The sequence below is a fragment of the Balaenoptera borealis genome (assembly GCF_965194805.1).
Source record: "Balaenoptera borealis genome assembly, chromosome: 16".
In the NCBI taxonomy this organism is placed as follows: domain Eukaryota; kingdom Metazoa; phylum Chordata; class Mammalia; order Artiodactyla; family Balaenopteridae; genus Balaenoptera; species Balaenoptera borealis.
Genome location: NC_138872.1, coordinates 79,532,163 through 79,654,058, shown reverse-complemented (window position 1 = coordinate 79,654,058; position 121,896 = coordinate 79,532,163). Strand labels below are relative to the sequence as shown.

The 121,896-nt window shown below is 46.3% G+C and overlaps 4 protein-coding genes and 1 long non-coding RNA gene across 7 annotated transcripts; 2 read left to right on the top strand and 3 right to left on the bottom strand.

Annotated features, from left to right (window-relative positions):
- Positions 1 to 212: 212 nt before the first annotated feature.
- On the top strand, positions 213 to 31,386 carry LOC309613430 (nuclear envelope pore membrane protein POM 121C-like). 2 transcript variants are annotated; one of them, XR_014235721.1, is made up of 13 exons: positions 213 to 9,989; positions 10,940 to 11,155; positions 11,460 to 11,618; positions 13,229 to 13,309; positions 14,755 to 14,926; positions 22,857 to 22,948; positions 23,597 to 23,670; positions 24,105 to 24,229; positions 24,344 to 24,446; positions 24,695 to 24,871; positions 25,778 to 27,436; positions 28,649 to 28,941; positions 29,126 to 31,386. XR_014235721.1 is itself a non-coding variant. In XM_082360239.1 (13 exons), exons 1-13 carry the CDS (start codon positions 9,421 to 9,423, stop codon positions 29,221 to 29,223), a joined length of 3,648 nt encoding a protein of 1,215 aa, XP_082216365.1. In that variant the 5' UTR covers positions 214 to 9,420; the 3' UTR covers positions 29,224 to 31,386. The 2 variants fall into 2 exon arrangements, 1 of the variants encoding a protein (XP_082216365.1); XM_082360239.1 differs by having other exon boundaries at positions 214 to 9,989; positions 28,649 to 28,771.
- LOC309613447 lies at positions 24,417 to 28,642 on the bottom strand. Its single transcript, XR_014235730.1, has 3 exons — positions 27,882 to 28,642; positions 25,185 to 25,352; positions 24,417 to 24,549 (listed from the first exon to the last, which is right to left on the bottom strand). It is a non-coding gene; the product is annotated as an uncharacterized lncRNA (long non-coding RNA).
- A 2-nt stretch (positions 31,387 to 31,388) lies between the features above and the next one.
- On the bottom strand, positions 31,389 to 64,091 carry NSUN5 (NOP2/Sun RNA methyltransferase 5). The gene is made up of 10 exons (XM_082360249.1): positions 63,742 to 64,091; positions 63,508 to 63,630; positions 62,814 to 62,988; positions 62,609 to 62,717; positions 33,525 to 33,663; positions 33,319 to 33,434; positions 32,447 to 32,625; positions 32,031 to 32,241; positions 31,815 to 31,955; positions 31,389 to 31,739 (listed from the first exon to the last, which is right to left on the bottom strand). Exons 1-10 carry the CDS (start codon positions 63,961 to 63,963, stop codon positions 31,625 to 31,627), a joined length of 1,530 nt encoding a protein of 509 aa, XP_082216375.1. The 5' UTR covers positions 63,964 to 64,091; the 3' UTR covers positions 31,389 to 31,624.
- A 322-nt stretch (positions 64,092 to 64,413) lies between these two features.
- Positions 64,414 to 82,670, bottom strand: LOC309613437 (E3 ubiquitin-protein ligase TRIM50). Its single transcript, XM_082360250.1, has 6 exons — positions 77,113 to 82,670; positions 74,039 to 74,134; positions 72,870 to 73,100; positions 72,726 to 72,748; positions 71,522 to 71,646; positions 64,414 to 70,249 (listed from the first exon to the last, which is right to left on the bottom strand). Exons 1-6 carry the CDS (start codon positions 77,509 to 77,511, stop codon positions 69,660 to 69,662), a joined length of 1,464 nt encoding a protein of 487 aa, XP_082216376.1. The 5' UTR covers positions 77,512 to 82,670; the 3' UTR covers positions 64,414 to 69,659.
- Positions 82,671 to 82,986: 316 nt separating this feature from the next.
- Positions 82,987 to 105,842, top strand: FKBP6 (FKBP prolyl isomerase family member 6 (inactive)). 2 transcript variants are annotated; one of them, XM_082359416.1, is made up of 8 exons: positions 82,987 to 83,142; positions 83,488 to 83,577; positions 84,374 to 84,576; positions 85,829 to 85,948; positions 89,043 to 89,237; positions 89,363 to 89,472; positions 90,650 to 90,742; positions 104,769 to 105,842. In XM_082359416.1, the coding sequence occupies exons 1-7, from the start codon at positions 83,052 to 83,054 to the stop codon at positions 90,738 to 90,740; spliced, it is 900 nt and encodes a 299-aa protein (XP_082215542.1). In that variant the 5' UTR covers positions 82,987 to 83,051; the 3' UTR covers positions 90,741 to 90,742; positions 104,769 to 105,842. The 2 variants fall into 2 exon arrangements, with proteins under 2 accessions (XP_082215542.1, XP_082215541.1); XM_082359415.1 differs by lacking the exon at positions 104,769 to 105,842 and having other exon boundaries at positions 90,650 to 91,102.
- Positions 105,843 to 121,896: the final 16,054 nt, after the last annotated feature.

Below are 121,896 nucleotides of genomic sequence, written 5' to 3'. Positions count from 1 at the left end.
CTACTGAAGCCTGGGCGCCTAGAGCCCATGCTCCGCAACAAGAGAAGCCACCACAATGAGAAGCCTGCGCACTGCAAAAAAGAGTAGCCCCCATCGCCGCAACTAGAGAAAGCCGGTGCGCAAGCCCACGTGCAGCAATGAAGACCCAATGCAGCCAAAAATAAATAAAAATAAATAAATTTATATAAAAAAATAAATGCAGTGAAAATAGTCTGTGCAAGATAATGGGGACACCAGGGTGGGAGTGGCCATGTGTTTGGGGCTGAGGAAGGGTTCACGGAGGTGGTAACACTTAGGCTGAATCTTGGAAGGTAAGTAGATTTTGCCCGGGTGAATAAAGGCATTTCATGCATAAGCAGGAGGAACAAAATTTCAGAAGCTTAAATCAGTGTGGCTGGTGGTTTAGTACCCACATAATCTGTCATATGTCTGCAGTTGGATTGAAATTTTGCGTTTAGAGAAGCACACAAGACAGACTCTAACCTGATTTACAGGGTCCTTCATGATCTAGTCCCTACTTAATTTGCTAGCTTTTTTTTTAATCTATTCTTTTTGTTTTTCTTCAATTGAAGTATAGTTGATTTACAATGTTATGTTAGTTTCAGGTGTACAGCAAAGTGATTCAGTTTTACATATATATATATCTATTCTTTTTTAGATTCTATTTCAGATAGTTCCCTATGCTATACAGTAGGTCCTTGTTGGTTATCTATTTCATATATATCTAGCTTTTTCTCTTGTCATGTGCATACAGATATTTATAATTTCATCTGATATAATGTATTAATACCTGCACAGTGATACACAGTGTCCATTCTTTACAAACCTCTTGGATCTGACTCTTGAGACAAGACCAGCAGCTGGAAACACATTCAATCCAAAGTATAAAATGAGAAAAAATAAATAAAACATTCAGTCATTGATCTGAATTGAGGACGAGGGGAAAGAGTACGGGGCAGCAGATGCTTATGGGATGGCAACTTAAGTCTTTAACGGTAGTCTTGCTGGATTTCCCCACCTCCATTGTGTTGTTGACATGCCCTGTGCGGTCTCTTTTTATCCACAGATACCTCAGGCATAGTTATTTCTACAGACTTCCCTTACTTTATCTGTATGAGACTTGGGCAGATTCAATTTTATTTTCCATGATGGGGCTGCTGGGGTAGGATAGTTACTAAAGCATGCAGCTTTTCCCCACTTTTCACCAGTTTGGGAGCAGCCAATGCCTGCTCTGTCCTCTCCAGTCTTTTTCCTAAGACACTGCTGACTGGAGGCTGCTTCTCTTCTCAGGGGATCCAGCACGGAGGGCATGAGCCAAGGCACATGGTATCTCCTGTCTGTATCCTCCCCTGCAGCACTTTTCCCTTGCCCTCCAGGCTCTCATCACTCCGAAACGCAGCATTCAAACACACCAGCCTCTTTGGACTGCAACCTTTACACCTGTTGATTCCTCTACCTAAAGCTCTTTCTAAGGCTCCTCTTAGCACTTCACCCCCTCAGCCAAAGACAAGACTTCCTCACAGAGGCCTTTGCTGACTGACCCCCTAGGCTAAGTTATACCCCCTTCCTATGCTATCATGACAGCCTGTGGAAGATTGAATTTTCTGAAGATGGCCACAGTAATATTTCCCATCACACATGCTCATCTTACAATATAACCTTAAAGCTTCTTCCATCGAGTGGTGGGAGGTATGTCTCTTCCCCCTGAACCTATGCAGATCTTTATGATTGCCTTAACCAAGTAAGGTAGGACAGAAGTGACTCTATGGTACTTCCCTGGCTAGGTCATCAAAATGCTGTGCACTTCCAGTTTTCTATCTGGGAATCCTGGCTCTTAGAACTAAGCTGCCATACTCCAGGGAAGCCCAAACTAACCCACGTGGAGAGACAGCATGGAGAAGAAATGTGTACACGTTCCTGGCCCACAGTTCAGCAGATGTCCCAGCTGACAGCCATTACCTATGTGAGTGAAGATGCCTCTAAGTGATTCCAACCCCCTACCATCAATCACCCCTAGCCTTTGAGTCTTCCTAGTTGAGCTCTCAGATGTTGCGGAGCAGAAACAAGCTAGAATCAAAGAGTCTCTGAGGATAATAAAATGATTGTTTTATGCCACTGCATTCTTTATTGGTTTCTTATGCTATTAGTAACCGAAACAGTCTTTACTACTTTGGTAGTTTCAGTGCTTTTCTAACTATTTGTTTAATGTCTGACTTCCCTGTCAAAGTACATCCTCCTTGAGGGCTGGTACTATGTCTGTAGCCCTCATTGCTGTATCCTGTGTAGTGCAAAGTAGGTAGTGGGTGCACAGTAGATAGTGGACTAATGACTAGAAGGTATGTGTTTCTTCTCTTCCTGTGGCAGACACCAGGCACGTGTTTCTGCTCCCAGAATTGCTTCTGGCCTGCGGTTCTGTGCTTACCAGGTTGATCCATCCCTCCCCGGGAATCACTTCTTTCTCCCCACCCTGACTGATCTATTGGTGAGAGATGCACCTGATTGTTTCAGCCACATTTTTAACTTACAGGTGGTGCCTATAATGGTTCACGCCACCTCTGCAGGGAACAGGATGGAAATGGTGAAGAAACAGGAGGCTAGGAGTTCCAACGACAAACTTGATGCATTTTTAAATTCTGAAAAAAAAATAAAAAATAAAAAAAATAAAATAAAATAAAATAAAAAATAAAAATTCTGTTAACAACAGTCTTGAGAGAATAAATACAGCTCTTATGTAGTTTGGTATTTTGTCCTTTCTGACAGTTCTTCACTGATAGTACTGTTGTTGGAGTTAACAGGACTTCTGCGCCATTGTGGACGAGCTTCAGGCTGCCCTCTAGTGGGAAGCAGCACAATAAAGTCCTATATGTATTGCACCCTGAGGCAACCTGGACCTCTGCAGTGAAGAAAATTAGTGTAGGAACCAGCTCTGTCTTGTTGACTATATATAATCAGCACTTATGATATTACTTGGCGTTTAGTAGGAGCTCAACTAATATTTATTGAACTAACCAACACGCACTGTTTATGAGCACTAGCACGTTTCTTGAGAGCCTACTATGTTTAAGACATTAAGCCAAGCACTGTAGATGATGTAAATCAGGGCCAGGTAATAAATATTCTAGGCTTAGAGGCCATGTGGTCTCTATCACAACTACTCCACTCTGCTCTTGTGGTGGAAAAGCAGCCACAGACAATACAAAATCTAATGAGTGTGTCTTGGTTCCAATGAAACTTGATTTTTAATGAGTAGAATATGATAGAAATGGTGGTGTGAGACACAAGATTAAGGCCTAAAAGGCACTGTGGCTTCCCCCTTTCTTGCTCTCCCTTGGATTACTTGCTCCATGGGAAGCCAGCTGCCATGTGGTGAGGACACTTAAACAATCCTATGGATAGGTCCATGTAGTGGGGAACTGAGGCCTTCCGCCAACAGCTGGCAAGGAACTGAGGCCTCCTCCAAATAACCAGGCGAGTGAGCTGTCTTGGAAGCAGATCCTACACGTGGCTGCGGCCCTCACTGATGTCCTGACGGCCGCCTCATCATCCTGAGCTAGAACCACCCACTTAGGCCACTCCCAAATTCCTGGCTCTGTAAGAAAGGTTTGTTGATTTAAGCTACTAAATTGTGGGGTAATTTGTTATGCAGTGACAGATAAATACTTCCAGTGTTCCAGCATCTTCCCCATTGGATTACAGTGGTGCCACTATAGAACATCAGTTGACCACATGTCTTTTTCTGGATATTCTCTTCTGTTCCATTAAGCTATATGTCTGTGGGGTTTTTTCTGGTTTTTTTCTTTTTTTTTTAATTGGAGTATAATTGCTTTACAATGTCGTGTTAGTTTCTGCTGTTCAACCAAGTATATCAGCTATATGTATACCTATATCCCCTCCCTCTTGGACCTCCCTCCTGCCGCCCCCCGCCCCCATCGCACCCATCTAGGTCATCACAGAGCATTGAGCTGAGCTCCCTATGCTATACAGCAAGTTCCCACTAGCCATCTGTTTTACACATGGTAGTGTATTTATCTCAAACCTAATTTCCCAATTCGTCCCACCCTCCCCTCTCCCCCCGTGTCCACATGTCCATTCTCTACGTCTACATTCCTGCCCTACAAATGGATTCATCTGTACCATTTTTCTAGATTCCACATATATGCGTCAATATACGATAATTTGTTTTTCTCTTTCTGGCTTACTTCACTCTGTATGACAGACTCTTGTTTATGCCAACATACTGTCTTGATTACTGTAACTTTTGCTGTAGTCTTGAAGTCAGGTAGTGTAATTCCTCCAATTTTGTTATTGTTGTTTCTTTTGTCAAAATTGACTTGGCTATTCTGGGTTCTTTGCATATCCATATAAATTTTAAATCAGCCTGTCAATTTCTAGTTAAAAAACCTACTGAGATTTTCATTGGGATTGTACTGAATCTATAGATCAATATGAGGAAAATGGCTATCTTCATGTTGAATATTCCAATCCATGAACATGTATCTCTCCATTTATTTAGATCTTCTTTAATGTCTCTAAAAAATTATTTGCAGATTTACTGTAATGTTTTAGTGCAGAAGTCTTGCACATATATTGTTAAATTTATCTCTAAATATTTCATGTTTTATTGCTATTATAAGTTGCTATCAAATATTGGCTATATTCCATGTGCTGTACAACATATCCTTGTAGCTTATTTATTTATTTTAATTTATTTTATTTATTTATTTTTGGCTGCGTTGGGTCTTTGTTGCTGCACGCGGGCTTTCTCTAGTTGTGGCGAGTGGGGGCTACTCTTCGGTGCGGTGCGTGGGCTTCTCATTGGGGTGGCTTCTCTTGTTGCGGAGCACAGTCTCTAGGCACAGGCTTCAGTAGTTGTGGCGCGTGGGCTCAGTAGTTGTGGCTCATGGGCTCTAGAGTGCAGGCTCAGTAGTTGTGGCACACGGGTTTAGTTGCTTCGCGGCATGTGGGATCTTCCCGGACCAGGGCTCAAACCCATGTCCCCTGCATTGGCAAGCGGATTCTTAATCACTGTGCCACCAGGGAAGCCAGTAGCTTATTTATTTTATACATAGTAGTTTGTACCTCTTAATCTCCTACCCCATCTTGCCCCTCTCCCCACTGGTAACCACTAGTTTGTTCTCTATATATGTGAATCTGTTTCTGTTTTTGTCAGGTATTTTCTGAGCATGCGTCTTGCCCTGGGCATTCACGTGGCCTTCTAAATTCTCTCTTATACATAGATGATTATAAATGCTCTGATTACCCAAAGAAACTCTCCCCAGCTTTTCCTCCCAGACTTTAAGCAGTCTGCATTAATCTGTTAGGGGGTTGCCATAACAAAATACCAGAGACTGAGTGGCCTACACAATAGAAATTTATTTTCTCACAGTCCTGGATGATGGAAATCCAAGATCAAAGTGTTGGTAGGGCTGGTTTCTCCTGAGTCCTCTCTTCTTGGTTTACAGATGACCACCTTCTTGCTGTATATTCACATGGCCTTTTCCCCGTACACATGCATCCCTGGTGTCTCTACCTCTTCTTGTAAGGACACTAGTCATATTGGATTAGGGCCCCACTCATATGGCCTCATTTAACCTTAATTACATCTTTAAAGGCCCGATCTCCAAATACAATTACATTGGGGATTGGGGTTCAATATTCACATTTTGGGGGAACACAATTCAGTCCATAACAGCAGTCCATTCTGTGTCTCAACTGTCATATTTTGCCCCAGGCATCTGTGGTTTGTTCACCTTGTGATATTTTCAAGCAATGCCCACTACTTTTCTGGCCTGAGTTCCAAGTTCAGCAAAACAGAGATGAGTGCCTGCATTATTCCTTCAGGTAGCTTCCATACTACCTGGTTGGAGCAGAAATACATGATAATTTGCAAATAAGGGATGCTCTGCTCCCTATGGAACCAGGGATCAGGTTCCCACACTGGGAATGCAGGTTTCTGTCTTCAAGATTGCTGCCAAGCCTGGGAATGGGTGGGAGAAAAGCAAGTAAAAATGCCACAAAGCTTTCTAACACTTTTAAATTGCTATTTTTTTGATTTAGCATTTGTTTGGTTTTTGTAAACTTTTGTTTTCCAGAGTTCTGATAAAGTTGGATTCTAACAGTCACTGCTTTGTTTTTTGATGTTTCTGGGGGGGGAATGGGAGCTTGAAGCTGCCTACTCTGCTGTTTTGTTCAATCATGTTTTTAAAAGATTTAAATAATAAGAAAAAAAGTCATATTTACCTTTGTAGTTACCATTTCCAGTGCTCTTCATTCCTTTGTGCAGATGGAGATTTCCATATGGGATCATTTCCTTCTGCCTGAAGGACATTCTTTAACATTTCTTGTAGTTAGTCTGGTGGTGATGAATTCTTTTAGCTTTTGTATGTCTGAAGACACCTTATTAAAAGATATTTTTTGCTGGGATATAATTCTAGATTTACACTTTTTTTTTACTTTCAGTACTTTAAAGTTCTTACTCTACTGTTTTCTCACTTGCATTGTTTACAACAAGAAATTTGGTATCATGTTTATCTTCTAGTCCAAGTCCAAGTCTAAAAGCAGGAAAAGACTGATGTCCCAGCTCAAAGACAAGCAGAGAGAGAGAATTCCTACTCATCCCTTTTGTTCTATTCAGCCCTTCAATGGATTGGTTGAGGCCCACCCACTGTGGAAAGGGCAATCTTCCTTACTCAGTCTACCAATTCAAGTGTTTATTTCATCCAGAAAACACTCTCACAGTAGTTGCATCTTAAATTTTTGTCCATTTATATAGTTGTTTATGGCAGGAGGACTAGTCTGGTATCACTTAATCATGGCTAGATAGGCTGTTAATTTTCAGCTGCTTTTATAGTATTTTATTATATGAATTATACCACTGTTCATCCATTCTTGTGTTGGTAGACGTTAGACATTTAGATGTATTCAAATTGTCAATTATACAAATGCTGCTGCAATGACTATCTTTGTACCTACAGGGTTATGAGATACATTATTTCTTCAACTTTGTGATATTGCCAAATTGCTCTCCAAATTATATCATTTTACATATCCACATACAGCACACGAATTCCAGTTGTTCCACATCCTTGCCAAAATTTGATCTTGTTGAACTATTACATTTTTCTACTTGTGCAAATGAATGCAAAATGTTATCTTGTTACATCGATAAACCATTCCTAGATTACTGGTGAGGTTAAAATATATATGTATGTGTATGTACATATATATATATACACACATGCATATACATACACAATTCTTAACAATTGGGTCATCTTTTTGTTATTGATTCTTAGGAGTTCCTAATAAATTCTAGTTACTAATCCTTTTTTGGTTAGATGAGTTAGAATCGTGTTTTCCCGGTCTTGGCTTATCTTTTAGCAGCCTGTGTTGTCTTTTCCCATACAGAAGTGTTAAATTTTAATGTAGTCATATTTATCTTTGTTTTGCTAAATGATTTGTGCTTTTTCTGCATCCATTTCTTTGACCTCTAAACACTGAGTGCCCCATGGCTCAGGCCTTGGACCTCTTTAACTACACTAATTCCCAAGAAATCTTACTTAGTCTTGTGGCATCTGTACACTGATGGCTTTTACATCTAGCTCCTCTCTTGAACACCAGTAGTATATGATTATTTAAAGGACCCTTGCTGAGCAAGATACTATCTTCTTTCTTCCCTTATTGAAGTTTCTTGAATGGTACGTCCACAGCCGCTGCCTCCATTTCCTCATCTTCTGTTCACTCTTTAACCCATTGCACCTTGGCTTTGTCCCACTATTCCACTGATACCAGTACTGTTTGAGATTTTTTTTTTTTTTTTTTTTGACTGCGCCGCGCAGCTTGCAGGATCTTCGTTCCTTGATGAGGGATCGAACCCAGCCCACGGCAGTGAAAGTGCAGAGTCCTAACCACTGGACTGCCAGGGAATTCCCAAGATTTTTTTCTTAAGGAACACAGCCCATACCCTTTCCTTTTCGAATGAAGTTTGATATGAAATTACAGTCTATTGAACAGATAGAAGCAGAATTGCCCTGGCAATGTGTTGGGGAAGAGAAGAGCTGTTTGTTTTTCTCATCTCTCCCAGTTGCTCCAGAGGCATCTTTTTCTGAGCCTTTCCTATCTTTCCAACCTCCCTATTCCACCAAACATCCTAATCTCCAGCCATATCGAACTGTTTGCAGACTCTTGTGTCATACTCCTTTCCATCTCTGTGCTTCTGCAAAGTCCTTCTTCATCTGCCTTGAACCTGCTTTAAGCCAGTTCTCTTAGCTCAAGTAGCATCTCCCAGCCCACCTTCCCCTTTATCATTCCTTCCCTTTTTGTGCCTCTGTTATCACAGTTAACACGATGAATTGTAACTTTCTATTTACACATCTTTCTTCCCTACTAAACTCAGGGCTTCTAGAGATCAGAGACCCTGTGTTTTCCCCCATTACTCTGTTTAATGTGTATCAGTAATAGAATGAGTAAATCAATGAATGAATGGCCAAGGAAGCTGAGCTAGGCCAAAGCCTGAATTAGCAGACCACCAAGTTTTTTTTAAACAGTTTTATTAAGATATAATTCAAATACCATACAATTTCATAGGGTTGTGCAACAGTCACCATAATCTAATTTTTAAACATTTTTGTCCCGGCCGAAAGTAAACTCTACCCTTTAGCAGTCACTCTCCATCCCCCGATGCCCAACACACTCCCCGGACCTAGACAAACACTAATCTACTTTCTCAGGCCACCAAACTTAACAAAGGTAAATTGATCACAAATCCTAAAAATCTACCCGATTCTGGAGCATAATGTGAAATTTGGTAGATAATTGCCCCCCTTTATCGATGTGTACTGCAGAAACGCAAACTTCTATTGCAGCTTCAGGTCTGATCTGCAGTTTATTAGACTATTAGGCAGTTTGATAGGGAATTTATTAGTACCAGATCCACATTTAATGAGGGTGGATAGTTTGGGTTGGTCTTGATTTTTACTATTGCTGTTGAAGTCAACTCCCTTTAGCAGTTTATAGTTTGGCAGAAAACAGAGTAACAAAAAACTCGCAGCCTCAGGTAGCAATTGTGAAAGTGCCTGATAATCTCTTCTAGGGTGTTTAGCCCCCTAGAAAATAAGCATTACGTGAGTAGTCGCTTTCCGGAGCTTTTATTTCTAACGCGATTCTTCCAAGAGGCTCACCTCTGGATGGGTGCTGTGCGGGTGTACACGCGGGACAAGAATCACAACTCGGCGTTTAGCGAGGCGGCATTTTCTGAAATGGGTCGGGTCTAGCGCGTCGCCAGGTAGTAGCGTTTCCCTTCGCTGTCGCGCGTACGAGTCGCTTGCGCAGTGACGCAGTCGGCGCGCGGCGACGCGGCGCGCGGCGCGCGGCGCGGTGCACGCTGGGATATTTAAGTCGTCTCCGCGGCGCGGAGCCGCGATGTCTCCGCCGGCTTCGGCGGCTGGAGGAGGTGACCGGCGGCGGCCGTTAGCGAGTGTCAGGGACGGCCGGGGCCGGGGCTGGGGCTGCGGCGGGCCGGCTGGGGCGGCGCTTCTCGTCCTGTCGCTGCTCGGCCTCGTGCTGTACCTGGTGCCGGCGGCGGCTGCGCTGGCCTGGCTGGCTGTGGGGGCTACCGCGGCCTGGTGGGGACTGAGCCGCGAACCCCGGGGTTCGCGCGCCTTCTCGCTGGTTCGGAACGCCAGGCGTCAGCGAACACTGCTCGCCTCGCCTCCGGCCAAGTCGGCAGTAAACGGAAATCTTCTAGAGCCGCGGAGCCTGCTGGAAGGACCCGACCCCGCTGAACTGCTCCTCTTGGGCAGTTACCTGGGCAAGCCTGGCCCCCCGCAGCCTGCCCCCGCCCCGGAGAGCAGGGACCTGCGGGAGAGGCCGGGCCGACGCCCACCCGCCCGCACCGCGCCGCCCGCTCAGTCGGCGCATCCCCGTGGCGTTCAAGTTCACCCCTTCCTCCCCACTCCTCTCCTCCGATCCTCTAGGAGGCCTTCCCACCGGTAAGATAACCGTGATCTTTCCCACACCCTTCTCTCTGTCGACGGGCTTTGAATTGAGGACTTGACTTTCAAATCCGATTTTCTTTTTCATTAAGTCCAAAGTGGATTCTGTGTCGTTTTGTCATCTTAAACACCTTGATCCGTGTCAGTCGTCTCCTGCCCCCCTTTACGCTTTGGAATGAGATGTGATGCCACAGCTGTTCCCTTCCTTTTAGTTCTTAAACCTGTCTGAATTTTCATACAGTATAGATTTAGCAGAATACTTGATAAACCATTAAGTATCCCTACTTCTAGTGAAAATGTCTTTATCTTTCGAGTGTAGTCATAGAGTATGTTTTGTTAGATTTTTTTTCTTTGGACCACTAAGAGAAATTCTATGGTTAGCTGAGCTCAAAGAGGTGTTCCCAGGAAACACCTCTTTGATTGATAAAACTTGGTAGATAAAGATGATCAAATCAAAGAGACAGTTTCATTTAGTCCCAATAGCTGAGTGATACAAAAGAATACAAAAATTTGGTGAAAATATTAGATTCTTGAAAAGTACATTTATTTGAGAAGATGAATGTTTAGGTGTTATTAGGTGTTAAAAATGTTTAACTTTGAGTGTATGTTACTGATGGATTAGCATACAAGAGTGAAGCATTCTTGAAAAGTTTCTCCTTACACATCCTAACACACACTTTTCTTCCATCGTAGTTTACTTGTGTGGGCAAGGTTTTCAATTTCCCTCTCAAATTGTTGAAGTCCATTGTAGGGACAGCTGTTAAGCAGCTGTCACTTTCTGCCCTTAGACGAAATGGGGGAAAGTTGCCATAAAAATACCATGTGTTCTTTGTTGCTTAGAAAGAGGTTTAAACTCTCTGGAAAATATCTGCACCCACGTGGTTCTTTAATCATTTAAATTTTCTGACATTCCTTTAAGCTTCTTTGGTATCTCCCATTCTTCACAGGGATTGTGGGACTTTATCACATCGGTTTGTAATAACACCTCGAAGAAGATATCCAATTCAACAGACCCAATATTCCTTGCTGGGGGTGCTTCCCACTGTATGCTGGAATGGTTATCACAAGAAGACTGTGCTGTCTGCTCGTAATTCCAAAATGGTGTGCAGTCCAGTGACAGTGAGGATTGCTCCTCCAGATAGCAAACTGACTCGTTCTCCGATGTAAGTATTGTCGTTAAAAGAATAGACTCCTGTTTGTCCACTTTATTCTTTGGTTATTCCTGTGACAAAGCAGAAAAAGAAGTAGCTGTTTATTTGAATGAGAAATCCCAAATTCTAGTAATTGAACCATCTTTTTGTTTTGTTTGCTTTGGACTGTAGCTTTAATTGCAAAGGGCGATTTCTGTGAGTGTATAAATTATACTTTTGCTTGTTGGTTGGCTTCTGATGTCCAGTGAGTGAAGTCTGTGCTATATGGCATGGTAATTAAAATATCTTGATGCTGGAATCTTATCTTTCATTGTAGACGAGAGCAAGTTATCAACTCAACACTGTCCTCACCATCAACTAGTGCCCCAGACCCATGTGCAAAGGAGACCGTACTGAATGCCCTCAAAGAGAGGAAGAAAAGGACAGTGGAGGAGGAAGACCAAATATTTGCTGATGGCCAGGAAAATAAAAGAAGGTAACAGTCCCAACAGTAATAACAGGCCTCTCACGTGGGCTCCTGGGATTTGTTGAAATATAGATCACTCTCCAAAGGATGTAGAGGCCAGCTCCAGTTTGTGACCCTTAGTAGGTCCTGTTCTTTGGCTTTCATGGAAGAGCTTGGTAACAAGGGTTTTAATGCTGTTCATTTCCTAAGACACATGTTAGATAAATTTTGTAATTTACCTTTTCCATAAGTACTAGAGATACGCCAATAACTATTAGCCATGTTAGCTTCATACTTCTGATACAAACGTGTTAAATTTTATTTGTGAGAGAGCATGCTTAAAGTCTTCCCCTCACAGTCTCGTGTTGTTTAATTATTTGGGTGACCACCAGCTGCAGTATTGTGATCGTGCTGAGGGGAGTGCTTGGCAAAGAAAAGTGAGGACTAGGGTACGGTAGACTTATCAGTAATGAGAGTAAAACCAATTTCATTATTTTGTTTTCAATAACTTAATGAAAATGGGTGTTAAGGCTTTAACAGGCTGCAAAGGAGTCAGTTAAGGAGTCCAGTCATTTTTCTAATTCAATAAATTGAGTACCCACTATGTGCCAGAGCCTATTCTAGGTACAGCGGAGAGAGCTTTAAACAAGACGCAGTCCTCATGGGACTTGTTTGAGGAAAAGAGACCAAAAAATAAGGATAACAAAATAAGCAAGATAATTATCAATTATAAGTGTATAGAGATAAAAAACAGAGTGATATAACAGAGGATAATGAGAAGGGGGCTTCTTTATATAAGGTGGGCAAAGAAGTGCTCTCTGAGGAGACAGTGGACCCCACACGTAAAATCATTGGCCCCATTACCTAGAGAAGATTGTTCATATCCTATAGGTTCAAAATTGGTCAGCTTTGATACTGTAGGTGAGAAAATTGAGTAGGGAAATGTTAATCAGTGCAAGTGTATGTATGTAACGGGAAGATCACGTAATCATGACTAGAGATAGGATTGACAAGTGAGCAATTTGAGCTGATGTCAACTAGCTAAGTAGGAGTGGCAGGGGGTGGGGAGGTGTGGAGGTGGGAGAAGAAATAACTATTTTTATGGTGCAGATAGGTTTCTCATGTTCTGCAGGGTGGTAATTTTGCTTGACCCCAGTGAGCCTATAACTGAGGATTCTGTACTATCTTTCCCATGATGGGAATAAGCAATGATTATGTGCACCATGCATAGGCCCTTCTTGTATGTGATATGTAAAGTTTTTCCTTAATAGACTTGCCATATTAACCTCTAGAGCACTATAGGATGTGTGGGTTAATCCCTAAAGTGTTGTTTTTGTTTTCAATTTGGGGATGGTAGGATGTTAAATTTGTGATTCTGATACTTTGGTGAGAAGTTAGCAAATAATTGATACACCTGAAGAGTTCAAAAGGTCTTGAAGTATTTTCATACTTTTCTTATTGCCTGGACGCTCTTAGCGTAAATTTACCTTTTGGAATCTTTGGAGTTGAAGCATCCCTCTTCTTGTCTAGCATGGAACCTGTGCTCCATAGGAAGAGTATAGGGTCCCAAGAATATGGGAGTATGATTTAAGGGGAAAGAAAGTAACTTCATTTAATTGAGAGTTTTTTGATTTGTCTAGGCGCCATGATAGCAGTGGGAGCGGACATTCAGCATTTGAGCCCCTGGTGGCCAATGGAGTCCCTGCTTCTTTTGTGCCTAAGTAAGTGAGAATCCATGGGTGAGATACAGACTGTTGGAAAAGGGAATTATCAGAGTTATTGTCCTGTAGGCTTTCTTTGCTTTTCTGCATTGCTTTATTAGTTCAGGTTCAAATCTTTGAAGTCAGAGAGGAACATTTTGAGTAACTTGCCACAATAACTATCTTCTAATTCCTTTTAATATTTTTTCATTAATATGGATAAAACACACTAAGGCTAAGAGGGTTTATAAATATATTTAATAACCAAGTATATAAACAGAAAGATCACAAGGTTTGTGCAATGGATAAAATGCAACAATATGAAATTTAAGATAAATATTAAATCGCTACATTTGAGTTTAAATACATTTGAGGAGGAATTGGCTGGGAGGAAAAGTGGCTCAGAAATATGTGTGAAAAGCCTTGTGGTAACGTATATGCTTAATTTGAGTCAGCAGTATGATATGGCTGCCAAAAAAGCTAATGTGCTCCTAGTCTGTGCTGATGAAGAACAAAGACTAGAACGAGGCCGGCAAGTGGCAGTCTTGCTCCTCTTAGTTCTTCTCAGATTGTCTGTGGAGTGCATTTGGTTTGGTGTACTACACGGTAAGGATGTACACAAACTGAAATTCATTCTCAGTGGAGCAGCTAAGATTTTATGGGCTGGTGGTGGGTAAGGCAGTTTTGAAGGGATATGAATACTAGCCCAGAGGAGGAAAATCTCAAGGAGAATAAGGAAATTTGGATAATGGTCTCCAAAATATGGAAGGACTGTCACGTGAAAAAAGAAAAACAGTTTGCTCAGTTTGGCTCCAAATAGTATCCATGGGTGAAAGTTAGAGGAAATACATTTTCATCCAGTATAAGAATAAACTGGTCTGTTGTTGAGTATCATAACAGGGGTTGGATGACTTATTCTACAGGAAAGATGTACAGGGAATTTCTGTTTCAGTTGGAAGCTGAGAAAAAATGGTTGGTTTCTCTTAACTCTGATTTTTTTTAAAAAACAGTTGTATTGAGGTATAATTGGCGAATAATAAACTGCCTGTTTAAAGTGTACAATTTGATAAGTTTTGACTTGCATACACCTGTGAAACCATCACTACAGTCAAGATAATGAATGTAAATATCACCTCCAAAAGTTTCCCCATGCCCCTTAGTAATACCTCCCTCCATCTTGTCCCCATCTCCAGGTATCTGCTGATCTGTTTTCTGTCACTGTAAATTAGTGTGCATTTTCTAGAATATTATTATCAGTGGACTGACTCATATATTTGATTTTTAAAATATTTGGCTTTCTCTTCCTGACTGTCAGATATATTTAGCCAAACTGTTAATAATAAAATTAAGAGCATTATGCTCTTTTATTAAGTTTTTTTTTTTAAGAAAGATTTTGTGTCCATGGACGAAGCCTTAAAAGAATGTCTTTAATAATACATCTAACTGTCTTTTCCCCTTTTTATTAGGCCTGGGTCTCTGAAGAGAGGTCTCAATTCCCAGAGCTCAGATGATCACTCGAATAAGAGATCCCGCACCTCTTCTATGAGCTCCTTGACAAGCACGTACACAGGTGGCATCCCTAGCTCCAGCCGCAATGCCATTACCAGTTCCTACAGTTCTACTCGAGGTCTCTCTCAGGTACATTTGTCTTGCGCTGTGGGAGAAATGGGTTCCTAGCATTAATTAATCGATCAGCCAGTGTTTACTACCTGGTTATCTGTAGATACCTTCTATCTGTCAGATATTGGGATTATCACTAACAGAAGATACAAACCCTTAAGTGATAACTATAGACCAGTGGAACAGAATAGAAAGCCCAAAAAGTAAAGCAATCATATGTGGGAACCTGATACAAGACAGAGGCATTTTTGCAGATAAATGGGCAAAGGACAAATAATTCAGTAAATGATATTAATTTAATCAAAAGGTAGATTGAGTCCAGATTGCATTGGATCATAAAAGAAATTTATCCTATAGGCATTGAGAATTTAATGAAAGTTTTTAAAATAAGAAGTGGTTGTAATTCTTTTTTAGAAAGAGGATGTAGTATAGCCTAGGGAACAGAGCAAGCTTTGCTACCAGACAGATGTGGGTTCCAGTCTTGGCTCTGGCACCTAGTAGCTCTGGGGCCTTGGGCGAGTAAATCACTTAAACTCTCTTTGTCTCATTTCTAAATCATTATTGTAAAGACTGAAGGTAGTGTTTGAAAAGTACCCATTACAGTGCCTGTTAATAAGCGGGTACCCAATATATAGTAGCTAGGAAAAAATAAAGCATGTGTGGAGGAAGATTTTCGAGGGGAGAAAAATTTTGAGATAAGTTAATCAATCCAGAAGGCTCTTACAGTAATATAAATGAAAGATGAGTTTGATAGGTGAGGAATAGTATTTAATTTGTGTCTCTTATGAGTGAGTTTGAGCAGCTTTTCATATACAGTACTAGAGAAACATATTCCAAATGAACTAAAGATTTAAATGTAAAATAGAAACCATAAAAATAAATGTTTGCAAAAGCAGGCTTCTTGGAATTCCCTGGTGGTCCAGTGGTTAGTACTCGGCCCTTTCACTGCCGGGGGCCCTGGGTTGGATCCCTGGTGGGGGAACTAAGGTCTCACAAGCCGTGCAACCCGCAGCAAAAAAAAAAAAAAAAAAGGATGCTAGTGGGAGCATCAGTTGGTACAGTTCCCTAGAGGGCAGTGTGGCCATTGTTATTCGCATTAGAGATGCACATGCCCTTTGATCCAGCAGGTTTACTTTTAGGAATTAACCCTACACATATACTCAAAGACATATACAAGGATGTTGATTGTAGCATTATTTTTGCAGAAGCTTGGAAACAATGTAAACATACCTTTTTAGGGGGCTGGTTGAATGACTTACAGTATTTCCATAAGTTGAAATACTGTGTAACTGTTAAAAACAGTAAGGCAGCTTTAATAGGCACTGATGTGAATGAGCTCAAAATATTATATTTAAAAAGCATGGTACAGAACTGTGTGTATAGTGTCCTCTATTCATGCTGCTGGTTTCTTTAATCTTTTGATGTGCATAGAATAATGTTGACAGGATATATTAGAAACTGTAATAACTATTGGATAGGAAGGAAACTTTTTACTGAATTCTTGTTGGAATTTTGTAACATGTGCTACAATATTACCTTTCCTGGCTTCAGAATCTTTTTTAAGTATAGATAACTGTTAAGTAAAAATTCCCCTGTCCTGGCTATCTCAGTGTCCATCCCATAGGTACCTATTGTTAACATTCCTACTATGTATGCAAACACAGATGATACACAAGATTTCTGGTCTGTTTAACAAAATGGAATCATAGCATATATGGTTTTTCTGCATCTTTTTTAATCATTATATATTGCATAGCATTCCATGTCATGTAATCTATCTAATGGCTGTTTGAAAATTAGAGTATAATGTGCAGAAAAACAAATATAGATGTGCAGCTCCATGTAACCACCACCCAGGTCAAGTAATAAATCATTTTCAACATGCAGAAGCCCCTCTCATACCCACTCACAGTCACTACTTCTTCCCTCCTTCCTTCCTCAATATTAGCATCATATATAGTTTTCCCTGTTTTTGAATTTTATATAAATGGAAACAGAATATGCTTTCTTTTGTGTTTGGCTTCTTTCATTCAACATTTTACTTGTGAGATTCATTCATGTTGTTGCATGTGGTCGTAGGTCTTTCATTTTCATTGCTGAATACTGTTCCATTATATGAATATACCACAATTAATTTATCCATTCTACCATTGGACATTTGAGTTTCCTGTTGGGAGCTGTTATGCATAATGCCGCTATGGACATTCTTATATGTCTTTTTTTTTTTTTTTTAATTTAAGCATAGTTGATTTACAATGTTGTGTTAATTACTGCTACACAGCAAAGTGATGATTATACATACATACACATCCTTTTTTAAAAAAATTCTTTTTTGTTATGGTTTATCATAGAATATTGAATATAGTTCTCTGTGCTCTACAGTAGGACCTTGTTGTTTATCCATCCTGTATATAAAAGCTTCCATCTGCTAACCCCAATCTCCCACTCCATCCCTCCCCCAACCTCCTCCCCCTTGGCAACCACCAGTCTGTTCTCTGTTTGTGATTCTGTTTCTGTTTCATAGATAGGTTCATTTGTGTCATATTTTAGATTCCACATGTAAGTGGTATCATATGATATTTGTCTTTCTGACTTCACTTAGTATGATAATCTCTAGTTGCATCCATGTTGCTACAAATGGTATTATTTCGTTCTTTTTTATGGTTGAGTAGTGTTCCGTTGTATGTATGTACCACATCTTCTTTATCCATTCATCTGTTGGTGGACATTTAGGTTGTTTCCATGTCTTGGCTGTTGTGAATAGTGCTGGTTTGTATAAGTCTTTTTTTTTTTTCCCCGTACTGCACAGTTTGTGGGATCTTAGTTTCCCGACCAGGAATCGAACCTGTGCCCCCTGCACTGGAAGCACAGAGTCCTAACCACTGGACCACCAGTGGTCTAGGGTTATTCCCTGTATAATTCTTTTTAAGGTGATGTTTCAGTTGATTCTCCTACCAGTGCAGTATGAGATTTTGTTCCTGTGTTTATACATCTTCACTAACACTTGGTGTTGCCTGTCTCTTTAATTACCCATTCCAGTGAGCGTGAAGTAGTAGTAGTAGTAATTTGTATTTCTCTGATTAATAGTGAAATAGAGGTATGAACTGTTCATTGGCCATTTGTATGTCCTTTTTTATGAAGGGCCTGTTCAAGTTTCTTGGCTCTTTTCTATTAGGTTGTCTGTCTTTTTCTTACTGATTTATGTAAGGTCTTTATATATTCTAGATACAAGGTCTCTGTGAATTATATGTGTTGCAACAAGTAAGTGTCCTACTCTGTGGCTCACCATTTCATTCTTTTCACTCTTTTCACTTACGGTTAGTGTATTTTGTGTACTGTTGAGGAAGTCTTTGCCTGCCTAAGGTCATGATGATATTCTCTTATGCTACCTTCTAGAAGCTTTATTATTTTTCCTTTTTACATTTAGATCTATAATCCTCTTGAAATTGATTTTTGTGTATGATATAAGGTAGGGATCAAAATTAGTATTTTTCCATCTAAATATCCATTTGACTCAGCAGCGTTTATTGAAAGGCCCGTCCTTTTCCTATTGCTCTGCAGCACCACCTTTGTCATAATGTGTCAGTATATCTGTAGATCCATTTCTGTTGATAGATTCTGTTTTGTTGCACTGGCCTGTTTTTCTGCCCTGTGCCACACAGTCTTTAAGTTTTGATATCTAGTAGAGTAAGTCATCCAACTTTCTCATTTCTCTCATTCCTCTTCAGAATTGTCTTGGATCTTGGCCCTTTGCATTTCTATATAATTTTATCATCTTGTCAATTTCCACACCAAAAAATTTGCTGAGGTATTGACTGGGATTGCCTTTAATCTGCCAGTTATTTTGGAGAGAGCTGACGTTTACAATATTGAATCTTCCAGTCCATGCACATGGGGTGGTCTTCAGTTATTTACATCATCTTTATCTGTGCAGTGGTTTTACATATTTTTTATTACATTTATTCCTAGGTACATGTTTTTGATGCTATTATAAATAGCATATTAGAAATTTGTTACTGATGTATAGTAATACAACTGATTTTTGTATTCAGAAAATTTGCTAAATTCTGAATATTCATCTGTATATTCTTTAGGATTTTTGTATGTACATCATGTTGTCTACAATAATAACAGTTTTTTTCTTTCTTTTTAATTCTAGTATTGTTTTTTCTTTTTAGTTTTTTAGAAATTAATTTTTTAAATTTATTTATTTTTGGCTGTGTTCGGTCTTTGTTGCTGCACGCGGGCTTTCTCTAGTTGCCGTGAGCGGGGGCTACTCTTCGTTTTGGTACACGGGCTTCTCATTGCATTGGTTTTTCTTGTTGCGGAGCGCGGGCTCTAGGCATGTGGGCTTCAGTAGGTGTGGCACGTGGACTCTAGAGCGCAGGCTCAGTAGTTGTGGCACACGGGCTTAGTTGCTCCGCGGCATGTGGTATCTTCCTGGACCAGGGCTTTCACCCATGTCCCCTGCATTGGCAGGCGGATTCTTAACCACTGCGCCACCAGGGAAGTCCTTGAATATTATCTTCTTACATACGTTTTTGTTGTTTTGTTTTACTGTCAGACATTGGGGGGGTGGGGGGACAATGACTTGAAGCTCTGAATGGTAGTATCTTCCTCCAGAGAGGTCTGTCTTTTGCCTCTGGCAGGCAGCTAGGATAGGGACAGATTACCCCTGTACAGTTGGAATTGACATGATTCTGAGTTGGTTGTCAGTTCTTGTGAGGGCTGGTTTATTTCTGATTTGCCCTGTACCCTACTGTGTAGCCTTTGGGATTCCAACCAAAAGCCTAAGGTGTATATTAGGGCCCCTCTACTTTGGAAAGCCCTGAATTCCGGTTTTTGTCTTCCCAGCCCTACAGGGCTGCCAAAAGCTTTTCTCAGCCTCTCAACTGCAGCTTTTACTTTTGGAATGGGCAGTCGCCCTGAGGCTTCTCACCTACTGGCTCCTCTTCTCTGTCTTACCTCCACAGTGTCTCACTGCCTTGGTAGCTCTCCATACCACCGTACCTTCAAACATATGTATTTTATATTTTCTTCAGCATTTTTTATTTGTCCTCCACAGCAGGGTTGGTCTGAAACAACGTAGTCAATATGTAATAACCTATAATGGAAAAGAATCTGAAAAAGAATGTATACACACACATATATGTATGTATAACTGAATCACTTTGCTATACACCTGAAACATTATAAATCAACTATATATCAATAAAAAATAAATGTGCTTATGCATTAAAAAAACAAACAAACCCATAGCCTGAAACATGGTCAGATTTTGTTTTTAAGCACCCTCACCCCTGGTAGAGCCTGTGACCTACGGCAAGTAATATACTCACTGACACTAATAGCTTCTGGGTGTTTTATTGTAAGTGGTTACCAGTCCCGTTTGTGTGTGATATTTAAATATATAATGCTCTCAGAAGGAGAAGTTCTAGAACGGAGAGCATAGTGTACTTTCAGTTTTGATCATAATTATCTTTGAAATGGTCCATGGCATGAGTTATTTTAAATTATCAGGAAAGTAAGGAAGTCTTTGGAAGCGGAGATTAGAGTAATATGAAAGTTCTTTATGTTGAAACTTCTCTTTCAAAGAAATGTGTACTGAAGCAGTAAACATCCCGAGTAGTCAATAGAGATGACAGCCCTTCTGTTTGGTGCAAGTGGTAGTAGAGATATTTGACTTAGTTGTATTTTTCCAGAGGAGCAGTAGTATATACCCAACGCACAGCTGCCCAAACTAGAAGTTCTAGCTTTGATATTATAAAATCATTACAAATATTAGACTGGTGGCAATTAGAGAAAGTGAACTGTCCTTAGATCTCGTTGTGCGTGACATTGATATCTTCATAAGTCTTATATAAGACTTGTCATTTTCCAAAGTAGGAATAGTAACCCTGGCCTTCAAAACCTCAAAACCCTAGCTTGCATTTCTGACCCTGTCCCTTATTATTCCTTTACAGATACCCTATATTTAAGCCAAAGCAGCATATTTGTTATCTTGTAAGAACACCTAATTCCTTCCTGCTTTGTTTCCTTTTCTTGTTCTGTTCTCCACCCGGAATCATGTGTCCATCCTACTGCAAGCCTATAAAGTTGTCTTTCTTCAGGTGTTTTTGTCAGATGATGAAGGACCATCACAAATGTCACCTTCATCCTTTATTATTCTTCTAACCGAACTCTGCATAATCTCTCTCTTCTTGGACTCCTTTTTAGAGACTTCGTTCATCTCTTGTCTATTATAGTCAATTTGTGTACCGTCCTGTCTCTTTTCTAGATTGTAAATTTCTTGATGATGGGAATGGTCTTGCTTATCCTTGTGTTCTTTGTAAAGTATAAAGGATAGTACCTTTATGAAGTAGGAACTTGACAAAAATTGAATTACAGTGCAGAACTAAATTGACTGCTGGATACATAGATTGACTGTTTCTTTTTATGACTTGCCTTGGTATAGCCTTTGCCCACTTCTCATTTGATATGTTTATTATGTTTATATGGAATTGCAAGACTTTCACTTTTACATGTTAAGGATATTAACTTATCACTTTAGTTGAATATATCTACCTTTTAATTTTGTTTCTAGTTATGTTTTTGTTTCATTTTGGAGTGTTTTTGTTTCCTGTCCACATACATTTTATTTCTGGTTTATGGAAACATTACTGTGGTTGAAAATTCAGATGGTACAGAGTATATAGTAAAGTCTCCTTCCCACATGGAGACATTTTTATTTAGAGAGGTTCTTAGTGGTCCTATGACAGTCTGTCAGTTTTTTTTCCTTTGTTTCTGGAATAGAAAGTCTTTTCCCTACCCCAAGCTATTTAAGAGCTCATTTGGTTTTTTCAGTAGTTCTTTATGACACCTGGACTGTGTGTGTGTTTAGTGTGTGACGTGGACATAGAGCATGTTCCTCCCGATTGTTGAACCAGGTTGTCTTCCACCCCGGCTAAAGGTTAGAATCACCTTTGGCACTTCATTAAAAATACAGGTGTGAGGCCTAAGCATTTGTTGTTTTTTCAGATGGCTGTCCTTTCTCGTTATTTACCTGAGTATAACATAAAAAACTATTATTGATTTCAGCTTTTTTCTCAAGCTCATTCTGAGTCTTGGTTTCCTGACATTAGTCTTATGGAACTATTCTACTGCTTTACCACCTGTCTTTGATTTAAAACCCTCTTTACCTTTTTAAAATTTTTATTAAGCATTGTTGCCTCCCTGTTTGTGCTTATATGATGCAGTTTTACTGAGTAAGAAATCACTAGAAGCTTCTCAATAGGAAAAATGCCTATGGTGATAGTTCAGTATCTTTGTAAATAGGCCAGAGACAGTGAACCTATTTGCAGAGAGCTTGCTCTTTGTCAAGTACTTTGCTGCTAGGCCCCTTCGAAGGAGGCAGAGATGAAAACAGACTACCTTTGCTATCAGGGGACTCCACTTGGTGAAGAGACAGATGCATGGATAATTATAACGATAAACACCACTGATGCTGCAAAAGTCATAGATGTCATGATCGTATATTTAAAAAAAATAAAGTTAATAAAGTAAAACTGAAAATTTAATGAGAGCAAAACTAAATTAGTTTACTGGCTTATCTCCATTGGAACAGTTTAGTTTACTTTTATCATTTCCACAGACAATAAACATATATGCACATCATAGCTCTAAACCATTACTGAATGTGACAGTCCACTTTTTAATATACGCCAAAAGTACATTCATTCCTTCTACATTTATTAGTTAGCGTTCCATTAGTTTTTCAGACTTTTTCTCCTGTAGTTAATACTGGCAATTGACTTTCTTTTCAGGAGCCTTCCTTCACAAAGAAGTATTTTTTTAGTTACCTAAAAGGAGATTTTATATGCAGTGATGAATAGAACCACAACATTATATTGAAGGTCAGATGATAAACTGTCAGCTAGGGTCAGTCATGTTACTTCTGTTTGACTTTTAGCTGTGGAAGAGGAGTGGTCCCAGTTCATCTCCCTTCTCTAGCCCAGCCTCATCCCGCTCCCAGACACCAGAGAGGCCAGCAAAGAAAATAAGGTAATCCATTATTGTTTGCTGTGTGGATTAATGAGAGGTCAGGAAAAGAGGGACATTTACTTGGCTCTTAGGCTTTCTGCAACTCTGATTTGGAGGATCAAAGAAATTAACATCTAGAGGACAGTGAAGTGCCCACCTGAATCGCTCTGATCTCTTACAGTTCTTTTGTACCCACTGTAGAGGCCTCTGGCTCTCTTCCTCACACTGTAGCGTGAGTGACGGGGGTGCAAGAGTAGGGGCCACACACACTAGAATGAGCAGAGTGAATGATGTCATCGGGCAGCGGACTTCATGTTTTTGACTCCAGCTGACCTTCTAGGTGCCTACAGTCAAGTTGAATGTCATTCTGTTAGGGATCAGATCTGTGACTAGAACTTTCAGGAACTTGGTGGGTTGTAAGTAAGGTTTTGAAGATTATTGATCTGTGCTTGTTGTAAGACAAAGGTTTCTCCTTGCTTTCCATGAACTGCCTCCATTCTTTTCTGTTGGAATTTTCTTTTGACTTCTTTTATTTTTTGTCCTGGCATACTGAGGTCTTATATCATGGTTGTTCTAGACCAGTTGGTAGGTAAGCAGGTACAAGAAGTTATCCAGTACTTTTTGCCAGCAAGTCTTCCTTAAACTTAATTCTGCCTTTTCCTCCTACAGAGAAGAGGAGCTTTCTCATCATTCTAGTTCTTCAACTCCATTGGTAACAGACAAGGAGTCCCAGGGAGAAAAGGGTAAGTTGATGAATGCACTAGAGTGGCTTTTGGTGGTGGAAGTGTTGAGCATTGCATTGTGAAGGGCCTGTTAGATACAGAGATAGGAGTTTCTGTCCTTCAGAAATTTATAGTCAGGTAAGGGAGAAGGGTGACACAGACAGGTACAGTATAACGTGTGGTAACAGTGGGCTACAGACAAGCTTAGGCTGAGGTATCTGTGACCAATCCGGGTAATTATTGTCCAGCAAGCAGTTGTATACCTGCATTTGGAGCAATTCTGCCTTTATATCCTCTTGACTATATAATCTTGCAGATACCATCCAAGAGCCCAAATCATGGAAGATCGAATCTTTCAGAGATAACCCAGTGAAAACTCAATGTTAAAAACGGGATAGACAAACCTATCCATTTCTGGCAGAGAGGAGGAAGAAAACAAGTCTTTCTTTTTTTAGTTGCAGATAAAACCACATGGAAGAAACAGAACTCGTGGAATTCCCCATCAACACCTGGCAGCTCTGGGCAGCGTAAACGGAAGGTTCAGTTGCTGCCCTCCAGGCGAGGGGACCAGCTGACCTTGGTATGGTCTTGTCCATCTACCTCTGCCCACCCCAGCTTAACTCTGTCTTAGGAAGGCTAAATATAGGATTCTTCCAGTTTCTCCTGATTGACAACTTCTTTTTCTCTTTGGTAGCCTCCACCTCCCCAGCTTGGTTATTCAATCACTGCTGAAGACTTAGACTTGGAAAAGAAAGCTTCTTTACAGTGGTTTAACAAGGTCTTGGAGGATAAGACCGGTAAGGAATGTAGATCAGTTTTACACCCCAGAGAGGGTTTGTTTCCTTTGGTTTTATTTTGGTCTTTCTCATCTGGGAAATCCATTTGGGTCCTCAGTGGAATCTGGAGAACAGTGAGCATTGAGATTGAAGGGAAGCCTTTCTAAATGAGTTGTCCTGAGGCCCTGAACTCCCCGTGCTCCATGATATGCCACTGGAAAGGATTCCCGAACAAGGGAGGACAATGTCATCTTTTCTTTCTTCCCTAGATGCTGCCTCAGACTCTGTCACGGAGAACCCACCTACCAGTCAGTCTTCTTTCACTTTTACCCTGCCTGCTGCTGGGACTGCTTCATCCCCAACCTCCCTCCCAGCCCCAAGCACGAACCCACTGCTGGAGAGCTTGAAGAAGATGCAGAATTCCCCGGGCCTACCATCCCTCCCCGGTGAGTGGGAGAGCTTATTTTGGAGCACGTAATGACATCAGCCTTTGTTTAGGTGGAAGTAAAAGCACCATGCCCATCAGTTGCTGGAAATTGCTGTAAAGATTGAACCTATTCTAACTTCCCAAGCCTGAGCTGGTGCAAGCTTAAGAGCTTTAGAAATCTGTAATCAGGACATTTTAGGGAAGGGCTGCAACACTTAAAGCTGGGGAAGGCAGCTTAGCTTTGGTAGTCAAACAGCTCTTGATTTGAAACCCAGTCCCTTAGCTGCCCTGAGCCTTGTTGTCTTCATCTGTAAAATAAGAACAGCGCTCACCTCATGAGGTGTCCCTGAAGTATAAACGGTCGCGTGGTTAAGGTGTCTTGTCACATGCTTGCTAGACCGCAGGCACAAGGTAACAGGCTTCCAAGGACCTGCCGGCTGTTCCAGCGCCTTTGCCTTCTTGGCACTGCATACATACACACTCCTCTACCACGCTTCATGCTAGTGTAGAAAATATTAGGTACTCAGCCTCTCCCAGGCCTCATGGGCAGAGGCCATTCATTCATGGTCATATGCTCTGTACTCAGCGCCTGGTGGGTGAATGCCATATAGTACATCTTTGTTAGATGAATAAGGTGTATCTACATAATTAATTGGACTTGAGTTCAGGTAATTGGATTTTTCTTAGTTTCTACACGTTTAACCCCCAACTGGGCCAAGTTTTATCCTCGTCTATCTTTCTTATGACCTGTGAAGGGTAGAAATTATGAACACTTCCTTGCCTTTCAGGAAGGGACAGGTTAAAGGCCTGTGATGCAGATTTAGTCCTGCTTGTTGGCTGTTGAATCCCTGGCGCTGTGCTAGGCATTGAACACTGCATCGCGTTTGAGATATTCCAAATTCGCTTTCTCTGCTCTTCTTCCCAGAATCTGCTGGCGTGGCAACCACTGTGGCCCGTTCGCCTCCCAAGACACCCAGCCCTCTGGCCCCTCCGGGCTCTTCAGAGTCAGCACCCCTTCCAGGCACCTCCTCAGACTCCAAATCCACCACCACTTTCTTGGGGCTGACCCCTGCTTCTTCCCCAGGACCAGTCACTGACGCCACCAAGTCACCTCCAGAGCCTCAGGCTGAGACATCTGCCAAATCCCAAGCCCCGTCCGCCCCGTCTCCCAGCCCCAAGCAGAGTATCCTGTTTGGAATGCTGAGCACCCCACCTGCTAACCCTCCTGCCTCTGTGGCCCCTGCTGTGTCTTCAGCATCTCCCATGTTCAAGCCCATTTTTGTGGTCCCACCTAAAAGCGAGAATGAGGGCCCCTTGCCCTCTAGCCCTTCCAAGGTCACAGCCGCAGCATCTTCCAGCTCAGCCATCCCCACGACGACCAGCAGCCCACCCCTCACTTTCAAGCCTATCTTTAGCAACATGGGGCCGCCTGCATCCATGCCCATGTTAACACCCTTCTCCTTCAAGCAAACAGCTACTCCAGCCACTAGCACGAGCGCCCCTCTCTTCAGCGGCCAGGCCAGCGCCACCTCCGCAGTGGTGTCCATGACCACAGCCAGCACCTCCGCGGACTCCGCTCCGAAGCCCGCTTTCAGCTTCGGCGTGTGCACCGTGACCAGCACCCTGGGCAGCGTGACTAGCACCACCGCTTCCGCCTCCCAGCCCTTCCTCTTTGGGACTCCCCCTGCTTCCGGTGCCAGCTTCACCCCCGCCGTGGGCCCCATATTCCAATTTGGCAAGCCTCCCGCCATGCCCGCTTCAACAGCAGTCGCCACCTTTGGCCAGTCCCTTCCCAGTGCCGCCCAGACAGCCCCCAGCGGCAGCAGCACGTCCAGCTTTAGTGGCTTTGGCGGCACCCTCACCGCCTCAGCTCCGGTCACCGGCAGCCAGCCCACGCTGACGTTCAGTAGCACCACCGCCCCAGCGTTCAACATTCCCTTCGGCTCGAGCGCCAAGCCGCCTCTGCCGTCCTACCCAGGAGCCGACCCCCAACCCGCCTTCAGGGCTGTGGAGGGGCAGCAGCAGGGGGCTGCCAAGTCGGCGCTCGTCCCCAGCTTCGGCAGCTCTTTCACTTTTGGAAACTCTGCAGCCCCGGCCCCGACTGCGGCCCCAGCGCCAACCCCGGCCCAGCCAGCCTTTGGCGGCACCGCGCAGTCGGCCTTCAGTGGTCTGAAGGGCACGGCCTCTGCCTTCGGCACCCCTGCCAGCACCCAGCCAGCCTTTGGCGGCACCACAGCTGCCTTCTCCTTCGGTGCAGCCACCACCTCTGGCTTTGGCGCTACAACACAGACCGCCAGCAGTGGGACCAGTAGCTCAGTGTTCGGCAGCACGACACCATCGCCCTTCACGTTTGGGGGATCGGCAGCCCCAGCCGGCGGCGGGGGCTTTGGGATCAGTGCGGCCACCCCAGGCACCAGCTCTGCCTCTGGAGCGTTCGGCTTTGGAGCAGGACAGAGTGGGACCACTGGCAGCACGACCCCTTTCGGGGGAGGCTTGAGTCAGAACAGCTTGGGTGCGCCCAGCCAGAGCACACCCTTTGCCTTCAACGTGGCCAGCACGCCGGACAGCAAACCTGTGTTTGGAGGTAAGGTCAGGGGCTGACTTGGTCCGCTGTGCAGCGTCTGCTCTTGTGGAGCTTTACATTGTGGTAGTGAAGAAACAGGTATTAAATGTGTAAATAGAGTGTCAGGTAGCAATAAATGTCTTGATAAAGTATGTGATTAATGACCGTGGAGGAATGCCTTTCTGAGGAAGTAACAAATTTAATCTCCGAGACTGTGACAAGAAGAGTTTGGGGTGTGGCTGCGGGGAGGTGTGTGAGTGGGCACCGCAGGGCCTGTTGACAGTAGTCGCTTTGGAGCTGGGGAGAAGATGGGATGGGATCGCAGGCAGCTTTGAGGCTGGAAAAGTGTGCTTGTGAAGTTACAGTGAGGCTAGTCGGCCCTGTTCTTTTTCCCCAGCGACGTTCAGTTACGAGATACAGGCCTAAAATAAGTGGTAGCTGGCAAGGCCAGCCTGTTGAAACTCACCAAGTAAAGCAGGAGGGGCGGTGGCCGGGAGGTCCTCTGAGGCTGAGGAAAAGCAGAAGCAGGAGCCGGAGTTGCAGCGATGGCGAGCGGGGAGCCAGTGTAGTGCCTGCAGGGGAGGTGGGGGAGCTGGCGCGGCTGTGGGGACGAGGCGGGAGTGGGGAGTAGAGGGAGAGACGGGGGGCAAGGCCGGGCCCCAGGAAGCGAGAAAGATGCCTGCCCCACCCTGGCCCCCGGGACGAGGAAGAGCCGTGAGAGAAGGCAGCCCTCCCCGCGGGGCTGCAGCGGGCACAATGGCAGCACTCAGGGCGGGGCGTTTGCTGGCGGCTGAGTCCCAGTGGGCCCCGGGGGGAGATCAGGGGACCCACAGGGTGGAAGGGAGGAGACAGGTGAACAAGGAGAAGAGGCATAACGCTTCTAGGCCTGGTGGAAGGGAGGTAACCCGGTCAGGCTAGAGGTGGCGGTGCACTGATGGTCATCTGCTGCTGTGTTTGGTGGCCAAGGGAATGCAGAGGCCCTACTCCGCAGGTGGTCAGAAGGCAACCTGAGGGGCTTGTCTCCACTGCGGCACAGCTGTTAGCAGGCTGGGAGGCCCACCTGGGGCAACGCATGTTAAGGCCTCCTTCCGGGGGGCTGAATGGGAGCTAAGGGGTCCTGCGGGGAAGGCCCTGCCGGGAGCGGACCTCCCCACTAGGCTCATTACCCTCTGCTTTGAGGCCCTCTGCTCTCCAGCCTAGTGTCTACAGTTCTCTGCTGTCTCTTCTTCCTAGGCACCTCCACACCCGCCTTTGGTCAGAACACCCCTGCCCCTGGGGTGGGCGCATCAGGCAGCAGCCTCTCCTTTGGGGTGTCCTCAACACCCGCCCAAGGCTTTGTCGGAGTTGGACCTTTCGGTAAGCGGCCAGTCTCCTTGTTGCCAGTGTGACCTGCGTGTCTCCTCTCTGAAGAGGGGTGGGGTGGGCTGGCAGCTCCGGCTCTCCGAGGCCCGTCTGGGAGTCCAGCACAAGCCAGGTTTGGAGTTGGGCAGCGGAGATGAGAAGGAGCCAGACTGCTGGGACGCCAGGTAAACATGCTTTCCTGGGCCTTGCTCCCAGCCTATCTGTGGTCTTGGGATTTTGCCTTTTTAATCAGCCCTCCCCTGGAAGGACTGCTAGAGCTTGGCGAGGCTTTCTCCCAGCACCCGGTGTTCTTTAGAGACTGCTCTCAGGTAGCAGCTACCCTGATGAGATCTTGTTGAATCTTTCCAGGATCGGCGGCCCCCTCCTTTTCCATTGGTGCGGGATCCAAGACCCCAGGGGCTCGACAGCGACTGCAGGCCCGAAGGCAGCACACCCGCAAGAAATAGCGTTTGCCCCTGCCCCCCCACACCCCCGCCACCCTTGCCCAAATCTGGACCTCAGCACCTGCTAGGAAGAGCCTCTGACCCTTCCAGTTCCGTAACGCAGACCTGCCCCAGACCTCTGGCTTCGGCCACCAGGGAGGTGGTGGCAGCCCCAGGGGCTGTTTCCCTCTTCCAGGAAGCAGAAGCCTCGGGCCTCTCGAGGGAGGGGGAGGCAGGATGTGGCAGGGCAGAAGCCTATTACTACCTTACTTGAACAGTTCCACTGGTGAGGCTGGAGAGAACTAAAGAAACATCTGTACATATCGTCCACTGCCTTCCCTGACTCTCGTTTAGTGTATGAGCTTGGTCAGGCGGCCTCCCTTCCCGCCTTTTCCCTGAGAGCCATCTTTGCCGGAGGGTAGCCCTCGCCCACTTGCATCTCTGATATGCATTTGATGGGAATGGGGGATGGATTATCCCTAAAACTTCACCTTGCTTGGCTTGGCTATAAAAAGTGGTTCTCCCCCTCTGGTCCCGTTAGGGGACTCTGTTTCCCCATTTCTTGCTGCTTCATCCCTTACTGGTTCCTCGCAGGATCGATTCCTTTTAAAATGATCCTGACTCTGGCTTTGCCTTTGGAGGCCCCAGCGGGTGCTGCTCCTGCCGTTCCACTTCCTCCCGCCAAGTCCGAGCCGGTGTTTCATCCCCGACCCTCTCTGCCAGTTTGGCCCCTAAAAGCTTGGTGGCTCAAGACTGTTAGCCTGGCAGACCCAGGGGTGATACCTTCCCCAGGAGAGGGAAGCTCCTGGAGCAGGCAGGACGCCCCCGCTGCTTTCAGCTGCCTCCTCGCCCACTGTCCCCGTTGGCCTCATTGGGCTCGTCTGCCTCTCCGGGATTGTATGTCTAAAGCCTTGTCCTGTGTTATTTTGTCTGATGCTCGTGTCTATTGCTCTTTGAATCGAGTTTGGAGGAAGAACTGAATTGTATGAGTGGCGGCATGTTGGTAGTGCCGGACTTAACTGTTTCTCAAGTTCCTGGGGCCTCGCTAATTGAATGTGGAAAGTAGCACCACTTTACGGCTACAAGTGCCGAGTCTTGAATTTTCAAATGGTGTTTTGACTCTAAGGGCTGGCAGCCCGAGGAGGATGGGTCTGAGGGGAAGCAAAGGCCTCTTCCCTCTGCTGTTTGTTTCCCACCTGCCTAACTTCACTGTAGGCTAGATCACTTGTAGTGTATGTTAGAAAACCTAAATTAATGAACCACATTTTAAAATTGTATCTTAGCTTTCTCCACCCCTTCCTTCCTTCTTCCTTGGTTCCAAAACCACATACCCCAGGCCCAAAAGCCTTGCTGCCATGCCCATCCTCTTTGGAAGAAGTATGAATGCGTGTGTCTAAATTAAAAGGAAAAATATTTAAACATTTTTTAACAAAATAAAAATTTATTTTTGTATTTAAGCTAAATTGCCTTTTAAATTCCTTCAAGCTTGGTTCATTGAGGTGGTTAAGTATAAATGCTATTGACTAGAAATTTAGCTGTATAGTTAAGTTATGCCTGTGTGAAGAAGAGGCTCAAATGCTGTCCCAGGCAGCTTTCCTGAGGGACTAGAGCTCCTTCCGGAAACACAAAATGTAATTCTTATTTTATAAATAACGTGATGTAGATGTAACTAGTCCCCCTCCTCTTGGTGAACGAGGGTGAATGTTTTGTGGCAGGGACTGCGCCACCCACCGCCCCCCCCCCCCGCCCCAAGGAGAGCTCTGTTAGTACTTAACTGTTGTGTGTGGAGCTGAGGAGGGACCCAAGCCTCAGATACCTGCTGGGATTGGAGGGGGGTGGGGCGCGGGTCTAGAAATCAAGCTTCTACCTATACCTTACGTAAGGTAGCCCCCCTCTCAGCTTAGTACTCGCAGCTAGTTTACCTCAGTTCCACAGGCAGGACAGTTGATCCAGGAGCCCCCTGAAGCGGGCGTCCTGGCGCAGCCTGAGTGTGAGCGCATGAGTGCGGGTGTGGACGTGTACGTGCACTGGACAGGGACGGGAGGCTGGGACTTTCCATTACAAATAAAGACTGAATTCCTGTGAGTCTAGTTGGAATTTTTAGTATGAACGTGAGATTGTTCTCACGTATGAACGTGAGGTTGTTCTCCTTGCTTGTGTCATTAAAAAAAACTGTGATCTATCGTAGACCATGTCCTGCCTTTTATTTTTGTGGGAAGCAGTGCGTCTCACCAGCAAGAACAGAGCCCAGGGAAGGGACCCACAGCACAGGGATATCCGCTTTTTCCAGCTGGAGAAACGGGGTTACTGGTTTTCTTTCTCCAGCCATAAAAAGAGCCCTTTCAAAAAAAACTGCTGCCTGGGGCTGAGGGCCCGAGACTAAGCCTGAGAGGAGGACCTGAGGAGTCAAAGCTCTGAGCACCTGCTACATGTCAGGCTGTGAGCTGGGGGCAGCTGTTGCCTTTCGCCGCCTCTTCTTTCTCTTTGGGGCTGGGTTGGGTGTAACTTCTGGGGCTGATGCTTCAGCCTGTGAGACGGAGCTGGAAGAAAAGGAGAGTGAGTTAGATGTGCCCCAATCCTCCAGCGTCTTCCAAGCAGGCCCCCTGCTCACTCACCTTGGCACCTCTACCCGTTCCAGTACAGCAACGAAGAAGCCGCCAGTGAGCGTGGTCTCAGGGGAGGCCCGGAGGCAGTGCTCAGCGCCTGGAAAAGTGCCAAGGCCTCGGTGCGGCCAGGAGGGGAGGACAGGAGCCAGCCTGCAGAGAGGAAATGGAACGGGCTTCTCGGTAAGAGGGCGGCCCCCGGCCCAGACCCTGGTGGACACCCACTACCTGAAGGCTGCCGGGCTCCGCTGCAGGGCGGCTCGCACCACGTCTTCGTTCTCCTCCTGGTAGAGGGAGCACGTGGAGTAGACGAGGCGCCGCAGGGCGGGGAACGTGAGCGCGTGGCTCAGCGCCCGCTGCTGGAAGGCGGCCAGCGCTCGCAGGCGCTCCTGGCTCGGTACGCCGGGCCCGGGCTCCTCCAGCTGTCTGGTCAGCATCCCTAGGGAAGAGTGCTTTCACCACACGCTGCCTGATTTCGTATGAAATCCCCACATACAGATGAGCACGTCTGACCATTCACAGGGTAGTCTGAGCCAGAACCAAACCCGAGGCCAAAACGAACGACGACCGCCACACGCCCCCATCCCCGCTCTAAGGCTGCTCTGGATCTGTGGGGCCCTCGGCCGCGTTTTCCCCCATCTCACCAGAGCCACTACAAGAAGGATCCAGCAAGATGTACTGGACCCGCCGATAACGCTGGTCTGAGGGCGAGACCTCCAGGAAGTCCCGCTCAGCCAGCTCGCAGCAAGAAACCCCGGCCCGGGCCAGCAGGGTAGCCGTAGAAGCCAGCCGCTTGGCATCCAGGTCAAAGGCAAAGATCTTCCTAGAGAGGAGGGCAGAGTTGAGGTGAACTGAGAATTTACGCAACACGTAAGAGCCCACAGGTCTGACACGGTAACACGTACTTGAAGTCAGGACACACAGAAAATCATACTTAAATGTCTTTAAATTCTCAATTAATATTTAAAAGGGTCAGTGGGGGGCTTCCCTGTCAGTCCAGTGGTAAAGATTCCACCTTCCAATGCAGGGGACGTGGGTTCGATCCGGGGTCAGGGAACTAAGGTCGCACATGCTGCGGGGCAACTAAGCTCGCGCGCCTCAACGAGAGCCCGCGTTGCCTCACACTACAGAGCCCGCGCTGCAACGAAAGATCCTGCACGCCTCAACCAAGACCCTGTGTGCCGCAACTAAGACCCGACACAGCCAAAAATAAATTAAAAAAAAAAAAAAATTAAAGTGAGTCACGTGAAGTTTAAAACAAAGTTAAAAAAAATAAAGGTCAGTGGTTAGAAATAACTGCCCAGGGCACTGTGCCCCAAAGGGCTAAGGAATTCACATCTCACACGTGTAACCCACTGGGAAGCTTAGGGAACTGCCCTAGGTCCAGGAGGAAATATTTAAAGGGGAGGCCTCCTTTCAGCCTTCGTGACCTACTGGAGTTAAGAGTTCCTTATTTCTTCTTACAAAATATAGGGTCAGACCCCACCCCACTCCTCTGTCTGACCATGGCACTCACCCTTGGTTCTTCAGAAGAGCAGCCAAGTGACTGGTCTTATTGCCTGGGGCAGCGCATGCGTCGATGACATGGGAACCTGGAGGTGGAGCCAGCAGCATGGCCGGGAGAGAGCTCGCCTGGCGGCGCAGAGCACAGGGGCTGGCTGAAAGGGACCCCAGGCTGATCACTCGCCTCCCGCTCCTCCCTTTTCTACCCATCCACCCTACCTTGTCTTGTAGGATGAGGTGACCAGCTTGGTACAGTGGGTGTTCATGCAGATCTGTTCGGGCAGGAAACACAAGCAACTCCGGCAGCAAGGAATCCAGAAGAAAACACTTCCCTTTGAGGGCCCTTATGTCCTCGAGGCTGCCAGGGAATAAGAACTGTTCCTTCCACATTTTCTGAATCCCTCCATGCCAGGCAGCAAGCCAGACATTTCACATGTCACCTAACTGCTTATTTATGCCACAAACGGTTAAAAAACTGCTATGAGTAAATTAACAAGCTGATAAAGATAGAGGCAGCAGTTAAGAGAACAGGCTTCTCAGGCCAGACTCTAGGTTCAGGATCCCACCTCCATCATTTACCAGTGGCGGGAGCATTGGCACTTCAGCCTCTGTCTACACTTCTGGAAAACGGTAGATGTGAGGATTAAATGACATGCAAAATACTTAGGAAAATATTTTGCACAAATTAGACACGCACTAGCCAGTACTATTAAAACATAACCCTGGGGAGAGGGGCCTGGTTCAGGGAGGTAAATGCTGAGCTGATTCCTGATGGATGAATAAGTAACCTGAGGAGGTGAGGTGAAAACTGTATTCTCCACACTGCAAAGGAGCATTGTTCATTCACATGACCCACGCAGAAAACAGGCCTAGAGAATAACAACTCAGAAAGCTATGAAGTAGCAGAGCTGGAATTCAAACCCAAACACAACCATTCTCTACCACCCTGGTCACTAAGCAGCATGCTAGGGCAGTTGGGGGAACATCTACAACAGACGGAGAGAAAGGGAGGGAGAAGAGGCAGCTTCCCAGAGCTGTCAAAGGACAGACCAGGAGGTAGGTGAGTGCAGGGAAGCCCGGCGTGAGGAGCAGCAACCACTGTGATAACACAGGCGCCCAGAGCGCACGGCAGATGGGCCTGGAAAGGAAGCAGGGGGCACGGCACAACGGAGAGCCAGGGGTTTTCAGTCGGGGCGTAAAGCATCAGATCGGGCTGCAGATCTCTCTGCCGCCAACACAAGGAGGACAAACATGACAAGAAAGTCTGGAAGTGGGGAGACCAGTTTAGGAGATTCTTCTGCCAATCATGATAGGATATGATGCTTAAACCCAGGCAGTATCCAGGAGGACAAAAGGAAAGAGGCCGAAGGCACAGTAGTAAATCACTGGAAGGAGAGGAGGGAAGCATCTATGATGACTCAGTTTCTGCCTTGACCAAATGGGTGCATAATGGTGATATCTGTTAGGTTAAAACAGGGAATGCACAAGATGCCAATGTCAGGGATGCAAGGATGGTTCAACACCCACAAAGTAATCAATGCGATATACACAATTAACAAAAAGGATAAAAATCACATGACCATCTCAACAGATGCAGAAAAAGCATTTGAAAAAATTCAACATCCACTCATAAAAACTCTCAACAAACTGGGTATAGAGGGAACACACCTCAACATAGTACAGGCCATATATGACAAGTCCACAGCTAAAATCATACTCAGTGGTGAAAAGCTGAAAGCTTTTCCTCTAAGATCAAACACAAGGCAAGGATGCCCACTCTTGCCACTTTCATTCAACCTAGTATTGGAAGTCCTAGTCAGAGCAGTCAGGCAATAAAAATAAAAAGCATCCAAATTGGAAAGGAAGAAGTAAAACTGTCACTATATGCAGATGACATGATTTTATATAAAGAATCCACCAAAAAACTATTAGAACTAATAAATTCAGTAAGGCTGCAGGATACAAAATCAATATACAGGGAATTCCATGGCAGACCAGTAATTAGGACTCCGCGCTTTCACTGCCAAGGGCGCGGGTTCAATCCCTGGTCAGGGAACTAAGATCCCACAAGCCATGTGGCTTGGCCCCAAAAAAAAAAAAAAATCAATATACAAAAATCTGTTACATTTCTATACACTAATAATGAACTATCAGAAAAAAAATTAAGAAAACAATCCCATTTACAATTGCATCAAAAAGAAATAAATACCTAAGAATAAATTTAACCAAGGAGGTGAAAGACCTGCACACTGAAAACTATAAGACATTAATGAAAAAAAAAAAAACTGAAGATAACACAAATAAATGGAAAGATATTCTGTGCTCATGGATTGGAAGAATACTCTTAAAATGTCCACACCAAAGAAATCTACAGATTCAACACAATCCCTATCAAAATTCCAATAGCACTTTTCACAGAAACAGAACAAACAATCCTAAAATTTGTATGGAAGCCCAAAAGACCATGAATAGCCAAGGCAATCTTGAGAAAGGAAGAAAAAAGCTGAAGCATCATGCTCCCTGATTTCAAACTATATTGCAAAACCTATACTGCAAAACCACAGTAATCAAAACAGTATGGCATCAAGGAGAAGATCAAGGTGGCAGAGTAGGAGGACGCTGAGCTCACCTCCCCTGCAATGAACATATCAAAAATACATCTACAATGTGGAGCAATTCCCACTGACAACAAACTGGAGACTGGCAGAAAGACTCTTATACAACCAAGGGTGTAAAGAAAAATCCACATGGAATATGGGTAGGAAGAGAAGCAATCAGGTCAGGACCTGTGCCCCTAGGAGGGGACAAAGAAGAGAGGGATTACACAATCCTCCTTGGGTTTCAGGATGCTGGCACCATCTGGGTGGCATCACCTGAAGGACCACATGGAAACTGATTCCCTGCCACAGACACCCTCACTATTCATTACCAAGAGGAACTCCTATTGATACTGTGGTGTAATACTTGTAGACTTTTAAAAAATCAGTATTTATTAACAACCAGGGAAAAAATGGAGCTCATACTTAACATATGACTCCATGACTTGTTTTCCCATTTGCTATATTGTCAATAAACATTCACACCATCAATGTAAGCAGCTCCCTGATATTTCACAGTCTGGATAAAACCAAAATTTACTGAACCAAATACATATTGTTGGGATATTTTAGAATAAATGTAGATTGATCCCAATTTTCCCCTATTCAAAACAAAATTATGAAGAACATTTCAGAAGCGCAATCTAACGATAAATGACTAAAAGCAAAATTGCTCAAAAAGGGCACACAGGGCTTCCCTGGTGGCGCAGTGGTTAAGAATCTGCCTGCCAATGCAGGGGACACGGGTTCAAACCCTGGTCCGGGAAGATCCCACATGCCGCGGAGCAAATAAGCCCGTGTGCCACAAATACTGAGCCTGTGCTCTAGAGCCCACGAGCCACAACTACTGAGCCCACATGCCACAACTACTAAAGCCTGTGTGCCTAGAGCCCGTGCTCTGCAACAAGAGAAGCCACCACAATGAGAAGCCCGCGCACCAGAACAAAGAGTAGCCCCCCCCACTCACCACAACTAGAGAAAGCCCGTGCGCAGCAACAAAGACCAAACGCAGCCAAAAATAAATAAATAAATTAATTAATTTTTAAAAAAGAAAGGGTGCACAGGTGAGTGGTTCAAACCACATTATTAGGCACCGCAGCCCTAGGGTCTGACACCAGGAAGATGAATCCCCTTAGCTGGTTTGAAAACCAGTAGGACTTAGAGAACAGCTGTTAGAAGCCTAGATTCCACTCATGAAAAACAAGCACATGCTTGCTTACTCCAGGGAACAAGGTGCAGGAAGCTGACTGAAACAGCCTGGGACTCTGGCTGGTTTCCTGCAAATGCCCCAGCCCAGTGCACACCCCAGCCCACGTCAAGCAGCTGCACTGATTCCCTGGCTCTGGCACAGCTCCACTCTAGGGAGAAGGCTGCCGGTGCCGAGGAGAGTGCACAGTTTGGGGGTGGTGGGGGTGGGGATGAAGCCAGCTCAGACCTGGCATGGCATCCAGTTGGGGCAAGGGCGGCCATTACTGGCATTCGCAGAAGCAACAGATCAGGAGTGGTCTGGAGCTCTGACTGGCGTGCCAGGACTGCCCCAGAGTGTGCCCCAGCCCATGCCAAGCACCCACTCCAGCCCCTCTTGCTCCAGCACTGCCCCCTCTGGGGCAAAGGTGCCATTGCTGGGAGCAGGGTAGAAAGCACACTTAGAGGAAACAGAACCAGCTCAGACCCAAACCTCGGCTTCTGCTCCAGTATCCTGGGACCAGACGCCACTCTCAGTAGGGCAGTGACAGCCACTGAGAATAGGAGAAGCCCTGGCTCACACCTGGCTCTGGCTCTAGCTCTAGCCCCTCCACCTCCAGCCCCACCTCCCACCAAGGTGATAGCTGCCAGCACACCCTGGGGAAAGATGACCTGTGCTTACTTTAGATCCAGCTCTCCCACCAAAGGCACTGGGCACACAGAGACTGCATAGTGATGCTCCCACACAAGGACACCCCTTCAAGACTGGGATAGGTAACTTTTTCACCTAGTTTCATAGAGATGAAATTAAGCAAAATAAGCAGAGGAATTTGTTCCAAACAAAAAAACCAGGGAAAAAACCTGAAAAAAACAACTAATGAAACAGATAAATAATTTACTAGAGGGCTTCCCTGGTGGCGCAGTGGTTGAGAATCTGCCTGCTAATGCAGGGGACACGGGTTCGAGCCCCGGTCTGGGAAGATCCCACATGCTGTGGAGCAGCTGGGCCCGTGAGCCACAACTACTGAGCCTGCGCGTCTGGAGCCTGTGCTCCGCAACAAGAGAGGCCGCGATAGTGAGAGGCCCGCGCACCGCGATGAAGAGTGGCCCCCGCTTGCCACAACTAGAGAAAGCCCTCGCACAGAAACGAAGACCCAACACAGCCAAAAATAAATAAATAAATAAATATTTAAAAAAAAATTTACTAGATAAAGTGTTCAAAGCATTAGTAGTAAGAGTGCTAACTGAACTAGGGGAAATAGACGGACACAGTGAAAATTTTTACAAGGAACTAGAAAATATAAAAAAGAACCAAGTCAATGCTGAAGAATACAGTAAGTGAAATGAAAAACACACTAGAAGGAATTAACATCAGATCAAGTGATACAGAAGAACACACATTTGATCTGGAAAACAGAATAATGGAAACTACCCAATCAGAACAACAAAAAAATCTTAAAAAAATGAGACCAAGGGATCTCTGGGACAACATCAAGTGTACTAATATTCACATTATAGCGGTCCCAGAAGGAGGGGAGAGAGACGTCAAAAATGTATTTGGTGAAATTATGGTTGAAAACTTCCCAAACCCGAAGAAGGAAACAAATATCCAGGTATAGGAATCCCAGAGAGTCCCAAACAAGATGAACCCAAAGAGACCCACACCAAGACATCATAATTAAAATGGCAAAAGTTAAAGATAAAGAGAGACTTCTAAAGGCGGCAAGAGAAAAACAAAGAGCGACATACAAGGGAATACCCAGAAGGCTACCAGCTGATTTCTCTGCAGAAACTTTGCAGGCAAGAATGGAGTGGCATGATATATTTAAGGTGCTGAAAGGGAAAAACCTACAACCTAGGATACTCTATCCACCAAGATTATCATTTAGAATTAAAGAAGAGAGAAAGAACCTCTCAGAGAAGCAAAAACTAAAAGAGCTCATCACTACTAAACCAACTCTAAAAGAAATGTTAAAAGGTTTTCTCTAAGTGGAAAAGAAAAGGCTATAACAAGAAGTAAGAATTTATAGGAAAGGAAAAATCTCGCTCGTAAAGACAAATATATAGTAAAGATTGTGGATCAACCACTTAAATAAGCCAGTATGAAGATTAAAAGACAAAAATTGTAAAATCAACTATAACTACAATAAACAGTTAAAGGATAAACATGAAGATATAAAACATGACATCAAAAACACAAAACATAGGGGAGAACAGTGAAAAAACGTACATCTTTTAGAATGTGTCTGACCTTAAATGGCTATCAGTTTAAAACAAGTAGATACAGTTACAGATCAACATATATGAACCCCATGGTAACTACAAATCAAAACCTACAGTAGATACACAAAAATCAGAGAGAAAGGAGCACAAGCATACCACTTAAGAAAAATCATCAAACCACAAGGGAAGAAACTAAGAACAGAGAAGAACTACAAAAACACCCAGAAAGCAAGCAACAAAATGGTACATACCTATCAACAATCACTTTAAATGTCAATGGACTAAATGCCTCAATCAAAAGACATAAGGTAGCTGACTGGATTTTAAAAAAATAAGACCCATCTAAATGCTGCTTACAAGAGACTCACTTCAGAGCTAAAGACACACACAGACAAGTGAGGGGATGAAAAAAGGTATTTCATGTAAATGGAAATGACAAGGAAGCTGGGATAGCAATATTCGTATCAGACAAAGTAGACTTTAAAACAGTCTGTAGGGCTTCCCTGGTGGCGCAGTGGTTGAGAGTCTGCCTGCCAATGCAGGGGACACGGGTTCGAGCCCTGGTCTGGGAGGATCCCACATGCCGCGGAGCGGCTGGGTCCGTGAGCCACAAATACTGAGCCTGCGCGTCTGGAGCCTGTGCTCCGCAACGGGAGAGGCCGCGATAGTGAGAGGCCCGCGCACCGCGATGAAGAGTGGCCCCTGCTTGCCACAACTGGAGAAAGCCCTCGCACAGAAATGAAGACCCAACACAGCCATAAATAAATAAATAAATAAATTTAAGAATGGTCCACATCAAAAAAATTTTTTAAAAAACCAGTCTGTAACAAAACACAAAGAAGGGCATTATATAATGATGAAGGGATCAATAAGAGAATATGGCACTCAATAACATATATGTATCTAATATAGAAGCATCTAAATATATAAAGCAAATATTAACAAACATAAAGGGAGAAACAGACAGTAATACAACAACAGTAGGAAACTTCAGCACCACACTTACATCAAGGGACATATTGTCCAGACAGACAGAAAATCAATAAAGAAACAGTGGTCTGGCGCTTCCCTGGTGGCGCAGTGGTTGAGAGTCTGCCTGCTAATGCAGGGGACACGGGTTCGAGCCCTGGTCTGGGAGGATCCCGCATGCCGTGGAGCGGCTGGGCCCGTGAGCCACAACTGCTGAGCCTGTGCGTCTGGAGCCTGTGCTCCGCAACAGGAGAGGCCGCGATAGTGAGAGGCCCGCGCACCGCGATGAGGAGTGGCCCCCGCTTGCCGCAACTGGAGAAAGCCCTCGCACAGAAACGAAGACCCAACACAGCCAAAGAAAGAAAGAAAGAAAGAAAGAAAGAAAGAAACAGTGGTCTTCAATTACACATTAGACCAGTTGGACTTAATCGATATCTACAGGACGTTTCATCCCAGAACAGCAGAATACACATTCAAGTGCACATGGAATATTCTCCAGATAAATCACATGCTAGGCCACAAAACAAGTCTCACCAAATTTAAGAGACTATATCAAACATTTTTTCCAACTACAACAGTATGAAACTAGAAATCAATCACAGGAAGAAAAATGGGAAAAACACAAACACATGGAAACTAAACAATACACTACAAAAAAGCCCCAATGGGTCAATGAAGAACTCAAAAAGGAAATCAGAAAATACCTTAAGACAAACAAAAAAAAACACGCAACTTTCCAAAACCTATGGGATGCAGCAAAAGCAGTTCTAAGAGAGCAGTTTATAGCAATACAGGCCTACCTCAAGAAACAAGAAAACTTTCAAATGATCAACCTAACCTATCATCTAAAAGAATCAGAAAAAGAAGAACAAAGCCCAATGTAAGCAGAAAGAAGAAAATAATAAAGAGAAGAAATAAAATAGAGACCAAAAAACAAACAAAAAAAAGTAGAAAAGATCAATGAAACCAAAACCTGATTTTTTTTTTGAAAGGATAAAATTGATAAGCCTTTAACCAGGCTCATCAAGAAAAAAAGAGAGCGGACCCAAATAAAAGAAATGAAAAAGGAAATATTACAACCAATATCATAGAGATTAAAAAAATTTAAGATCCCATTTGTTCATTTTTAATTTTCATTACTCTAGGAGGTGGGTCAAAAAAGATGTTGCTGTGATTTATGTCATAGAGTGTTCTGCCTGTTTGCCTCTAAGAGTTTTATAGTATCTGGCCTTACATTTAGGTCTTTAATCCATTTTGAGTTTATTTTTGTGTATGGTGTTAGGGAGTGTTCCAATCTCATTCTTTTACATGCAGCTGTCCAGTTTTCCCAGCACCACTTATTGAAGAGGCTATCTTTGCTCTATTGTATATTCTGGCCTCCTCTGTCGTAGATTAGGTGACCACAGGTGTGTGTGTTTATCTCTGGGCTATCCTTTTCCATTGATCTATATTTCTGTTTTTGTGCCAGTACCATACTGTCTTGATTACTGTAGCTTTGTAGTATAGTCTTAAGTCAGGGAGCCTGATTCCTCCAGCTCCATTTTTGTTTCTCAAGATTGCTTTGGCTATTCGAGGTCTCAAAGGAAACCATAAATAAGACGAGAAGACAACCCTCAGAATGGGAGAAAATATTTGCAAGTGAAGCAACTGACAAAGGACTGCTCTCTAAAATATACAAGCAGCTCATACAACTCAATATCAAAAAAACAAACAACCCAATCAAAAAATGGGCAGAAGACCTAAATAGACATTTTTCTAAAGAAGACATACAGATGGCCAACAAACACATGAAAAGACGCTCAACATCACTATTAGAGAAATGCAAATCAAAATTACGAGGTACCACCTCACACTGGTCAGAATGGCCATCATCAAAAAACCTACAAACAATAAATGCTGGAGAGGGTGTTGAGAAAAGGGAACCCTCATGCACTGTTGTTGGGAATGTAAATTGATTCAGCCACAATGGAAAACAGTATGGAGTTTCCTTAAAAAACTAAAAGCAGAACTATCATATGACCCAACAATCCCACTACTGGGCATATACCCACAGAAAACCGTAATTCAAAAAAACATATGCACCCCAATGTTCATTTCAGCACAATTTACAACAGCCAGGGCATGGACGCAACCTAAATGTCCATCAACAGAGGAAAGGATAAAGAAGATGTGGTACATATATACAATGGAATATTACTCAGCCATAAAAAGAAATGAAATTGGGTCATTTGTAGAGACGTGGATGGACCTAGAGAATGTCATACAGAGTGAAGTCAGAAAGAGAAAACCAAATATCTTATAATAACGCATATATGTGGGATCTAGAAAATGGTATAGGTGCTTGCAAAGCAGAAATAGAGACACAGACGTTGAGAACAAATGTATGGATAGCAAGGGGGAAAGGGGTGGGGTGGGAGGAAGTGAGAGACTGGGATTGACACATATACATTATTGATACTATGTATAAAACAGACAACTGGTGAGAACATACTGTATAGCACAAGGAACTCTACCTAATGCACTGTGGTAACCTAAATGGGAAGGAAGTCCAAAGGGAGGGGATATCTGTATGTGTATGGCTGATTTCATTCTGTTGTGCAGTGGAGGCTAACACACATTGTAAAGCAACTATACTCCAATAAAAACTAATTTAAAAAAATCAATCTGAAAAAACAACATAAGAGAATACTATGAACAAACAGTTACATGCCAACAAAAGACAACCTAGAAGAAACGGATAAACTTCTAAAAACATACAATCCTACAAGACTGAATCAGGAAGAAACAGACAATCTGAAGAGACCAATCACTAGTAGTAAAATTGAATCAGTAATCAAAAAACTCCCAGCAAACAAAAGTCCAGGACCAGATGGTTTCACAGGGGAATTCTACCAAATATATAAGGAAGAGCTAATACCTATCCTTCTCAAACTATTACGAAAAACTGAAGACAGAACACTCCCATATTCATTCTACAAGGTCACCATTACCCTGCTACCAAAACCAGACAAAGAAACACTCCAAAAAAAAGAGAAAATTACAGGCCAATATCTCTGATTAATATGGATGCAAAAATCCTCAACAAAATATTCGCAAGCTGAATTCAACAATATATAAAAAGGATCATACACCATAATCAAGTGGTATTTATTCCAGGGATGGTTCAATATCCCCAAATCAATCAATGTGATACACCACATCAACAAAAGGAAGGATAAAAATCACAAGACCATCTCAATAAATGCAGAAAAAGCATCTGAAAAAATTCAACATCTATTCATGATGAAAACTCTCATCAAAGTTGGTATTAAAGGAACATATCTCAACATAACAAAGTCTGTATATGACAAACCCATTGAGTATATCATACTCAATGGGGAAAAGCTGAAAGCTTTTCCTCTAAAATCAGGAATAAGACAAGGATGCCCACTCTAGCCACTTCTATTTAACACAGTACTGGAAATCCTATCCAAAGCAATCAGACAAGAAAAGGAAATAAAAATGCATCCAAATTGGAAGGGAAGTAAAACTATCACTATTTACAGATGACAAGATAAAGAAAACCCTAAAGTTGCCACAAAAAAACTATTCATTAGAACTAAATAATGAATCCAGTAAAGTTGCAGGGTATAAGATTATCATTATACACTTTTCTGTGCACTAATAATGAACTATTAGAAAGAGAAAGCAAGAAAACAATCCTGTTCAAAAGTGCATCAAAAAGAATTAAATACCTAGGAATAAACTTAACCACAGAGGTAAAAGACCTATACTGTGAAAACTATGACACTGATGAAGGAAACTGAGATGATACAAAGAAATGGAAAGATACCCATACTAAGGGATTGGAAGAATTAAAATTGTTAAAATGTCCAGACTATCCAAAACAATCTCCAGATTTAATGCAATCCCTATCAAAATACCCATGACATTTTTCATAGAACTAGAACAAATAATCTTAAAGTTTATATGGAACCACAAAAGACCCTGAATAGCCAAAGCAATCTTGAGAAAAAAGAACAAAGCTGGAGATATGAAGCTCCCAGACTTCAGACTCTACTACAAAGCTACACTAATCAAAACAGTAAGGTACTGGCCAAAAAACAGACACATAGATCAATGAAACAGAGAGCCCAGAAATAAACCCACAAACTTATGGTCAATTAATCTATGACAACAGAGGCAAGAATATACAAAAGGGAAAAGACAAAGTCTCTTCAATAGGTGGTGCTAGGAAAACCAGACAGCTATATGTAAAAGAATGAAATTAGAACATTTTCTCACACCATATACAAAAATAAACTCAAATCAATTAAAGACCTACATGTAAGACGAGAAACCAAAAGACTCCTAGAAGAAAACATAGGCAGAACACTCTTTGACATAAATTGTAGGGGAATTTGCTGGCGGTCCAGTGGTTAGGACTCTGTCCTTCCACTGCAGGGGGCACGGGTTCAATCCCTGGTCAGGGAACGAACAAAGATTCTACAAGCTGCGTAGCACAGCCAAAAAAAAAAAAAAAAAAAAAACTAGCAATTTTTTTTTTTTTATCTGTCTCCTACGGCAAAGGAAACAAAATAAAAAATAAATAAACAGGACTAGTTAAACTTAAAAGCTTTGGCACAGCAAAGGAAACCACTGACAAAATGAAAAGACAACCTACTGAATGACAGAAAATATTCACAAATGATATGACTGATAGGGATTAATATCCAAAAACATATAAACAGCTAAGACAACTCAACATCAAAAATACAAACAACCCGATTAAAAAAACGGGGAGAAGGCATGAATAGACATTTTTCCAAAGAAGACATACAGATGGCCAACAGGCATATGAAAAGATGCTCAACATTGCTAATCAGAGACATGCAAATCAAAACCACAATGAGATATCACCTCACACCCATCAGCCGTCAGAAAGGCCATCATCAAAAAGAACACAAATAACAAATGTTGGCAAGGATGTGGAGAAAAGGGAACTCTAGTACACTGCTGGTGGGAATGTAAATTGGTGCAGCCACTATGGAAAAACAGTATGAAGGTCACTCAAAAAACTAAAAATATAACTACCATATGATCCAGCAATTCTACTCCTGGGTATATATGTGAAGAAAATGAAGTAACACTAATTTGAAAAGATATGTGCACTCCAATGTTCATAGCAGCATTATTTACAATAGCCAAGATACTGAAGCAACCTCAGTGTCCATCGATAGATGAATGGATAAAGAAAATGTGGCATACATACACAATGGACTATTACTCTGCCATAAAGAATGAAATTCTGCCATTTGCAACAACGTGGACAAACTTGGAGGGTATTATGCTTAGTGAAATAGAGAAAGACAAATTCTGTATGTTATCACTTACATGTGGAATGTGAAAATAAATTAACAAATACAACAAAACAGAAACAGATTCACAGATATAGAGAACACCACAGTGGATACCAGTGGGGAGGGGGAAGGAGGGAGGGGCAAGATAGAGGTAGGGGATTAAGAGGTACGGTACAGATAATGTAGCCAATATTTTATAATAACTTTAAATGGAGTATAATCTATAAAAATATTGAATCACTATGTTGTGTATCTGAAACTAATATAATATTGTAAATTGACTACACTTCAACTTAGGAAAAAAAATCCAGTATGGTATTGGCATGAATACAGACACAGATCAACGAATCAGAATAGAGAACCCAGAAATTAACCCACAAATATATGGTCAAGTATACAGTTAAGGAGCCAAGAATATACAATGAGGAAAGGACAGTCTCCTCAATAGATGGCATTGAGAAAACTGGACAGCTGCAAATAAAAGAATGAAACTGGACCACTATCTTACACCGCACACAATAAACTAACTCAAAATGGATTAAAGACTTGAATGTATGCAGCATATTACTCAGCTATAAAAAAGAATGAAATCTTGCCATTTGTTGACAACATGGATGGACCTAGGGGTTATTATACTAAGTGAAATAAGTCAGACAGAGAAAGAAAAATACTATATGATTTCACTTATATGTGGAATGTAGAAAAAAAACCAAATGAATAAACATAACAAAACAGAAACAGAGTTACAGATACCGAGAACAGGTGATTGCCAGAGGGGAGGAGGGTGGCAGGGAGGAGAGAAATAGGTGAGGGAGATTTAGAGGTACAAGCTTCCAGTTACAAAAAAAATGAGTCGGTCTTCCCTGGTGGCACAGTGGTTAAGAATCCGCCTGCCAATGCAGGGGACACGGGTTCGAGCCCTGGTCCGGGAAGATCCCACACGCCGCGGTGCAACTAAGCCTGTGTGCCACAACTACTGAGCCTGCACTTTAGAGCCCACGAGCCACAACTACTGAGCCCACATGCCACAACTACTGAAGCCCGCGTGCCTAGAGCCCGTGCTCCACAACAAGAGAAACCACTGCAACAAGAAGCCCGTGCACCGCAACGAAGAGTAGCCCCTGCTTGCTGCAACTAGAGAAAGCCCGCGTGCAGCAACGAAGACCCAATGCAGCCAAAAATAAATAAATTAAATAAATAAATTTTTTAAAAAAATGAGTCATGGGTATGAAATGTACAGTATGGGAAATATAGTCAATAACTATGTAATATCTTTGTATGGTGATGGATGGTAACTAGACTTATCAATTGTGGTGATCGTTTTGAAATGTACAGAAATATCAAATCACTATGCTGTGTAACATGAATTACACGTGTTTTTGAATTACTTCAAAAACAAACAAACCAACTCATAGAAAATGAGATGAGATTTGCGGTTACCAGAGATGAGGGGGAACTGGATGAAGGTAGTCAAAAGGTACAAACTTCCAGTTATACAATAAATAAAGTATTAGGAACGTAACATACACCATGATAAATATAACTAATACTGATATATGTTATATATGAAAGTTGTTAAGAGAATAAATCCTAAGAGTTCTCATCACAAGGAAAAATATATTTCTTTTCCATCTCTTTCATTCTGTATCTATGTTAGATGATAGATGTTCACTAAACTTGCCGTGGTCACCATTTCATGATGTATATAAGTGAAATCATTATGCTGTACACCTCAGACTTCTACTGTGCTGTATGTCAATCACATCTCAATAAAACTGAAAGGAAAATAAAAGACTTGTATGTAAAACCTGAAACCATAAAATGCCTAGAAGAAAACAGGTGTAAGCTCCTTTACATCATTCTTGGCAATGATTTCTTGGATTTGACACCAAAAGCAAAGGCAACAAAAGCAAACAAAACAAACAAACACAAAAACCAAGTGACACTACCTCAAAGCTTCTGCACAGCAAAGGAAACCATCAACAAAATGAAAAGGCAATCTATGGAATGGGGGAAAATATTTGCAAATCATGTATCTGATAAGGGCTTAATATCCAAAATACACAGCGAACTCATACAACTCAATAGTTTATTAAAAAACACCCAATTAAAAAATGGGCAGAGCCTCTAAAGAGACATTTTTCCAAAGAAGACATACAGATGGCCAACAGGTACACTGTATGGTTGTTAGCATAAGTGACACCATCATAAGTCAGGACAGTCTCTCCTGTCCTGCTGACTCTACTCAGGACTGTACTGTGCAGTAAATCTTCTCTGCCGTCAAGGGCTTTGTAGTTAATAGATAGTGTTTAATAATCATTAGGACCAGGTGGCCTCTATGCTCTGTTAGTCCCCAAACAATGATGAAAACCTTCGCTGGTGTATTCCCAGCACCCGTGAGACTCATTACCGATTTATAAATCTTGACTTAGGAATGCACGCCCAGTTTCCAAGGACCTACCCGCATACCCTAGGTTAACTATAAAATTGTCCCATTGGCCCTGTCTGCTGTGCAGAGTGCAGCAACGAATGCTTCCAGATTGTTGTCTGACCAATCCCATCCTGTAAGTTACCCTATAATAAACTGATCCATTGATTATCTAGACCTGCCGGCCTCATTTTTTGGCCTCAAGATGCCTTCTCAGTTCAGTGGGCACTTTTCATTCCCTCCATCCTCCAACAATTGGCAAGCCAGTCAGGAAACTGAAAACGACACAGGAATGGGTAAAGGGGCAGTAAAGCCCATTGATGGTAGGGGAAATCCCAGTCTGGCCAGCCACTTCCACGTGCAGTGATCTGGCTAGGCTTAGGGAACACTTGCAGCCAGTGTGTGAGTACAGGGATGCCCCCAAACACCAAAGGGCTTATCAGATGTATCAGCTGAAGCGGTGGGAAAGCAAAAAGTGGAAAAGCAAAGTAAGCTATTGCATTGCATGACCTTTGTTATGCGCTCTAAGGATTGGCACAGAAAAAGAATTACAGCTCAACAGGGAACTAAAGAAGACTAAAGAGGCGCCGGCATTAGAAAGGGATGTCCAGATGGCATGTTCCACCACTTCAGACATATGTTAAATACAACAGGAAGAACATGTTGAAGTGATAACACGTAAGATGCCTAAAATGCAGGGCCACAGGCTGCTCCATTGAAACGTGAGGACCTTTTCACAGGAGAACTGGGACTCCCAGAGGTGGGATCCTTGGGATAACTACATGTCAGAAGATGTGGACATAACTCTAGAGGAGGAAGACCTGCAGGCACAACCTCTGATCCAAACTACAACACAGGCCACTAGGGAGCCAGGAGATAACCGAGAGGAGATCCCTAGAAGCCAAGACACAACTGTGCGGGGATATTTCTCCACTGAGTTAGAATTCACTGGCAGGTTTAAACAAAAGAGTACGAAAGGAATTGCAGCCTGGGTGCTCTGCTCATGGGATACTGGGAGAAATGGTATTATGTTAAATGAGTCAGAAATGTCAAAAATGGCCTTGGTCACAGCACAGCCCACCCTCCAGCAACATCTGTGTGCAGCTGGGTTGGGAGAAACCCAAGGGTGGCTATAGCCACCTTGATTGACTAGATACGTGCAGGTATACACAAGGCTGGGCCAAATGAGGGGGATGTGCCGTCCCCACCCTGAAAATGGGCATCTACGCCAGAGTTACAAGAAATAGCGAGAGGAACTGGGAACAAAGCATGCTATCTATGCTCCTAATTTCCGAGAACTTGATGAGGAGTTATTTACAACAGGCATAAAGGATGGTATCCTGCAGTCTACTCTAGGAGCTTGGTACGGGACCTTAGTTTCAGTGTTGGCCCCAATGGTGAATTGACTCATTCAGACGGGGCGGCCATAATAGCTGATCTAAGCAAAACTGAAAAGATCTGGCATAAGGGAAATAGAAGGGGAGATAAAGGCAAAGAGAAAGAAACCAAAAAGTGAGGAAACTAAACAAAGGGGCCCAACTAGAATTTCCCACAATTATGGCAAGACCTGGTATTAGTGGAACCCCTAAGGAGAATATAGATAACGTAATCCGATCCTTTTAACCTCATGGAAAGCATTACTATTCTGACAGCAAAAGAAAAAGAGGAACAGGCTTAAGCCTATGCTCCACAAGGGCAGGAAGATAAAGAACAGGGGTGCATACCCCCCACTCCTAGGGGTTAGGGGTGAAGTCAAGGTTGCTCCTTGGTGCGGGCCACAGGGGGCAACTGGAGGTCCCATATTGAACTATTTATTAGTCCCGCACCAATAAACAGGCTGTCCTGGCTTTAACAGACACTGTGCCAAGTGCACCCTGATTTAAGGGAATCCATCCAAGTTCCAAGGGGAAATAGCGAGCCACTGATGGACATGGAGGCCAGAGGTGAGGATGAAACAAGTGAGCCTGTATCTATAAAGTGGAAGACCCCCCAGCCCCCGGACCCTGCTCGTCCCTTTCTGGTTTATATTTTCCCCATACCCGAGTACATTTCGGGTGTGGATGTCCTGCAGGACCTGGGCCTCGTCACCACCATGAGCGAGTTCCACTTATGGATCCGAGCAGTCAAGCCTGCAATGGCGGGTCACGGTAAACGCGACCCTGTAAAGTTGCCTATCCCGTGGAGAGTGGTGGCAATAAAACAATACCACCTACCCTGGGGGACAGGAAAAAATAACAGCTACCGTCAAGGAATTAGGGAAGGTGGAGGTTAAAAGACCGGCACAAAGCCCGCTAAATAGCCCCACGTGGCTGGTGGAAAAACCAAACCTGGCGCATGATAGTAGATTACAGAGAATTAAACAAGGCAACACCCCCCTATCTATGCAGCAGTTCCAAACAGCCCAACTCCTGGATCCAATTCCTCTTCCCTTTAGACAGATCACTGTGTCTTAGGTTTGTCTAATACCTTTTTCAGCACACCCTGAGATAAGGAGTCCCAGGACCAGTTCGCCTTCACGTGGGATGGGAGACAACACTTTTATTGTCTTACCCCAAGGTTGTCTGCATCGTCCTGCTGTATGTCATGGGATGGTGGCCTGAGATTTGGAGAACTGGGCTTTCCCTCCCTCTTTAGTTTTCTATCATTACATCGATGACATGTCAAGCTGTGATGTCTTGCGCTCTCTTCCCCAAGCCACTACGCCTCTTCAGGAACATTTAAAAGCACAGGGATGGGAGGCAGATGCCAACAAGGTGCAAAGACGGAGACAGTCAGTAAAGCTCTTAGGAGTTACCTGGTCTGGCAAGACTAAAGTGATGCCTAAGGCTGTTTTGATAAAACACAGGTGTATCCCATGCCCTGACATGTAAAAGAACTACAGGTCTTTATAGGTCTGCTAGGGTACTGGCACCCTTCTATTCCCCACCTTGCCCAGATATTAAAACCACTATATGCTTTAATGAAAAAGAGAACAATCTGGGACTGGAATACCCCACAAGAGGCTTCTGCAAAGGCCAAGCTGATTGTCCAAGGACTGAGGGTGTTAATGCCAGATGCAAGTTGCGAATTGGATTTAAGTATATATCCAGATGGGTTTGGGTGGAGGCTCTGGCAGCAACAAAATGGGAAATAAGTCCCACTAGGAGTTTGGTCTCAATAACGGAAAGGGGCAGAGAACCGGTATGGTCCTAAAGAAAAACAACTGTCGCAGTTTATCTAGCCTTACGACAAACCAAGGGTCTGACCACTGACCTACCGGCTGACATACAGAATTCCTGCCTGTGTGCGACTGAGCACCTTACAAAGTGCAAGGCTACCTTCAGCAGAAAAGCACCCTCTCCCGGGAGGTGCATGCCTGATTAGGGCCGGTGACCTACAGCGACCCACCAAAGACCCCCACAACATCACCTGCTGCACCCCCTCTACCACAGGTACAGGGAGATACCGGGATGCCCCCTGCTGATACATGATACACGATGTCAGCTGTAGGGCCGAGCCACTCGGTGGTCCTCCACAGCTGTTTGTTTGGCTCCGGATGTCATCTGGTTCAAGACACTGAACAAAGTAGTCAGTGGGCAGAACCCAGAGCCGCGTGGCTGGTGATTACCCACAAACCCATGCCCCTCAAGCTTGCCACTTGGCATAAAAATAATCGGAAAATATTAAATAAACCTCTGTGGGGGGCTGAATTGAGGGCTGATATCTGGACTGCCTGCGCGCAACCAGGTGCCAGCGTGACCTTATGGCACTCGTCAACTCGGCCTGGTCATCACGAAGCAGCTGCATTAGCAAGAGCTTTGTTGCTGGAAGAATTACAGACCCCCTCTGACGTGGCGGACTGGCTCCATCGAAAGTCGGGACACAGAGGCCCCAAACTTGGGAAATAGTAAAAAAGCAGCATTTGCCTCTCCAATACACGGACCTCCGAGTCACAGATAAGGATGGCCCTCAGTGTCCTTTGAAATGCCACCCTCTTCGACACACCCCAGGGTACACTGGACTCTCCGACTGTCCAGTTACCAGATGACAAGCGGACTACATAGGGCCTTTGCCAGTGTCAGAAGGACATAAATATACTCCAACCTGTGCTGACACAGCCACTGGACTGATGCAAACCTTTACCAGTAAGAAAACCTACTAGGCTGCAACAATCAAAGGCCCATCAAAATTGGAAGTTATGTATGGAACACCAGCCCAAACTGACATGAACAAGGAATCATTTCACTGGACGTGAAATACAAGAGTGGGCAGAAACCCCGAGAAATACTTTGAATTTTCCATCTACCATACAATCCCACCGCACCTGGCCTTATAGAGCATGTCAATGACATGTCAGAAGCCACGTTAAAAGCCCCATCTCCTGACTGCACGTGAAGAGGTTGGTCCCTCCCCACCCCCTCCACGTTGAGGTCTGAAACTATCAAACGATTAAATGCTGCCCCCAGGATGACAACCTGCAGATGAATGGCTACCTGACCAGAAGCCAAGAGCCTGAGAGTGCAGGCTCAGCAGGGAGGCCTTAAGCCTACCCTGGAGGAAGGTCTCCTTTCGCCCCTGCCACAGGACCTCTAACCTAGTGTTACTGTAATTCATTAGCATTTAAATTGGCCTCCCCCTCCCAGGTGGCTTGGTATCCTAATCCCTTGGGGCATGGGACTTGCCTGGGTATTGCCTTCCTTCAATCAGGCCTTTTATATGGGAATGGGCCCCACACAGACCCAAATCTCCTCTCCAAAGCATTAGCACAATGAGCTGAAGTGGGTTTGCTCATGTGGGTTCCTGCTGAGGCCCCAGGTACTGAACACATTAAAGGACAAAATGTGTCATACCACCTGCCAGGAAAAAGGCCAAAACCAGGGGTGGTTTTGGCCAATGGTGATCAAACAGCTACAGTGCTACTCACAAATGAGGATCTGCCTACCTTTCATCCCTGAAACATCTGTCTTATCACTCACAGTGTTTGCCTCATAGACTCCCTGGATCTGGTTACCGGAAATGTCCTCCTCTCCTGGGCCTCAACATATGCGAAGGTCCACAATCGCTCTGAGTGCTGGGTCTGCGGCCTGTCTCCAATGCAGAGGAGATGCTGTGGACAGTTCATCTGTCCCACAGAACGGAACAATGGCTTGGTGACCAAAATCCCCTTGGTGATCCGGTTCCTATACATGAAAGTTCTTTTTGATTATAGTGACTCTAAACAATATGTTTTTTCCCTGGTGCAAAACCGGTCAAGTAATCCCTGGATTCCCACAGCTTATATTGGGATGGCTTAGTGTGGCTGGGGGCTGCACACGGAGTCTTGATGTCCAGAGCCCCCACCTGCATAGGAAGGACCAACCACACCCAAACAAATCACAGACGTATGGGGGGCTTCCCTTTTAAGTCTGCTGAGGAACTCACAACATATCAAATGATGAATGGACAGGAACGGAAGCAGCTTCCTACAGAACAGGCGACTTCACGGCTCCCAAACAAGGGATCTGGAAATGTGGAGCTTATTTGTGGCCTTACTTGCCCTATGAGTGAACGGGCCAATGCGCCTTCCCTTCTGGGCCGAACATACACCTCTTTACCAGGAGTTCCCTATAACCTTCCTGCTATTAAGTCCAGGTGGTGGGCCCATCATAGTATGTCATGGTGGGAATGGCGGACAAATGAGAAAACCAGTGTAAGTGCTAAACTAGAAACCCAGGTGTTAGCAATTTACCCCATCAGCTTTGAATGACTCCCATCTCTCCATGAAACCAGGAAACCACTCAAACGAGAAAGGTGGTGCTACAAAACCATATGGCCTTAGATATGCTGACAGCCTCACAGGGAAGGACATGCACCTTAACTGGGCAGGAATGCTGCATTTACACCTTCACATGAATCCAACGTAACTGATTAACACTCCCATATGAAAACAGTCATTAATCGAATGGATGAAATCCCCTTTGCTGATGCTTTACCCACTGGCTTACTTCTCTCCCAGGTAAATGGAGAACCATAGTTCTTAGTATACTTTTGTTTATTAGGAACCCTTTGTTCTTGCTACTTCTTATACTGTTGCTTTGGGCTAGGGATACAAAAGCCACCTCTCGTCAAGATGTCAGGGGTGGAGTATATGGCGGTTAACATAACTGCCACAATCTTGGGCCCTTACAGTTTCTCCTGTCCTTCGGCTGATCCTACCCAGAACTGTACTGTTCAGTAAATCACTTCTATGTCATCAAGGCCTTTGCAGTCAATAGTGTTAATAATCATTAGGACCAGGTGGCCTCCGTGCTCTGTGAGTCCCCAATGATGAAAACCTTCACTGACATATTCCCAGTGCCCACAGGACTAGTTACCCGTTCATGAATCTTGACGTAAGAACACACGTCCTGCCTCCAAGCACCTACCCCCATACCCTAAGTTAACTATAAAATTGTCCCAATGGCCCCTCGGTGGTGCACAGTACAGGTGTGAATGCTCCCGGATCGCTGTCCGCCTGATCCAGATCCCATCCTGTGAGTAAGTTACCCTATAATAAACGGATCCATTGATTATCTGGAGCTGCCTGCCTCGTTTTCAGTCTCAAGATGCCTTCTCAGTTCGGTGGGCGCTTTTTGTTCCCTCTGTCCTCCAACATATGTGAAAAGATATTCTACATCACTAATCATCAGGGAAATGCAAATCAAAACCAAAATATCGGAGAGGAACTAAGGTGGTGGAGTAGAAGGACGTGCTCTCACTCCCTCTTGTGAGAACACCAGAATCACAACTAGCTGCTGAACAATCATCGACTGGAAGACACTGGAACTCACCAGAAAAGATACCCCACATCCAAAGACAAAGGAGAAGCCACAATGAGACGGTAGGAGGGGCGCAATCACAGTAAAATCAAATCCCATAACTGCTGGGTGGGTGACTCACAGACTGGAGAACACTTATACCACAGAAGTCCACCCACTGGAGTGAAGGTTCTGAGCCCCACGTCAGGCTTTCCAACCTGGGGGTCCGGCAACGGGAGGAGGAATTCCTAGAGAGTCAGACTTTGAAGCCTAGTGGGATTTGATCGCAGGACTTCAACAGGACTGGGGGAAAGAAGAGACTCCACACTTGGAGGGCACACACAAAGTAGTGTGTGCATCGGGACCCAGGGAAAGGAGCAGTGACCCCATAGGAGACTGAACCAGACCTACCTGCTAGTGTTGGAGGGTCTCCTGCAGAGGCCGCGGGTGGCTGTGGCTCACCTGGGGACAAGGACACTGGCAGCAGAAGTTCTGGGAAGTAATCCTTGGCGTGAGCCCTCCCAGAGTCTGTCATTAGCCCCACCAAAGAGCCCAGGTAGACTCCAGTATTGGGTTGCCTCAGGCCAAACAACCAACAGGGAAGGAACCCAGCCCCACCAATCAGCAGTCAAGTGGATTAAAGTTTTACTAAGCTCTGCCCACCAAAGCAACAGTCAGCTCTATGCACCACCAGTCCCTCCCATCAGGAAACTTACACAAGCCTCTTAGATAGCCTCATCCACCAGAGGGCAGACAGCAGAAGCAAAAAGAAATACAATCCTGCAGCCTGTGGAACAAAAACCACATTCACAGAAAGATAGACAAGATGAAAAGGCAGAGGGCTACATACCAGCTGAAGGAACAAGATAAAACCCCAGAAAAACAACTAAATGAAGTGGAGATAGGCAACCTTCCAGAAAAAGAATTCAGAATAATGATAGTAAAGATGATCCAGGACCTCAGAAAAAGAATGGAGGCAAAGATCGAGAAGATGCAAGAAATGTTTAACAAAGACCTAGAGGGCTTCCCTGGTGGCACAGTGGTTGAGAATCTGCCTGCCAATGCAGGGTTCAAGCCCTGGTCTGGGAAGATCCCACATGCCACGGAGCAACTAGGCCCGTGAGCCACAATTACTGAGCCTGCGCGTCTGGAGCCTGTGCTCTGCAACAAGAGAGGCCGCGATAGTGAGAGGCCCGTGCACTGCGAAGAAGAGTGGCCCCTGCTTGCCACAACTAGAGAAAGCCCTCGCACAGAAACGAATACCCAACACAGCCAAAAATAAAAATAAATTAATTAAAAAAAAAAAAAAAAACAAACACCTAGAATAATTACAGAACAAACAAACAGGGATGAACAATACAATAACTGAAATGAAAACTACACTAGAAGGAATCAACAGCAGAATAACTGAGGCAGAAGAATGGATAAGTGACCTGGAAGACAGAATGGTGGAATTCACTGCTGCAGAACAGAATAAAGAAAAAAGAATGAAAAGAAATGAAGACAGCCTAAGAGACCTCTGGGACAACATTAAACGCAACAACATTCGCATTATAGGGGTCCCAGAAGGAGAAGAGAGAGAGAAAGGACCAGAGAAAATATTTGAAGAGATTATAGTCGAAAACTTCCCTAACATGGGAAAGGAAATAGCCACCCAAGTCCAGGAAGCACAGCGACTCCCATACAGGATAAACCCGAGGAGAAACATGCCGAGACATATAATAATCAAACTGGCAAAAATTAAAGACAAAGAAAAATTATTGAAAGCAACAAGGGAAAAATGACAAATAACATACACGGGAACTTCCATAAGGTTAACAGCTGATTTCTCAGCAGAAACTCTACAAGCCAGAAGGGAGTGGCATGATATACTTAAAGTGATGAAAGGGAAGAACCTACAACCAAGATTACTCTACCCGGCAGGGATCTCATTCAGATTCGACAATGGAGAAATCAAAAGCTTTACAGACAAGCAAAAGCTAAGAGAATTCAGCACCACCAAACCAGCTCTACAACAAATGCTAAAGGAACTTCTCTAAGTGGGAAACACAAGAGAAGAAAGGGACCTACAAAAACAAACCCAAAACAATTAAGAAAATGGTCATAGGAACATATATATCGATAATTACCTTAAACGTGAATGGATTAAATGCTCCAACCAAAAGACACAGGCTTGATGAATGGATACAAAAACAAGACCCATATATATGCTGTCTACAAGAGACCCACTTCAGACCTAGGGACACATACAGACTGAAAGTGAGGGGATGGAAAAAGATATTCCATGCAAATGGAAATCAAAAGAAAGCTGGAGTAGCAATACTCATATCAGATAAAATAGACTTTAAAATAAAGAATGTTACAAGAGACAAGGAAGGACACTACATAATGATCAAGGGATCAATCCAAGAAGAAGATATAACAATTATAAATATATATGCACCCAACATAGAAGCACCTCAATACATAAGGCAACTGCTAACAGCTATAAAAGAGGAAGTTGACAGTAACACAATAATAGTGGGGGACTTTAACACCTCACTTACACCAATGGACAGATCATCCAAAATGAAAATAAATAAGGAAACAGAAGCTTTAAATGATACAACAGACCAGATAGATTTAATTGATATTTATAGGACATCCCATCCAAAAACAGCAGATTACAATTTCTTCTCAAGTGCACATGGAACATTCTCCAGGATATATCACCTCTTGGGTCACAGATCAAGCCACAGTAAATTTAAGAAAACTGAAATCATATCAAGCATCTTTTCTGACCACAATGCTATGAGATTAGAAATGAATTACAGGGCTTCCCTGGTGGCACAGTGGTTGAGAGTCTGCCTGCCAACGCAGGCAACACGGGTTCGAGCCCTGGTCAGGGAAGATCCCACATGCCACAGAGCAGCTGTGCCCGTGAGCCACAATTACTGAGCCTGCGCGTCTGGAGCCTGTGCTCCACAAGAGAGGTCGCGACAGTGAGAGGCCCGCGCACCGCGATGAGGAGCGGCCCCCACTTGCCACAACTAGAGAAAGCCCTCGCACAGAAACAAAGACCCAACACAGCCATAAATTAAATAAATAAATAAATAAAATGACATCGTTTTTAAAAAAAAAGAGAGAAATGAATTACAGGGAAAAAAACATAAAAAACACAAACACATGGAAGCTAAACAATACATTACTAAATAACCAAGAGATCACTGAAGAAACCAAAGAGGAAATCAAAAAATACCTAGAAACAAATGACAATGAAAACACAACAATCCAAAACCTATGGGATGCAGCAAAACCAGTTCTAAGAGGGAAGTTTATAGCTATACAAGCTTACCTCACGAAACAAGAAAAAATCTCAAATAAACAATCTAACCTTACACCTAAGGAACTAGAGAAAGAAGAACAAAGAAAACCCAAAGTTAGCAGAAGGAAAGAAATCATAAAGATCAGATCATAAATAAATGAAATAGAAACAAAGAAAACAATAGCAAAGATCAATAAAACTAAAAGCTGGTTCTTTGAGAAGATAAACAAAATTGATAAACCATTAGCCAGACTCATCAAGAAAAAGAGGGAGAGGACTCAAATCAATAAAATTAGAAGTGAAAAAGGAGAAGTTACAACAGACACCACAGAAATACAAAGCATCCTAAGAGACTGCTACAAGCAACTCTACGCCAATAAAATGGACAACCTGGAAGAAATGGACAAATTCTTAGAAAGATATAACCTTCCAAGACTGAACCAGGAAGAAATAGAAAATATGAACAGACCAATCACAAGTAATGAAATTGAAACTGTGGTTAAAAATCTTGCAACAAACAAAAGTCCAGGACCAGATGGCTTCACAGGTGAATTCTATCAAACATTTAGAGAAGAGCTAACACCCATCCTTCTCAAACTCTTCGAAAAAATTGCAGAGGAAGGAACACTCCCAAACTCATTCTATGAGGCCACCATCACCCTGATACCAAAACCAGACAAAGATACTACAAAAAAAGAAAATTACAGACCAATATCACTGATGAATATAGATGTAAAAATCCTCAACAAAATACTAGCAAACAGAATCCAACAACACATTAAAAGGATCATACACCACGATCAAGTGGGATTTATCCCAGGGATGCAAGGATTCTTCAATATACACAAATCAATCAATGTGATACACCATATTAACAAACTGAAGCATAAAAACCATATGATCATCTCAATAAATGCAGAAAAAGCTTTTGACAAAATTCAACACCCATTTATGATAAAAACTCTCCAGAAAGTGGGCATAGAGGGAACCTACCTCAACATAATAAAGGCCATATACGACAAACCCACAGCAAACATCATTCTCAATGGTGAAAAAGTGAAAGCATTTCCTCTAAGATCAGGAACAAGACAAGGATGTCCACTCTCACCACTATTATTCAACATAGTTTTGGAAGTCCTAGCCACGGCAGTCAGAGAAGAAAAAGAAATAAAAGGAATACAAATTGGAAAAGAAGTAACACTGTCACTGTTTGCAGATGACATGATACTATACATAGAGAATCCTAAAAATGCCACCAGAAAACTACTAGAGCTAATCAATGAATTTGGGAAAGTTGCAGGATACAAAATTAATGCACAGAAATCTCCTGCATTCCTATACACTAATGGTGAAAAGTCTGAAAGAGAAATTAAGGAAACACTTCCATTTACCATTGCAACAAAAAGAATAAAATACCTAGGAATAAACCTACCTAGGGAGACAAAAGACCTTTATGCAGAAAACTATAAGACACTGATGAAAGAAATTAAAGATGATACCAACAGATGGAGAGATATACCATGTTCTTGGATTGGAAGAATCAACATTGTGAAAATGACTATACTACCCAAAGCAATCTACAGATTCAATGCAATCCCTATCAAATTACCAATGGGATTTTTTACGGAACTAGAACAAAAAGTCTTAAAATTTGTATGGAGACACAAAAGACCCCGAACAGCCAAAGCAGTCTTGAGGGAAAAAAACGGAGCTGGAAGAATCAGACTCCCTGACTTCAGACTATACTACAAAGCTACAGTAATCAAGACAATATGGTACTGGCACAAAAACAGAAACATAGATCAATGGAACAAGATAGAAAGCCCAGAGATAAACCCACGCACCTATGGTCAACTAATCTATGACAAAGGAGGCAAGGATATACAATGGAGAAAAGACAGCCTCTTCAATAAGTGGTGCTGGGAAAACTGGACAGCTACATGTAAAAGAATGAAATTAGAACACACCCTAACACCATACATAAAAATAAACTCAAAATGGATTCAAGACCTAAATGTAAGACCAGACACTATAAAACTCTTAAGAGGAAAACATAGGAAGAACACTCTTTGACATAAATCACAGCAAGATCTTTTTTGATCCACCTCCTAGAGTAATGGAAATAAAAACGAAAATAAACAAATGGGACCTCATGAAACTTCAAAGCTTTTGCACAGCAAAGGAAACCATAAACAAGATGAACAGACAACCCTCAGAATGGGAGAAAATATTTGCAAACGAATCAACGGACAAAAGATTCATCTCCAAAATATATAAACAGCTCATGCAGCTCAATATTAAAGAAACAAACAACCCAATCCAAAAATGGGCAGAAGACCTAAATAGACATTTCTCCAAAGAAGACATACAGATGGCCAAGAAGCACATGAAAAGCTGCTCAACATCACTAATTATTAGAGAAATGCAAATCAAAACTACAATGAGGTATCACCTCACACCAGTTAGAATGGGCATCATCAGAAAATCTACAAACATCAAATGCTGGAGAGGGTATGGAGAAAAGTGAACCCTCTTGCACTGTTGGTGGGAATGTAAATTGATACAACCACTATGGAAAACAGTATGGCAGTTCCTTAAAAAACTAAAAATAGAATTACCATATGATCCAGCAATCCCACTACTGGGCATATACCCAGAGAAAACCATAATTTAAAAAGACACATGCACCCCAGTGTTCACTGCAGCACTATTTACAATAGCCAGGTCATGGAAGCAACCTAAATGCCCATCGACAGACGAATGGATAAAGAAGGTGTAGTACATGTATACAATGGAGTATTACTCAGCCATAAAAAGGAACGAAATTGGGTCATTTGTAGAGATGTGGATGGATCTAGAGACTGTCATACAGAGTAAAGTAAGTCAGAAAAAGAAAAACAAATATCGTATATTAACACATATATGTGGAACCTAGAAAAATGGTACAGATGAACCAGTTTGCAGGGCAGAAATTGAGACACAGATGTAGAGAACAAACGTATGGACATCAAGGGGGGAAAGTGGCGTGGGGGAGGGGGGTGGTGGTGTGATGAATTGGGAGATTGGGATTGACATATATACACTAGTATGTATAAAACAGATAACTAATAAGAACCTGCTGTATAAAAACAACAACCAAAAAAAAAAAAAAAACCCAAAATATCACTTCACACCTGTTAGAATGGCTATTATCAAAAAGATAAGAAATAACAAGTGTTGGCAAAGATGTAGAGAAAAGGGAACACTTGTGCACTGTTGGTTAGAACATAAATTCGTGCAGCCACTATGGAAAACAGTATGGAGGTGCCTTAAAAATTAAAAATAGAACTACCATACAATCCATCAATTCTACTTCTGGGTGTTTATCCAAAGAACACAAAAACACTCAAAGAGATACATGCATCCCCATGTTCATTGCAGCATTATTTACAACAGCCAAGTCATGGAAATAACATAAGTGTCCATCAATGGAAGAACTGGATAAAGAAATTGATACATATACACAACAGAATATTATTTAGCCAATGAAAAGAATAAAATCTTGCCATTTGCGACAACATGGATGGACCCTGACGGCATTATGCTAAATGAAGTAAGTCACACACAGAGAGACATACGTTATATGATTTCACTTTTATGTGGAATCTAAAACAAAAACAAAAAACCAATCTCATAAATACAGAGAACAGACTTGTGGTCACCAGAGACAGGGGGTGGGGTACAGGTGAGCGAAATGGGTGAAGGTTGTCACAGGGTACAAATTTCCAGTTATAAAATACGTCCCGGGAATGTAATGTGCAGCATGGTGACTACGGTTAATAATATTTAAAAGCTGCTAAGAGAATAAATGTTGAAAGTGCTCATCCAAAGGAAAAAAAATTCACAACTATGTATGGTGACGGATGCTAACTAGGCTTGTTCTAGTGACCATTACGCAATATGTGCAAATATCAAGTCATCACATTGTACACCTGAAACTAATAACGTGTTATATGTCAATTTTAAAAAAGGATGCTGCAAAATAATCCAATAATGCATAAAATAAAGCACACTGTTTTGGCAGCATTTCTCTTAAATCTTAAATTTTGAATGAATAACTTAACATTAAAAAAAAAAACAGTGCAGAGTTCAAAAGAAAGATGAATTTGGTTTGACACGTTCTGCGACTGTGGTGTCTGTGAAGCAGTAACATGAACCTGAGAGGAGAAAAATAGGACAGAAATCTAGACTGGGAGATAGAATGATCAGGTGAGAAATAGGAGTCAGAGCCAGAGAAGAAATTGAGGGATACATTTAGAAAAATGTATCAGTAAAACAGGGCTCCCAAGAGAACCACTGTTTAAAGGGTGAAGGAAGACAGGCCTTGAAAGGAAATGGAGAAACTGCTGGAAAAGTAGGAAGAAAACCTGGGCGCAGTCACAACCACCCTGACTCTCTCCCCACCGACCCCTTTCCCCAGGCTCCTTCCTAGATGAGGGCAGCCAGTCACGGTTCTAAACTCACCTGGAAGCCCGACCCTGGTAGGAGAAACCTTGTCTCTTAAAATAATCAACTGCATCCTCCGAGCAGGTCTTCAGAGTGTTCACTCGCACAAATCGAGGCACCTGGGAGGCTAGGAAACCATCAGCAGTGAGTGGGCAGGAACATGGATGGCCCTCTCCTGAGGGCCCGATGGCTATCTCCACCTCCACAACTCCTTCCAGCTCACCTGGGCCAGGTTTGGATCCCCCTTCCAACAGGTCCTCATTCTGGCTCACACCTCGGCGAACCTTGAGCCGGGCCAACTCGGCCTTCAGCCTTGCCTGGTGCCGGTCCAGCAGAGGCTTCCATCGGCCCCCGCGCCCTTTAAAGCCTCTTCCCAGCAATAACTCATATACTAGCACCTGGGGATGGGGAAAGGAAGACAGAAAACCTTGAGCATGAATATCTTGGAACGCCACAGTGTTGGAACTGGAAGAGCTAAACAGACCACCTGTCAAGACGGTAACAGGTAAAAGTGAGATACCTTATTCAAGGTCACACAAGAAATTAATGGCAGATACACGATTTGAACCTGGTGCCTTGCTTCCCAGTCCTGAACCCTTTCCCCATGGCTTCTCACCAGGAAAGCTCTGGATCCCAACCCTCCTCCCTGGTCAACATCACCGTTTTGTTTTACCTAGAGAGTCCCTACCGCCACTACTTTGCACTTCCGTTCTTTACCTTTCACACAAGGCTCGAAGGCAAAGCATGTTCATCCCACCTCAATTCATAACCCAGCTAGGGGTGCGCCTCCTCATTTCAGAGGAGCGACTTGACAGAGTCACACCGCGCACAGTGGCGGAGCTGGGACCGGGTTAGGAGGGGCTCACCCCGCCCGCCCCGACCCACCGCACCCCACCCCGCCCCACCCCACCCGTCACCTTGGCCAGGTGCGGCCGCAGCTTCTTCTCGGCGCGGAGGAGGCCGGCGCTGGCGATCACGGCGTCCAGCACGGCGGAGTAGCGCTGCGTCTCGCACACCAGCGCGTACAGCTGTTTCACGTTCTGTGCGCGGCCGAGAGAACCCAGATGAGGCGGGGGCCGGGCCGGGGGGGAGCCCCCCTCCCCGCCAGGCTCCCCTCCCGGGTCCGAACTCCGAACCCCGTACCCCGCTACCTGGAAGCTGCTGCCGTACACCAGCCCCTTGAGGGAGCCCTGGCGACTCTCCACGCCAGCCAGTACGGCCGCCGCCGCCGCGTACAGCGCCATACTCCGCACCCACGCGTGCGCCTTTACGACTCTGTCGCAAAGCGCGCCCGGCTCCGCGCCGCCCATCCCGCCCGGACTTCCGGGGTCAAAGGGCACGGAGGTTCCGGATCCGGGAGCCACAGTGCCCATCCAGGTATCCCCAGGGCGTGTGCCAGTTGCCTGGCAGGGAGTGGAGGCCGACGCTGGGAGCCCGGTTCACCACTTCTTAGTAGCTCTTCTCTTTTTTCTTTCAATCTTTGCCGATTTCACAGGCAAACAATGAGATTTTATTGATGTTTTAATTTCTGGGATTGAGGTTGAATATTTTCATATATTATTGGTCATTTGTATTTCTGTTGTGACATGTAGATGTCTTTTGTTCATTCTTCTTCCATCTTTCCCTTGGTGCTCTTTATGTATTAACAATATATACCTCTTATCTTAGGTTTTGCCATTTTGTCCAATTTATTGTTGCTTTTTTTTGTTTTCTGGCCATGCCGCGCAGCCTGCGGGATCCTAGTTCCCCCAACCAGGGATGGAACCCACGCACCCTGCAGTGGAAGCACAGAGTCTAACCACTGGACCGCCAGGGAAGTCCCTATTGTTGCTTTTTAATGTGGTTTATAGTTGTTTTGGGCAACATAGAGTTCTCATTTTTAAGATACTTACCTTTATGGTTTCTGCCTTTGGTGTCATGCTTGAAAACGGCTTCACACTGCTACAATATAGAAATCATTGGCTTCATCATTTCACACTTAAATCCATTTAGAATTAGGTTTGGCACGTGATGTGAGAAATGGCTCCTTGTTTCCCAATGGCTAGCCTTTTATGCAATCCTTGTGAGGATTCATCTATAGGAATGTTTCCCCAGCCCCACCCCTGGGAGGACAGGGATTGTGTGGTATTTGGGTCTACAGCACCCATGTGGTTACTGGTTACATAATGGGGGTTGATTGAGAAGAAAAAAAACAAAAAAACAAAAAAACAGTACACTTGTATCTCAAGCATTCAAGTAGACAGGACTCCATGAACTAGAATATTCCAGCCTGTATATTCTCTGTATTACTAATAGCACATAAGCAAGCGTTTTGCAAGAAGGTTGACTCTAGTCTACAATAAAATCATTGAGTCACTTAAAGGTTTAATGCACTCCTGTAACTCTAGGTTAGTTCATAAGTGATCTTTTAGTGGAACCCTCCTCCTCCTCCATCAAATTACATCATCTGTTTTCTTCATAGCACCTATTCCATATGTGGTTATGATTTATTCTCTATCTCTCCATCTGGCTTCATGAGGGCAAATCCTTGTCTGTCTTGACACTCATCTACCTTTAGCTCCAAGACCAGTGTCTTTCTCACAGTATGGACTTAATAAATATCTGTTGAATGAATGAAGGAGTGAATGGATGAACAGAGCACAAATTGATGTGGTTCTGGACAACCAGCTGTACTAGAGTTGACCCATCCTAAAACAATCCCCCTTGCTTCAGGTGAGTGGGTAACAGGTACATCAATATTGATACAAGTCCACAGTTTATTCAGATTTCCTTAGTTTTTACCTGATGTCCTTTCTGTCCCTGAATCTCATCCAGGACACCACTTTACATTTAGTCATGTCTCTCAAGGCTCCTCCTGTCTGTGACAGTTTCTCAGACTTTCCTTGTTTGTGGTTACCTTGATTACCTTAAGGAGTCCTGGTCAGTATTTTGTAGAACGTTCCTCACTTGGAACTTGTCTGGTGTTTTTCTAATGATGAGACTAGGGTTATGAGTTTTGGGGAGAAAGACCACAGGTAAAGGGACATTTTCATTACATCAGATCAAGGGCACATAGTACCAAAGTGACATCAGTGTTGATGTTAACCTTGATCACCTGGCCGAGGGAGTGTTTGTCCAGTTTCTCCACTGTAAAGCTACTCTGTAACCCTCTGTCCTCTCTGGGAAGAAGTCACTATGTGTAGCCCACATCTAAGGAGCAGGGGGATTATGCTCCCCCTCGAGGGCGGATTCGCTATGTAAATTCCTGGGAATTCTTCTGCACAGATTTATCTCTTCTCCCCCATTTAATTAAACAATCATTTATTTATATCAGTATGGATTCAGGGGTATTTATTTTATACTGTGTACTGTAATCCAAAATACTTTGTTGCTCAAATTATTCTTGTTTTGGCCACTGGAAGTGTTTTCAGTTGGCTCCTATATCCTTTTCACAGGGCTCTACTACTGTACTTTTTTTTTTTTCATGTTTGTCTGGTTTTGAGCATTTCCTTGCCTTCTGGCACTACAAGATACTAAAGGCTCATTTGGTGTATTTCCTGTTCTAGTCCCAGAATCAGCCAGTTCTCCAAGGAGCTCTCATTCCTTTTATTGTAGAATGGTATTAAGAAATCAAGATCTGAGTGCTAGCTGACCTGGGTCTTTTAATTTCTTTTTTTATGTTTTACTTATTTTATTTGTTTATTTTTGCCTGTGTTGGGCCTTCATTGCTGTGTGTGGGCTTTTCTTCTAGTTGTGGCGAGCAGGGGCTGCTCTTTGTTGCAGTGCGTGGGCTTCTCACTGCAGTGGCTTCTCTTGTTGTAGAGCATGGGCTCTAGGTGCGCAGGCTTCAGTAGTTGTGGCACATGGGCTCAGTAGTTATGGCTCATGGGCTCTAGAGCACAGGCAGGCTCAGTAGTTGTGGCACACGGGCTTAGTTGCTCCGCAACATGTGGAATCTTCCTGGACCAGGGCTCAAACCCACGTCCCCTGCATTGGCAGGTGGATTCTTAACCACTACGCCACCAGGGAAGCCCTGAGTCTTTTAATTTTTAAAATGTGACCATTAGAAAACATAAACCTACATATGTGGCTCATATACTTCTGCTGGACGGCACTGCCTCTGTCCTAAAAATGCCTTCTCTTAATCCCACCTTCTCCCAAACTCTTGACCCAGTTTACTTTTTCCCTTCACTATCAAACTTTTTTTTTAGATTCATTTTTTGCTGTGTTGGGTCTTCATTGCTGCATGTGGGCTTTCTCTAGTTGTGGCGAGCGGGGGCTACTCTTTGTTGCGATGCATGTGCTTCTCATTGTGGTAGCTTCTCTTGTTGCGGAGCACAGGCTCTAGGCGCATGGGCTTCTGCAGTTGTGGCACGTGGGCTCAGCAGTTGTGGCTCGCGGGCTCTAGAGCATAGGCTCAGTAGTTGTGGTGCACAGGCTTAGTTGTTCCACAGCATGTGGGATCTTCCTGGACGAGGGGTCAAACCCGTGTCCCCTGCAATGGCAGGTGGATTCTTAACCACTGTGCCACCAGGGAAGTACCACTATCAAAATTTTTAAATGGAGAATCAGCAATCCTTGCCTTTACATCTTCATCACATGCTATTATCTAACTGCCTGCAGTCCGTTTTCCACCAGCTGCACTGAGATGGGTCCCTCCCAAACTACCAAGAATCTCCAAATATTCCTTAGGCCTTTCCTGCTGAATCTGGGGTTTCATGGCACTGTTGAACACACCTTCTTTGTTGGAAAGCTTTGGCTTCTATGACCTCTCCTGCTAGCATACCCTCGCATCTCTCTGCCCATTTCTAAGGTTCCTTGGCAACCCCGTCTAAGCTGCTCCCCTAGGTTCTGGTGTTCCATTCTCTGACCTCCTTTCTGTCAGTCTGATATTTTCTCTCCCTGGGCAGACTCGCCCACTCCCACGCTGTCATTAATCACAGCACAAAGTTAACATACACTAAAGTAGCATAGATGCCCCCCTACCCCGGATCAGCCCCCACCATCATCTCCAGGCCCAGCTCCAGCTGCAGCATCCCTTTTGGACCTAGATCCCTGAGGGCTCTTCTCCTCTGCCTGTCTTCCACTTCTTTCAGCTTAAATGCCAACTCCACATGAAGAATTAACTGCTCTTTCCTCTGCCTTCTGCATATTGGATGTGTATCAGTTAAGATCTTTCGGGTGCAAGCACAAACACTAACTCTGGTTAGCCAAACAAAAGAGGGGATTTATTAAATGGGTGCAGAAGTATGCCATTGTGTCTGTCAGGGTCTGGCTGGAGGCAGAAAGGTGCACATAAGGGAGTAGTGGAGGGGAGTTTAAAGAAGGGACTATTTCTAAAAGAACAGTCAGAGTTCAGGGGACCTACGGAAGATGCTGCAGTGCTCACTGTTCACCGACAGGAGCAAGGGAAGAGTAGCAGAGGGAGAGGGCTGTCTGCCAGGAGTCTTTAGTAGAGGGAAGCTGCCAACGCATAGCCCAGCAGGCAGAAAACCAGGAAAATCAATACCTCCAACTCCCTCTCCTGCCCTGGGATCTCCTGCCAGTCTCTCCCCTCAGCTGAACCCAACAGGAAGCCAGAGGGGTTTGCATTCCAGCGGGGCCAGCCTCCCAGGACACAGCATGGTGGAGAAGGGTGGAGAGTGGAGGTAGATTCATGGAATTGAAGGAAGAGCTGCAAAACCGAAAAACCAAGTCTGGAAGGTGTCAAGCATGCAGCAACCAAGGCCAAGGCCCGACAGATTCAGCTGATCAAGAGACAACAACCAGCTTTTGATTCAGTTTATTACTTACATAGACAGCAGGAGGAAGATTAGCCAAAGGTGGAAGCTGCACGTGGGCCTTGTTGCCCATGCCAAAAAGGATGGTGTGGAAATCAAAGGGCTCATGGCTGCAACTTGACTTGTGGGATATTCCGTTGCCGAGGAGCCAGTTCTAGACGCAGCTAAGCTCTTTTATAGACTGCAGCCCTACTGGGAGGGAAGTGGGGCAGAGAGCTTCAGAGCTCCTCACAGCCAGGGAGGTGATGTCCTGAGTCTCCCGTGAGGATAAGGTGGTCGGTAAAGATGGCCTTGAGGTAGCGCCTCACCGTCTTCCTTCCTCTCCTGTTCCTGGAGGATCATTCAGATAGACTGTGGGTTGAGACTTTGTCAGTGTGGCCGATGTGGATTCATGCCAGGGTGACAGGGCAGGGCTGTGCCCCAAGGAAGGCTCTTGGGCGGGTCCACAGACCTCAGGGCACAAGGCTGGGGCGCTTCTCTCTAAAGCACCAGACCTCAGATGACTCAGCCCCAGCCACTCTCTCTCTCTCTTCCAATTTTCACGTTCTTGGGAAGGAATTCAGCTGTCCCAGCCTCGGTCTGGGGTGACCACAGGGCAAGCTCAGCATGCACAGACCTGGGCTCTGGACCCACTCCCATGTGCCCGGCAGCTTTCAGGGATGGGCCATACACCCATCTGGCCCCTACTTGCTTCGGCTCTGCAGGAGTGTCATTTCCATCTTCTCTAACAGAGAGGGAAGTTGAGAGAAGTCTCTGGGGACAGAGCAATGACGGAGTGTTTGCTGTGACTAACCAGAGACCGATGGGCAGGGGGTGGAAGCAAGATGTGGCCCCACCAGAGGCTGGAGCTGCTTTTAAAGGCCTGAGCATAAAGCAGTGGGTAGGTACAGCGGTTGATAATTGCAAATCATTTGAAAAGGAAGAAATAACGTCAATTTTGTTATCCTTAAAGTTAGTTAAAGTTCACAATGATGGGGGGAAGTCACGTGTGGGAGCGTTTCCACCCTCAGGGGGAAGAGTAAGCAGAGATCGCGGTTAGGAGGGACCAAGGGAAGCCCAGCTTGACCCGCGGGCCCCAAGGCCCGGCTCCGCTGGTTAATAAGCAGGTTAATAGCCTGGAAAGAGGGTAATAAACACACCCCTGACTGTTGGGGATGGGACTGTGGTCCTTCTCTCCCTATCATTAAACGTTTCTAGGGACACCCAGGCAGGAAGGCCTTCCCGAATGACTACATAACCTCTGCTCACCAGAGCCGGTGGGACCCCTCGAGCCCCCGTGCCCAGCTGGGAAGGCAGCCCCACGAGCAGCGCTACAGCTTGGTGGGCTGAGGGGGGGTGAGGTGGCTGGGCCCGCTGGGCGGGGGCAGCACCAGGGGCAGGGAGTTGCTGCCCCTTTCGTGCCAGCACGTGTCCAGGATGGGGTAGAGCTTGCCCTGGAAGTCGGCCTGGAACGTGTAGAGCGGCCGCAGGTCGTCGGGGCGGTCGGCGTCGAAGAAGGTGAGCTCCCCCTGCTCGTAGTGCAGGTAGACGCCGATGCGGTGAGGGTGGCCGGCCACGGGCAGGGGCGCCCGCGGGCAGCCGAAGGCCTCGTACACCCGGCCCTCCTTCAGGCCGATGAGCCACACGCCGTGCCCTGGGGACTTGCTCAGCTTGCCCTTGCGACTGGCTGTGCCCTTGATGACCCCCAGGCGCCAGTCGCTCTTGCTGCCCACCACCACCTCCCAGTAGTGGCGGCCACAGGAGAAGCCCCTGCTGGCCAGGACGCAAGTGCTGTAGTCGAAGCGCTCGGGCTGGCTGGCGCGCCGCTGGGCCAGGAGCCCACACTGCACCACCGTGTCGCCCTTGGAGAGCTCCAGGAGGGGGTGGGCCGTGGCAGGATCCAGCTTGAGGGACTCCGGGGCTGGGAGAGATCAGAGGAGATGTGTATTCAAGCCTCGCTGAAGGCAGCAGCAGGCCCTGCCCCGAGGGAGGCCGATGGCAGGCCCTGAGCTCCTCGGGAGAAGAACTGAGTCGGCCTCTTCCCTGTATCCGCAGGGCCTAGAAGGGGCTGGGGGCCTGGAGCAGGCAACCCTGAGGACATTTGCCGAATGAGTGAATGATGCCTGAAGGGTGGAGAATGGGCTGCTGCAAGCCCAGGCATTCTGGCAAGGGAAACGGTGCAGGCGGCCTGCCTAAGGCGGAGGTGCCGATGGAAGGATCTGGGAGACGGCCTGTCACGTGGGCGCCTCAGCTTCACTCCCCAGGTTTTCTGGAGACTCTAACAACGGCAGTGGCTTTCTTGGATACCCTAGCAGCCCAGTCAAGGACAAACTATCCCAACTGACCTCTTTGCTCGCTGCCAACTAATCAGTTTACACCTAAAACGTGCAAACAACATTCATGGTTCAGAGATTATCTGCAGTTTTTGTCCTCCCCTTTCCCCCTTTTGTTCTTATATCAACCCTGTTTGTGCCTTTGTTGGATGAAATCAGTCTATTGATTGATCTTCCTTATGTGCTAGTAATGAAGGAGTTAATTAAAGGTCCGAGTTATTTTTTGGCAGAGCAGCCGCTGCCATTTATTAAGAACTAAACTACACACACACACAGACACAGACACACACACACACACACACACACACGTCTACTTAGAAACTACGCAGCCCAGCAAGGTGGGCTCCTTACAGATGAGGAAACTGAGGTGCAAAAATTACACCACTGGGCTTCCCTGGTGGCGCAGTGGTTGAGAGTCTGCCTGCTAATGCAGGGGACACGGGTTCGAGCCCTGGTCTGGGAAGATCCCACATGCCGCGGAGCAACTAGGCCCATGAGCCACAACTACTGAGCCTGCGCGTCTGGAGCCTGTGCTCCGCAACAAGAGAGGCCGCGACAGTGAGAGGCCTGCGCTCCGCAATGAAGAGTGGCCCCCGCTCACCGCAACTAGAGAAAGCCCTCGCACAGAAACGAAGACCCAACACAGCCAAAAATATATAAATAAATAAATAAATAGATAATATCCTTAAAAAAAAAAAATTACACCACTCTCCCAGTCACTAGTAAGAGATGGAACTGGGCTTGAGCTCCCCCTGCTGGCGGAAGCCCACCACCGTGCCCTCACTGTTAGCTGTGCCAGCACCCCCTCCAGTTCTCTGCACCTCGTAATCTGGAAGGAGGATGGGTGGGTGGGGTCTCACCTGGCAGAACCTTTCGGAAGAGCCTTTTCCACGCAGTCAGCTTGATGTCAGCCTGGTGCAGGCCTGGCTTGAAGGAGATGGGGCTGAACGCGCCTTCCAGGGGCCGGGCCTGCTGGAGCTCTGCACTGGGGGCAAAGGTCCACAGTGATGGCGGAGCTGTTTACCGTGCACCCCAGCCCTTCACCCAAACGCAGGTCCAACCAGCCAAGCCACAGCTCAGAAGACCGTGCACTGAAGATGCCCAGCATGTACCCGCCCCCCCCCCCAACCAGGACCTGCCTCCTTCCTGGAAGGGGAAACACTCTACATCAGTAGCTCTCAAAGTGCAGGTCTGGGAGCAGCAGCAGGACCTGGGGGCTTGTTAGAAATGCAAATTTTCTTGGGTCCCACCCCAGGCCTGCTGAATCAGAACTCATTACTGGGGCCCAGTGACCTCTGTTTTAATTGAGCCCTCCAGGTGGTTCTGGTGCACTGTTTGAGGACCACTTCTCTGTATCGGGTGACCCTGGCCCCCAGCTCCAGCTGGAGTGGAAACCAAACTCAGCCAATCAGATCCTCTGTCCATTCATTTAAGCCAATGCTCCTAACCAAATTGTCCTTAAGACTAAGGGAAATTGGAGAAAACAAGGAGACTCTCATAAACGTGGCTGAGGAAGGCTCAGGAACTGCACAGGTGATTCGTTTGTTGGGTTTGGAACATGGATCCAACCCCTTCCTACAAGCCATGGTGCATGTTTCCTTACCCACCATCACCCACCTCATCTCCTGTTCTGCTCTGCGTCATCCTTTACACCCATGATACTGAAATTCTCACAATACTCCAAACCTGCACACACTTTACCCTTTCACATGAGTCAGCGTGCCTGGCAAACGCCTGCCCTCTGCCCTTCTCAGCCATCCCACCTGTGCGCTGTCTTTGCCGATCTCCCCCCAGTCACCTCCTCCTCTGTGTTAATTCTTTAGCTTGTGTGAACTTCTACTGTTCTAGGTGCCCATAGGGATGTAACCATACTTCACCGCCGCCTCCCACAAGGCTTGGAGACCCCTAAAGGCAAGGCTGTCACTTTCCCTGAGCTCAGTACAGAGCCAGATGTGGGCAGCTGCTCCTGGCACCAGTAAAACTGAAGGGAGGATCTAGTGGAGATGAGACGCCCGTGCCCACAGCCACCAGGCCCTCGCTGAGAGTGCCCTCCGAGGTTATTACCTGGAGGCCATGGCATGGTACTTCTGGAAGACAAGAGGGAGGAGGGTTAGAGCATGGACGAGGCTAGGCGGAAGCCGACAGGAAGGGGGAGGCTCTTGGAGCCCCGGTGGCCTTGGCACAGGGGACACTCCCTTGTCCACTCACCCGGATGAACTCATGGTGACTCTCGTTGCCGAACTGCTCCAACACACCCACGGCCTGCACTAGCCGCTCCCGAGCGCCCCGGGCCTGCTCCAGCTGCATGTCCAGGGAGGCCACGAGGCCACGGGTGTGACCCTCCACCCCCTCCAGGCAGCGGGCCTTCTCCTCGTCCACCAGATGGTGCAGCTCCTGGAACTCACTGCGGATCACCCAGCTGAAGACATCAGACTCATTCTGGGACAGGGAGGGGCCGGTCAAGGCAGGAGCCATGGCTGATCTTGGCGTCCCCAGAGCCTGGCAGCTCAGGCCTTCCTGGCCCTTCTGACCGGGCTGGTCCTGGTACCCAAGTCCCAGGGCTGACTCCTGCCAGGTGTTCACACTGTGCCTGGGGATCCAGGATGTGGCCCCAGGGGGAGGACGACAGTGGCAGGGCAGAGGCTGGGCCCCCAGCTCCCAGTTCCAACACAGTGGCTCTGCTTTTGCCCATCTTTGCTAACAAGTGTGAACGTAAGATTTTGCTTTATCACGGGGTTCCACAACTGAAAAAAAGTCTGAAAGGCCCTGGAGAGCAGACTTTGGAGTGAGATAACAAGGGTTCCCCGTGTGACCCTGAGTTCTGCCTCCATCAGACGGGGTAAAGCGGGCTCCCTCTCCAGGATGAGGAAGATTAATTGAGTTGACTTTCAATGGATGCTGGTCTCCTGCTCGTCTCATGACTGCCTGCAGGGCCCAGGCTCCCCAGACTCCCAGACCCAAGTGCCCCTCGTTTAGGAAAAGCAGACCGCCACCAAGGGCTTCAAGCCTTCCCGTGCCTGCGCTCTAAGGTACTAGGAGGGCATTGCCCAGGCTGTCAATGTCAAGCAGACACAGGTGGCAGAGGGCGGGCGGTCATGCCCACGTGTTAAGCTGTTTACCTCCGGGACTTGGGTTCTAGGTTATCTCAGCCTCAAGGACGTGGAGGACACCAGCCAATTTGGCGACAGTCCTGACAGCTGTGCTGAATTCCTCCGAGAGCCTTTGCGCTTCCCCCACCCCACCCTGGAATGCTTTGAATTCTGGCTGTATATGGAAGGCATGGATTCCTGTAAAGGACAGATTAGAGCTGGGCTCTGCAGGAAAGGGGAGGCGGGCGGCTGGTCCCGGGGGAGGGCACAGAGGGGCGGGGCGCTCACGACAATCCGGGTCCTGTTGTTCACCAGTCTGGCAATTTGCTCCTCCACCGTCCTCTGCTCCTGCTTCAGGTCGGAGATGAGGGCTGCTAGCTCCTCCTGGAGGCAACAGGCCCCGTAAGCCGCCGACCCCTTCACCCGCCCCAGCTCCCGGGGGCAGCCCGACAGCCACAAGCACAAAACAGGAAAGGCTATTCAAGAATATTCCACACTGACAGCACGGACTGCCTGGACAGAAGAGATCTCCACGTCATCACTCTCTATGCCGTGGACAGAGAGGCTACACGTTGTTACAGCCACCAGAAGTCACCACACAACATCCAAGCGGGGCAACTGCCAATCTGAAGTCAACGCTCCCTGCATGGAATGCTGCCCGTAGGGAACCCATCTGGTAAACTTGCTGGTCACCAGCAGGTCCAGAATTAGTGGGCATTTCATCAAGAGTCATCACAAAAAGGCTGGCCCAAGTGAAGCCAATGGTGCATGCAATGGCCCAGGGAGGGGTCACCTGGTGACCCCCCACTCCCTATAAAGGCCTGAATCCATCGCCAGCAAGCTTGAGCCCAGCCTAGATTTAGGGCCTCCCAGGCTGAAGTAAACTTCTCCTAGGTTGCCCTGGCCCCATATCTGACTTAACCTTAGGGATCCAACCAGAACCACCTAGAGCACCATCTGGCTGCACAACCTAATGGGGCCCTGCTGGTTTGTGCCCATGGAGTGTGCAGAATCTTTGGCTTAGACAGTGCCCAAGCAGAAGTCAGCTGCAAGAGCCCTTCTGGAAGGGAGCTGAGAAAAAAATAGAGCCAGCATGGAGATAAATGAACACAGAGTCCTTGCTCTCCATAACAAGGCATCCGATCTCATAGGAGCCTGAGAAGGGCATCCCAGTGGTAACCCTCCCAAGGCAAAGAGAGATGGGACTAGTTCTTTCTCATCAACTGGGCCACAGTGAGTGGAAACAGAATTATGCAAATAAATAAAGTATCTTAAGATCCCAATCAATAGGAGAAAACAGGAATGCATGAAAGAGATCTGATAATGGAACGTAACTTAGTTGCAGCACATGGAGGAGTCTTGAGATCACAAAAACCCACATCCAAAACCAGGACCCAAGCCCTCCCAGCTCCTAGCCAGAAATGACGAGCTCCCAAGAGTCTCCTCCTCCGCCAGGCAGCCCTCTGCTAATAAAACTCGACTCAATTTCACTGCACTGCAATTTGGCTTCCTCCTTTCACACTCCCCTAAAACTACTCTTGCCAAGATAACCAATTCTTACTGCTAAACCAGACAGACTCTTTTCAATCCTCAGCAGACATTTTACACAAGTGATTTCCGTCTTGTCAAAATGCTCTGTTCCTCTGATTTTCTAGAGGCTACATTCAGCCAACGTTCCTGCTCCCTCAGTGAATTCCTTCTGGCCCCTTTTCAGAGTTCTCTCTCTACCCAAATCTTAAGTCCTGATGCTCCTGGGGGCATCATCTTCCCCATCACTCCTGCAGACTCTCCTGGTTGGTCTTCTCCACACCTGTGGCTTCAGTGACCGCCTGTATGTAGATTACTCCCCAATCTCTTATTCCCAGCCTCACTCTCCAATCTATCCTCTGGCAGAGCGATCGAGCCACATCACGACTCTGCTTAAAACCTTCCAACCCCGGTTCTCTGAATAAACCCCTAATCCCGTCTCATGTCACACAGGCCTTTTCATGACCTGACCCACGCTTACCTCACCTCACTCCCATCTCACTCTCCCTCGTGCTTATTGGAACAATGTATAATTCCTCAAATCTGCCATGCTGTTTGCCTCCTGGTCTTTTGCACGTGCTCTTTTTATACTTAGGATGCTTTTCCTCCCTTTCTTTTCCTTTCAAGTCCTCCTTATGGTTCAGGTCTCGGCTTACCAGTCCACTTCCTCCAAGAAGTCTTCCCTGATCACCTGAGACCACGCAGGAGCCATGTTCCAGATGGTCTCACCATTGCCTGTACTTAACCTTGAGAGCAGCACCTGACACACGGGACTCTGTCAGACCCCCAGACTGTGAGCTCTGGTGCAGGGTGAACTTCTCGCCCACTGCTGTACCATGGGCACCAGTGTAGCACCTAGCACATACTAGATGCCCAGGAAATGTCTGTGGGTAGGGGAAGCTGGTGGACAACCTGGCTGGCCCTGTGCACCTTTCCTACTTCTCTCCCAGGGTTGAAGGAGCAAAGAAATGCTGCCCAGAGCACTCAGCCAGGAAAGCCCTGGAACAGCTTCCAGGGGCCCCTCTGTCTACGGATCTCGATGCTTCTCCCTCGTCCTGCCCCCTCCCCTGAATTTCCTCATTCCTCATCCTTACTGCCCCCAGCCCCCCACCCACCCAAACACCCGGGCCAGGTACCCTATTACAATTTACTTCCAAAAACCCTTCCTGTCCTTCCTTGATCTGGTGCCAGGGGAATGAGAACTGGCCTTGATGTGAGTCCTAGCTCTACCACTGACAAACTGTATGACCTTGACTAAGACCCTTACCTTCTTGGAGCCTGTTTCCTCATTTGCAAGTACGACAACAACCCCACTCTTCATAAACCTTAGATCAACAGACTAACCTAAGATGGTATCATTATTATTATTATTCATCGTAAATAATGATCTGCTAGTTCTGAGGCAACAGTCCATCAGGGCAGGAATCCATTGATTCCACAAATACATTTTGGGCATTTACTACCTGGCCGGCATGGTCCTAGGCACAGAAATATCCCAGGGAATGAAACAAAGTCTTCACCTGCCTGAGAGTGCAGTCCCCTGAGCGCTCAACAATCGAATGAGGGCTACAGAGAAGACTAAAGCAGGGGAGGGGGCTAGCACGTGGCGCAGGGGGCTCTCCATCCCGTGGATCACCTAGTCCCCAGCACCTGGAGACTGGAGCCGCTGCTCAAAAGGTGATCGGTGGATGAGCAAACGCTCCGCAAGTTCTGCTCCAGAACAAGGCTGGCCCTGGACCCCTCTGTGCCGGGCGAGGGCCCCAAGGGCTCAGGACCCGGCTCTGTGTCCCCAGGGGCGGCCCGGCTCCCCACCCCCCAGCAGCCTCGCTGCCCACCTTCATGCGGCTGTAGACGGTAGAGACAGGCGTGACCCGGTGGTGCTGGTGGGAGCCCAGCAGGCCGCAGAGGCCGCAGATGAGCTCCTGGTCCTTCTCACAGAAGAGGCTGAGAGGGTTCCGGTGGTGCGCACAGACTTGGGGCTCAGGGTCCCCGGGGAGCTGCAGGGCTTCGATCACCTTCGCCAGGGAGACGTTAGGCGGGGAGCTGCTGCAGTCCACCTCCTGCCGGCACACGGGGCAGCGCAGCTCCGAGTCCGGGTGACGGGACAGGGACAGCAGGCAGCCTTTGCAGTAGGAGTGGCCGCACTGCAGCATCAGGGGCTCCTTGAAGACCTCCAGGCAGATGGGGCACTGCAGGCGGTCCTCCAGCTCGGGCACGCTCACTTGCCACGCCATCCACGGAGCCTGCTGGAGCCCAGGGCGGCCTCCCTGGGGCCTGCTCCCTCCACTCCTTTGGCCCCCAGCCCCCAAGGGCCCTGAAAGGAGAGGCTCTTAAGGACGCCAGTCTTCGATTCCAGTCCTGACCCGCTATGACTTTGGGTCTGTTTTCCCATCTTTAAAACAAAGGGCTTAAACGAAAAGTGTGGTCACTTGGAGGTCCAGGATTCTACATTTTTAACTCGGATTTGGAGGTAAACATGAAAGAGGCCATCTGCAGGGTCATTTGGAGTGACACTAATAATGCAAGCTCCAGCCCAGCAGGTGTCCTGACCTAGAACTGGAGAGCAAAAACAAGCCAAGGTCTTTCCCACCTTCTAGATCAGTTCTCAAACTGGCAAGCAGCTGTTGGAAGCAGAGTTACAATAGAATTCCTGAGTCACCCCTTCACACATATCAAATGAACCCCAGAAATCTGCACTTACAATTGACACCCCCAGGCCTTTCTAAAGCAGAGTTCTGTCTTAGGACAACACTGTTCCAGAGAGTCTGGGACCCTGGAGAGCGGTCTCCTGAGCTCCCACCCTGCTCCTCTGTAAAAACTGATTGGCGTCTCACCAGAAGTTGGCAGTGGGCCAGGGGAACCCCACACTGGACTACCTGGCTTCTCGGGATCCACCGAGCCCCCCACCGGGGCCTCACACCAGCATCATCGACTTGATCTGCTCTGCCTTCTCTTCTCCCCAGGATGGGACAGCAGGTGCAGAGACGTGGGGATTGTAGCTGGACACCAGTTCTACCTAGTCTCTGCTCCTTTCCTCCTCCCCTTTCCCAGAAACACCCCGGTGTCCTCAAGGTCACTCAGAATCAGGTGGGACTAGGCCGTATCAGGGGACCGGGGAGGCAGCCTCTGCTCGGCAGGCTCTGATAACGGCAATACTCAGGTGCTCGCCTTGGCCAGGCATGGGGGAGGGGCGGAGACAGAGCGACTGGGTGCCGATTCATACCTCACAGACCCCAAACGGGAGTGGACTCGTGCTTTGACACAATTCTTTCTGAATCTCAATCTCTCCCTCTCTCTCTCTAGAATAATGAAGGTATTTTTAGTTACCTAGATTTTTAAACTGATGTATAACTTCTATAAAGTGCACAAATCTTAACTACACAGTTGCAGTACAACTTATACGTGTATACTCACTCACAAGGTCAAGATACAGAGGAGCTTCTGGGTTGGTGAACACATCCATGTGCTGGGAGGGTGGTGCACCCCAGTTCCATGGGGACAGAAGTCCCTGCACTCTGGACCCTTCCAGACTTCACCCTATATACCTTTTCATATGGCCGTTCATCTGTATCCTTTACTATAAACTAGTAAACATTTTTTAAAAAGATCAAGATACAGAACATTTTCAGCACCCAGAGGCTTCCTCAGGCATCCCCCATTCAGAACTCCTAACACTATCCTGACTTACATCATCATAGATTAATGTGGCCTGGCTTTGAATTTCAAATAAACAGAATTACATAGCATGTATTCTTCTGTGTCCAACTTCTCTTACTCAATATTGTTGAATTACAAACATTTTTATTAAGGTTATTTCGAAGGTTTAGAAGTTCAATGTCATTTTGTTATATAGTTAATAAATATTACGGTCGTACTCTACTATTCGTATCATGGCTGTGTGGTGGGAACTCACTGAATGGAAAAGACAGGGGTGGGTGAGGGTCTCCAGAAGTGTTAAGAAACAAGGAGCTTTGGATCAACAGGCCACGACCCCTGCAGGCCTAAGCACCCATGTCTCAGCGGGGTGAGGTCTCTACCCCAGTGACAAGCTAGACCAAGGTCTGGTATAGGCAGGCAGAAAGCCAATTTTATTGAATTGTACAAGTATTTATTGAGAACCTGCTATGAGTCAAGCACTAGGCTGGGTATTAGGGATCCATTAGAGAAATAGACAGACAAGGCTTCTGTCCTTTTGGATTTTATAATATATGGGGGTAAGAGTAGGGTGAGGCCATAAATAAACTAGATAATATAATAGCGTTAAATGCTATGCAGGAAGTAAACGGTGTGGTAAGAAAGAGGGAGATGGAGTGGCAGGATTGTGAGGTGCATTCTAGAAGGGGGCAGGACAATCTTTCAGGAGGGATGGTTGAGCTGAGAACTGAAGGATACCAAGAGGCCAGCCACCTGAAAGGAGGGCAGTCCAGGCAATGGGTAAGCAAGTGCACAGGCCTGAGGCTGGAAAGAGTTCAGTACAATTGACCCTTGAGCAGTGTGGGGTTAATGCTCATATACCTTAGCGTCGGCCCTCTCCACCCATGGATTCCACCAACCACGGACGGTGTAGTACTGTACTATGTACTATTGAAAAATGTCTGCGTATAAGTGGACCCTCGCAATTCAAACCCCTGTTGTTCAAGGGTCAACCGTATTTGTGAGATCCACCAGAGAGGGGGCCTGGGTGGCTGGATCACAGTTAAGCCAGAGGGAACATCAGAAGATGAGGTCAGAGGGGTTGGCAGGGAGGGCCCTGTAGACCAGGGCAAAGGTTTGGATTTAATTTCAAGGGCAGTGGGAGCTATTGGTGGGTTTTAAAGCAAGGGAATATGATCTGATTTATATGTTTAAAAGATCCCTCTAGCCGCTGTGTAGATAATAGATCGTAGTGGCTAGAGCACCTGGGTGGGTGGATAGTGATGCCAGGAAGATCAAGGTGAAAAAGGCAGACGGGAGAATCCAGAGTCAGATGCCTGACTGAGGACAACCAGGTGGAGCAACTGAGCAGCCCAGGGGTCTGCAGACTTCAGCAGACACAAGAATCACATGGGGGCTTGTTAAAAGAGAGACTTCTGGGCTTCCCTGGTGGTGCAGTGGTTAAGAATCCGCCTGCCAATGCAGGGGACCCGGGTTCTAAGCCCTGGTCCGGGAAGATCCCACATGCCACGGAGCAACTAAGCCCGTGCGCCACAACTACTGAGCCCGCGCACCTAGAGCGTGTGCTCCGCAACAACAGAAGCCACTGCAATGAGAAGCCCGTGCACCGCAACGAAGAGTAGCCCCCGCTTGCTGCAACTAGAGAAAGCCCGTGCGCAGCAACGAAGACCCAACACAGCCAATAAGTAAATAAATAAATAAATAAATTCTTTAAAAAAAAAGAGAGAGAAACTTCTGGGCCCAGGCCCCAGACTTTCTGATTCAGGAGTACAGGGATGGGTCCAACAATTTTCTCCCAATTTTTATAAGTTCCCAGGCAACACTGATGCTGCTAGTCTGGGGACTACAATTTGAGAACCACTGAAAAAGTCAATTGGACACAGGCACCTAGAGCTCTGGTTCCCAGGGGAGGCTCTAGGCTGGCCTGGTATATCACATACTTAAACCTGGGAATGGTTGGGCTCTCTCAGGGATTGGGAATAGAGAAGGGCAGGGGTCCACAGACAGGGCCCTGAGGTTGCTAATGTTTAGAGGTCAGGAAGGGGAGGATGACTGAGAAGGGACAGGCAGACATGTAGGAGGAAAATCAGGAGGATGTGGTGACCAGCAAGGTGTGGCAGGCAGAATGGTTCCCCAAAGATACCCATGCCCTAATTCCTGGAATCTGTGAATACGCTACCTTACACGGCAAAAGGGACTTTGAAGATGTAATTACAGTCATGGAGCTGAATTATCTGGGTGGGTCCAATCTAATCACATGACCTTTTAACAGTAGAGAACTTGCCCTGTCTGGACTCAGAGAGCGATGCTGCAGAAGAGGAGGAAAGCCTATAAAAATGAGGAAAGCCTATAAAAATATCAATCAGATAATATTCCCTCCAAGCTTGAGAAGGAATTGGCATGCTGTTGCTGACTCTGAGATGTAGGGGCCCACGTGCAAGGACCACAGAGTAGCCTCTAAAAGCTAAGGATCACTGTTGGCTGACAGCAAGGACGTGGGGACCTCAGGCCGAGAGCTGCATCTGCCGACAAACTGAATGGGCTTTGAAGTGGATTCTTCCACAGAGCCTCCAGTGAGGCTGATGCCTTGATCTTAGCCCAGTGAGACTGGTGTCAGCCTTCTAATGCACAGAACCGTGAGATAATAAATAGGTGTTGCTTTAAACAGCTAGTTTTGTGGTCCTCTATTGCAAGAGGGAAAGAAAACTAAATACAGAAGCCAAGAGAAAAAAAGCATTTAAAGGTCAGTCAGGTCAGCTTCATCAAATGCTGACAAGAGTCCAGTAACCTGCGGACAAAGAGGCGTCTGATGGATTTGGCAACAACAACAGAAGAATGGTGGCGTGGAACAGGGGAAAGTGGTATTGAAGTGAGTTGAAAAGAAAATGGAGGGTAAGGAGGTGGAGACAGAATAGCCGAGAAAGCCTTTGCAGCAACCCTTTTGAGAAGTTTTTCCCACGGAGAGTAGGAATGAGACCACCCGTAGCAGCGGGAACATTTGGGACAAAGGGAGGCGTGTTTGTTTTAAGGCGGGGTATCTGGGGACACATATAAGCGAAAGGAAATGATCCGTAGTCAAGGCAAGGCAGGTGCAGGAGAGAGAGGATACCCAAAGGCGTCCAGTCCTCCATTTGGCAAGAGTGGGAGGACGCAGGGAACAGGCTGGAGGGGATGAAATCCAGGGCTATTCTTCCTTTGCTCCACAAGAGCGCAGGTGCAGCAGATTTTGCAGCTCTGGTGCTGGGAAGGTGAGGGCCATCACCTTGTTTTCTCAGGAACTGGGCAGTTTGACTTTAAAGTCCTGTCTGCGTCTACGTTTCCCCTGAACGCGATGGAGAAGGACGGAGGGTGGAAATAACCCACGGCTGTGAGGCCTGACCCTTCCAGCAGCCCGCCGTCTCTGGGGCCTTGTCCCCACCAGCGTGTTCTGCCGGCCACGTGCCCACAGCTTGGCCATCATGGGCCCCACTGCTGATCCTCACCACCTGCGTGTCCCATTCCTTGCGCCTTCGCCACGTGCCACCACACGCCCCTGTCACGGGCCCCCGTCATGCTCTTCGCGTCCTCACCGGATGCCTGATCTTGCTCTGCACTCCCCCGTCACATGCCCAGTTACGCGCCACGTGTCCCGTCATGCTCCGTGGGGCCTCACTACGTTTCCCATCATGCCCTGCGAGCTCTCAACTCGCGCAGGATCAAGCTCCTTGCGTCCCCACCACGTGCCCGGTCACGTACCCTGCCGGGCATCCGCTGGCGCGTGGTCCAGACACCAGCCCCGGCGTGGGCCCGCAGGCAGTTGGCGGCGGTTGGAGTGGAGCGATGAGCGCCTCCTCGCGGTGCCTGAACGGTTTGCCGCCGTCGGGTGCGGACGGCAGGGTATAAAGGGGAGGCCGAGTCTCCGCTGGGGGCGGGCAGCGGGATTGAGAGGCAGGCCGCGCGGAGATGGGGGGCAGCGCCCGGAACCCGGGAGTCCTGCAAAGGGACAACGCCCCCAGCCAGGTGAGGGCCCGGGTGCTGGGGAGTCAGGAGCCGGGGCCACCGGAGTCGGGTGTCAGCTGAGGACTCTGAGATCTTGTGTTTCATTCCCCACAAGTCTCCGTACCAGCGGTTAAGTCAAAGGATGCTGGACCTTTCCGGGGACCGGGGCGTGCTGAAGGATGTCATCCGAGAGGGTTCTGGAGAGCTGGTGACACCGGACGCTTCGGTGCTTGGTATGTCGTGCGGCCCTGGGTGCCGTCTGCCCTTGGGAGGCTGGCGATGCCCTAGTGCTGGCGGTTCCTCGGGTTTTAAGGGATAAGCGAGGGAACTCATTACCCCTTTGTGTGAGACCACTGTGAACAAGGGGCTCTGGGCGGCCCCCCAGCCCAGCTCTTCAACCTCAGAGCCAAAGGGCCGGCATCCAGACGTTGAGCAAAGGTTTCTCCTGTCGCTCAGGGGGTGGGGCAGTTTAAGGGCGTCTGGTACTCACATTGCTTTTGTGTGACAAAGAGGTGATATGTGGAGGCGTGGGTGCCTTTGGTCCGTTTTCCTCCCACTGTCTCTTTCTTCTGTCCTAGTGAAATATTCTGGGTATCTGGAGCACATGGACAAGCCTTTTGATTCCAATTGCTTTAGGAAAACCCCTCGGCTCATGAAACTTGGAGAGGGTAAGTTCAGAAAAGGAGCTGGAAAAGACGCCGCAGCTTGGAGAACTGATGCAGGCCAGCGCCCTAGGACTGGAAAGCTGTCCAGAGAACTGAGTCTTCAAGTTGGTTTTTCTGAGGCTGGGTTTTGCTAAACGTTGTCTCCCACATTCCCCCCTGAGACCTAGGTATTTGGGAGATGGCCTGCCTGGCAAGGAAGGTAACCTTTGCATCCTGACTTAAACGTGGGGTGCCGTATTTTTCTTTGTTAGTTTACTAAGTAGACATCTATTGAATGACTCTTTTACAATGCAGGGTGAACAGAGAGGATGTACTCAGATGATTAGAAAGTCTGGGGCCAGTATGGTGGAGATTGACACACTCCAGACAACTAACCTCATGGAGCTCCTGGGAGGCATAAGCAGTGTTTTATGGGAGTGCTTAATGAAGGCACAATTAATTCCAGCTGGGAAGACTTCATGGTAGAGGGGGCATTTGAAATGAGCCCTGAAGTTTGAATAAGGGTTCACTCAGGGTAGAAGCTGGGCCTTGGGGGAGGAGGACAACATTGCAGGAAGAAGGGACTGCGTGAACAGAGATGTAGAGGCCAGAATGCTGCAGAGCCTGGAGGAGTTAGAGTCTGGGGCGGGGTGGGGGTGGGGGGGGTGGGAAACAAGGCTGAGAAGTGAGTTGGGACCACAGTGCAGAAGGCTTGGGGTACCATATGGAGAGATGTGGACGTGAAGGGGGAGGAAATGGATAGCACTGGGACAGGATACTGGGCAAGCTTCCACCGTGTATTTTTCATCCCTTCTTCCAGATATCACACTTTGGGGCATGGAGCTGGGCCTTCTGAGCATGCGGAGAGGAGAGCTGGCCAGGTTTCTGTTCAAACCGACCTATGCTTACGGAATGCTGGGCTGTCCTCCCCTGATCCCCCCAAACACTACCGTCTTGTTCGAGATCGAGCTGCTTGACTTCCTGGATTCTGCTGAGTCAGACAAGTTTTGTGCCCTCTCAGCCGTAAGTTCTGGAGCACAGATGTCAGCACTTGACAGAGAGTTGGGATGGGATTGTGTTTTTGGTAATTATCCTGCCCTGCTGATGATCCTCGGCCCCAGATTCCGCCCGAGGCTCCTGTGTGGCGGTGGGGAGCGGGGGAGTGTCCCACCACTTGTTAGTATGTGTCTGTCTTAGTTCTGCTGGCTCTTATGTGTGGGTACGTGTGCTAGGCCAAGGGTTTGTTACGGACCACCAGGCTGAACTGACCTTTCAGTCACCGTTTGCCTAGTTCTCCCTGAAAGACAAGGAACATTTGTTTCTCAACGCTGTTTGGTTCCCAGCAAGTCAAGCACTGATAGCTCATAACTAAGGCGATCATATAATTTATTGTCCAACCCAGGATCCTTGAGAGTGAAAGGTACTATTAACCAGATGGGATACCAGGACACTGGGTGTAAACTGGGACAATCCCAGGCAAACTGGGACAGATGGCCTCTGTCTTCATAACTGAAAAATTGCCTTTCCTTTGTAGCCTTTCACTTAACTCATCCCGTAGAGACGAGGCTTCTGATTGTCAGCGGTCACATGCACTCCTTGTTATGGTGTCTCACCCTGGCTGTACATGTGGCCTTAGATGTCCACCCCAGGTTCACATCTGTATATGACATCTCACCAGCTAAACTGTCACCACCTCAAGTGAGAGATACTACCTTTTTCTCATCTTTCCACGAAGCAGAGGTTCTTGCAGATAACCTGGGTCCCGACTCTTGTGTACTGATTTAGAATCTTTGGGGGTGGGGCCAGGACATCTGTTTAAAAAGAGGCTCTGCAGGTGATTGTGATGTGTACCAAGGGTAGAGCCTCATGGCCAGAAAGACCAGCAGGGCCCTGGGCAGACCAAGACCTGTTAAGTGCTTGCTGGATGAGTGGTTGTCCTGATACCTGACTTTTGTGCTTGGCAAGTTCCATCAGTTTCTAATTCGATGAGAAACTGCTTCTTTTGGGAGCATCTCTGGGTAGGACTAAACTAGTAGACTTCATTTTGGCTCTAGTCTGTAAAACAGGAGCAGTAGTGGCACCGACCTGCCGTGGCTTCTGTTGGGATTCACAGAGGTGACTTCCGCAGAGCCACCTAGCCCAGTGCTCGGCACACACGTGGCAGTGAGCAGAGGTTCCTGATCTAAAGGAGCAGCGCTGACAGCTGTAATGACGCTGGCATGGTGGCACTGGGGCGTTCAGTTTCCTTGCTGATGTCCTTGTCTTTGATCCTCAGGAGCAACAGGATCAGTTTCCACTTCAGAAGGTCCTAAAAGTGGCAGCTACTGAACGGGAGTTTGGCAACTACCTTTTCCGCCGAAATCGTTTCTATGATGCCAAAGTGAGATATAAACAGGTAAGGCTGCTTTAAGGTACAAGTTTAGACCCTGGAAACTTCCTTCTTTAAAAGATACAGACTTTTGTCTCTGTCCCTACTCCTCACGTATAGCCGTTAAGAAAAATCTTGCTTAAAAATCCGCATGCCAGAGGGCTAAAGACTAGGAGAGGGGACACAGGGTTTGGGGGAGCTGGTAATGTTTGGTTTTGGATCTGGATGTGATTGCATGGGTGTGTTCAGACTGTGAAAATTCACTGAGCTGGATGCTTACTTTTGTACTTAACTGTGTGTGTTTTTCAGTAAAAAAGTTTTTTAAATTTCTCTTTCTAGTTTAGGGTTCTCTGCCTACTGACTTCTCCACCCCATTTGCCATCTTCATTTCATGTCTCTCTGACAGTGGAGATTCATCTAATTCTGACTCCATTCTCACCAAGCTTCTGATTGTGATTTGGCTTCCTGTAGAGGTTTTGCTGACAGGAATTCACCGTTGGCCTTGCAATGCATTCAGCAAATATTATGAACACTTTCTGTGTGTCAAACTCTGCATCCTAAGTTCTAGAGGCAAACAGGATAGAGTTTAGAGTTTAGGGGCGTTCTGATTTTTGTCTCATTTGCATAGTGACACTAAACATTCAGGATTTGCATTCAGCTGTAAACCACAGAATCCTGAAAAACAGTTTTTCAAATAAACTAGAGACATAATATTTCTCACATAAGAAAGGAGGCAGTCGGGGCTTCCCTGGTGGCGCAGTGGTTAAGAATCCACCTGCCAATGCAGGGGACCCGGGTTCGAGCCCTGGTCCAGGAAGATCCCACATGCTGCAGAGCAACTAGGCCCGTGCGCCACAACTACTGAGCCTGTGCTCTAGAGCCCTTGGGCGACAGCTACTGAGCCCGTGTGCCGCAACTACTGAATCCCACACACCATAGAGCCCGTGCTCCGCAACAAGAGAAGTCACTGCAATGAGAGGCCTGCGCACCGCAACGAAGAGTAGCCCCCGCTCCCTGCAACTAGAGAAGGCCCATGTGCAGCAACGAAGACCCAACGCAGCCAAAAATAAATAAATAAATAAAATTTAAAGAAAGAAAGGAGGCAGTCGAAGCCTGGCATAGCAGTTCCACAAAGCCATCAGGGATTCAGGTTCCAGAGGTCTCTCTGCTCAGCTGCCCTTAAGCATGTTTTTGTTGTTTTTTTTTTCCCCCAAGATGGTAGTTCAACCTGCAGCATCATGTCGTCATCTGGGCAGGAAGAAGGGAGGGGAGAAGAGTCTGGTGTGTTTATTTATATTAAGAGCTTTCCAGAATTCCTCCTACCCCAGCTTCCCTTTATATCTCATTGGCCAGACCTGTGGTAAATGTCCATTTGCCCTTAGCTGTATATGTACAAGAAGCTGGGAAGTGTGGTTTAATTAGTACATTGCTGCTTTGAATGAAATGGAGGCTCTGTTAGAAGAGGAGGGAAATACCAATAGACGTTATCTTTCTCTGACTTATTTCACTTAGCATAATACCTTCTAGGTCCGTCCGTGTTGTCGCAGATGGCAAGATTTCGTTCTATTTTACGGCTGAATAATGTTCCATTGTGTATATATACCACATTTTCTTTATCCATTCATCTATTTTTGGGCACTTAGGTTGCTTCCATATCTTGGCTACTGTAAATAATGCTGCAATGAATGTAAGGTGCATATATCTCTTTTTTTTTATGAATTGGGAGATGGGGATTGACAGATATACACTATTTTTTTTAATTTATTTATTTTATTTATTTATTTTTGGCTGCGTTGGGTCTTTGTTGCTGTGCACGGGCTTTCTCTAGTTGCGGTGAGCGAGGGCTACTCTTCCTTGTGATGTGCAGGCTTCTCATTGCGGTGGCTTCTCTTGTTGTGGAGCACGGGCTCTAGGCTCGTGGGCTTCAGTAGTTGTGGCACGCAGGCTCAGTAGTTGTGGCTCACGGGCTGTAGAGCGCCGGCTCAGTAGTTGTGGCACACGGGCTTAGTTGCTCCATGGCGTGTGGGATCTTTCCAGACCAGGGCTCGAACCAGTGTCCCCTGCATTGGCAGGCACACTCTTAACCACTGCACCACCAGGGAAGTCCCTATAGTAATTTTTCTTAAACACCAGTCAGCCTTCAGTCATTTTCTTCATTCACTTTCGTGACAGTGGCTTTTGAAGCACAAGAGCTTTTAATTTTGATGAAGTCCAGTTTATTTATTCTTTAGATATTTGTGCTTTCAGTGTCATTATTAATCTAAGACCACAAAGGTTTACACCAGTGTTTTCTTCTAAGAATCTTACAGTCTTGAGCTCTTAGGTTTAAGTCTGTGGTCCATTTTGAGTTAATTGTTGTATGCTGTCTGAGGTAGGAATCCAACTTCATTCTTTTGCATGTTGACATCCATTTATCATAGCACCATTTGTTGAAAAGACTCCTCCTTCTCCATTGAATGGTGTGGCACCCTGTTGAAAATCAGTTGACTCTAGATGTATTTGGCTTGTTTCTGGATTCTCAATCTGCATTGTTGGTTCTGTTCCACTGATCTCTATGTCTGTCCTTACGGGTATCACACTGGCTTGGTAATTAATAAATTTTGAAATTAGTATGAGTCTCACAACTTTTTCTTTTTTTTAACGTTTTTTGGTTATTCAGGATCTCTTGAATTTCCATATGAATTTTCAGATCCGCTTGTCCATTTTTGCAAATTTTGGTAGTGGTTGCATTGAAAATGTAGAACAATTTGGGCACTCTTGCCATTTTAACAGTATTAAATCTTCTGATCTGTGAACATGAGATGTCTTTCCATTTATTTAGATCTTCTTTAATTTCTTTCAGCAATGTTTTATAGTTTTCAGTCTACAAGTGTTACACTTTAAATTTATTGCCACTTATTTTATTCTTTTTGATGCTGTTATAAATGGAGTTTTCTTAATTTTGTTTTTGGATTATTCATTGCAAGAGTAAAGAGATACAACTAACTCTCATATATTGATCTTGTGTCCTGCAACTCTGCTAAACTCATTTTTTAGCACTAATTGTGTGTGTGTGTGTGTTCTTAGGGTTTGCTGTATGTAAGACCACCTTCTCTTGACCTCCTGTCTTCCTTCTCCACAGGCCTTGTTGCTTCTCCACCGGCGATCGGTACCCCTTGAAGAGCAGCACCTGGTGGAGACCGCCAAGCTGCTTGTCCTCCTTAACCTGTCCTTCACGTACCTGAAGCTGGAGCGACCCGCCGTGGCCCTGCGCTATGGAGAGCAGGCTCTGAGCATTGACCAGAAGAACGCCAAGGCCCTCTTCCGATGCGGACAGGTGAGTTGGAGGGCAGGGACTTGGGAATGGATGCCTGAAGAAAGGCAGCAGTGGTGTTCAGCTTGGGCACTGCAGAAGTGCTGTCTTTCCTAAAGTGTGCTTTTAAACTTTTGTCCTTTTGACAGGCCTGTCTCCTCATGACTGAGTATCAGAAGGCCCGGGATTTTCTAGTCCGAGCCCAGAAGGAACAGCCCTTCAATCACGACATCAATAACGAGCTGAAGAAACTGGCCAGGTGAGACCTGTGTTTGCAGGAGTGCAAACAGAGGAAGGAACATGTGGTGCGGCTGCCACTCTGGCCTGCCCGCTTGGGTGAAGGCCTGTTTGATGTTGCCAGGCTTGTGCTGGGAGGCAGCGCCCCCTAGAGCTGGCTTTGTGAAGTGCTCGGCGCTCTGACCCACAGCTCCCAGGCCGTGGGGTGGGGGGGCGGCTGTAGGACAGACCTCCAAACCACACATGCCTGGACCATTGCCCGCCTCCCTGTCCTCCCCCAGAAGTAAGCACCCTAAAGAGGTGGCCAGTGTGACTTTCAGAAAGGGCAGTGTTCTTCGAATATTCTTCCCTGCTCGCCACCATCTGAGGACTGCTGTTCTCAACTGACTGCAGATCCTGGTTTGATGTGAAATGGCTCTTTCGAGTCTGGTCATACCCTAGGGTGACGCTCTTGTTACCCAGGTGATATTGATACCAACCTTGAAGTAATCTAACTTTTTCTGATTGTAGAAGCTACATGTTCATTGTAGGAAACTTTGAAAATTTCAACATAGTTAATCACCCATAATTCCATCACTTCATATTATAACCACTGGGTTTTTTTGTTTGTTTTTTGTTTGTTTGGTGTTCTTTTGTTCCTCTGTATTGGTGAGATTTTTCTACTCCTGTTAACATTTTTAAATGTTTAATCCAGATTGCTAGTTAAAGCTTTCTTGCGATTAAAAAAGGTCTGAGGTGTGTGTACCTCTTATTTGGATCCGATTGTTTGCATTTCAGGCCTTTAACACTTTCTAGCAATTTCCTTTCTGGCATTTATAAATATCCTGTCAAGTTAAGTGTAGAAATTTTGGAGTCTGACCATTCTTTAGCAGGAAAATCTCAAGATAAGTCTGAGGTCTCTGAGTGTGAGGTGTTGCTCGGCAGGACCCTGCCAGCAGCCTCACTGACAGCGGCTCCCGGCCTTCGAGGCTGCCATCTTTGCAGACGGTGCGCTTTTTGTCCAAGGGCTTCCTGAACAGCCCTCGGGAGCTTCCCCCACCCCACCCCCCACCCCCAGCATTGCTTCCACCCACTCCTGATTCGGTTTAAGGCCTGCTGAAGTTTCGGTGTTTCTGGACCTGAGTGGAGAATTCCAGCCACCAGGTGTCACCTCCCACAGAGACAGCCCTTCTCTAACTACTGTGTATTTCTCCCGACAGCTATTACAGGGATTACATGGGTAAAGAGAAAGAAATGTGTCACCGAATGTTTGCTCCTGGTGAACATGGCTCTACAGTAGGAGAAAACTAAAGGTAAGGAACGGGCTGATGCATGAAAAGCTTCAGGATTTTGTCTAGTACAGGTCTTCCCTGTAACGGTGGGGTTATGTCCCAATAAACCCATCGTAAGGTGAAAATATCGTAAGTCAAAAATGCATTTAATACATCTAACCTCCCGGAACACCCTAACTTAGCGTCACTGGTCTTAACCGTGCTCAGAACGCTGACGTTAGCCTACAGTTGGGCCAAATCAGCCCACAGAAAGCCTGGTTTTATTATATAATAGAGTGTTGACTGTCTCGTGCAGTTTATTGAACACTGTACTGAAAGTTGGACCAGAATGGTTGTCTGGGTTCAGAACGGCTGTCAGCGTGTTGGTTGTTTGCCCTCGTGATTGCGGGGCCGGCCGATCAGGAGCTCTGGCATCATGAGAGCCACTGGGACAGCATGCTGCTAGGCTGGGAAAAGATCAAAATCCAGAATTTCAAGTACCGTTTCTGCTGAACGTGTATCGCTTTTGCACCATCATAAGGTGGAGAAGTCATGAGTCAGATCATCGTAAGCCGGGGGCTGTCTGTGTGAGGATGTGGGCTCTTCTCCTCGGCCCCCAGTGACTAGTGCTGCCTACAGTGAGGAGAGAAACCCTCCTTCCTGGAGCTGATGGGCCGCTGTGGTGCAGGGGGAAGGCACGTGCTGTGGGCCTTCTCAGAGAAGATCACAGAAGTGAGGGAGGTCCATCCAGGGCTGGAGGTTAGACTCATAGGTTTGGGAAGCCTTAAGCCTAAAATTGAAAACAGAAATGTTTCATGGTATATGTTCACCTCCCTCACAGCAGCGTGGAACGTGAAGCTGTGAGTATAGTTATTAATGCAATGGTTTATCTGGGTGTTGAAGATAATGCTTTTCTTAATCTGGTTTCTCCCTAAAACCTGAAAGCCTCCAACCTCACCTTCCATCTAACACATTGTTAAAGACGATCCACATGTCGAGGGTGGGAATGGTTGGTAACTGCTAAGTTCCAAGTATTCCGAGAACTAGAGACAGAAGGTTTTCAGAGCAGCAGGGGGTGGGCACACCCGGTCCTGCTGCACCCAGGGTTTAGCTGCTCGGGGCTGCGGTTTCCCCAGGACTACATGACATAACCCTCTTGTCTGGTTTACTGTTACTTCAGAAAACTAATGGAAACAAAATCACCTGCCTTAAACACCTGCTTAGTTGGGTAGATAGCTCTGCTCTCTTGAGAGAAGTTAAACAAGGGACAACAAGAAAACAGCTGCTGGACGGGCTCATGGTGATAAATCTCTCCTTTGTTGCCTCCTCCATCTCCCTACAAAAGAGGCTTGAGAGAAGAAGGCAGTGAAAAGGCCCATTCATCTCAGGGCTTTTGCAAGTGATCTGTACACTCTTGTCTCTGCCCCGTCAGAAACAGCCAGTCGGTATCAGACGTAACGTCGCCGTCACCACTGACCGTGACCCTGTGACCTTGGCCTTCAGGTCTTGCGGGGACATTGGCATATTAGCAGGTCTCCTGAGCTGAGACGTGAGCCAGAGGACTTTTCTCATTTGGTGACTGTCAGTGTCTGCCAGAAATGGACGCCCAGTGGCTTTTTGCCAGACGTTTTGAGCTGGGAGCTGGCAGGTTCTGCCACTTAATGAAGATCTGATTCTTCCCAGGTCTGTCCTAGAAACAGACTTTGGAAACCCAGCAGGGAAACAAGTGTCCTTTCTGTTGTCCTCACCTCCCAGCTTTCTGCATCTGGCAGACGTTTTGGAGCCGCTGATTCTTAGATGGTTTCAGCGGTATCCCTAAGTCTCGAGTTTGTCTTATCACCAGCAATGGCCACGATCATCAGACTCCCACTGCCGTTGAGGTTGTAACACGTTTTGGCTTTTGCGTCGTTGGTCTTGCTGCTCCCCTTTTTTTCTGTTGTACTTGTGCCTAGTTAGTCACTTAAAATGTCTAGGTTTTTAGATTATGTTGCCAACTAGTTTTAACTAACTAGGATCATTTAAAATGTGTACTTGTCTTCCAAGATGTTAGATGCTACTGACCCTTCTCCATCTTGTCTTCAAAGATGTTAGATACTTCTGGTGGAACAAGAGTTCCCTCAATTATATTCTCTAAGCCTCTGGTGATAGACGCAGTTTTTTGAGATCAATAGACCATGTCCTTTTCACCTTTGTATTTTGCAGCATCTGGAACCATGCCTAGCATGTGATTGACGCTCAGTAAATGTTAGTTGGATCAAATATGAAATAGCTGAAATGCTAGCCCAGCCTCTTTGAAACCATACCTTCCAGGCTGGCTCTTGTATTGGCTGTCAGGACTCATGTTATTGCCAGTAACAGAAACCCATTTTTAACTAGTGTCCACTAAAAAAGAGGTTTACTGAGGGGATCCTGGGGTAGCTCACAGAATCCAAGGAGATGGTGAACAGTCAGTAGTCGGGCAGGTAGAGACTGTGGGCCTCAGGGAATCAGTCTCATCTTTGCTTCATTCTCTCCTGCCCTAAGGAATGCCCAGGCGTCCATTTACACAGCCTTTCTATTGGAGAGGGGTATTCCTTACCCACACCTCCCTCCTCTTCCTGAACCAGCTGTAGCTCCAGTTTGAAAAATCTCGAAGCAGGGCTCTGACCTGGTTTGGAGGGTGTGGAGTCCCAGTTATCATATCATTTCATCCAAAAGGATTTCCCTGTGTATCTCTAAAAGATAAGGACCACTCTTGCACATTTTCTTTTATTCTCTGAACTGCTTATTTTTCTGTTCATTTGCTTTGACTTTTCTCTTTTCCGTGTTATAGACTTTCCACAAATGGTTGGTGTTTCTTGGTTGCTTATTCACATATAAGAATGAAACAGTAAGGAAAGTTGACCAGGAGCTCTGTCACCTGGGCAGGGCTTTTCGACTCATCCTTCTTAAGGCTGAACAGATGGGAGCTGACTGAAATGCTTTAAGATCCTTAAATACCACAGGGAGGGGCTTTGTATTGGGCACCAACTACTATACTAGCTTCCCAGATTTTCCTCGGGTGGATTTCCCCCCGAAAATAGGGAGTACAAGTTCTGTATTATTTTAATCTGTATATCCTCAATTTCTAGTGAGGTTGAGCATCTTCTTGCATATTTATTGGCCCCGTATATTCTTTATGCAAATTTCCTATTGATATCCTTCGCTCACTCTTGGGTCTTTTCTTCATTGTTTTGTAAGAACCCTTTTTCATGTGAAGGATGTTCACTAAATGTCTGTTTTGTAAGTTCACATATTTTCTTCTAGTTGTTCTGAGTACTTATACATTTACATGTATTGCTGTTTTCTGTGTGGCCTCTGGAATTCACATTATGCTTACACTTGACCTGTGGGAGTAGCAGAGGTCTGTGATGAGTGAGCAGGAGAGCTCAGGGGTAACGGGTTTCCTAACAGTTCTGCCTGGAGTCTGAGCGTCATTCCATGTCCACAGTGCTCCGTAATGTCCATAAGCCCATTTAATCTTCCCAGCATTTTTTTAAAATGCTCTTTATTTTTTTTTATTTTATTATTTTTTTATAAATTTATTTTTAGCTGTGTTGGGTCTTCGTTTCTGTGCGAGGGCTTTCTCTAGTTGTGGCAAGCGGGGGCCACTCTTCATCGCGGTGCGCGGGCCTCTCACTATCGTGGCCTCTCCCATTGCAGAGCACAGGCTCCAGACACGCAGGCTCGGTAGTTGTGGCTCACGGGCCCAGTCACTCCGCGGCATGTGGGATCTTCCCAGACCAGGGCTCGAACCCGTGTCCCCTGCATTGGCAGGCAGATTCTCAACCACTGCGCCACCAGGGAAGCCCCCAACATTTTTTTGAGGGAGAAATTATCTCCGTTTTACAGATTGGGAAAGGAATAAAGCTCAGAGAATTAGACCCTTTCCCTGTTTGCGTGTGTGTAAACAACTGTGACCATTTTCATTGGATTTGAAATGTAAACCCCAGGTGATATCTGAGGCTTTGAATATATTCAGCTTCTTTCTTCAGCTGGAGCGTTATCACTGGTTGCTCAGGGATTTTTTTATTCCTTTCTTAGGTGTTTAGGAATTTCCTCCATCTTCTCTGCTTTTCCATACTTAAGAGAAGCTGAAGCCTTTGGGCTGTAGAATTAAGAGGACTGAGCCGTGTTGCTTGGCCAGCCTCAGGGAAAGAGTATCCTAACAGACTTCATAAAAAGTGTTTTCTGGGAAGTCAAAGCAGCTCCCAGGAGGCTCAGGTAGCAATAAAGGCCGAGCTGTGGAGAGTCCACTCCTGTAGTTGAGATTCTGGGATTCGTTTAGTCCTGGTTCAGAATGTTGGCCGGAGTGAGCCCTGGAGCAGCAGGCCCCACAGAGCTCGGCGCCGAGGCTCGAGGGGTCCTCTGGGGTCAGGGGTTCCCTCGTTCCAAAATAGCCTTCCTGCGTCCGGCCCGTACCGGCCAGGTGCCCGGAAGCCCTAGGAGCAGAGCACCGTCCCTCACAGTGTGCGACCAGATCCCGACCAGATCCCGACCAGATCCCGACCAGATCCCGACCAGATCCCGACGGAGAAGCTGTTTGATCCCATTCTTCCCAAAGGGATTAAGGAGAAACTCTCAAATCTACTGTTGAGTCTATAAAGATATTTCATGCCTCCAGTTAGGCTCGTCTGAATCCTGAACAAATAATAACTTGCTTAAGTGTAGTTTTATGATTTTATATATTAATTCTGACTGACTTTCCCTGCATCTCCACTTTTTTTCCTCCTCCAAATGGAGATGTGTTTTCTCAAGAGTAACGGGGCCAGGCAGGCATCCTCTTGTTCTCGGGTGAGGGCCGTGCTGTTTTCCAGGCAAACTGTTAGACCCAGTCTCTTGATCTTTAGGAAATCTGTGAAATGCCTTTTCTCCCAGCTCAGGGGTGTCATTGAAGTCATCCCTTTGTTGTGTGACTATAAATAACTCCACTTAGGTTGGCACCTCTTCATTTTACCCCTTCCTGGGAAACGTTTCCGCTGGTAGAGCTTCTTTGGCCCGTTCACCTCTCTCTGCAGCCTCTCTTGGCAGCCGTAACAGGCCCCAAACCTGCTGCCTACTGAGATTTACTTCTGTGCTCTTAGTAGGTGACGTATCAATGAGGGCTAGTTAATTAAATGTCAGGCGATAACTAGGTTCCTTTCTCTAATCTTCAAATCAGTGATTACTGAAGTGCCGTTACCTTTCCTTATGGGGCTGAAAAATGGGAAATTTGGATTCTCAGTCTTAGCTTGCTTTCTGTGACATCAGCCAAGTCATTTAACCCCTCTGGGCTTCAGTCTTGTCACCTGTAGGATGAAGCGATTAGATCTTCAAGGTCACTCTGTACCTCTTTCTCCTGTCAGATGTTGGCTCAGTTGTTTTTAATTTCTTGGATTCATAATTACCTAATTATGAATAAGCCTTGTCTCCAGGCCTATGTAAGCCAGACCCTGATTTAGGTAAATAAGGATACAGGCAAATAGTGAAAGAAGTGAGCCTGAGCAATAAGGAATAAACACGTAGTAAGCCTCTTAGTGCCTTGAGGCACTTCAGGGGGAGGATGAGGGGTCTTAGTTTGGTTCTCCTGACTGCCCTTTGAGGGCCCTGCCAGAGCAGCCCCAGACCCAGGATGAAGCCGAGATGAATGGGGATGAGCCTCCGAGTCTCAAGAACCCAGAGAAGGGTTTTCAAATCTGTTAGACAAAGGGAATGAGCACAAATCATCTGTAGCGCAGAGGACAAGGGTATGTCCGCAGGGATGTGGTCTGCTTCATCCACACCGTGGTCATTGTCACAGACTGAACAGAAAAGGCTGTGAGAGACAGATGCAGGCCTTGGCTCTTTAATTCTTTTTGGCATCCCGACACATCACAGGGCTTGGTGATGATGATGATGATTCTTGGTGAGCTGCATGTGATAGCCATGAGTGTAAGAAAATTCCTCTGTGCTAGTTTCCTACCGCAGCTGTAACAAATGGCCTGGAGAGGCTGCTTGCGTCCCTTGGCTAGTGGTCCCTTCCTCCATCTTCAAAGCCGGTAGCATAGCATCTGCAAACTACCATACCCTCCTGCCCTGGTCAGCATCTCTCTCTCTCTCAGTCCCTCCCTCCCCTCTGCTTCTGTAGTCATGTTTTCTTCTCTGACTCTGACCTTCCTGTCTCCCTCAGAATCCTTCTGAATGCATCGGGCCCACCCAAATAATCCAGGATACTCTCCCATCTCAAGATCTTTAATTTAATCACAAACTCCCTTTTGCCACATATGGTGACATAGTCACAGGTTCTGTGAATTAAGAGGTAGACACCTTTGGGGGGTGGCCATTATTCTATCTATCATACCCTCTTACGTATCACCACATACTGGGAACTACAGATCTCTTTAAAGATAACTCAGAGCCATACATCCTAAATGTTCTCCACTTAGTCCCTTCTGTCCCAAATAAGACAATCATAACAGCCTTCCTTGGAACATTTCCTCTCTTGTGGTCATCCCACTGGTGGCTGGGGGAATAATGGTATAAGGGGAAAGGACTAGAGCCAGGAGACAGTCACAGCCAACCTCTCAGCCAGCAGATGAGGGCCTGAATGCAGACGTGGGGAGCAGGGTGCAGAGGGAGAGACTCTTTTAGGTGGCAGAATCACATGGTTTGGTGTTGGGATGAGGGAAAGAATCAAGAATGATCTCCAGATTTCCAGCTTCAATAGCTGGGTCCCTGGAGGCATTAGCAACTGAAGGAGGCTTGGGGCAGGTATTTTTTTTGTGGGCTTGAGGAACTTGAGGTACCTGTAGGACGTCCAGGTGGAGGTAGCCGGCAGGAAGTTGACTGTGAGTGTGGGGGTCAGAGAGGAGGTCTGGCTGGAGAGCACGTGGCAGCCACGAGTATATGCAGGGCGCTAAAATCCAGGCATGTGACGAAGTCACCCAGGAGGCAGTGTAGAGAGAGGAAGACCGTGGGCCAAGGATGGACCCTGGCAGCACCAACATGGAACTGAGAAGAGAGGCTGGGAGCCAGGAGGACGAGTGGGAGGTTTAGCTGGGAGTCTAAACCAGAGAAGAGAGCAGGTGGATTGTAATTAGAAACATGTTGAATAATGTAAACCTTGTTTTGAAACAAGGGTGGCAGTTGGGTGGCACTTTTGACCCCTCTTTGATCTTGTCTTCTGTTGTCTGCACCATGGCACTGTGGCACCCGATGGCTGTGAACGCTGACAGTTGTCATCAGAGGAAGCATGCTGTGAGTCCTAGGTCACCCGCAAGTCAGGGCAGAGGCCTGGGGGTGCTCTCTGGTTCAGTTTAAAGCTAAAAAGTGTGGGCTTTGGGGGACCACTCAGAGAGCTTGATGTGTGTTCCCAGCAGGGAGGGGACACACAGTGACGCCGGCCTCACGCCAGCGGTGAGAAGTAGAGAGGCGTAGCCGGCTGGGGGTGGGGAGCGCACCAGGGCGGCTGAGGGGACTGCAGCAGGAAGAGTCGGTGCGGAGCAGGCCTCCAGAGGCCAGGGCCAAGGCGGGGACAGGCAGATGAAGGTGGGCGCAGCAGCGAGGGCTGGCTTTGAACGCTTGCCAGGCACGGTGGCGGGAACAGGAGGGGCAGGGTGGAGAACCAGACAGGCCAGAGGACACAGCCAGCTGGTGAGGTGGCCAGCACATCACATCACAGAGTGTGTGAGTGGGCTCGGGCTCCTTGTAAAATTCTTTTCCCTCAGCTGGATGTTTGAGATACCCAGACTAGGTTATTCCGATTAAGTAATGCGTTTTGAGAAAGAGAACTAGTTAAATGGCTTCAGGGAGGGTCTAGGGATCTTCACCTTAACGTGCAGCATTTGTGCATTTTCTGGGATTTGAAGCGGGATCCATAGCTCTCACCAGTTTTTTTGTTTGTTTTGTTTGCTTTTTTTTGGCTGCGTTGGGTCTTTGTTGCTGTGCATGGGCTTCCTCTAGTTGCGGCGAGCAGGGGCTACTCTTCGTTGCGGTGCACGGGCTTCTCACTGCGGTGGCTTCTCTTGTTGCGGAGCACGGGCTCTAGGCGCGCGGGCTTCTGTAGTTGTGGCTCATGGGCTCCAGGGCGCAGGCTCAGCAGTTGTGGCGCACGGGCTTAGTTGCTCTGCAGCATGTGGGATCTTCCCGAACCGGGGATTGAACCCGTGTCCCTTATGTTGGCAGGCGGATTCTTAACCATTGCACCACCAGGGAAGTCCTCTCACCAGTTTTTTCAAAGGGCTATATGACCCATAAAAGGTGAAGACCGACTGTTCTAGAGGTTTCTCACAGATGCTGTTCATGTCTGCTTGCTCACTCTGGCTCACTGTTGCAGGACTGGAGGGAAGGGCTCTGGGCCAGCGCTGCGGGTGGGCAGTACTGGTGCAGGGCTGGTGCACGACACCGTGGGAACTCCGCTTACCCTGCCCTGATCCTTGGCTCTTTGTCCTCGGGTTTCAAACATAAACATCCCAGGCTCTGCAGCCTCCGGCTCCTGGTTCCAGGATTACATCACTTCTCCATCTTCTCTGTTACATTTTCACACTCTTCTTTGATTACTGCCCATTATTTTGTGCAACTGTTGTGGACACCTATCATATCATTGCTTGAGTTTCTATTTCACAGTGACTGTGCCTTTTCCCCAGGCCTGGGGTTTACTCTCTTCAGAAGCAGCTTGTTTAGTATTAATATATTCAGCTGGAGTCTGCCCTACTGGACCTTTGTCTGTGTTCTCTGCCTGAGTCTGACTTCTTTTGTTTTTGAGGGTCTCCTGGCTGATCTTTCCTTGAGCCCTGGGTACATGATGGCTTTTCTCTCTGCCTTTTGCACCTCAGTGTGCAATGAGTATTGGATTTTCAAAATGAAATTTGAACTTCTCTGTTTTGATGCACTTTCATTTATGCTAAAGTGTTTCTTTTTATCGGTTTCAATTTGAAAATTCAGCTGACTGAACCTCATAAAATCCCAGTGTCTGATCTTGGAGGCTCTCCCTACCCATCTGCATTCCCGGGCACATGTTTGTGCTGAGTGAATATTGAATACAGGGTTTATTTCTACAGTCATTTCATGAGGCACAGACTAGACTGAGTTTTCTTTTTCATTGATGAGTATTAAACTTTTTATTATGGACATTTTCAAACCTATGCAGGTTTAGAAAGAAGAGCATGACAGTCTGAGTTATCAGCATATTCTGCTGTTCTGTTTCCTCTACCACCCCCCACCCCATAACTTTTTGTCATATTTTAATTTAAATTATAAAAATGCTACCTGCTTATAGTTTTAACCCAAAAAGCGGAGAATAAAACCTCGCAGTCCCCAAACCTACTCCCTAGAGGTAACCACTGATGTTTCATAGGTGTCCCTCCCTAAGGGTTTTTATGAATATTCGAGATTGTGGGTGTCAATGTAATCTTCCCCACAAATAGAATTATACATCTTGTACCATAATGCAATTTGGATGTTTTCTAGGTTAGCACACAAAGAACTACCTCATTAAAAAAAAAAAGACCCAGTAGCATTCCATCCTGGGAAGGAATCATCATATTCTTAACAGTGATTGATAGATAGAGGGATGGATAGGTAGATAGACAGGAGATGACATAGTTATCCCCACACCTGAGTTTTCTATGGTATTTATTTAAATGTCGTGTCACTGGGTGGTAGCATGTATATCTTCAGCTGAACTAGGAATCATTAAATTGACCTCTCAAGTGTTTATACCACATTACATGCCCTTTGGTAGTGTCTGAGATTCCATTCCATAGCTTTGCCATCATTTGTATTGTTAGATGTCTTAATCTTTGCCAGTTTGGTGCATCCAAAATGGGATCTTGTTATCAGAATTGGCATGTCCCTGATCAGGCATCTTTTCACATGTGTACAGTCACATGTCCTTTCTATAAATTGCCTGTTTCTCTGTAACCAAACACCTTTCTGAATTTTTCAGTTTTTTGATAGTTATTAAAATGTCAGTTGCTTCCCTGGATACTCTAGGCATATGATCGTCGTATATAAGTAATGGTAACTTTGTCTTCTCCTTCTCACCTTCTCTTATTTTATTCAGAGCCCATCTCACCATGTGGGCTGAGTGCTTCCAGAACAGTGTTAGATGGTGGTGACGGCTCAGCACCGCATCTTTCGTGACCATAGTGGGTGACCTGTTGCTGCTACACTGCTCAGCATGATGCGGACTTTCTGTTGAGATATATTCTTCTTTTTACCATGTTAAGGAAATGTTTTTATACTAAAGGCTTCTATCAGGAAAGATTGTTATCAAATGCCTTCCTGTCACAAAGATAAGCTTTTTTTAACCTTTGACCTCTTATTATGGTTTATAATATTGAATCTTCGCGGCAAGGATAGCAATACTGTGCTTTTTTTTTTGGCTGCATCGGGTCTTCGTTGCTGCGCGCGGGCTTTCTCTAGTTGCAGCGAGCGGGGGCTACTCTTCGTTGTGGTGAGCGGGCTTCTCATTGCGGCGGCTTCTCTTATTGTGAAGCATGGGCTCTTGGCGTGTGGGCTTCAGTTGTTGCAGCACGCAGGCTCAGTAGTTGCGGCACGCAGGCCCTAGAGTGAGTGGGCTTCAGCAGTTGTGGCACACGGGCTTAGCTGCTCCGCAGCATGTGGGATCTTCCAGGACCGGGGATCGAACCCGTGTCCCCTGCATTGGCAGGCAGATTCTCAACCACTGCGCCACCAGGGAAGTCCAGAAATATTGTGCAATTTTAATTGGTTGCTTTGGGAGAGCGGCAGAGTTCCTCTAACACAAAAGAGCATGTTCCTTCCCTAAGCAAATGCATTCATAGGACATTTTGTAATGAAAGACTTTTAAACTCAGTAGGAGAATTTGAGGCAAAAGGAAACTAAATTTGTTCTTCATAGGTTAACAGGAGTTCTCTGTTTTCCTTGGGCTGCTTGATGCTCAAGAGGGAGGAGTCTGGGGGGACCGTCGGACGTGGAGAAAAAAGCAAAAGGAGAGCCCAAGAGCTCCAGGAGGAGGGGCAGAGGGAACCCGAGCGAGACCATGTTGATAGCCTGGGGTGCCCAGCTGGGCAGGCAGAGGCAATAAGCTCTTCCCAGATTCAAGTGCTTAGGATATTGGTACTTCTGTTTCTGTTGAAAGGATTGCAGGAAGTGAGGATACCTGTGGGAAGGGCCTCATTATACCTTTTTGATGTTTTAATGTGTTTCATTGATTACTGGTAAAGTTCAGCATCTCATTTATTTGCATTTCCACTACTTAACTTAGAAGTAATGTCTTGTTTCTGTCTAATACTTTGATGGTTTTACTTATTATGTTTAAATCCTTATGATACCAGCAGTTTATTTACATCCTTAATTTGAAGTAGGGATCTAACTTTATTTATTTATTTGTTTTTCCATTTTTAAAGCCTTTATTGAATTTGTTACAATATTGCTTCTGTTTTTATGTTTTGGCTTTTTGGCCCCAAGGCATGTGGGATCTTAGCTCCCCAACCAGGGGGATCGAACCCACACCCCCTGCATTGGAAGGCGAAGTCTTAACCACTGGACTGCCAGGGAAGTCCCTCTAACTTTATTTTTAATCAAATGTCTAAATAGTTGTACCCAAACCTTCTGCTTATTGACTTAAAATGCCATTTGTAATAGCCTGATCAAAGAGTTTAAACCTATATAGGGTAAATTCATTCTTCACATTAATGCTAGAATGAGTCTGTATGTTTGTATAACGAAGTTGGCATGTAGTAGTGGGATTAGTCAGTGGTCCCATGGGCCACCCTCTCTCCTTACTGACTCTGTGGCTGGAGCTCTGTCTTGGTTCATCAGTAGGTTCTGGGCCTGAGCAGTACAACTGCTGTTGGAACTCAAGCTGGACAGCAGTTACAGGTGATCAGAGGGCGTGTCAGGTTGGTTTTGGCCCCAAGTCTGGACATTTCTCAGTGTGATTGCATCACAGATCATCACAGACCCCATTGTTTCTCCATGACTTTGCGTGGGGTGGGACAGGAAAGTGCGTCTGATGTGTCTGCCCTCCCGCGTCCGGTGTGGCCGTGGCCCCGTCTCACTGCTCTGGCTCCGCCCGATCCCCTCCTCTCCTGGATGCTGACAGCACAGCACATGCCTCCAGTTCAGCGGCTGGGGTGGCCCTCCTTCTAGGCAAGCGTGTGAGTGGACTGTCAGCTGGAGCCCACAGTGGCCTCTCCAGTGTGCTGGTCTTAGAATAGTTGGGCTTATTGGCAGCGTGGGTTTGCAGAGGAATAAATGGGAAACGAGTGGGAAGTGAGGTGCTGCGAAATGAAGAGTGAAGCTGCCAGCTTTCGAGTGCCTGGACTAGGAAACGGGCACCACGTCACGACCTCACCCTGGCCTGTCGGGCAGGGCAGTGTGAGCACTGGCCCAGGCGAATGGGGTTGCTCTTCCTGCCATGGTTCTTAAGCCCCGCAGTCTCTTCCACGGAGCAGCCAGAATCATCTTTTTTAAAAGTCATTTCTCTGTTCAGAAGCTCCAGTGACTTGCCTTTTAATGCCTCTGTGGCCCGTGTGACGGGGCCCCTTCCTGTCTTTCTTCCCTGTGTTCACTCCACCCTGGCCACACTGGCTTCCTGGTGCCTCTCACACACTCCAATCGTGTTCTTGACTCTGGGCCTTTGCATCGACATTCCTCCAACCTGGAAAGCCCTTCTGACTATTCAGAGCTCAGTCTACTTAAATGTCCCCTGCTCAGAGACGTCTTTGTCTTTCCGGTTACTTTATGTTAAACAACAACCTGCATCATTCTGCGTCCCAATAGCCTGCCGATTTTTCTTCACAGCGGTTATGTGTTTTGGTTTATTCATCTCTTTATCCCACTAAAGAGAGTCCCAGGAGGTGGTGACTTTGAGGTTTGTCCGTTGCATTTCACTGGTGCCATGTTTTTCTGTAATTTGTTATAAAGGCCAGCCAACAAGGCTTAGCCAGCAGGGTGCCACAGCACTTAGAGGCACAGAAAAGCACCCTTCATGGTAGATTTAAATGAGAAGCAAGGTGGCCATCTTGAGGCAGCACTGGCCTTCCCTCCTGCCTACACTGAGCCCACCTGCTTCTGCCCAGGGGTTGGGTTGGGGGGAATGTCTCAGGGCAGGTCTCTCCCCCGACTCAGAAACTGCTGTTCAGCAAGATGGGAGTGAAGGATGTGTTCTTCCTCTGACCGCCACCCCCTGGACACACACCACATGGTCCAGACAGCTGCTCACACCAGGGCACCAGGCTGGGATGGCGCATCAGCTAGCGCCCACCCCTGTGTACCAACCAGCGTTTTTCGTGGCTCTGGGGCCGGCGTTGGGCTCTGGGGAGGGGGGGGGCCGTGCCTGCAGACCCAGCACCACAGAGCCATCGATGGGCTGTCATATTAGCTTTCACTGTGTTCCTGCCTTCAGACAGTGTCACACTGGTCTTGTGACAGCTGGTGAAGTACACACTATCAGGCACATTTTGTAGGTGAGGAACAGGAGGTATTACTTGTCCAGGATCACAGAGCCGGAAATAGTCCACTTGGGTCTCTTGGCTCTGGAAAAAGTACCACACTGTGTCTCTTCCGTCAGCGCCCACGTTACCTGTCTGTGTGGTGAGGCCAGTCGTCCTGTGGAACTGCCTGGCGAGGCCTGTCCAGGCTTCTTGTCTGGTCACATCCCGAGTGGTTCGCGCTGTCTGGCGTGTGTCACGGGTTTTGTGTGTCCCATTGAAAGCAGCTGCTGTACGTTTGGCTCTTCGGGGGTGCTTTTCGTGTCTTTGAATGGTGGAGGAAGTGTTAGTCGTTGTGGAACAGTTGAGAAAGTCTAATGAATAAAAGCTCTGCCTGCATTCAGGAATTAGTCATCTATTCTGGAGCCTCATCTGAACAATGAAGTTGAACTGGATGGTCTCAGGGTCCCTTCTAGTCTGGTTTTCTGAGATTGTGTTCTTGATTTGAAGTTTCAAAGCCACCTTATTCATCGGTCACCATTTCCCCGGACCCACCCCCTAGGGGCCTTGCAGCGATGGCGTCTGTCCCTGACCGCAGACCCGGGACTGGCTTTGGCGCCCCTCTGGGACGTCTGAGTCCCGTTCTGTTTCTAACTGCTGTGTTTGATTCCTAGATTCCTCAGCTAACTACAAGCAAGAGAAGCGAGGCTGCCCAGTTCTCCATCGTTATGGGGGGTGGGGAGGGAGTTTTCTGGAAGGAACTCCCCAGAGCAGACTGCGTGGTGGTTACCTGCTTGGAAGAGGGGCTGGGATTCTGCAGCCCGAGGCCACTGCCTCATCTCTGACACTGCTGTTGAGGTGTTTGCACAGGTGCTGTTTTCTGTTTCATGTTTTCATACAGAGGAGGGGAAAGGGTAGTTACTGACAAGTAGAAAAATGCTATTTTTTAAAGGCAGTTTCTTGTTTTTTTCAAATAGAATTAGTTCTTGGTTTTTCTCCAGTCCCAACCCCCTTCCGGCTGCTTATGTCTCTGGGTAAATACAAATAGAGATGGCTTTGTGTATTTTTGTAGGGCTCTCCGTTTTGAGGAGAGAGAATTATGTTACAGATGTTTTTGTTGTAAGCAAATAAAAGACTTCCTTGTCCTTGCAAGATCCAGTGTAAATTGTGTGAATTCACTTAAACTTATAAAGTCAGTAGGGAGGGTAGAGGGACAGCCATTCACTGAGACCAGTTGGATCAGTGAGTGGAGCTGGGTTTGTTTGCTGGAGCCAGAGCAATTCTTTTTGATTGACCTAAGGGTGAAACGCGTGTGCATTTGGGTTGGGGTTCCCTTGAAATCTGCCCCCTTCTCTGGGGAGCTGTTTCAAGACAGTTAATTGGAGACCTGGGGGCCAGCCAGTCCTCCTGCACTCTTGTGCACCTCGGGTCTTGCAAAACGTGTGTGTCTGAGGTGTTATAAAGCCAGCCTCCCCGTGGTGTCTTGGACAGTGTGGTGCTGGGTGATGACAGCTGCCACCTGAGGGGCAGCCCGGGGCCCTCACAGCATCGCTGCAGCTCGTTCTTGCCACAGTTCTGGGAGGTGAGCAGTGGCCCTGCACTTACCAGGGAAGGAACAAGCTGGCCTCGAGAGAGTAAGACACTGCCCCAGGGCCTCCGGGCTCTTCCCCGTTAGAGCCGGGATGTAAATCGCTGCCTCTCCTGCCTCACAGCCCGCAGCGGGCCTGGTTTGGACAGGCCTCTGGCTCCCAGAGGGCTTGGTCGTCCCCACCCAGCCGCGGTGCTCAGCCCTCCTCTGCGAGCCTTGCTGTCCCCTCCTGGACCCTCACCGACAACTTCCCATCTCACTTGAGAGCCATGGCTGCGGCCTAGGGTGGAAGGTCTTGGCCCGGGTCACGCAGTTAGGGCCGAGCTGGAGCGCTTCTAGCGTGGAGGGGGGCCCTTTCTGTGAGGTGCTCAGGGACCTCTCCCCACTCGCCCCCCAGGCCGGTTGCTGTCTTCTAAAGAGGGTTTGGGCTCTTTTCCCTCGAGACAAGGCCTGAGGCCCTGGCTGACTTTTGCTGAGCAAACCGGGCAATAGGTGGCGACAAAACCTGCTCTATGCTTCGGGGCCAGCCCGCCTGGGCCGCAGCAGCAAGTGCCCTGGGCTGGGGGGCTGGAAGGGCCCTGGATGGGGTGGAGACCTGTTGGGACGGCTCTAGGCCTCTCCCTCGACCCAGCTGCTTCACATGGTCGCTCCATAAGACTGGTCTGGCTGGGCATTGGGGCCCGACTGCTGGGCCCCTGTCCTCCAAGAGGAAAAGGCAGCAAGTGTGGTCAGTCCTCAGCACAGCTGGAGAGGCGGAGAGGCTCTGCAGGCAGGTGACTTGTGACAGAGGAGGAGCCTGAAGGGCCCTCTGCAGGCAGGCAGAGAGCGTGGCAGGAGCAGAGGCCCGGAGGTGACCCACCTGTGCATCTGCACATTTGCGAAAATAAGTCTTTGCGTGGATGTCACTTGGGCAGACAGACGGGATGGATCACGGAGAGCTGTGTTTGTGTCGAGCTGGGAAATCACACCCTCCTTTGGGCCTTGGGGAGCCCTGCAGACCCCTCCCCAGGTGAACAGCAATCCTGGAGACGTCTGTTCTCTCTCGGGCTCAAGAGCCAGGCTGGCTTCAGGGAAGGGCTGGCCTCTTTCCTTGGCTCCTTCTCTCCTGACCTCATTAAGAAGCTTACCTTGACCTCTCTAATCGCTTTGGTCAACCCAGTCATGATAATGACATCATAACAGTGAGGAGTCAGACTTAATCCAAAGCATCGGTTTAGCAAAAAAGCCTGTGTGTTTGCGTTTGCACACATGGCACTCGTGTTTTTGGCCTAGGAGGCAAACATTCTAGAAAGAGGCGGAAATGCCAGAAGATAGATAATAAGGTGATATGATATAAATATTGTAATGAACCAAAAAATACGTTATCTTTCTTACAAATGTGATTGTCTTAATTCACAACCCTTCACACTAAAAGCGCAGCTGCAGGTGGAGCAGGACTTGAGTCAGATCTCTGCATCCCCATCCTGCTCCCTCCACCGGCTCCCTCCTGCTGAGCTCGTACTCACCGACCACTCGGACAGGAGAAACACCCTTCTAGGGAGAAGCAATGTCAGACCCAGAAAATTCACCATCCAAGACGGAATTGACTTGGGGGTTGGGGGGCGGGGCCACTGTGGCTGCTCTCTGAGAAACGTCAGGAAGTAAGAACAGCACCAGGAGACAGACTCCAGACAAACGGCCACTTTGGAAAAGATGGACTCCAGAAAAAGGGTCCCATGGCCCCAGAAAGAGCCCCACACTTTCTCCTGCCTAGTGACTCGGTGTTTGTGCAGCGACTGTGACGGGTGCTCACTGGATGCCCGTGGAACCTGAATCCAAATTCCCGATGCAAAATCTAAGCCGCTTTCTGAGAACCTCTTGAGGTAAATTGCGAGATGGATAAGTAAAGCGGAGATATGCCAGCATCATCATCTGTTCATCAGGAACAGGCTTGCCAAACTCATGCTGCTGTGGCTTGTGCTGGAGGGACTCCTGCGTGACTCATGAGACCTCCGCACATACAGAGTATATCTCCACACCCTCACCCAAGGCAGTGAAAGTCATTTCCCTCACGCTGCTGCACCCCCCCTGCCCCAGCCCTGAGCCAGACCCTCAGGGGCCCTGCTGCCCTCCCTCCCGCTCAGCCTCATCCCAAAGCTGAGGGTTTTGCCTCCGTAGTGTCCCTTGTATCAGCCCCTAACTCTCCATCTCTCTGCCCTTCCTGGATCAGCTGTAATGACCTCTCTCCTTGATCACTGGACACCTTTCCCCCGAGCCTCCCCAGTCCTAGACTCCATCCCTCCTCCACCTGCTAGCCCCATCCTGCTCTGGCTTAAATGCTTCAGTTGCTCCCAGTAGCCTTTGAGATAAAGTTCAAACTCTCTAATTTAGCGTAGGAGGCCTGGCCTGTCTCCAGCCATTCCCTGCCAGGCTCCCTGCCTTCCAGCCACGCTGAGCCACCTGCGGTTCCTAAACGTTCACACCATTCCACCCCTTGTACCTCCCCATGTGTTGCTCTCAGACCAGACCACATTTCCATTCCTCTTCCAAAGCTTAACTTAAGACAGGATCCTGAGTGGAAGCCTCCAGGGCTCACAAAGAGGCAGGACACGTGTCCCCAGCAAACCGTCAGTCATCCCAGCAATCGTGGGAAAGGGGCCATTCAGCACAAGAGTGAACTTCTCTGCCCCCAGTCTGGCAAATAAAATCATAAAGCTTCCTCTTTTCTTGGTATTAAAACATTTCTCATATTTTAAAAAATTATTTTAATTTCTTTATACAAAAACCACACGTATAAGATAGTTATAAATACATGCATAAACCTGGAAAGAAAAAAAAAACTTAAACGTCCCCCTCCTCCAGGCAGCCTTCCCTGACCACCCTGACATAGCTGCCTCCGAGATCCCCAGGCCCTTGGTTCCCAACACCCCACAGTAACTGGATGGTCTGGCCTGACTTCCCCAAGGCTGTGAGCTCCTCCAGCACAGGGACGGGATGTCACCTGACTGTGGTCCTCCATTCCCCTGCACAGTCAGAGAGACAGGAGCCCCGGTTTGTTGAAGGAATAAATGGAGCTCACTTATGAGCTATGTTCACATACCTCATGAAATCCTTATGGACAAGTCAGAAAGATAATGCAGAATAGGTGGCTTGAAATGAGGTCTGCCTTGGCTGGCTGTGTTGAGGAAATCTGGTTCAAGGGCCCTTGATGGAAAAAAAAGGATGAACCCGGGTCAGACAAAAAGACTGTGAACTCAGCATGAGCCATGGGCGGCAGCGACTGCTAAAGAGGGCAGGGCAAGTGCTGGTGGGGCAAGTGGGGGCCGTGGGACCCCAGAACCCCGGGCAGGTCTGCAGGCTGCAGATCTGGAGACGATCATCGACCCAGAGAAGGGCCGTGGGCACACGGACACCTTAACAACAGGGCTACCTCCCTCCGTGGTGGTTGTGAAAGCCAAACCCGATGGCATCTTCGGTGTCAGGGGAGCCCTAGGAGCCAACAGCAGACAGCAACTAGTTGGCTGGAAATGCAGTGAGGGTTTCCAACTTAATTGTGAATAGTTGTTGGAAAATGTGCAGTTGACTAGGAGGACTGAAGGTCACGACGATGTCAGCCCCTCTGAACTACCCAGTTCAGTCCCCACCCCGGAGATGGCGTGGCTCCCAAGCCCAAGGGTCACTCCCCGGGCACCACCCATGCTGTGCCCTCTGCTAGGGCTGGCGCCTCCACCCCCGCTTCTCCTAAACCCCTGCAAGGCCCACTTGCCCCACCCCGCGCGGTGGCGTTTGGAGTCTAAAGCAGACGCCTAGGTGGGCTGACCCCTGCTTGGCCACAGCCGATAGCTGCCCGCCATCAATAGCACAGTGTCCCCAGCACACAAAGAGCCTTACTCAGGCTCCATGGAATGGATGTGAAAATCACCGAGGTGGATTTCCAACCTCAGAATTACTCAGCAGCCCTTTCCTGCGTCACTGGTTCCTTTTTGGATTCCATGAGGGAGCCCTTCCTAACCTTGCGCTTGATGCTTATGCCTCTTCTTCCCCTCCAAGCACCCCCTTCTCCCATCTCCAGGCCCAGTGACCTGGCCTGTTCCTCCACAGAGCCAAGAAACATCACTGGACATGAAATAAGACCCCCCCCCTTTCCCCTAACCCCTACTTCTGTATCTTTGCCCCCCTCACCTCCTCCCCAGGGTCCTCGGGGCAGGAGTTAGGGGTGGGGGAAATGCCCGCCCCTTGCCCCTTTCTGTGCTGTCGATCCGGGCCTCAGCGGTTCATCAGCATCCTCTGTTTGTGACACACAGGCTTCTTCTCCCCTTCTGCCTCCAAACATGGCCCAGTCTCTCCCTCCTAAAAAAGACTCCTTCGATCCTGCCTCCTCGTTTCACCCACAGCCATTTTATTTTGTTCTATTTATTTACTTCTTGAAAAATGTAATCCATTCCCATGACTCAGAATTGATGTACAAGTGCCCTCCCTCCCATCCCCGCCCTCTGCCCCATTCCTGGTCCCTTCACTGTTGTCAATTTCCTCGTTATCCTTCCAGGAGAGTTAACAACTTGTACAAGAGGATGTCTTCATATATTCCTCCTCCTTTAAAAAAACGAGACATAATTCACATACTGTGAATATCACTCTTTTAAGTTACATAATTAAATGGGTTTTTTTTTAAACAAAAGCATGTTCGCAGGTCGTACAACCATCACCGTATCTAACTCAAGAATATTTTGATTACCCCAGAAAGAAAGGCCATACGCATCAGCAATCACACTCCACTCTCTTCTCTCAGTCCCTGACAGCCGCCAATCTCCTTTCCACCTCTATGGATTTATCTGTGCTGGACGTTTCACATAAATGGAATCATACAGTATGTGGCCTTTTGTCTCTGGCTTTTTTCACTTTAGCATAATGTTTTCAAGGTTCATCCATGTTGTACCGTGTATCAATACTTTATTCCTTTTTATGGCTGAATAATATACAATTGTATGTATACACCACCTTTTGTTTATCCATTCATTAGGTGGTAGACATTTGCTTTGTTTCCACTTCTTGGTTATTATGGATAATGCTACTGTGAACATTTGTGTATATTTTTGTTTGAACACCTGTTTTCAGTTCTTTTGGGTATATACCTAGGAATGGAATTGCTGGGTCATGTGGTAATTCCACATGTCATTTCTTGAGTAACAGTCATACTGTTTTCCACAGCAACTGCACCATTTTACATGGCACCAGCCATGTATGAGGGTTCTGATTTCTCCATGTCTTCGCCAACACTTGTTATTTTGAGGTTGTAGCAGTAGTAGTAGTAATAGTAGTAGTAGTCATACTAGTCATACTAGTAGTGGTTTTATAGCTATTCTAGTGGTATAGCTATTCTAGTGGTATCTCATTGTGGTTTTGATTTGTCTTTCCCTGAGGACAGCTGAAGTCAAGCATCTTTTCATGTGCTTACTAGCCACTTGTATATCTTCTTTGGAGAAATGTCTATTTAGATCTTTTGACCATTTTTTAATTAGATCATTCGTCCTTTCATTGTTGAATTGAAAGTGTTCTTTATATATTCTGGAACTAGTCCCATATCAGATTTATGGTTTACAAAAATTTTCTCCCATTCTGTAGATCGGTTTTTCACTTTCTTGATGGTGTCATTTGAAGCACAAAATTTTTGATGAAGTCCATATTTGCCTATCTTTTCTTTTGTTGCTTATGCTACTGGTGTCATATCAAAGAAACCATGGCCAAATCCAAGGTTGTGAAGATTTACCCCTATGTTTTCTTTTAAGAGTTTCATAGCTTTAGCTCTTATATTTAGGTCATTGATCCATTTGAGTTAATATTTGTCTATGGTATGTAGTAAGGGACCAACTTCATTCTTTTGCATGTGGGTATCCAGTTTCCTAGCACCATTTGTAGAAGAGAATATTCAAGACCAAACCCACTGAATGGTCTTGGTACCTTTGTCAAAAAGCGACTGATCATAAATCTATGGGTTTATTTCTAGACTGTCGAATCTATTTCAGTGATCTATATGTCTATCCTTATGCTACTACCAAACAGTCTTGATGACTGTAGCCTTGTAGTAAGTTTTGCAATTAGGAATTGTGAATCCTCCAACCTTGTTCTTTTTCAATCTTGTTTTAGCTACTTGGATTCCTTGCATTTTTCCATGTGAGTTTTTGGACCCGCTTGTCAATTTCTGCAAAAAAGGCAGCTTTGGGGTGGGATTTCAGTAGGGCCTGCATTGAGGAATTTGAGGAGTATTGCTATTTTCACAACCCGAAGTCTTCTAATCCACGAACATGAACGTCGTTCCGTTTATTTAGGTCTTTAATGTCTTTCAGTGATGTCACGTGGTTTTCAGCGTGTCTTCCTCCTCTCTGTTAAGCCCACACTCGCTGGGCTTTTGGCTGAGCTGTCTGCACTTGCTTTCTCGGCGTCCCCGCCATCGCTTGCCCCTTGGCCCACTGCTGTCACACGTCAGCACCACCAATCCGTGGACACTACTCAGTGACCCCTGAGCTGACTGTCCAGGGGGGCACCTTCCTTCTGGAAAGAAGTCTTCTTCCCATGGACCTCTGAAATCACTTGCCACTTTGGAGCAGTCCTTTATTAAAGCACCTTCTCATGTAGCTTTCACAAAGCACTCTCCTTGTTCTGTCTTCTTCACTGACCCTCCTCCTCTTCTCTCCCCACTGTGCTCCCGCCACCTAGCCCCCCTCCTCTGCCAGTCCCGCAAATGTTGGGGTTCTGTCCTTGATCATCTTCTCTCCCACATGAATGAGTTCCTCTCGGGTGAACGCATCGACTCCCAAGGGGCTCAGCCTCCACCTTTACCTCAGAGCCTCCTGAACCTCTTCCTCCAGCCCCGTCCTCTCTGGACCTTCGGTGCTGTATCCCCAGGGGCCTTGAGACCTCCCCTCCCTGGTCTCTTCTGGGTAACCCGGGCGTCCTCTCACGTTTCTGAGTTTAGTTAATGATACACCCAAGCCAGAAACAAACCAAGGGGGTCGCCGTATTTGACTCTCCTCTCCCGTCCTCACTTCCGAAATCTCATCCATTGTCACATCCTGTGGTTTCTGCCCCCTCAGTATTCAAAAGGCACACCTAGAGCCGCATGGGACAGGCTCCTGCCTTTAGCCCTGACTCTGTGCGTTGGGGACCAAGGTGGGGATACGGCAACCCCGCCCACAGCATCGGAAGCACAAACGCCAAATGACTGGTGCAGACTGCAGGCTCAGAGGAGGGGGAGGGGAGGCGGACACACACTGAGCTGTGAAGGACAGAGGTCAGCAGAGGAGGCGGGGGGACCACAGCCACTGCACTGTGGAGACACCCGAGTGTGGGGTTTAGGAGCGGTCTGTCCTAGACGAGGTGGGAGGGAGGGCTTAGGAGGGGAGAGGGAGGCTGGCTGCTGTGGCTGGGAGACTGGCTGTGGTCAGAGACAACTAGGCTGGAATTCGTCCACATTATGCCTCTGTGACTCTGGATACAGCACTTAACCCTGAAGCTTCAGCTTCCTTATCCAACACCTGGCTTGCGGTCAGGATCGCCTCCGATCACGCTTGTGAAAATCCTTCGTAAATGGTAAGGTGCTGGACGGGCAAAGGCAGCCCAAGGCCAGAAAGGGAAGCAGGTTGCACATTGTGAAGGTCACAAGTACCAAGTGCAAGGGCTCAGGTTTTACTGTTCAGGTGTGGTGAGGGTATTAGGTGGGACTCTCAACTCCAGCTGACAGAAACCCAACTTACTCGGGCCCAAACCAAAAGAGAATGGATTGGTCATTGTCATGGGTGATCCGGGGTGGCTCTGTCTGCAGCACAGCTGGGTCCTGCCGACCCAGGATGACGTCTGTGTCTCCGTCTGTGTCTCTCTGGGTTTTCGTCTTTCTTGCCCCCTCACCCACCGCATCTCTCACCTCTGCTTTCCTGTAGGCATTGGGGAACCCCTGGCAGCCTCAGCCTCACTCCTTTCAGGCACCAAGACCCAGAGCCTCACTGCCCGCTTTCACAGGGAAGCTTTGATTTCCGTAGGGTGGGTCACTGCCCATCCCAGAACCAATCAGGCAGGTGGGTGGTGTTCTTTGATTGGCCAACAGGACCAGTGCCCTCCTCTGGCATTGGGGTGGGAGTCAAGTGATGAGGTGGGATTGGGAAGGAAGATTCCCAGGGGCCAGGCTGTGGGCTGACATAACCTCTCCCACTACGGGGAGTCCTGGAGCTTCTGAACAGAGTGATTAATCCTCCTGTGAGGGGGTGGGAAGCAGTGCCTTGGGGGAGGGATGAGTAGGGCAGATCTGGGCAGTGGCCAGGAGTGCCTGTCTCATAGAGAAAGGCCCGGGCACCCTGCAGTTCCCAAGCTGTCCTTACCTCTCCTCAGACTTTTTCCTCAGCCTCACACGAGTCCTGAGAAGTAGGGAAGGATGACTTGGCTGTGCCCATTTAACAGGTCAGGTTGAATGGCTTTCACAACCATTAATTAATAACCATTAATGGGAGTAATGGTCCTGGGTTAGCAAACCATTAGGCTGCCCATCCTCCAGGGAGAGATTTGTATGGGGAACCCTCAGCAGCCACGTCTGGGGCCGGCGTCAGGCATGGACCCTCTCTTCGCCCCACGGACACGTTTGGGGATGGGAGAGGTTCGCACTGGGTGAGGGGCTGCAGGAGGCTTGCAGACTCTGCTTGGGCCTAACAGGGGTCTCGAGGAAGGACCAGGTACGGCCCGTCGGAGTCCAGCGCAGGGATGATCCAAGCGGGCTTCACGGAGGAGGCTGCCTGGAGCCCAGTGAGCACCCACGATGCGCTGGGGGCTGGGCTGAGGACGCGCAGCAGCCCGGGGCAGAGGGGCGGCCCCAGCGAGGGGAGGCAGGCAGTGGTGTGGACCGAAGCGCGCGGATGGGAAACTCCGGGCCCCACCTGGGCGCTCCGGGCACTCAGGTGAAGCTTGGCCAGGAACCGCGCCCCCAGCCCGGCCCGGCCCAGCCTCCGGGGCTCCCCCCGCGGCCCCGGGGTCCCCGCCGCCCGGCGATTTCGGTGCGTCAGCAGAGCGGAAACGGGGAGCGGCGCCAGCCCGCGAGCGGCGGGGACGCGGCCTGGCAGCGGCCGGCGGCTCCGCAGGTTCTGTTCCGCCCGCGTTTGTGTTGGCAGCTGCCCGCGGCGCGCGGCCCGGCCGATGAAAGGGCCCTCTGTCTGCGCCTGAGCGGCCCCGCTCGCCTTTCATTCTTAATATAATCTTCACTTCATTTTTAACCGAGCAGAGGTTCTCTTGGAATTCTTCCCCTTCTTCCAAAAATACATGTGCGTGTGTGTGTTTGCAAAAGTTCCTTCACGGTGAAGGTCGGGATTGTCCCGGGGAAGGGAAGTGCGAAACCCGAGGCGGATTCAGAGCGAGACAGAAATGCCTTTCTTCCTGTGCAGGGGCCTCCCTGGGGGTCGCCGCTTCCGCTGGGGTGTCCCCCAGCCCGGCCCCGGGGTCTGGGGCAGGAGGACGGGGATCCTTCTCCACCACCTCCCACAGCCCACCCCCGACCCCTAGGATGAATGGGCTGTTTGGAAGCCGAGGTCAGTGGGGAGGGGGTGGGGTGCCTTCTCAAGGGCTCCCTGCCCAGGGCTGGTTGGGAAGCACTGTGCTCAGGTGTGGCCAGCACGGGCTGTCCTCCCAGAAGTGGATGCAAAGGAGAGACAGGACCGCTGGGTCCGGGGTTCTGCCTGGGGAGACTTTACTCTGTACTCCTGTCTGTGAGGAAGCTCAGAACAGCCTGCAACAATGCCTGGAAACCTGCCTCCAGCCAGCCCTCCATTCACCTGGCTGGGCAGAGGGCTGTCAACGCCTGAGGCAACGTTCTAGATTATACCAAAGACTGCCATTTGGAGAGACTCCCACCTCAAGCATCGCAGGGCCAGGGCTTTCCGTGCATGTTCCCAGGTTCTGGGAGTTAGGTATGGTCATCCATACAGAAGAGAAACAAAGGCTCAGAGAGGCTAAGTAACTTACCCCAAGTCCCAGAACATGAAGGGTGTGAGGGCCAGAATTGTGGAAGTAGGTGGCAAGAAGCCTGGGTTCGCCCTTCTGTTTCAGTGGTTTTCAAACTGTGTTCTGCAGATCTTCTACCTGCTTTGACAGCCAGGAAATTTTGATTCCAGTTCTTAAAAAAAAATTAATTTGTGTTTGTATTTGGACTTGTGTTTTGAGCAGTAGAGTAGATTATATAACCTGAAAACTATCCTGCTGTCAACACCTAGGAAAGCTCAGCTAAAACTAAAACAAAAAACAACCACCAACAGTTTCCTTTTAAATCCAAGAAATTAAGAACCAAAAGGAAATCTCCAAGAGCTAGAAATGAAGAGGGTAACAAAGGTAAATTGACCACAGCTGCCCTACTAGGGGGATGAGGGAGCCTTGAGGGCACTGGCAGAAAATGGGGGCAGGTTGTCATCCAGAGAAGGTGATGCCTTGGATCTACCCAAAGTGGGGTTTGAAACAGAGACCCCAACTAAAGCTGGGACTGTCTGGGGCTATACCTTCAGTGAAATAATGTGCAAAAAAGAAAGGAAAAAAGAAACAAGACCTTTAGGCACAAAAGGACAAGAAGGAAATTTGTCTGTCTCAGCGTGGCTGGTAAAATTTTTTAAATGCCTCCTGAGAGTTTATGAACCATGAGCCAGTGCTCACACAGGTTTTAGATTCAACGAGACTCCACCTGTTAACCTATAACTGAGAGATTAACATAAATATTGGTCCCAGGCTTAGTAATATCTGTGGGTTACTTAACAGAAACAAATACAAAACTTGCTCTAAAAGAACAAGTCCTCAACTGACGTCACACAGGACTCCCACAGATAAAGCCCTGATGAAGATGAGTTGATAGTGTGCAGAAGAAAACTCAACCCCAGTCAAAAGTCTGGAGATACAAAAACAGCATGATTAAACACCCAAAACCAATCTGACAGACTATAAGTATGTTTTTTTTTTTAATTTTTTTTTTTTTTTTTTTGGCCGTGCCACAGCGCATGTGGGATCTTAGTTCCCCCACCAGGGATCAAACCCGTGCCCCCTGCAGTGGAAGCATGGAGTCTTAACCACTGGACCGCCAGGGAAGTCCAAAATAAGTATGTTTAAAATGATAAAGAAAGGAGTAAAAAAAACGTGAGAGAAAAATGACACAAATAGAGAGGTATAGTATCACTTTCTTAATTTTATAAAATTCCATTTTCCTCCATGTGATTTTGCAGCTGCAGCTCCTATCATCAAGAAGCGGAGTCTTTTCCTCCACCCTGTTAATCTAGGCTGCGTTTGCAGCTTCATTTGATCCATAACATGTGGTGGAAGTGATGTCGGTTCTGAGCTTTGGCCTCAAGAGGCCTTGGGCACTTCCGTTCATTCTCTTAAAACCCTTAATGAATAAACCCAGAGTAGTCTGCTGGAAGATGAGGGACAATGTGGAGCAAAGAAGTGCCATCCCAACTGAGGCCATCCCAGACCAGCCAGTCCTTAACCAACCACATATGCATGAGTGAGCTCAGCCAAGACCATAAGAACGACCCAACTGAGCCTAGCCTAAACTGGTGATGCACAGAATCACGAGCTGAATAAATGGTTTTTATTTTAAGCTGGCGCATTTGGGGATGATCTGTTATACAACAAAAGCTTACTGATCCAGAGAGCATAAGAGACATGAATAGAATGAGAAGGTCTGACACACATCTAACAGGAGTTCCATGGGGAAGAGAATAGGCAGATGGTGGAGACGACATATTCAAAGAGATAGTGTCTACAAATTTCCAGTTTTTGTGAAAAATATAAATCCTCAGTTTCAGAAAGCACTGGTTCCAGTAAGACGAATAAATTCAGAACTATATACATCACTGTGAAACTGCCAAACGCCATAAAGAAGATCTTAAAGGCAACCAGAGAGAAAAGACAGATTACCTTCAAAGGAATGACAATGACACTGCCAGGAGATTTGCTAATGGCAACATTAGAAGCCTGAAGACTGTGTTAAAGAGCATCTTCAGAGACTTCCCTGGTGGTGCAGTGGTTAAGAATCCGCCTGCTGACGAAGGGGAGACAGGTTTGAGCCCTGGTCCAGGAAGATCCCACATGCCATGGAGCAACTAAGCCGTGTGCCACAACTACTGAGCCTGTGCTCTAGAGCCTGCGTGCCACAACTACTGAAGCCCACGCTCCTAGAGCCCGTGCTCTGCAACAAGAGAAGCCACCACAATGAGAAGCCTGCACGCTGCAACGAGGAGTAGCCCCCCCTCACCGCAACTAGAGAAAGCCCGCACGCAGCAACAAACACCCATCGCAGCCAAAAATGAATAATTAATTATTTTTAAAAAAGAGTATCTTCAAGTTGCTAAGAAAAAATAAGAGTGTATCTAGAAATTCTTTAGCTAAATTATTATTGAAGAGCAAGGATAAAAATAAGGTTATTTTTTATAAAGATTGAGAGATTTTACTACTAACAGACTTTTTATGGACTGACTATATATCTATATAAAAGTATGTGTCCTATATATCCTTTGTATTGTACACATATCTCCTATATGTGGTATATATTATAACCCAGGAAGAAGTGGTGTTAAGAAAGCAGCAATGATAAACAAAAATACAAATAAAAGTGAGCAAATGTGAGTAAATCTAATGATAACAACAGTAACCAATTTGGGGGTATAAAAAGATGTAATTAGGGCTTCCCTGGTGGCGCAGTGGTTGAGAATCTGCCTGCCAATGCAGGGGACACGGGTTCGAGCCCTGGTCTGGGAAGATCCCACATGCCGCGGAGCAACTAGGCCTGTGAGCCACAATTTACTGAGCCTGCGTGTCTGGAGCCTGTGCTCCACAACAAGAGAGGCCACGACAGTGAGAGGCCCGCGCACCGCGATGAAGAGTGGCCCCCACTTGCCGCAACTAGAGAAAGCCCTCGCACAGAAACGAAGACCCAACACAGCCATAAATAAATAAATAAATAAATAAACCCAAAAGTTAAAAGAAAAAAAGAAAGATGCAATTAAAGTATTGGGCACCAATGGTGACTAAGTTCCTTGTATTAGTTAAAAGGGTAGACATATGCTGCAGACATTGTTAGTTCAAGTATACAAGTTAAAAATTTAAGGGTAACCTACAAAGGGAATGAAATAGGATGTATGACTTCCAAAGTAATATGTGGAGCAGGGACTGGGAAGAAAAGAATATAGAAAATGTAACCAAGCTAATGGAAAACAATAAAGGAGAAAAGGAAATAAAGGAAAAGGAAGATAAATAGCACAGTCCAAAATATATAATTGATCACAATAAATAATAAATAATAAATGTAAATGGACAAAATTTATAGATTAAAGGAGAGTGTCAAATTAAATAATTAAACAAAAGCAAAAAACATAAATATTAGAATACAGGAATACTGGAAGTAATGGAATGGGAAATATTTATTAGGCAAATTTTAATCCAAAAAGTGGTATATCCATATTAATATTAATAAAAAAAATTTCTGTTTCCAGATAAGATGGCCTATAATATGGAGTAGCATACTCCACCCCACTTCTCCCATAAAATAAAGCAGTAAAATATGAACAGATCGTATTTGAAGAAATAATGGCTGGACACTTTCCAAATTTGGCAAAAGATATAAGCCTACAAATTCAATAAGCTCAGTGAACTACAAATAGGATAAACCCAAAGAAATTCACAACCAGACACATTCTGATTAAACTGCTGAAAACAAAAGACAGGGAAGAAATTATGAAAGAAGCCAGAAAAAAACATTCATTTTTAAAGAATAACAATTCATATGACTGTGGATTTCTCATTAGAAACCATGGGGGCCAGAAGGATGTAGAAAACATTTTTAAAGTGTGGAAAGAAAAGAACTGTCAACCCATATTCTGTATCCAGTGAGACTATCCTTCAGGAATTAGGGTGAAATGAAGACATTTTCAGATGAAGGAAAACTAAAAGAATTCATTCCCAGCATACCTACTCAAAAAGAAATACTAAAGGAAGGTTTTCAGACAGAAGGGAAATAGTGCCAGAAGGAAATTTGGAATATCAAGATTGGGAAAAGCAACAGAAATGGTAAACATCTGGACAAATGCAATCAACTATTCTTAAGTTTTTAAAACTATGATGGTTGAAAGCAAAAATTATGACATTATTTGGTGGGATTTTCAATGTATGTCAATGTGATATATGACAACCATTACATAAATGGGGAGGTTAAAAGGACATACATTGTGGAAATTTTTCTACATTCCACTTGAAGTGGTAAAATATTGATGCTAGGTAGACTTGAAAAGTTAAGTATGTATATTGTGCTCCCTAGAGCACACTTGAAAACGATACAAAAAGATATAGTCAAAAACACAATAGATAAATTAAAATGAAATACTAAAAAACATTAAAATAACCTAAAAGAAGACAGGAAAGGGGAAATAGAGAAACAAGAAAAAAACAAAATTAATAAAATAGTAGATCTAAATCCAAACAGATCAGTAATGACATTAAAAACAAAACAAGACTGGGACTTCCCTGGCGGTCCAGTGGCTAAGACTCCATGCTCCCAATGCAGGGGACCCGGGTTTGATCCCTGGTCAGGGAACTAGACCCCACGTGCCGCAACTAAGAGTTTGCATGCCACAGCTAAGGATCCCGCATACCGCAACTAAAGACCCCGCATGCCGCAACTGAAAGATCCCGCACGTGGCAACGAAGACCCCGCGTGCTGCAACTAAGACCCAGCGCAGCCAAATAAGTAAGTAAATATTTTTTTAAATAATAATAAAAATATAAAAGAAATAGTTTATAAGTTAAAAAAAAAAGACCTAACTATATGCCGTCTACAAGAAACTTACTTCAAATATAATGATATAAATAGGCGAAAAGTAGAAGAATGGAAAAAGATTTACCATGAAGAAAACATTCAAAAGAAAGCTGGAGTGGCTATATTAATTATTATTATATAGCCAGACAAAGTATTCAGAGCAAAGGATTACAAGGGTCAATTTACCAAGAAGACATAGCAATCCAAAAAGTGTATGCACCCAAAAATAGAGCTTCAAAATACATGGAGCAAAGGCTGTCAGAAATGAAAGGAGAAATAAACAAATTCACAATTATCGTTAGAGACTATAGCACTTTTCTCTCAGAAAGTAATAGTACTGGTAGACAGAAAATCAGAAAGGCTATTGAAGAAGTGAACAATACCATCAACCAACTGGATCTAACTGACATTTATAAAACACTCTACCCAACAATGGCAGAATACACATTCTTTTCAGGTGCCTATGGAGCACTCACCAGGATAGACTATACCCAGGGTGGTAAAACTAACCTTTACAAATGTAAAAGAAATGAAACCATACAAAATATGATCATAGTGGACTTAAACTAGATGTCAATTACAAAACGATAACAGGAAATTATTCAAACACTTGGAAATAAAACAGCATACTTCTGAATAATCCATGGGTTTGAAATCCCCAATTTGTTCTATTACTCTGATATCAAAGTCAAACAACGTCATACAAGAAAAGAAAACTGCAAACTAATATCTTTTATGAATATAAATGAAAAAATTGTCAATAAAATACAAGCAAACTGAATCTAGCAGCATATGAAAAAGATTATACACCATGACCAAATGGGGTTTATCCTAGAAATGCAAGAGGGGTCCAGCAAACAAAAATCAGTCAAAATAACTCAAAATGTATAAAAATGTAAGAACTAAAATGATAAGACGTCCCTGGTGGTCCAGTGGTTAAGAATCCACCTTCCAATGCTGGGGACGCAGGTTCGATCCCTGATTGGGGAACTAAGATCCCACGTGCCGCGGGGCAACTAAGCCTGCGCGCTACAACTACTGAGCTCGCGCACTGTGGAGCCCGAGCGCCACAACTAGAGAGAAGCCCGTGTGCTGCATTGTGTGCCACAACTAAGACCTGACGCAGCCAAATAAATAAATAAATATTTTTTTAAAAAATGGATAAATCTTCACGACCTTGGATTTGGCAATGGTTTCTAAGAATGACACCAAAAGCATGAGCAACAAAAGAAAAAAAAATAGATAAATTGGACTTTATCAAAATTAAAGACTTTTGTGCTTCAAAGGGTACCATCAAGAAAGTGAAAAGATAACCAATAGAATGGGAGAAAATATTTACAAGTCATATCTCTGATAAAGGACTAGTATCAGGAATATAAAAAGAACTCTAGGGAATTCTCTGGCGGTCCAG

Bases quoted from the DNA above. Each gene is read 5' to 3' on its own strand.
- LOC309613437 (XM_082360250.1), bottom strand. From the start codon at position 77,511: ATGGCGTGGCAAGTGAGCGTGCCCGAGCTGGAGGACCGCCTGCAGTGC. The intron at 73,101-74,038 runs GTGAGCGCCCCG...TCCCTGTCCCAG, and splicing joins ACAACAGGACCCGGATTGTC to AATGAGTCTGATGTCTTCAG. The intron at 71,647-72,725 runs GTAATAACCTCG...CTTTGCCCCCAG, and splicing joins TACCATGCCATGGCCTCCAG to TGCAGAGCTCCAGCAGGCCC.
- FKBP6 (XM_082359416.1), top strand. From the start codon at position 83,052: ATGCTGGACCTTTCCGGGGACCGGGGCGTGCTGAAGGATGTCATCCGA. The intron at 85,949-89,042 runs GTAAGGCTGCTT...CCTTCTCCACAG, and splicing joins CCAAAGTGAGATATAAACAG to GCCTTGTTGCTTCTCCACCG. The intron at 89,473-90,649 runs GTGAGACCTGTG...TTCTCCCGACAG, and splicing joins GAGCTGAAGAAACTGGCCAG to CTATTACAGGGATTACATGG.
- NSUN5 (XM_082360249.1), bottom strand. From the start codon at position 63,963: ATGGGCACTGTGGCTCCCGGATCCGGAACCTCCGTGCCCTTTGACCCC. The intron at 62,989-63,507 runs GTGACGGGTGGG...CCCCATCCCCAG, and splicing joins TGCGGCCGCACCTGGCCAAG to GTGCTAGTATATGAGTTATT. The intron at 33,435-33,524 runs GTAGGGTGGATG...CTGCGCCGCCAG, and splicing joins ACCTCATCCTACAAGACAAG to GCGAGCTCTCTCCCGGCCAT.
- LOC309613430 (XM_082360239.1), top strand. From the start codon at position 9,421: ATGTCTCCGCCGGCTTCGGCGGCTGGAGGAGGTGACCGGCGGCGGCCG. The intron at 24,447-24,694 runs GTAAGGAATGTA...TTTCTTCCCTAG, and splicing joins GGTCTTGGAGGATAAGACCG to ATGCTGCCTCAGACTCTGTC. The intron at 24,872-25,777 runs GTGAGTGGGAGA...TCTTCTTCCCAG, and splicing joins GGGCCTACCATCCCTCCCCG to AATCTGCTGGCGTGGCAACC.